The 130,269-nt window shown below is 35.4% G+C and overlaps 7 protein-coding genes and 2 long non-coding RNA genes across 30 annotated transcripts; 6 read left to right on the top strand and 3 right to left on the bottom strand.

The window, feature by feature from the left end:
• Positions 1–8,766: 8,766 nt before the first annotated feature.
• LOC18435832 (LRR receptor kinase SERK2) lies at positions 8,767–45,311 on the top strand. Of its 20 annotated transcripts, none has more exons than XR_016054550.1 (15): positions 8,767–9,005; positions 9,117–9,195; positions 9,503–9,575; positions 10,493–10,661; positions 16,208–16,340; positions 16,502–16,573; positions 29,654–29,797; positions 30,028–30,099; positions 30,197–30,262; positions 33,049–33,119; positions 33,262–33,312; positions 37,731–38,072; positions 43,290–43,684; positions 44,031–44,128; positions 44,614–45,311. XR_016054550.1 is itself a non-coding variant. In XM_088865324.1 (14 exons), the coding sequence occupies exons 4-14, from the start codon at positions 10,556–10,558 to the stop codon at positions 44,926–44,928; spliced, it is 1,767 nt and encodes a 588-aa protein (XP_088721450.1). In that variant the 5' UTR covers positions 8,767–9,005; positions 9,117–9,195; positions 9,503–9,575; positions 10,493–10,555; the 3' UTR covers positions 44,929–45,311. The 20 variants fall into 20 exon arrangements, 16 of the variants coding, with proteins under 16 accessions (XP_088721450.1, XP_088721447.1, XP_020523859.1 ...); XR_016054548.1 differs by having other exon boundaries at positions 33,262–33,405; XR_002281166.2 differs by having other exon boundaries at positions 33,262–33,405; positions 43,263–43,684.
• An 8,382-nt stretch (positions 45,312–53,693) lies between these two features.
• On the bottom strand, positions 53,694–54,044 carry LOC148782495 (uncharacterized). The gene has a single exon (XM_088864642.1). The coding sequence runs from the start codon at positions 54,042–54,044 to the stop codon at positions 53,694–53,696; it is 351 nt and encodes a 116-aa protein (XP_088720768.1).
• Positions 54,045–56,977: 2,933 nt separating this feature from the next.
• LOC18435830 (uncharacterized) lies at positions 56,978–67,333 on the top strand. Of its 2 annotated transcripts, none has more exons than XM_006845868.4 (4): positions 56,978–57,959; positions 58,982–59,119; positions 66,322–66,561; positions 66,710–67,333. In XM_006845868.4, the coding sequence occupies exons 1-4, from the start codon at positions 57,090–57,092 to the stop codon at positions 66,800–66,802; spliced, it is 1,341 nt and encodes a 446-aa protein (XP_006845931.2). In that variant the 5' UTR covers positions 56,978–57,089; the 3' UTR covers positions 66,803–67,333. The 2 variants fall into 2 exon arrangements, with proteins under 2 accessions (XP_006845931.2, XP_088721442.1); XM_088865316.1 differs by lacking the exons at positions 66,322–66,561; positions 66,710–67,333 and adding exons at positions 61,197–61,253; positions 61,351–62,367.
• A 1,779-nt stretch (positions 67,334–69,112) lies between these two features.
• Positions 69,113–72,574, bottom strand: LOC148782494 (uncharacterized). The gene is made up of 2 exons (XR_016053609.1): positions 72,108–72,574; positions 69,113–71,808 (listed from the first exon to the last, which is right to left on the bottom strand). It is a non-coding gene; the product is annotated as an uncharacterized LOC148782494 (long non-coding RNA).
• Positions 72,575–83,725: 11,151 nt separating this feature from the next.
• LOC148782493 (Integrase-type DNA-binding superfamily protein) lies at positions 83,726–84,330 on the top strand (the record flags this gene model as incomplete). The annotated part of the gene is given in 2 exon segments (XM_088864641.1): positions 83,726–84,206; positions 84,209–84,330. Coding segments are annotated over 2 exon segments (603 nt in total), but the record flags the coding sequence as incomplete, so codon positions are not given.
• Positions 84,331–92,771: 8,441 nt separating this feature from the next.
• Positions 92,772–108,332, top strand: LOC18435824 (YbaK/aminoacyl-tRNA synthetase-associated domain-containing protein). 2 transcript variants are annotated; one of them, XM_006845864.4, is made up of 12 exons: positions 92,772–93,295; positions 93,594–93,653; positions 93,772–93,825; positions 93,928–93,988; positions 94,176–94,252; positions 94,935–94,984; positions 97,786–97,865; positions 105,704–105,774; positions 105,865–106,021; positions 107,389–107,540; positions 107,634–107,732; positions 107,874–108,332. In XM_006845864.4, the coding sequence occupies exons 1-12, from the start codon at positions 93,257–93,259 to the stop codon at positions 107,943–107,945; spliced, it is 972 nt and encodes a 323-aa protein (XP_006845927.1). In that variant the 5' UTR covers positions 92,772–93,256; the 3' UTR covers positions 107,946–108,332. The 2 variants fall into 2 exon arrangements, with proteins under 2 accessions (XP_006845927.1, XP_088721441.1); XM_088865315.1 differs by having other exon boundaries at positions 93,060–93,295; positions 94,187–94,252.
• LOC148782492 (uncharacterized) lies at positions 96,316–96,588 on the top strand. Its single transcript, XR_016054547.1, has 2 exons — positions 96,316–96,364; positions 96,558–96,588. It is a non-coding gene; the product is annotated as an uncharacterized LOC148782492 (long non-coding RNA).
• Positions 108,333–110,366: 2,034 nt separating the features above from the next.
• Positions 110,367–112,116, bottom strand: LOC18435823 (putative E3 ubiquitin-protein ligase RHC1A). Its single transcript, XM_006845863.4, has one exon. The coding sequence runs from the start codon at positions 111,679–111,681 to the stop codon at positions 110,878–110,880; it is 804 nt and encodes a 267-aa protein (XP_006845926.3). The 5' UTR covers positions 111,682–112,116; the 3' UTR covers positions 110,367–110,877.
• Positions 112,117–125,499: 13,383 nt separating this feature from the next.
• LOC18435822 (fatty acid elongase 3-like) lies at positions 125,500–128,633 on the top strand. Its single transcript, XM_020668206.2, has one exon. It carries the CDS (start codon positions 127,496–127,498, stop codon positions 128,315–128,317), a length of 822 nt encoding a protein of 273 aa, XP_020523865.1. The 5' UTR covers positions 125,500–127,495; the 3' UTR covers positions 128,318–128,633.
• The last annotated feature ends 1,636 nt before the right edge of the window (positions 128,634–130,269 follow it).

Genomic DNA, 130,269 nt, shown 5'->3' with positions numbered 1-130,269 from the left:
CTATGTGTAGTTGGCTGGCCTGAGTGGCCATGCACTAAAGTCTTCATCATTGCCAACGCATGACATGTATACTAAAGCGTCATCCTGGGAAGTAACCTGTTACAGTATGTCGTGTACATGTGCTGAAGAGATGATCCTCATGTACAGTTGCGATAATGTACAAAGTTATTATGAGATCTAAACTTATTCCCATGGGGAAACCTATAATCCATGGCCTGGAACCGTGTTCTCTTCATTTATTAATCGATGATGATAGACCAATTATATCCTTGGTGAGGTCCTCATATAGTTTCTCACTACTTCCAACCATAGCATTTTACCCTTTGCCCTCTTTTAGTCTTCTATGTGAATCAACATGCACCTCCTAACAAATGTTACGCTGCCTGCTCTACACATGCCCAACTCACGTTAGTCTACATTATCTCATCTTATTGCCTATTAGAGTCACATCTAAGGTCTCCTAAATATATTCATTTTGAAATCTCCTTTTTGTCTTATCACTCTTCCATCTCAACATCTTCATCTTAGCTACACTCATCTTATGGATATATTATTTCTTGACTGCCAACATTACACCTCATAATGCAAAACTAGTCTCACAATTGTCATATAGAACTTCCCCTTCTGCTTTATTGCTATGCGGAGATTATACAAAATTTCGTTTGCATATCTCTACTTTTCCCACCTAGCTTTAATTCTATTGGTGACATTAATGCAAATAAAAATTAGGGGTTGTTTTGTTCTTTTATATTATATTTTTTTTAATTTTATAAATAAGAAGTATTATGTGATAAGTTAGGATAGAGGATTTTGGTGCATGAGTTATTAAGTGGGAGGATTTTGGGGAATAGATTAGGAAGGGGATGGACTTGAGATAGGCATGAGAGAGATGAGATAAAGACAAAGAAGATATGGAGAGAGAAAAAAGTGTGGGAAAAAGAGATAAATGTTTTTTGGTTTTTTTTCTTCTAAAAACATATTTAAATGGAGAAGTCCATTCATTGTAAATGAGAGATTGGAATTGAGTAAAGTTGATCTTGTGAAAAAAACTTTTTGAGGTAGGTTCCCTTACAAACCTTGAGATATGATATATTCTTCTTCTTCTTTTGAACAGCAATGTAAGACTTTTCATTGATAAAAATGCAAAATACAAACCGTTCTATCAAATAACCAAATTTTTACTGAAAAGAGGTGACAAACAAAGAGGGAGCATGAACTCCTCCTTTGGCAACGATGTCGGCATCTTCATTCGTCTCCTTATAAAAATTGACATAATATCTCAAATTGGATGAAAAATAGTCCTTAATTTCCAAAGAATATGAACCTCTCTCTTAGTCTAAGCAATGCTATTTGCATAGTCTCCTTCAATAATCATGCCCTCTTCCAAAGTAGATGGCAATTTCAGCCTTTCCAAAAGGCTTTGTACTTCCGTCTCGTTTGCTATTGTGATATCGCAAGGACCCGAATAGGAAAAAATAATGTGACCCAAATTATTTCTATGAATCCTCCAAAGCCTTGCCCTTAGATTGCCAAATGAACTTTCATCAAAATTAAGTTTGAAAGAATTTACCAGTGGTGGTATCCAAACGACCACACTATAAGTGTTAGTAATAACACCCATAGTACTTGAAAACTTTGAGAGAGAAACTATCTCAAAAAAAATTGAGAGAGAAGTTATCTCAAATTTTAATTCTTAGAGAGATAAAGTATCTCAAATTTTAAGTTTTAGAGAGAGAAAGTACTTGAAATTTTTCTAAGAGAGACTCTCAAAATTTTTAGAGAGAAAATATCTCAATTTTTAAGTTTTAATGAGCGAAATAATATCAAATTTAAATTTTTAGAGAGAGAAATGAACTAAAAGTTTTTAGAGAGAGAAACTAATATAAAAATAGAGATAAAGATATCTCAAATTTTTTATAAAGAAAAACTATATCAAAATTTTTAAAGAGATAAACTATCTTAGACAGAGAAAGTATTTGAAAATTTGTAAAGAGAAACTATATCAAATTTTAAGTTTTATAGAAAGAAAATATATTAAATTTTAGAAATAGAGAGAGAAACTATATCGAATTTTATAGAGAGAAATCACGTAAAAATTTTTAGAGAGAAAAACTCACAAAATTTTAGAGAGATAAATTATCTTATATTTTAAGTTTTAGAGAGAAAAGTATCTTAAAATTCTAGAGAGAGAAATGATATTAAATTTTAGAGAGATAAAGTATTTAAAATTTTTAGAGAGAGACACTATCTCAAATATTAAGTTTTAGAGAGAAAATGTTTTAAAATTTTAGAAAGAAACTATATCAAATTTTAGATAGAGATACTACTTGAAATTTTTTTGAGAGAAATTATCTCAAATGTTTAGAGAGAAAAACTATCTCAAATTTAACGAAAAAAATGACATTATAATGAATGATACAAAAAAAAAATATTAAAAAAAAGAAGAAACAAGAAACTCAATCATCTTTACGAGATGAATTTGGACAGGTGAGTTCCAACATGATAAATTGTCAAATTCCTAAGCTTCAATAGTCAGGTTATATCACCTACAAATGGTTAATTTTTTAAAAAATATTAATTTTGTTATTTTAGTAAACATAAAATTATCTAGACGTCATGTTACGGCATTATGTCGTCCAACAATGATTAATATGCTACTTCAAAATGAAGACTCGAATTACAGGGGGGACACCTAGCCCTAATTATCAAAATTGGGTCTAATGGTGGTTTGCATTATCTATTATATTCTATCTGGGAATAACAATGGCCATCATCAGTTCAAAAAAAAAAAAAAACAATATGCCAGTTTTGGTATATTCCTTAGGTATTAAAATGGCCTTTTAATGAGTCTCACTCCATTATGAGAGAGAGAGAGAGAGCGAGGCCATCATGGATACGATAGAATAACTTTTTTGAGTGGCTAAGATGCAAAGGCAAAGTTGACAAATTTGACAGAAATGATTTAGGTCTGAAGAGCAGAGTATTCTGAATTTTATGGTGCCATCAATGGAATCCTATCCACTTTGTGGTGTGAAAAAGAAGGATTCGAAATTCCACTTAATGTGTAAAGGTCAAGGGGTCGTATTCAATCTTCTCTTTTCAATCTTTCCCTTTTAACTGTGTGTATTATTATAAAACAAATGCCTCACTTAACCATTCATAATTCATATTAATCATGGAAATACGCCACATAATATAAGTTGTGACATCACTTTCCATCCATGGCATGTTGTTTCCTTTTCCAAAAATGACCCAGCATGCTTACCTTTCCCAAGAGCCTAGCCAAGGCTTGTTGGGTTAATGGCTATCTGGGCTAAAGGTGTTCACTTTCTTGAAAGCACTTTTTATTTATCAAAATAAAAAGGGGCCAAATTTCTTCATTGGGTTTTAAGATCATCTGGATAAGTCACATAATGTCATGGTTAAGTGCCATTCAAAAATATGCAACCTCCAAATAGAAGATATGCACCAGTACACCATTTAACCGAAAAATTGTTGGGTGTTGTTTCTATAAGGTTTCAACCTTGAACAATCCAATTAAGGCGTACGTCTTAATTTTATCATAATATGTAATTTTAATGTAAAACATAAATATATTTTCATATCTAATTATACAATTTTAAACTCCAAAAATAGTTAAAATCATGTAGACCTATATACATATGAACATTTTGAAAATTGACAGTCTAGAGAACGTATTGTATGATGCACTATTTTTAGGACTCAAAATCCTTTTTTTTTTTTATTATATATGTATTCATACATCTCGATGTCGAGATGATTAATTAGAGGGTTTTAACATTAAAACAACCTTTTCTGATAGATTTTTTACGTGTATTTTTTAATTGTACATTTTAAGGTTGTAACCTTGTATAAATATTTATGTTATGCCTTTCTTAATTAGAATCATTTTATTGATTCTCCTCATTTTAAAGTTGCAACATTATATACACTCTTTCCTTGTATAAATATTTATGTTATGCCTTTCTTAGTTAGAATCCTTTTATTGATTCTCCTAAAATCCTAATCTTCCCGTCATAAAACTTTTTGACCAAGAACTGTCCTCATTTTCTACCTTTCTTATTATTATTATTATTATTTTATTTTATTTTGTTAAGCCAATGATTTATCCTTTATTTGTAACTTGGGGATGTACTTAATTTTTTTGTTTTCCTTGTGAAAATTTCAAGTGCACGAAGAAAAGGAAAAATTAAAATGCGAAATGGAATAGCTTTTTTAAAATGGGAAAAGCTTTCTATACTTCCACTACTAGATTTAAGTTATATACTCCACCCCCCATGTCGTAATTAAATGGACTACTGAGGTTACTTGTCTTCAAAAGTCACAAGTCAACCTTTGATCGTTTGATAGAATATTTTCTTTTTAATTTTTTCCATAAATAATATGAACATGAAATTTAGTACATGCTAAAAACAAGAATATTTTTGAAAAAATATCATCATCATCATTTTAGCCTTTCTTAATTAATTACGGTCAACTATATAAATCTTGGTTCTCTATTCTGCTCTATTAAAAACCTTATCCTCAGTAAGGCCATAAGTTCCCATATATTTTCGGACTACTTTCAACCACATCTTTTTGGGCTTATCTTTTGCCCTTTCCAGTCTTTCCACTTCAACTAATTCGCACCTTCTAACAGGTGTTGTACTTGGTCAGCGTCATACATTGCCAGCCCACCTAAGTCTACTCTCTCTCATTTTATCGCCTATTGGTGCCACACTTAAATTCTCTCGAATAGATTCATTGCGAATTCTATCCCTTCTTGTCTTGCCACTCATCCATCCCAAGATCATCATCTCCACTACACTCATACAATAGGTATATTGTTTTTCGTCCACCCAACATTCCGTCCCATAGAGCAAAGTCGGTCTCACTAATGTCTTATAGAATTTGCCCTTCAGCCTCATTGGTATGCGACGATCACATAAAATTCCAGTTGCACATCTCTACTTTGCCCACCCATCTCTAATTTTGTGTACGACATCTTCCTCAATCTCTCTATTGTCTTGGATTATCGACCCAAAATATTGAAAATGCGGTCTTTTTTGTACTTCCTGACCGTCAAGAATATCTCATAAACTTTTAGGAGTATTTTGGTTATTTTATTTTATGAGAATATTATTTTTACATTTTTTTTGCAAGTGTGAGTTCAAGAGAAGAGTGGACACCTAAAATTTGGTGTCAAAATGTTTTGTAGAAAAAGCTTAAAAATAAAATAGTGTACAAACATACCATTGTGATTAAGACGATCTTAGTGGTCCATTCATATTAGATGGTTGGAGGGGACGAAATACATAATTTATAGATGGTCAGGGAAGTATAGAAAGCTTTCCCTTTGGACGTGTTTGATAACAGGTAGTGTCTTCCTGGAAGTTTAGAACTTCTTAATACTGTTCAAGTTTCGTGTTTGATACAAAACTTGAACTTCAAACAAAACTTCAAGGAACTGTTCAAGTTCCAATCTTGCTTAAAAAAAAAAGTTCCAACCCAAGGGTTGGAACTTAAATTTGGAACTTTTTTTTTATGACTCCCCTCGCCAACCCCCCACATATATAAAATGTATATATTTTATTGTATAATATACAATAAATTATATAATATATTTTATTATATTTTATATTTTATTTATAATATATATATATATTAATTATATATATATTATATAATAAAATAAAGATTAATAAAATAATTCACGACATAATATATCTTATATTATACAAATATATATCAATAAAATAAATATAAAATTCACTATATTATATTTTACATTACGTTATATATGATATATGTATATATTATATATATTTTTGTATAATATATAATATATTTTATTATATATCATATTTTATTTATATAATAGATATTTATAATATTATATAATAAAAATATATTAATAGAATAAATATAAAATAGAATGTTTAATATACTATATTGTTTTATATAAATGTATATAATAAACTAAATAAAAAATACATTATTATATTATATATAATATACATTTATGTAATATAATATATTTCATTATATAATATATATTATATAATAAAATAAATTTAAAATACACAATATTATATATTACTATGTTATATCCATAAAAAAAATATATATTTATGTAATATAAGATACTTTCATATATCTATCTATATATATATATATATATATATATATATATATTAAAAATAAATATAAAATACAGTATATTGCATATTATAGTATGTTATAAATATTATAAAATATAATAAAAAAAATATATTAATAGAATAAATATAATACTATATTTTTTATGTAAATATATCATAATAAAATAAATAAAAAGTACATTATTATGTTATATATATATATTATAAATTTATGTAATATAATATATTTTATTATATAATATATATTATATATTATATAATAAAATAAATATAAAATGCACTATATTATATATTATACTATGTTATATATATTACATAAAATATATATTTATATATTATATATTTATGTAATATAAAATATTTTCTTATATATATATATTAAAAATAAATATAAATATACATATATATCTATATATTAAAAATAAATATAAAATACAATATATCATATATTATACTATGTTATAAATTTTATATATTTATATTTAAATTATTATCAATATAAATATAAATATAAGATATATACTATATAGCCCAGGAGTTATCAAATACAGAAACTATAAACTTCTTAACTTCCCAAGGAGGTTATCAAACACAGAAACCATAAACTTCTTAAGTAACTTTTAATTTACAGTTCTTCAGGAACTGCCAACTTACAGTTCATGAACTTGCTTCCAGTTATCAAACAGACCCTTAAAATAAGTTTTCTCTAAACATACTTTGAAACTCAAGTTTCTCTATGAATTAGTTCGGAAAAATTACATATAGACTTAAAACTTTTATCGGAAATTATGGTTTTGTCCATACTTTTTGATATTTTATACAAGGTCCCTCTTTTGTTATCAATTTTTTTTCTTCTAGTCTCTAGTCCGATCTTGCAAATGTCATATCAGTTTTTTAATTTTTATTATTTATTTATTATTATTTTTATATTGTAAGATTCAACGAATATCAGACCAACTATTTTCCTAGGTTGTCTGATATTGGAAATTTCGGAACCCTATCATCTCACATGACAGGCATGAATAAGGCGGTGTGATGTCTTAAACCTCAGACCATTTTAAGTAACCAAAAAAGAAAAGATTGGGCGGTCCAATATTTCTAACATGGATCTGCTAAGAGATATTCTACTCCTCGGAAGAATAATATCTATTTAGTCCCTCAAGTAAAACCCCACCTAGGATTAATTTTGGGCTCCAAATTTTAGAAATAAAACCTTTGTTTTTTTGGGCGAGTTAGTGGGGAGAGGGCCCTACCCTTGGCAGGAATTGATCAGCAGGAAGAGGGCCCTACCCTTAGTAAGAATTGAGCTCAAGACGAAATGTTGCAAATCGCCAAGCGCAAACCAATTAAACCGATACACTTTTCCTAAGACATAGATTAACCTCAATAAAAAAGATTTTCTGATTGCTCCCTCTGAACACTTGAAAAATAGTGTTTCAAGATTGAATAGAAACCGTCCAACTTTGAAAAAGTGAGATCTAATCGTTAAAAAATTCCATTTTTAAAATTTTTATTTTGATAATAATCATCAAGAGATTCTTAAGTGGTTCCCAAAAATTTTAGATTGAAAAATCCCCCCTGGTCATCTAACCGTGGGACTAGAACTTGACTATGCTCCCGAGCATATATGCCCTCTTTGATATTTACGCACTCAAGCACAAGGAGAGGAGATCAATCATTTTAGTTTGCGTGGAACCAAGATGCGTGCGAGCGACGAGAGGAGTATTGGTGCTCACAAGTGGAACCCACCCGTCCCAAAAGCCCAGCGCCCACCATCCCGCGCCCCGGTCTGCCCCGCCCCGCTCTTTTTCTCGTTTCCCAGAAGTCGATCACCAATTTAAAGAATATTCATTAATCCAAACCCAATCTTTCTACTGATTGGTGATTGAAATAAATGAGATTTTTGAGCGGTTCGATGTGAACATCGTACCATATTTTTTTTTTTTTTTTTACGGCTTGCCGTGGTTTGATGTTTTATAACATCAAACCACCCTCCATATCCACCAGGTTGGAAAATAAGTCGCTTCATTGTTTCAAATATCAGATTATCTGAAAATGAGTCCGTTCTCATAAAAGTTAAAAAAAGTAAGAAATCAAAATAAAAAACCAGTCCAATGTTTACAACATAGAACCAGTAGTAAAATTAGAATACACAGAAAATGATGAGAACAAGACATCTTAGAGTACAATATAAAAAAACATGGACCTCCGATCAAAGTTTCGGGTGTTTATTCATGAAAGCATGAATCAAATTTGAGATATAGTATTGCTGACTTCAGCTGCTAACCACTCAACTCCAAGCCAGATTCCTTAGATTCCTTTATTGATGTTAGCCCATAGTTGGAAATAGTGCATCTGAATTGAGGTCTGATAAGACTCCAGATTGGTATTGGAAGTGTAAAGGAGGAAATTCTCCTGCAGGAGCATAGGAAGTGAAATAAGCGCCCCAAACATATTTGACCGTTGGGCACCACTTTCGTAATTTATCTTTATAATCAAGGCTACTTTAGTCACTTTATATTTGAATATATTAAAAAGGTACTGATTCTTAGTGGCCCATTAGCGGGAACGCCTTTTGAATGGAGAGTCCCCGTCAATCGAGAGCGAGAGCCTTGAGAACCATTTGTTGTGATTTTTAGGGTTTTTGTTTTCTGCAACACTTTGTATAATCGTAGAGTATTAATACGTGTACAGTCAACTCAATCCATGGCATCTACGATGATCCCACTTCCCCTGTTACCGTTCTCCGAAAGGTGTTTCTTCTTGGTGAAAACCGCTTCCTTCTCTACAACTACACCTGGTGCTCTCCTTTTTCTCATCATTCCTGAAAAGGAAGATTACAAGGTAGGGTTTGTACTTTTCTTTTCATTAACTTATTTTGGTCAATTTAAACTGGAATTTGCTGCTTCCTTTTCACTATTGAGTTGCCCTTTCCTTTTTTTTATCCTTTTTCAGGAGTGGAAATTGATTGAGTAGTGAAGATGGTAGGGTTTCATGAGTCTAGAGGGATTTAGGTTTCTGAGAATTTGTTCAGGTAATTATGAGCTCAATAGTGTGTGAATATGTTTGCATTTGGGAGAAGTATGCTATATATTGGGGTAGTTTGGCTCCATCACTTTGCTAAATTTTGTTTTTTCTGTTGTATTTATCATGTAAACGCAAGTGGTTGGCTAAATTTGCATCCTCAAAGTGAGACAATTTTGTGGTTTTTAAGCAGTGAAATGACGTTTTTGAGGTCTCCATGCTAAAATATTGTTCACCTGTGTGTGTTTTGTCTTTGATTTTTGGGGAAGATTTTACAATGGATGTAATCTATACCATAGGAGGCATTGATTTTGCAGGTTTAATGCTTTAACCATTTACTTTGGTAGATTGAATTTGGAATTCTCCAATGCTGACAACACTCTTTTCAAGGTTCCAATCTCCAACTTGTTCTGAACTAATTTCACTGTTCTCTACCTCTTTAAAATTACTGTTCTCTACCTCTTTTAACATTCTTTTAACGATTGGAATTTCATTTTTGCAATCTTATTCTTGGTTGTGTAGTTTGAAGGAATCCCGCACTGGTTATTATGGGCTTATTCTCACCATTTTGTTGGTAACTCATAGATAATATATAGCTAGGAAACTTGGATGTTGAAGCATCCCTATGTCAACACTTTTGCGGATTTGATGGTAACTCAGTTTAATAATAGAACTTCAAAACCAAGCTGAATTGAGATGAAGTCTCATAATAAGTTATATTTGTCACTGGAGCCTAGCCATGTCCTTGATGTCCTGATCCTTCTTGTATTTATTTGCTCTTCAAACTAAGTTTTTGCTATCTATAAAAAGGAGATTTTTTTGGTTCGATCAGTAGAACACCGACTTGTTTATCATTGGTAAGCAATAAGTTTGACTTCTCATATGGGTGAATCAATTTGCTGAGTCATGGCTACATGATTGAAGTTGATTCATGTCTCAAGTAAGTGAACCCACTGAATTATAGGGTATGAATTTGTAGTTTGGGTACGTATGTTGTATGAATAACTATGTGAAAAAAAAGTATGCATCAGAAAAAAAAAAGAAAAAGAAAAGAGAGTGAGAGAGAAAAGGAAGATGGGTTCTTGCTAACCACAGAAAATGTTCTCTCTTGGGTAATGATAATCCCTGATTTTGGCCAATGGCAGTATGTGTTAGTAATGTGGGATCATTATTCATTTGAACTTGTAGGCTCTTCTTTATGTTCTGGCTATAGAGAAAGTGATGCATACTTGTGTTTTCTAGATGTTAAACTTAGATGTTTCCATAAGTTTGTTGAGGTCTGGAGGGTGCTTGTTCTTTTCTTGCAGAGAGAAATATCAGGAGGAAATTGTACAAAGCGAAAGAGAAATAACAATAAACAAGCGTAAAGCATGTCAGTTTATGGCGTCAATTGTAGATGGTTGCATCTACGCTTTATTATGAGATCGATGATAATATTTGAAATTTTCAGCATGTCTTATTCCACTTCATTTGAAGGTACCACAAGATTTATACGTAGAACATATCTTTAATATTTGTCATCCTTCTTGTTGAGAAACTAGCAGCTTGGTAATACACATCCATTGGAGTGCACAAATTATGCCACTTTTATGTGTTTAGGTTTATAAAATAGTACCGAACTGGATGTTATCATGTGTGCTTCCTTCTCTTTACATCTTTTAGCCAATTGGAGTAGCTTACTTTGCTTCATAAGGTACGATTTGCCCTTGTTGGAATGTATTTATTGTACTATACTTCTTTTGGAGGTACATTAAAGTTGGATTGTTGCAAATTCATTGGCATCTTTATTGCCCTAAAATTGTTGTGTGAGTTTCTCTCTCTCTCTCTGTGCATATATATATATATATATATATATATATATATATCAATTGCATGCTCTAATTCAGCAATGGCCTGTCCCAAGCCCCGGATGAGAAAGGAGGGTTGTGTTAGGTTAATAACCATCGTAAAACTCTTGCCACATCTTTATATGAATCTTGATCCAATGTTATATGGCAGAACAAGATTCATGTAGCCGAACCTAAATAGTTGCGATAAGGCCTAGATGATGATGATGACCAGTTGTATGCTCAAAAGTTTCCCTTCCACATTAGTTGGACATTGTTATATTCTAATGATTGTTCAAGTATTCATAATATGATGCACCCATTGAGACTCCCCTAGCTCTCCCCATATTATGACCCCAACGCCATTGAATATGACCGCGTGAGACTTGCTATCTCCCGCTCCGATGCCCGACGCAACCACATCGTATGGGTCCTCTTTGGAAAACCCCCTGCTACAGAATCACCTCCATCCAAACTCCAAACGAGGTCAGATTTTTTTGGAGATTACTTATGGATGTAGGGATTCGGACAACACCAACACTGATGAAATATCATATGATCATGGACACTGGTAGCGACATCACATGGGCATAGTGCAAGCCGTGCACAAATTGTTACGATTAGAGCGATCCAATCTTCAATCCTGCCAGTTTGTCTACATACCAACCACTCGACTGCATGAGTTCCTTATGCAAGATGGTGAACTTGGATTGTGTCGAAACATGCACTTACTCAACCAATTTCCATGATGGTTCACACTCTAATGGTGTGCTAATGATGTATTTTCCATGGAAACCTTTTCTTCTGAAGATACAGATTCACTTGTCAGTACTAGTAATGATGCTGGTAATAACACCAACTCTGCAACAAACTATGGTATCTTAATGACTTCTTTCCCTACAATAGTGTTTGGTTGTGGCCATCATAACCACGGGTTCCGCGATGTTGGGGCCGGGGTGGGCGGCGGCCCTGCCTCCTTCCTCCAAGATGGCTTTTATTATGGCTACAAACAATGTTAAAAAAAGTGGACCGCCCAGCGCCTAGGCGGTCCAGAAGGGCTGGATGCATCGCCCAGGCCTAAGCGACCAAATTGGACGGCAGTCCCTGGGCAGCTGCCTAGGCAGTACGGAACCCTCCTAGGCAGCGGCCCAAAGCCCAGCCCTGGGCAGCTGCCCAGGGCCTGCACCCTGCCTATGGGCGAAACTTTTTTTTTAGTTTCTATTGATTGTTTTTAAATATAAAGGGTTTCAAAAGATGGGTTTTAGGTTCATTTGAACCTAAACCCACAAGAACCCATTTTAGAGAGAAATAAACCTCAAGAAAACATCATTTTCTGGCTTTCATTGGATCAAAGTATTTCTCAAAGTTACAGAAAATAGATCCAAACATCACCTAGGTAGATTTGATTTAGTTTTGGAGTTTTATAGTCCTATTAGAGGGTGTTTTTCATTATTTTAGCATTAGAAAACATCTCAGAGGTGGGAGTTTAGAGTTCGAGCAGTCAAAGTAAGTGCAAAACTTTATTTTTTAGATTGCTTGTTTTATTTTGAGATGTCTTCTTCAGGATCTAGTCGAAGTGGAGATCTGGGTTGGAAATATGGATATAACCAAAATCCAAATGACAAAAATTGAATTAGATGCAATTTTTGTGAAAAAGATACAAAAGGGGGCATAAACCGGTTTAATAAACATCTTGCCGGTATTATGAGGAATGTTGCCCCTTGTAAAAATGTTCCTGAAGCTATCAGAGAGGAGATTAAGCAAAATATGAGTTTTGTAAAAAAAAAAACAGGAACAAAATCCTTGTCATTTGAATAGATCTATTTCTGCTACTTCTAGAAGAATGTGATCCGGGTTGGAAGTATGGTTATAACCCAAAACCAAACGACAAAAATTGTATAAGATGCAATTTTTGTGAAAAAAGATACCAATGGGGGTATTAACTGATTCAAGAAACACCTTGCTGGCATTAAAGAGAATATTGCTTCTTGTAAAAAGGTTCTTGAAGCTATTCGGGATGAGATTAGACAACTTCTGAATTTTAAAGAACCAGAAAATGATGAAAATGAGCCTTGTTCTATAGAAATATCTTCTTTAGGTTCTTCTAGAAATGGTAATCCGGGTTGAAAGTATGGTTATAACCCAAATTTGAAAGACAAAACTCATATTAACTGTAATTATTGTGAAAAGGATACTAATTGCGGCATTTACCATTTTAAAAACCACCTTGCCGGTATTAAGGGGGATGTTGCACCATGTAAAAATGTTCCTGATGCTACCAGGGAGGAAATTATGCAATATTTGAGTTTAGGGAAGCACAAAAAGATAGAAAATGGTAGAGCAGCTAAGACTCCTAAGGCCTCATCTGCATATACTAGTAAGAGGGAGGTAGAAAAAGAGGAGGAAGAGGTAGATTCAGAAGAAACAGAGGATGACGAGCGTTATATTGAAGGAGATGACTCTGATGATGATGACCTCGATTCTGATGCATATGATGAAGCTTACCCTATTCCTTCTGATGATGATGATGATGATGATGATGATTGAAGACTCTTGATGTTGAGTGTTGACTGTTGTGTTGAGTGTTGACTAATGTGTCATAGTCTCATAGACTGTATATTTTTTGAATTTCTGTATGTTTTCTCTTTCTTATTTTTCGTTTCTACTTTTTAGTTTCTAGTTCTACTTTTACTATCTAATTTTTGAGTGTACAGTCTACAGTGTATCAGACTATTAGTGTATGTTTGTATGGTTTTACTATTTTAGCATTGTATGAAAATATGGATTATCAAAATTCTTATGGATTAATCATTAGTAGTCATCAGCTTTTTTTTTTTTTTTTTTAACTCGCCCACAGCCCTCAACTTTTTTTGTTTCTTTCAACTGGGCCGCCTAGGTTCCAGACGCCCGCCTAGGCGCTGGGCGTCCTGCACCCCCATGGCCGCCTCAGTGCTTTTTGAAACACTGGCTACAAATTCTCGTTTTGCCTCGCTGTGGGTGAAACCAGTGCATTGTATTTTGGGGAACGCCCTGAGATCCCCGATGTTGTCTTCGTGTCGACTCTCATGATGCAGTTCGAATTGGTCCTAACATTCCACTTCTTGAATCTGCAACGCATTAGCGTTGGTGCCACAGGAAAAATATTGAGTCTCCAAAGTGGGACTCTTAGCTTATGACCATGTCAAGAAATTTTACTAACACATATTTTCTCAGTAGGTAATTTTTCTCATATTAAAAATGCAATGAAAAATTATGTAGGGAAGTATATCATAGGGTCAGAGCCTTATAAAGCCACACCTCAAATTTTGCTGGAAAAACCCAGTTCCAAAGCCTATAAAATTTGCAAATCAATTATCTCTAAATGGATTTTAACCTCTAATAATGGTCCATCTTGCAACATGTTTTTTGAACTGTCTATTTCAAGTCTTCAGAGATCTGCTCAATCTGCATCATTTTTAGAGCTTTAAACTCCACAATTAGAGGCACTAAACAGGCAATCACAAGGGTCTTTAGTGTGGGAACTATGTTTCCATCTCTGGTTTTGAGGTGTGGCTTAACAAATTTCGTAAGGCAACAGCCCTATGAAAACACAAGCAAATTATATATAACTAACAACTTGGGGCGCAATGAAGTTTTTCATTTATAAAACACATCTATTGGAGGAGTCCAATTGACTCAGTGAGCTTTCCTTGTTGGTAATCCCTATGATTTAAACTACTTTTGTTATTTGGATCATTGATGTTGGCGCCATTTGATGTTTAGATATATTTGAATTTGCTGCTAACTGTATCATGTTCATTGTATAAGATTTAAATAACTTTGATTCTTGTGGAGATGAGCATAACTATTTATAATGAAAATGTCGCCTTTCCACATCCTTCCATGTGAACTATCTCACCACTTAGGCATAGGCTTCTCTTTTAATCTCTGTTCTGGCATGCATTTACATAATCTATGCAACTTCAAACCATGTGCTTGGTATCGTTTCTTGCCTTTCTTATCCATGAGCTTATACATTGGATTTTTAGAGCAGAAAAAGAACTCTGGGAGAGTCAGATGCAAAATTATATGTAATCAAAACAGAAACAAAGATAGTTAAGCACCAAGTCCATGATGGTCCTGAGATTCTATCAATCACGATATCAGCTAGTGAAATACTATTAAAGGAATATCAAGACATTCGATTAATAAGAAAAGCGACAATCATGATAACACCTTCTACCCCAAAATGTAACTGTATATTCATGTAATGCTTAAAAATTTGAACACTTTGAACAATGTCTCTCATTTTAGTTGAAAGGGTGCAGTGGCCCTCTGCTGTTTGGTCCACAGCGCCTTGGAGGGTTGAACCAAGTGTCTTAAAGGGCCTTAATTTCCCTGTAGAAATTTTGAAAAATTATTAAAATTTGCAAATGTAAAAAATTACCACAAATAGGGTATATGCATGATCCTATTGCTATCTATCAAGTATTTCCATTGTGGTCACTGAAGCTACATGATTCATCCAAATGTTCTACACTCACGTGGAATAGTCTCCTGCAAATTACTCTACTTGATCTCTAAAACTGATGCGGAGCTAATTCTGTGATGTAGTAGCTATTATCGCCTGCTTAACGTCCAACTGAGTTAGGTCATCTCCCTTGAAGGCATGATATTCTTTACCCATGCACTGATATGTCAAATTCTTTTGAGACATTCATGTTAGTGCTCTTGACCTTTGATAGCTTTCCTCCATGGATTAGTAGTATTGGTCAAATTTGTAAATCATTTAGCTTTCTCTGTTACGTGCGCTTATTAAATGTTCAGAGCATGTGTTGGAATGTCCAGGCTGGTTGGACCTATTTGACTGGCCAAATAGATCAGTTAGAATTTTTTCTTTCTTTGTTTTTGGTTAAATTGTTAGATACCTAAATTATTTTTGAAAGACTGGTCTGACTGGTTGGTTTTTTATTGAAGTGGAAAAATGAATTAGAAGATCTCTGCCTGACAGAAGGTGTTAATGATGTTTTTTCCCCAAAGACGTTATGTCAGGATCAGTATCATTGAAATTGAATTCAATCAACTAGAAACATAAGAACAATATATTTTTGGTTGGAGAAAAAAATACTCATTTTTGTAAAGATAAATTGATTTTATTGTGTGCTTGCGTGATGGAAGTGTATACCACTTCATAATATCTGGTTTTCATTGTGATAGGTGAAGCTTTAATAGAGATTAAAGTGGCCTTAAATGATTCCAACAACAAAATTTCTAGCTGGGATGGAAGTTATGTGAATCCTTGCTTCAGCTGGTCATTTGTCACTTGCATTGATGGCCGTGTTATATCCTTGTGAGTATTTATCCTTCAGAGTAATATGCAAAGACAACATTATGTAATGTTTATCCAGGTTATACATTTAAAGGTTTACATCTTACTCGTCTGATGGGTATCTGAGGGTTTTATTTGCAACTTAATTGTTGTTCATTTTTAGAATAAATGTTTCTTTGTAGGAGCTTGGCATCGAAAGGCTTTTCAGGAACTCTTTCACCTTCAATTACAAAGTTGAAGTATTTGATGAGCCTGTAAGTTAAACCGTTTATTTTTTGTTACATCTCTCTAGCTCTTTGTAGTTTGATCAGTAAAAGGGAAAGATAGATTATCTAGAGGAAGGATCTCTGGATGACAGTTAATGCTCGTCCATATTATACATATTTTCATATTAGATTGAATTTATTTCAAGTTATTTTAGGTTATCATTTGCTCTTTTTAGACTGAAGACATTTGTAATTATGCATGGTAATTTGTGAGAGTGAGTACAAAGACTAGAGCAAATTCCCAAGCCAAAAAACAAGTCACAATGGACACCTTCTACAAGCCACTTGCTTAAAACCAAACCAAGTAAATAGGTTACAGTCTTTTAAATAACAATTATAACCATTTCTAGCGTTGTAAAACCACTGTAAATAAAATCAAATATCAACCCCTTTTGGGCCAATTACATATACAGCAAGACTAGCTTATGAATTTACGTAAACTATGTCCTGTGTCCCAAAGCTTAAATACAACATACAACTGTTCCAAACAAAATCCTAGGGAATAAAACCAACTAAGCAAGTAATTAGAATGCCAAATTAAGATGGGGAAGCCATGTGTCGAACCCCTTGTGTCGGGGCACGCAATCGGGCCCTATAAGGATTTAATTTTATCCCTTCAGATTGTGCAAAAGTGATTCAATCTTACAAGAGTGTCTAATCCAAATGGGAAGAAATTACACACCTTAAAATCACTTTTTAAGATCTCAATACATTGACATTATCATCCAAAATAGAATGCAAAAGGTTTGAATCGAATCGGATCAAAATCAAGAGAGTTATGGCCAAACTACACACGGTGGTCCCTCGGACCACCAAAGGAAACTTGTATGAAAAGTTTATGAACCCCCATAAGAAAAAATGTGATGGAAAACTTCTGGAAATTTAGTGATGCTCTGAGACTAAGATATTTGATAGATTTGAAGCAAAATAATCAAAAGATACTATGCATGATCATGGATTCTCATACATATGGGGTTATAACTTATGCAGGACCACACTATGAATAAGTATGATGGAAAAGATGATCAAATGAGGATTCTAAGATCAATAAAACTTCTGTAAATTCAAAACTCCAGCAACTATAGATGCTAAGAACATGAACTTATGAGAGAAAAAAGTTCGATGGAATTTACTTTGATGAATGTACACCATGGACTCAAACATAAGAAATAAGGACCACTATCAAGATCACCAAATTCATTAATGAAACTCTAAAAGCTTTTGTGAAAAACATAAGGTCTTTTCTCTTCAATTTTCTCTCACAAAGTTCAAGAAAATTGGTTCAAGTGTTGAGTTAGGGTTTGAGATCTTATCATGTACTTTTATAATATGCGTGTAACCTTGGATTCATTCAACACCCTTGATGCACTAATCCAAAGGCATATGAGAGCCTAATGTACCTAACTACCCATCCCCATCTAAACACTAGGATAAAAGGATGGGATTTCACACCATTATCACTCACACTAACCCTAAGTTACGCCACTTTACCATTTGTCCTTGACCCATGTTTTTATTCCAATTGAATCCAATATACTTTTACAAAAAATCCTTTAGTTTTTAAATAATGTATTAGAGTAGAGAACTACCGGGTAATGAGCAAAGAAGTAATTGGCAAAGCTCACACATATAAAGAGATTCTACTTTATCAAAGCCAATTACCTTATAGATCTAAAATTTCAAACCAATCAATTCAAAGATAATGCCCCCTTCATACATGTGTGTGAAGATATTTTTCAACTCAAATTTCAAAATCCATTTTCTCTTCAATATTATTAAATAAATGAATTACACACATGCCATGCATGGCCCATGTATAAGTTATTTAAAACATATGATAAAAAGGGACCCTTAAGTTATAACACTGTATAACAAAATATAACAAGACACCATAATACAAACCTTTATAAAACAAACAACCAAATACCAAATGCCAAACGCCTCCCTCCTCGTCGCCTAAGGATCAGCACCCAGCTGGGTGGTGATCCTAGGGTGGGGCGTGGGGTGCCATGTGGCAGCCCTATGGCCACTCGGATGCCACGTGGCACTTCCAGGTCAGGACTAAAGTGAAATTTGAGCCAAACAATTCAAAAAACCTCATTTTTTAGCAAATAAAAATTCTAAAAAAATCTCTAAAATTTACAATAAATATTTAAAGTATTTGTGAGCAGTTATTAAGTTTTCTCATCATTATAAAACCGTACAAAAGGTATAGCGAGATCTCAAACTTATAATTGTAGGCTCATAGTTGTAGGTGTCGGAGTACTCCATTGGGCTAGTAGCGAATGATGTTCTGTCGAGTCTTAGATTAATCAATGGACATATGTTCAACTGTCTATTGCAAGGATACATAATTGGCTATGTCAAAGCCGCTGAGCCAGAACTTCCTATCATTTGGCTCTCAATGGATTACGGGTGTACCCTTATGGTACATGATCCAACTCAATTACAGGGGTCCTCTCAATGCACATATTTCCCACAATTTGCTCAAATGTACGATGCAAATATGAACTAACAATAGAATAGAACCAAACTAAACTCTAATAATTTGATTGAAATAAAAGGGTTGAAGCTTCTTGCATGCCAAACTTCTAGCTCTTTGGTGAAACTAGGACTTAAACAAAATAATTAGCAAAACAACTTTGAGCTCTTTCATGTGGTGTCCAACTTCATTTATACAAGTCCTTCTAAAATAATTCAAATAAAAATGAAGCCAAAGATCCTATTCTCTCGCCCATTTATATACTTTCTCTCTCTACCCCTCCTACATTGTGGGAATCCATGTGAATTCCATCCCAATTTCCCATAATTTTAGTGAAATTCCTCTTCAATCTCCTAGACCTCCATGCACTTTCCCATAAAATAGGCAATTGTTCTTTGAAGGACTCCTCTATGTGATACCTTTCTATGTTACCTTCTTCATCTAACTAGCTAACCAATCCCATCAAAATAAGATTCCTAGAATCCTAAAGAATAGGAAATAAGACACTTTTAGCATGCTGCGTTGTATGTTTCCATTGCTTCTGCATTAGACTTCCCTGGCTGGGGAAAACTCCTCTATTTTTGAAGTGGATGAACATAAATCCTCTGCTAAATTCATTGTCTTCTTGAATGTGAACACTGTACATTGATATTGAGGCTTGATCTTGGGACTTTCGAATTATGGACCCAATCAAAATAGAGTGATTGTGTATTGAAATCAGTGCTTCCCCATCAAAATAAAGTTGAACATTATGAATCGATGTTAGAGTGTTCTATCAAAATAGGTTAATGGTTCAACTTCTTTAACTATCATCTCTATGTCTTCTTTTGAGAACCCTCAGCATGAACGAATGATTATTCATTGCCTTTTACCTATGATTTTATCTTTGGCTGAGATGATCGCTATACCATTCCCATTGATATCAAACATGAAATTGACTTGTGGCACTGCTGCAAGGGAGTTGGCTTAAACATGAACTTTTAGTCAATCAGCATCTCTCTCTCTCCTCACCCCTCCAGGTTGAAGAACATGAACCCTAATGTTGATTTGATTATCAACAATTCTAGTGATGATCCATGTCTTCTTGGTTGGGATCATAATGTTTTAGTTGATGAAATGGGAGTTAAAAATAAAACAACAACCAAAGATGAGAAGATAGAGAGAGAGAGAGAGAGAGAGAGAGAGAGAGAGAAAAGAGAGATCAAGGGGAGAAGAAGGGAGAAAGAAAGGGAGGAAGAGAAGGTCACGTGAGGTCCAACGTAACCCCCATGCACCTCTCTACTTGTATTATGTTCATTATAAAACTCAAGTACAAAAGTGCCTTTCAACTGAAAAGAAAGACACATAAGTCCTTAGAGCTTAAAATGCAACTAAGAGCCTATATTCACTTTCACAACACTCCTCTCTCAAGATGCTGCATTGTCACACCCCAAGATCTTACAATACTGTTATTCCTGAGATGTGACAGGCAAAACATATATACATCTATTGATAGGACAAATTTACAGTGGCGAGGTCTTACAAAGTAAATAAAGAAAGCTAGCACAACAACAGTATCTTCCAAGGTTGATCTTGACTAGCACTCAAAATGAATCCGCAGTTATCCTGAAAAATGTTTACCATAGTTTGATGAGTTTGGCTACTCAGTAAGTGATCATCATAATCCCAAAAATAATCATGTTTGAAAGATATCAATATTTTCCAAAATGAGATCTATTAACAGAAATGCATCAACAGTTTCACTTTCAATAAATGCATAATTAAGTATAATCCGAGTAATTGAAATGCTTATAACACTTTTAACGGCAGTACATAATTCAAAGGATTTCACAAAATACCCTACTGGCGTCCCAAGTAGGTCACCTATATACCCCATCAGCGTCCTGATGGGTCTACTTAATCCCTATCGGCGTCCCAGATAGGTCTATTTAATCCCTGCAGGTCCACTTATACCTCACCGGCATACCGGATGAGTCCACTTAATCCCTACCGGCGTCCCAGATAGGTCCACTTATACCTCACTGGCGAACCGGATGAGTCCACTTGCATACTTAAATTATTTCTAAATCTCTTTAAACATTCGAAAGCAGAAATATCATGTACTCAACATATCATTGAAATCATTAATATGAATTTCACTTAAACCATTAATAACAGTCACTCTCTATAACATTTCAAAAATAACCAATCAAATATTTTGGGCTCAAATTTAGAAAGGTAGCAGTTTGTAAAGGCATTCTAGCATAATTGCCAATTTAATATGTATAGAAAAACTCTTATAGAAATTCAAGAATACGGAATTATCACAATTTATGGGATATCAATCCACAAATAAACATTTCACAACAATACTATAATCAATTGCAAAAATGTCAATTTTTAAATAATAAGGCAGTCATTTGCACATGAATTTTACAATGTCTAAATATTCAAAACAGTAGAAAGAAATATCACAATTTTACTAAAAGCAGAAATATCACATTTATTTCTAACAATAGACAAGAAAAATAAATAAATTTATTTTTCTAATTTACAGCATTCAAAATTTCTAACATAGATAAAATATCACAATTTTTATTAAAAAGATTATTTTTCGGGATAATGAGGTCGTGTGCGCATAAAATTTATCGTGCCTAAAATTCATTATAATAAGCAGAAATAATTATTTCATTTTATTTTTAAAAAGAATGGATTATTTTTCGAGACAATGAGGTCACTTACACATAAAACTAATAAAATAAAGATCCTAGACGGAAATATCACTATTTATTAAAAATAGACTAATTTTCGGGAAGACGATGTCACTTACTCACAAATATTTGAGAGGGAGCTTCCGATAAAAATTCGGTTCGAGAGAGGAGTTCACTGTGTTTCGACGAGAGAGAGAGAGAGATCTCAAAATTTTCTAGGGTGGGAGTGCTCACCTCCCCTATTTAAATTCTTATAACGTATTATTATAATATTTTATTACGCTCTACCTCATACCTGAGGTGTCGCGTTAAGCGTCTGCTTTTAACATACGAAAACCACGTCCGCTAAAGGACGTTGTCAGCTGCAAGCAGCAAGCAAAAGCAAGCAAGCAAAAGCAGGCAAGCAAAAGTTAAACCAAGTAAAACTTTTTGAAAATAGTGATGGTCCCCAAGGACCATCATACTCAAACAGACCATCACCTATTTAAAAGCATCTTTTCTCTTCTTTTTTTTTTTTTTTTTGAAATTTTAGGATTGTTACATGCATGGGGGTCAATGATGCTCAACTTGGTTAAGATAAATCATAGTTGAGGTTTTGTAGTGGCCTTTAATCAAATATCTGCTAATTGATCTTCTGTCTTCACATAAGGAAGAAAAATTTCTCTGGTGGCAACTCCTTATCTAATAAAATGTTTGTCTAACATTATGCTTGGTTCGATCATGTTAGACCAAGTTGTGAGCTACAGGAATGGCCGTCTTGTTATCAAAATATAATGGCATTGATCCCTTCATAGAAAAACCAAGCTCTCGTAATAGTATTTTTAACCACAACAACTCACTTTGTCCATGAGCCATGGATCGATACTCTGCTTCTACACTACAATTGATTGATTTTTACTCCTCCAAGTCACATGGTTACCATCAAACAATGTACAATATCCAGCACAATCTGCGTTTGTATATGCCTCAACTCGTAGGTGCCCATGATTAGCAAATAGCAGTCCTCTACCTAGAGATGATGTTAAATATCTAAGAGTTCTGGTAATAGCTTCAAGATGAGGAGTTCTAGGAGTATGCATGAACTAAGTAATCACACTCACAACATATGCAATATTTGGGTTGTGTGAGAGAGATAGAGAGATATTAATCTAACCACTAACCTTTGGAACATATTGTCGGTGAGTCTAGAATGTGGGGACCACCAGCTTTATAACCACTGCCAATCGTCTTTCTTGTATCCATTAGAATTGATGACAATGACATTAGAGGAGAAACATCTACAATTCCTTTTCGAGCGATAGAGGAAAATGATCCATCAATAATCCTAACTTTGTCTCTACCAGAACAAATAGAATAGGAGCAGTGTTCTTAAAAGTGGCCCATAGGGCCTAGGCAGGCTTGGGAACCTAGGCTTATTGCCTAGGCTTGTGCAAGCCTTCTAGGCAGGGACGCTCCAAGGACTACCTCCAGATAAGGGCAGAAATGCCCCTCAGGTGGGGGCATTTCCAATAATTTTCCTCTATAAAGACCATAGTAACTCGAAAATTTCTTCAAATCCCAAATTTGGGTATTCAACTTGGAATTCGAAGGTTTCGAAAATTGATCCAAATTTTTGTTTTGGATTCAATTTTATCCATTTAAGAAGCTTATTAGAGGGTTATTAGAGAGCTTTTGAGATTTGCAAACATCTCAAACATTAAAGATTGAAGATCGAGTACAATGGTTAGTAAAAAATCTTTGTATTTGAGAACTTCTTTGTTATTTCAATATGTCTTCTTTGGGTTCGACTAGAAATGACGATCAGGGTTGGAAGTATGGTTATAACACAAATCCAAAGGATGAATGTTGTATAAGGTGTAATATTGTGAAAAAGACACTTATGTGTATGGATTATGGGATGGTATGGACTATAGAATATGGACTATGTCTATGCATTATAGATTGTGACTATATTCTATTTTTGGTTGTGCTAGTACTTTGGTTTGGATTATGGGTTTTAATATCTTATGATGTTCTAATGTGTTCTTGTCATTTACTCATATTTGTGCTAAATGTGTATGGTAGTATGGTACCATGTTTTATGTTTATAGAATATGGAGTGAGTCTATGGAGTGTATGGATTTCCTTTGGTTTGGTTACTATGGATTATGGATCATGTGCATGGAACTATAGAATGGGGTGGATTATGGAATGGTATGGCACTATGGATTAGGTTATGGATTGGTATGGATTATGGTTAGGTTAATTTGTTATGAATTGTGTATTTTTGGTAGTCTTATAGTACTTTGGTGGATTTGACATGATTCCACATAAAATTGTATAAAAAATGCCTGAACATGCATTTCTATAGAATAGATAATCCAGGATTGTGCTAACGGGGCAAGGGAGACATGATTTGCAGAAGCATGAGTAACTAAATGTGCATGGCTGAAGTAGTGGTTGTGGATGGGCCATCTAACTGTGCAAACAATCGGCAAAGACTTTCAATCTCCTCCTTAGGGTCTGGTATCATCTCTTTTGGAAGTAAACTGAAGATTTCATTGCGTGTTGTTATGGCTGATCTATATTAGCACCAGCTGATCTCCTAGTAGATAAAACCTTATGAGCATTAAACTGACCTCGATAGTTGAATTTTCCTGGTCGACCAACCAGGTTCTAGCAAGTTTCCTTGGTATGACCATTTCTCCCATAATGATCACACACTTAGGCTTGCTTTTATCTCCCTGATTCTGCCCCCGTTTCCAAATTTCTCAGTTCCACCCACATTGTTGTTTCTAAGACGTAATGAGGCTGAAATGAGGACAGATCAGTGAAGTACTCGACCGGACAGCATGATGCTTTTTCAACTTTCCTCACATTGGACAAAGGAATACACTTGATTAAGAAACAAAAGAGTATCCCTATTGAGTATTTGGACTTTTAGCTAATTCAAACTCCGGGTTCAAGCCTTCCAAGAACTCAAAAATTCAATTTTGTTCCACAAACTCTTTGTAGTTCTCTCTATCTACCTTGCAAGCTTGTTTAAACATTTGTATTAGTAGTCCAATTCCACCCACAAGCTATGAAACAAAGAAAAATATGTTTGCAAGAGACCATTCCACAGGTCGAATATGGGAAATTTCCTATCGCAGTTGGAACACTCAAGCTACATTCTTGATTTGAGAGTAAGTTTGATGTACAGAGTCCAAATCTCTTCCAGTTTGAAGAAACAAAGAGCCTTTATTAATTGATGGTTGCAGGTGTGTAAATCTTACAACTTATCTCCATGAATACTCATATGGGAGGTTACACCTGAAATACTAGGAGGTGGAAGGGTATCCAAAATACTAGTACTCGACATTTTTGATAGAAACACGACAAAAAAACTACCAAGGAACCATGCTGATCAACATAGCCGGCCACTCAAAAATACCTCAAATGGGGACTCGAGATCATCCTTACAACAGATCTTGAAGAAAATTGAGTTTCACAACTCACAGACAAAGGTTTGATCCGATTCAGGTGCCCAACACTGTCTTTAACACCACCGAACCACACCAACCAATCTGGGGTTTCTGAACCTGCATAAAAAACTCAAAGAAGTAACTGCGAAAAGTAGGGGTTTTTTATCCTTCATACCTTTTTCCAAATCTAGGGTTTCTAACCATGCAACTGTTCAAGATATTTGCTCAGCCATATCACACCTGTAGGGTTCCAAAAGAAACCTCCTGAAGTAACCTCACTCTAATGCCAAAATAAAAATACATCAACAACCAAGGAAGGATGAAGGTGAAAGAAGAGAATAGAGATAGACATCAAGGGAAGAAGAAGAAGGTGAAAGAAGAAGGGAGAAGAAGGGAGGAAGAGAAAGTCATGTAAGGTCTAACTTAACCCCCAAGCACCTCTTCTTTCTATTATATTGATTATAAAACTTAAATATAAAAGTTCCCTTTAGGTGAAAAGAAGGACAAATAAGACCCTAGGGCTTAAAATACAATTAAAAGATAACTAGGAGCCAACATTCAGGGGGTATATAGCCCAAAATCCCTACTAAATCAGTTGTCACATGGGCATCATAAGGGAGTATAGGTGTTGCTAATCCAAAATCAGCTAATTGGGCTTCAAATTCTTCATATAAAAGTAAATTTCTCTATTTACCATTGCTATGGAGTATGTTGGGTTGGTAAGTTAGATGCAAATACATCAAGCCATGAGCTTCTCCTTGAGCTATACTAAGTCTACTGGCCAATTGGGCATTGATCCATCATTGAGCCTCACATGAAGGCAATAATCCAAACTCCTATTCTCCATGGAACACAAAGATGAAGTTGCTAATCTATTCCAAGTCTATCCAAACAACATATGTCCATACATACCTCAGCATAATGGTATAGGTGAGAGAAAAAACAGACACTTGTTGAATGTCACCTAAGCTCTTTTACTAGGGAAGCAATTCTCACAATAAACCGAATGCCCTCTCGTGTTCTAAAGGGAAACTCTCGTGCTGAAATTGTTCATCCCAACTTACCCATGTTCCTGTACCTCCCGAAGTGTTTGGTTGTATATGTTTTGTCCACATCCTTGGTCCAAAGAGGGACAAGCTTGATGTTAAAGCTTCCAAATGTAATTTTCTGGGGTACAAGTGTTATGATCCTATTACCAAGTTCCGTTATGTCTCTATGGATGTCACTTTCTTTGAATCTGTTCCATACTTCTCTGCAATAGGTCATGAGTGCTCTCTTCAGGGGGAGAATAAGATACAGTTTAGTGAAGAAATCACATTAGTTGTTCCCCTTCTTATTCCCACACCACTTTTATTTGAAGAGAGTTGTTTATCTGAAAGGAATGGTACGCATTCAGATGAATTGAGGACATATACCAAGAGGAGGAAAATGGTACAATCTGAAGTTCTAAGCAACCATACCTCAATTGCTAACCCAAAATCAGAAATAGCCCTTGACCCAAGTAACTTTTTCACCCACTTAGAGAATCCTAATTTGAACTTACCTATTTCTATTCGCAAGGGTACATCTTCTTCCACTCAACATTCAATAGGAAACTTCATTTCCTACAATTCTGTGTTTCTCTCTTATCGTGCCTTCATATCTTTCTCTCTGTCTTCTGTTAGAATACCTTGCAGTGTTACAGAAGCACTCTCACAACCTCAATAGAAAGGAAGGGATAGTCATCTCCCAGAATTGAAGTGGCAAGATCAAAGGAAGGGATAGTCATCTCTCAGAAAAAATGTGTTGGACATGTTACTACACATGGGTATGTTGGGATCTAAACCTGCATATATTCCTATAGAAGTCAATTATAAACTTCATGGAGAAAGGGGAGAGCTTCTCAAAGATCCTAATCAGTGTCGACGAATAGTGGGCAAGCTTATATATCTTATAATCACTCGATTAGATATTTCTTAAGCAGTTCTTGTGGTTAGCCAATTTATGCACGCACCATGTAAACCCCACCCCGATGTTGTGTGTAGAACATTAAGATATCTCAAGTTTGCACCATGGAAAGGGATATTTTCTCAAATCTGCTTGCATCTTGTTGTGAGCTAGAATCTCCTACTCGAAGACTCACATTTCTAGATCCCTCTGTGCTTATCCCCAAATCCTCTAATGTGTTGCCCTCCATGAATGTGGCACTTGTATTGAGGACATCCTGATGTTGAAATTTACACAAATGCTGATTGGGCTGGTTGCCAAAGTAATAAACGATCCACAACTGGCTATTGTAACTTCGTTTTGAGATACTTGGTTACTTGGAAAAGCAAAAAGAAAAATGTGGTGGCAAGATCAAGTACTGAAGCAGAATACAAAGCAATGACTCATAGTACATACGAAGTAATGTGGATCAAAATTGTTCTTTTTGAGTTGGGCGTTAGAGTTCGGCTTCCAATGACTATATATTGTGACAATGAAGTAGCCATTCATATCGTAAAAAATCCCATTTTTCATGAAAAGACTAAACACATTGAAGTAGATTGTCACTTTATCAGAGAGAATGTTGTTGCCAAGATTATTCAAACTCCTTATGTGAAGTCTAAAGATCATCTTGCAAATATCTTCACCAGAGCCATTGGACGAGATAGATTACATGATGTCACAAGCAAGCTGGGCATGATTGATATCTATGCACCTGCTTGAGGGGGAGTCTTGAAAATAAAAGGAATATGTTTTATTGTATTTGATGGTCAGAACTGTCATTTATCTTTTATTTAGCCTTTGTTTGTTTTATGTATCTAAATTAAAGAAGTATTGTTCATAAGTTGTAATTAGGGTTATTACTTAATGTTATAAGAGGGGTAGAGGTCATAAGTGACCTCTAAGCCACTCACTTTCCCTATCTATGTCTCACACGTCTCTCTCTCCCTTCTTCTTATTCATCATCTTTATTTTCTTTCCTCTCTTTTTCTCTCTAGATCCTATTAAATGGTTTTCTTCTCTACGTTAATTTCAACTGACGGCTTTTGCACATTTACAGAGAGGCAGGGAGAGCTAATCTCCCCCACTTCCACCAGTTGAAACCCTCTTGGAGACCCATTTCTGACTTTTTAGAGAAAGATTGGTCTTAGAGAGAGTTAGATAGAGAAAATGAGACATTTTTTCTATGGGGATGGGGGGGAAGAGAGGGAGATGAGAGGAAAGTTAGAGCCATGGGTTTCTTTTTCTTGGCCTTGGGTTTTCTCCGCAACTGTTTGAAGAAGAATGCTAGAGAGAGAAAATGGGGACTTTTGGAGCGCGAGAGAGAGAGAGAGATGAGAAAAAAGAGAAAATGAGACTTTTGGAGAGAGAGAGAGAGAGAGAGAGGTGGTGGGGTGGGGGCTGGGGGCGACATGGAGAGAAATGCAGTGGGTAGGTGTCCATGTGCCCCCACACCTCTTGCCAATGCCCTTTTCCAGGGTTTACACTTTTGAAAAAGAAAATTCAGGTCGGATTTGGTCTTCAATTAAGCTTTTTCTGTAGGGCCTGGGTCAAGCCCAAAACTACATTTTTGGGTTGGGTCGTGTCGGGCCTGTTTGCAACTGTTCAGGCTTTTCCCAGGTTGTGCTCAGGCCGGCTTGAAAGCAGCCCGGTGGCACCCTACTTACGCAAGTTCCGCCATGTTATTGTAGTTTGATGAATAGTTGTTGGCAATGGGATTGGGAATTGTTGTGGGGTCAAGTAGGATCATTGGATCAAGGCTACCCAAAAGCTCCATATGATAGGTATTGATGTCTGTACAATATTAAATCTAAGGAACTCAATCCCCATGTTTTAGGGATTTAGCTCCCCAATTAGATATGATCAAGTTCCTCAATTAGATGGGAATAGCACCACAGCCTAGCCACTACGAGCTCCTTCTATGGGTTTTTAATGATGTCTCTTCCACTTTATATAGTTCTCTACCATGTGCATTCATGGTGTTGCATATTAATGCAACTGGCTATTTGCATATATGATTCATCAGCTGAAAAATTTGATTGAGGAGCCTGGAAATCGACGTTCTTACAATATTAAATCTAAGGAACTCCATCCTTATGTTCCAAGGATCAAGATCCGAAATTCTAAAAAACAGGATCCTTAGAATATCCCTTTCTAGAATTCTATGATCAAGCTTCTAGAATGGATCTCCTGCCAAAGTAAGTGATCTTGGTAACTATGGTTTTAGGCATTGTCTTGAGATTATTATAAAGTGTGGAGAATGCAAGTTTTACTTATGTAAGAGTGAATCTTTTACTAATGGCTAGGAGTAAGAATGGTTTTGTAGTTGTTGGAACTTGCTGAAGTATTCTCTTCACACAAATGAAAGTTATTAATTTATGAAGAAACTATTTTGGCCATGGGGAGCTTGAGGAATTTTACTATCAATTCACAGTAAATTATGTTTAGATTTTGGAAGAATTGCCTACTTATCTTTTATTTCATGCAGGGAGTTGCAAGACAATCATTTATCTGGTGTTTTACCTGATTATCTTGGCAACTTGGTGAGCCTCCGGAACCTGAATTTGGCAAATAATAGTTTCAGAGGATATTTGCCAAGTCAATGGGGCCAACTTAAGAACCTCCAGCGATTGTAAGCTCGCATGCCATTCTTCCACTTCATCTAAAATGAAGTGCTTTATAAGCTGTAATGTTGACTATTTCGACATTATTTTCTTTGCAGCATTTAGGTCATATATTTTTCATTTTCAATCATGTACTCTTCTTTTGATGAAAAGGACACACTTCTTTGTTACAAACCTGCAGTTGATTTTGTATGGCATTTTAGTTGACTTTTTAAATGCACTATTGGCCATTATGCAGGGTGATAAGCAACAACAACTTAACCGGAATTATTCCCCCATCATTTGGACATATTTCAGAACTAAAGGAAGTGTATGCCTGTTCATAGAGAATTTACTGATGAAATTGGGAAATCATTGGTGAAGGTGTTATTGCAGTACTCCTAAAAGTTCTTTCTGCATGTGCCCAGGGACATTTCTTCCAACAATTTGAAAGGAAAAATTCCTGATGAGTTGTTCTCAATTGATAAATTCAAGTGAGTTTCAAAACTTACATGAACTTCTCTTTGTTTATTTGATGGTGTACGTAATGCACGATTTTGGCAAGACTTCTTTGTTTTTTTTTTTTTGGGATGTCATGAAGATTAAAATTTACTCATCCGACCTTCAATTACGTGGATGAATCAGCCATGGTTGTATAGAAAATCTCTCTTTATTCGTTCATCCATAAAATAGAACACAGCATGCTTGGAATTGATCAACTAGGTGAATCTTGATCACAAAATGAGGTTTTTATGCCACATGCTGTTAGAAGATGAGATATGCAAGAAATTGACTCTCATATTCTTTTACATTGGTTTCCACCTCTAATAATCTCTAGGTACATGCTGACATTTTTTGCTTTGGCATATCTTCTTGGAACAACCAGTTCCATCCTCTAATCATCTCACTTGTTCACCTTGAATGCTTTGGGCATTTATTCTCGTTAGTGTTTGGTAGAGAACAGTGGATCTTTCGGGGTTTTCACAGAGCCACCAATATCTTTTACACTTAGCTACTAAACTTATAATTGCCAGTAAGCCATATGTATTTTGTCTTTTAGCACACATTCATCCAAGAGAGTCATAGTTCAAATACTTTGCTGGCTAGATACAAACTCCCCCGTGTCACTGTGCTTGCTAAGTCTCCAATTCTCGAGTGTTAATGTATAAACTCTTATGTGCCTATAGCTGTTTCTATTTCCTTACAGATTATTTTTATGTATCCCTGTATAGGTAGATTTGTAATAGGCACACGTACATGCACAACACACTTATATTTATAGAGCTCAGCACCCTTAGTGGAGATGAAAATGCTTGAATTGGAGTCTTGGGTTGCTCGTCCTGGAATCACTGGTAGAGTTGTCAATTATATGTATGGTTTATACTATAAAGTGTTTATTGGTCTTTTATTTCAGAGTTATGTTTTGTTTTCGAATGTTCGCACTTGGCTTGGAATATCTAGAAGCATCTAGATTCAGAATTGGAGTTTATATACAACCATTTATATGATCTGAAAAGGGAGGGATGCATTTTGTTTAAATCAACAAAGAAAACTCATTTGGGTTGCTTCAATGTTGGGTCTTCTATTGTCGCTCTTGCAGGAGGTTTTACCTAGGTTTATTGAGAAATCTCAGAACCGGCGGTGATGAAGGTTCCTTCTTTTATTTTTTTTAATCTCTCATCTCTTTTCACTTTATGTTGGGATTTCTCCCTGCATCAACCCTTCTCATTCAGATATTTGTACTCTATAGAGGGTATTAAACCAGTATGGGTTCTTGTGAAAAACTAGTACTCCTCTTTTACACCCTTAAAGCTCAAGTTCTCTTGGCAAACAGTCTTGTGTGCAAAACTTAACAGGTCATGTTTTCATTTTTTTACACGGTATCAGAGGAAATGGCTTCTCTTTGTCCATAACCCCTCTTGTGGAGCCCTAAAACACAAGTGATCTATTGTACCTTATCCTTTTTGTTTTCCTTATCTATCATTTGGAATGTTTATTTGTCAATTCTCGTTGTCCATGAGCAGAATTTAATCAAATTTAGTAGCTTTGCAGGCTTCTTGTATATTGAACATCCAAGAATTCTTCAACATAGTGGAAAGGTAATAATATTATGGGAAAAATATTCTCGTAACTTTCTTGGTTTGCTAGAGAGTCACCATGGACTTTGTGCTATAAATTTTAATCTATGTGTCAACCTCGTGCTTTGGCACTTCATCTTTGATAACTTCTGAACAGATGAAACTTCAGGTGATCTATTGCAACTCCCAATAGTCAATCAACCTAGACAGAATCAGTTTGCTAGGCCTTACAAACTGGTGTAGCATATTCCATAATATTAGGCCATCACTTTAGAGCCTCATCCTTTTATAGTTCTTTGCAAGCAAATTCTCACTTCTATTTGGTTTCAGTGCCTTTTTGTTGCTTGAATTTATTTCAAGGGTCATGATTCCTAAAGCACTCGTTATTTTCAAGGGTCATGTCTCCCTTGCTCCGTCAGCACAATCCTGGATTTGACATTTGGAAGTGCATCGTTCAAACTGCAGGTTCAGTATCTCATTGGGTGTATTATGTCCTTTGTAGGATCATTTATTAGTTTGCCATTATTGAATTTCCTTCAAGCTTATAAAATATTTTGAGACTTTCTTTCTAGGTTGTACAAGTTTTAGAGTCATTGTGATTTGAACTTCTACATGTGCCTATTGCCAGCTATGCACCAACCTCCCAAGCCAAATTCAGTTACACTCAAAGACGCGTGCACAAACGTGCACATTCACACACATAAAACTTCAATCCATGCATTCATATGCTGGCAGTATGTGTAATCTGCCATGTGCTGTTTTATTCGAGTTTGTGCCTATGTGGTGTGCTATGTTGGGTTGGTGTGGCCATAAATAGTAGCTATATGTGGCTGCATGTCACATGCATGGCTGTCATATCCAGCTCATGCTAACAGAAACTTATAAACCAGTAATTTGCTTTAATGTGGCTATGTGTGCCATCTAGATCTCATGTACTTTCTGTTTCTTTACACGCTAATGCAACGGGGGACGTTGTCTAGTTCTTGTGATTGTGAGACTTGCATAAAGAATTTCCAGTAATTCAATGAGATTATCTGGTGTTTTTGAAGAGACTGATTTCCAAAATGTTTGATGTTCCTTGATATGTATTTCTGCAGCATTAATTTTTAAAATAAGATATTTCTTGTGTTTCAATTTGCATGCTCGATTTCTATATTCGAAGCAAATGATTTCACTTTAACATTTTAGTGTTCTGCTTTCAGTTTTTCAGGGAACCATCTTGATTGTGGATCAAACTCAAAAACTCCTTGTGTCTCAATCTCCCGAATCTTAGGTTTGATGTTTAGATACATCTTTTTGTCTTCTTTTGTTTTACACAGAGAAACATGGTCATGTCTCAATGTTATGGAAGATTTAGCTTTTTTTTTATTTTTTTATTTTATTTTTTTAATGTATCTTTACTAATGTTTTGGCAGATTCTGCTAGAAAGCCAAATTTGGCAGTCGTGGTTGGGGGTGCAGGAATAGGTGCATTTATCCTTTTATCTATTGGTTTTATCTTTATTTACTGGAATCGACGAGAACATTATCTTAGACATGACATCTTTGTTGATGTGCCAGGTACAAATTTCGATTGTCCTACTTATCTCCGTTTTCAGAAGAACTATAATAATATGAATTTATTGGGAAGTTGTTGTTTGCTACTGGTGATTTTGACCTTGACCTTGACCTATATAACCCGAATCATCTTTTTGTACATGATCATTCATGATATGACCCTCTAGTGCCGAGATCCTTTTATGCGTATACACAAAGAGGATATCCAGTTTTTGATATTGTTTATTTTAGAAATCCAAGTCTTAGATGATCTCACGTAGGCCAACCATGAAATTTTACTATTAGTATCATATAGTATCTGCTATCATATAATCCATTTGAATAAATTTGATATTGCCTTTTGTTTGTGAGGGTGATTCTGTTATTGTGCGTTGGTAATATGGGCTGGTGCTTTTACAGTTGGAATTGTAAAAAGTCCTTCGTTATTTAAGTTCTAGGACTCAAGTATCCTTTGTTATTTATATGGCCAGTTTTGTCCTTTCATATTTTTAATAATATATGTAAATTTGAGAAGTGCGTGATACTCGCACAGACCTCTTGGCACTCTCTTCCCTCTATCATGTTTCTCATGCCTCACTCTCTCCTCTCTCTCATATGATCATATCTATCTCTCTTCTTTCTCTTCTTTCTCTTTTCTCTTTTCTCTCTTTAGGTTCTCTAACATGGTATAAGAGCATATCAAAACTGACCTTTTCATCTTTCCCTTTCTTCCCCTTTCCTTTCATCTTTTCTTTTCTGTTTGTCTTCTCTTTTCCTTTCAAAAAGGGGGGGGGGGAAAGGAAAAGCCAGTATGGTGGCCTGTGGGTGCTGTGGATGTTCGTGTTACTAAAGTTTTTCTCTTGGATGTGGAGGAATAGTTGCTGAAATGTCTCAAAGTGTGTGGCTGAAGCTGTAGGAGGTTTGGTGGGGTTCATCCGTGAGTTCAGGCAGAGGGATCTTTGTTCCTTGATGCGTGAATGATAAGTATCTTTATCCTTTTAAGTGGTTCACAACATTGTATTGATTGGAATTTGCTTATCCTTGTTGTCCTTGTTCTCCTTTATCTTATATGCTCATGGATAAGGAAATGAGACCTAGAATCTTTAGTTTTTCTGAAACTGTGGGGAGACAAGTCACCTCGGTAACATTAAGGAAGACCAATTATGTTGTATGAGCTCAATTTGTCGAAGTGTCCTTTGGTACAAGGAGAAAACTAAAATACTTGACCGAGGACAAGCCTAGTAAATCTAATAGTAGATACAAAGAGTGGATGAGAGACAATTACATAATCATGACCTACTTATAGAGTAGTATGGAACCCCAAATAAGTGCCAATCCAACGTGTCAATATATGTTCTCCTCCCACTCTTTCTGACTCATGTATTACCGATGGATTGGCATTGAATATAGTTGCAAGGAGAGGTGACGGAGGCAGAGGATGGAGACATGGTCGTGACTTAGGAAGAGGCCAAGATAGAGGTAATGGTGGTAGGGGTTGACGAACTATTGTGGGTATACAAATCACAAGGTTGATAAGTGTTAGGACAAGGTTCGTAAGCCTGCTTGGGTAAATCAAGTCCCTTACACATTTGAGAGTGATGACCTTTATCTAAATGGAACCAATGTTTTTTAACAACAATCAAATTCTGTTAGCGACTTTGTTGTGCTTTCCAAAGAAGAATATTGTAAATTTGTTAAACAAGTACAACAATCTATGGTTCCCTCTTCCTCTTTTATTGCCACCTTCCCAATTTGGTACTCCTATGCTTCTTGATTATCAAAAACCTGCTCCCTGAAAATTTTGAGGGAACAGTAAAATTAGCAAGAAACAAAGCCAAACACAAGTACAATTCAAAGAAACCTAGTGTTTCTTCTCCACACCCCAAACTAGGGTTGCAAAGGCTTAAGTTTTTTTCTCTTTCAATGTCTAAAAATCATGTGGAATTGACCCTCTCAAGGCTCCACAAACCTCTTATATATTATAACTTAATGTTTTTAAGTACAAAAAGTGTCCAAACAAATAATACATTGACCCATATATCCTAACCAACCTTAAAATTCGTAATGGCAGTTTTACCTCTGTGAACAGTTCTCGTGAATAATGCTCGTGAATAGTACTTGTGACCATTACTAATGAAATATGCAAAAAAAATATAAAACTGAAAATCCTAAAACGCTAAAAAACCATAGAAATAAACCTTAAAACTAAAACTATAATATACATCCTTTGAAATTGCATAAAAATAAAAAATAAGGATAAGTTTTCCCTTCTTCATATTGTCACCGAAAACTCACTTGTCTCTCTATGTCTCATTCTTTATTAATGAGTTATACTAATCTTGTATTGCCTTCATCCAATTAAATGCCTCAAATGAACTTATAACATCTTTAAAGCTCATTGACTCGTCATCAATTCGACATTATACCTATAGTAGTCATCCAAGTAACTATATCTCTTTGTTTCTCTAGTAGTCCTCCTGGATGCCTCAGTTGAATTTATAATCTCGTTAAAGCTTATAAACTCATCATCAAATTCTACGTTATACCCATAGTAGTTATTCAAGTAACTGTGTTTCTTTGTTTTTTAGTAGTTCTCCTGAGATCTAATGTAATAGTACCCATAGTAGTCATCTAACTAACTAGTTTTTTCTCTAAGTGTTGAATTATCATGAAGTTCAGGTGGATTTCTTCTTCAATAACATAGGACAAATCCATAGTATGTAGCAACTAAGATACATTAGTCTTCCAAAGTTAGAAATTATGGGCATCAAACTTATCAACCTTTACTAAATCAGCCAATGTAGCTCTAGGATTTGTCTTCTTTGATGCAAATTGAAAACCCCTAAGCTTTGATGTCAAGTGTTGGCCCTATTGCATTGGATCTTTTGGTTTTTTAAATAGCAAATAGTGCTATATTACCACATAAATTGTATTTCAACTCAACCAGGAAATTCATCAAACAATTGGCATGCAGATTATCTTTCAATATAAAAATCTGTCACTACAGCTTGCCGTAAATTTCATTAAAACTCTAAAAATGATGCATTAAGATCACAACTTTGTCATGCACAAAAGAATCAAAACCCAAAACCGGTTATGATTTTTGTGAACATCATCCAAGAGTGCTAATCAACCGAAAGCAAAAATCCGTGTAAATCATTTCAATCGACCAAAAATAATGCCCTATAGTTTTCTACTTGCTAATGCAACCTTTTCCCCAACTTCAACTAGTATTTTAAATACAAAATTAATGTTAGGAAATAATCTACGGAGAGAAAGTGAATCAGGGAGCATGGTATTATAATTTATCCCATGACACTCCAGCGCTCTTACAAAGTTGAGAAGCACGTCCCTTTACCTAGCTCACAAGGAGAGAGAGGGGTTTTCGAAGAGAGAGAGGGAGCTCATGCAAGGTTTTTGAGAGAGAGAAGGAGCTCATGCAAGATGCCTTAGCCCCTCAAAAACCCTTTCAAAATATATAGCCACTTCGAGCGGAGAAAGTAGAGATTTGTAGAGAGAGAGTAACCAAGTGTTGCTTTTTGATGGCCACTTCTCATTTCACGTGGTTCTCTTCTTATTTTATTTCTTTCCCTTTTAAAACATTTCCAAGCGGGGTAGGCGGGGAAAAAAAGAAAATTAAAATTGGACCCTTTTATTTCTCAAATATTTTAGAAACATTATATTTTCTTCTGCACTAATAAGTCGAAAATGAATCCTTGAACTTGGAGGACTCAAGATAGCAGATTAGGAGATAAAAATACTGGTATCTTTCACATATATCAAGCTGTAGATTTCATGGAAACATTATATCATGTCATCAATATTCAATTTTTGTGCAACACCCTGGGAGGCTAAGAGTTATTTGTCAACACAAACATGAAAATTTGAGAGTTACATGTCTCGATAAAAAATGAACTTTGATGGGATGGCTTTGTTGATTCTCGATGCCCATGTGTTGCTTTCTTTTTGGACAGTGATCACTTGTTCATAAACAAGAATAGACATTGTCTGTTGTCATTTGGTTCATTAGTTTTCAGAAATTTACCACTGTCCCTAATGGGCCAATTGCTCATTTCCTGCACGGTTCCAAACTTCACCTATATTAGAGACTTTTACTACGTGTATAGAACAATTCAGTATGCTTCTTAACATTTGTGTGTTTTTGCGAGGGAATGTAGGCCCTTCAGCTATTCCGCTTCTTGTTCACTTTACATGTTATTATTTACTCCATTCTGAATTAGTCTCAAATATATTTATTTTATTGCACAACTAACAACCCAGCAGAGGTGATATCCCTTGCATGAGAAGAGCGCATTGCATTTATATCTGAATTCATGTTGCACTTGTAGGTGAAGATGAATATAAGATTGCCTTTGGACAACTGAGGAGGTTCTCTTGGCGTGAGTTGCAGGTGGCGACTGACAATTTCAGTGAAAACCTTGTTCTTGGACAAGGGGGATTTGGGAAGGTGTACAAAGGCATCCTTGCTGACGAAACAAAGGTTGCTGTAAAACGTCTAACCGACTACCATAATCCTGGTGGAGAGTTGGCATTCCTGAGGGAAGTTGAGCTCATAAGTGTAGCAGTTCATCGAAATCTTTTGCGATTAATAGGATTCTGTGTCACCTCATCAGAGAGAATTCTTGTCTATCCATTCATGCAAAATCTTAGTGTCGCATACCGCTTACGAGGTAACTCCTGGCCTTGCCTTTGCAGTCTGGATTTATTTTCTGTCCATCAAGTTGAAGTATCTTACTTCTTTGACATCTGTTATTGTCAATAATTTTTGCTCACTTGCACCTTCAATATTATGAATTTTATTATGTAATCCCAAGTTTGGCTTCTGTTTCTTCTTAAATTGGATGATACGAGTCATTTGTCTCTTCTTAAATAGGATGATACGAGTCATTCTTGTCATCTATGTGGATCAATTTTACTCAACGTGCATAACGATTTGAGATGGAAATCCTCAATTTTTGATTTCATGCTGCAAGATTGGCATATTACTTGATAAATTTGGTCATCTCAAGTGTCTATATATGTTCATTGAGATATGCCCAATAGTCTCGTATTTAGTTTAGGAAAATGAACTGTGGATCTGCCATGGAACAACTGACTTCTGTATCCTCTTACAGGAATTTATGCCAGTGCTTTGGTGCTATTCATTTGGGCATCTGTTGTTGATACCTAATATGCCTGCATACATTTGTATGCTTAATGTACTTTTATGGACATGATGCTACCAGTACTGATACCAACTATACTTTCATAAACATGAAACCATACGCATATCAATATAAGCATGAATAAATTATAAAATCGTATCCAACAATATTCTCTTTCTGATATTAATGATCTGTAGAAAAAATCTGTAGCACATATTGAAAACTTAATTTGAATATTTTAACAATACTGTTAAAAATGTAACATAATAAAGCTCAACAGTTATATATATATATATATATATATATATATATATATATATATATATATACACTGTATACTGCTTCATATTTTGCAAACACTATATTTAATGGGATGCCCATATCTGAATATGTGTCGTGGATTTTGGGTAATGCTGTGTGTCACATTCTCACTTCTGTCTGTGCACAACCTGTATTTGTATCTTGGCATCTTAGATAGATGTGACTTATGGCTAGTTCAATCCTAAGCTAAGCTTTTCTGCTCTAAAATGGTGGCTGTCAAAGTAGAGTTCTTGTTATGAGAGAAGCTAACTAGCTATCTCATAGAATAAATAATGTTTTTCTCATTCATTTTAATAGTGGTTAAAGATGAAATTGTAGATTACAAGAATGATTGGTTGTAGGTATTGACATTGGACTTTTGTGGCTGCATTTTTTAGGTAGTAACTTCATTTTTATCTTTGGTTTATCTATTTGTGACATATTCATTTTTATGTGAATGTAATTCATATATGTATGCTAGTATTGTCTGTGTCTTTATTTGGCATGCCCATGCCTTTCCCTGGGCATTTTGCTTTTGTATGCCTGAGATAGTACAGGTGTATACAGTTTTCATTCAGATCTTCTCATCAATGTAAGGCATTGCTTCCCTGGTCCCTACTAGTGAGACGCAAGAGTGTTTGATGACAGTATTCAGGAGGAAATGCCATGACGGATTCATTGCTATTGTAATGGATTGGAAACTGGAATTTTATGCCACTGTAATTTCTTCTGCCTCTCCCAGAAATAGAAAATATTATGTAAACATAGTAATCGTGCCTTCACCTAGGAATTCATAATTATAGACCTTTGGATACTGAAGGTTTTACCTTAATTTAGACATTGCTCAACCACTTTCTGAAGTTCAAATTTGCATGCCCTATGCCATTGTCAGACAAAGTGCAATTATAAATTGCACTAACAATGCACCTTGGTCTTGCAGTTGTTTGGTAGTTCTTTGCTTGTCACTTTTTCTTTTTGTAAACAACACACCTCTTGGATTTTTTTTTTGATTTGTAGGAGTTGGAGCAGTTCAGGCTCACCCAAACTTGAGACCCACTGGTGAGAGTTGAGTAATTTTAGTGTGCGTGCCTCAGGATAGTGTTTCCAGACAACCTAGTTTTTCTCAATTTCTCCCATCTTACTTCCAGTATTCGTTAGTTGCTTGATATCATCCTTCTCTAATTTCTAGCAAATTGTGCCTACAATGTCATCTCGTCAGGCATCAAGAATCAAACTCTTGGAATCCCACATTTTTGCCAGGCCTTTTTGGAACTTGCCTAATTCTAGTTAAACTTCAAGCACTTGCTTTCTAGGCTAACATTTACTTCTGCTAATCTGCTAAATCTTCTCCTTTATAGCCTTATAGTTTAGCCCTATCCTGTTTAAGTCCTCAGCATGAATCTTCCTAAGTGAGTTTTCCCTTATTGCATCTCAATGCTACATTGTCACCATGTTAATCTAATTTTCCTATCTTTCGTCCATATTCACTACGATCAGTATTTTTTCAAACGTTGGATCTTACTGCTTATATATTGCTGCTAGAGAAATTTCTGCTGCAAATAAAATGGTTGTAACTTATTCATGACAACACTTTCTTGGGAGATACCTGGAGGACTTGTCATTACACCATGGCCTAAAGCTACTGATTCTGCATTAACTATGCAAGATTTGAAGCCAACAGTGCACTTGGTATCGCATTAATTTCTGCATCACATAAGCCCCACAGCAGTTAGTGGCATCTTACACTTCAGCTTTGAACATGTCGAACCACATGAGGGACTTGTTAGGATTCCATCAGTTAAACCAAGGTGTTTCTTGCTTCATTTAGGGAGCCTAGTTTGTCGATAGCTAGTGCCTTTCATCAGCAAGTAATTCTGGGATCAATTCAACATGATGTATCCCAAGTGCATCAACGAGAACCATAGATTCTTTGAATTTTCAAAACTTCTAGCATAGGATGAGCTGATCAGATTCTGAAAGTTCCATATAGGTTTTCTATTTGAACCTTGAGGTTGTTCTATTAAACGATGGCCATGCCGGTCCCCCCAAGAAACCTCCACAATACTTGTTGTCCACTGCCACTATATGCATCTCCACTAATTGCCTTGTACCTATGAGAGGTTGTTGGTAAGTTGAACAGGTTTTGATTATGTCTACTCTATAGCTTTTTCAGGTACTAAGGTTCTTTTATCCAGACAACCAGGTTTTATATTTTCTAATCATCCAAAAGGCGAATGAAATTCATTGGATTTCTTTTGCACATGTGCTAGTTTTAATTTGCATTTCATAAAGCCCATTGATTCAACATTGTAAGGTTTCTTGAAGTTTGAACAGTGGGAGTGTATCAAAGGGCTGATTTCGTTCCCTACATATTCTACCGTCTTGATGTATTGGTCCAAGTTGAATTTGTAAGTCAAATGCTGGCAAAGTATTTAGACTTATATTTTAAATGCTGGTATCCTTTCTCAGCTGGCAAAATTTTGATGCTTGTCTCTATAATGATTTTGATCAGGAGTAATCTCCAATTTCATTGGAATAAGTTTTATCTTCAAGTCTTTTTAGTTGTTACAATATCACAAGGGAGGTGCCCTAATCCAGGATGCTTTGTGGTTGAAGCTCTCTTACATTTAGTCTATGTTCACAGTACAATACCATCATTATGGTCACCATTTAGTGCATGCATCTTTCAATTTTCCTCTACTTCCTAATCTTTAGATCATCTACAATCATATTGCATGGAATGAACTCAAAAAAATATTTCTCCTTACAAAGATGCAAATTTTTACTAGAGCTTTAGAACTAAAAAAAAACATGGGGCACTGATTTGTTATCAATTGACAGCAAGGTCTGTTTGAAGAATGGTTGACATTGAGCCATCATTGGTTGAGAATTAAGATTATGCAAAAAGCATGCTAAGGGACAATATCTTGAACCAATGTTGCCTCGGAAGAAGAAATTGAGGGTGGAATCATATGACGAGCTATGATACCTGGATATTTCTATCTGCATAGGGGACCGTTTTCAGCATGTATGCTACTGATACTAGATATTCCTGGGATATGTTAAATGACATAGACATAAATAGAATTGAATAAAGTATGGAGTGGGGTACCTGCATTGATGGTAAACATGTTGACAAATGCAACATAACATCCAGGATGTGATTCTCAGGAAGAGTACATGTCTGGGAAGATATGATTGCCTAATCATCATTATAGGGAGATTCTTAACTCTTCACAGCAAGTTACTTTTGATCCTTCCTGTGATGTTCTTTTTCTTGGTGGAGTCACGGAGATATATTATTGGAATCCTGGTATCATGTGGACCTCCTGGCTTTTTATGTGGAAGATCCATTCCTTTCTTTCTTGGCTACTGCTACAATTATGGAACTTCCTCTTAGCTTTTGTACTTTGTTGTTCTTTTATTTAATTAAAACCAGTAGCTTGTTGATTGGACTGTATCCAAGTGTAAATTCCTTGATCTGCAAATGTATATTTTCATCCATGATATGCATTCAAGAGTTAATAAATTAACTTTAACTTATCAATGTAGCAAATTTCACATTCTTTGAAATCCTTGGGAGGTGCGCTGTTGACAGCTGTGCCATATTTGCTTCTTGCGTGAAGCCTGTTGGAAATCACTGCTGTATGAGATTTCTATTTTTTAATTTTATATCTTGTTTGCACATTTGATTTCACATAAATTAGCCACTATACAGAATCATATTTCACTGGCTATAGGGAACTGTTCTGATGACTATCAAAAGCATATGTATGTTTAATAAGGTGAGTTCAGCTTCCCAACAATTGTTTCATATCTTGCTGTATTGGAATCTACCATACTTCTCGATGCCTTTCAAGTGTTATGATTATAGTTAAATTACAGGAATGAGTCACTTCAGCAATATCTGAGATCATATCTATTCTAGATATGTTAGTATGAGCGACATTGGCCTCAGAGACATGAGGAGATATTATCCAACATAGCTGTTTTATGCGATGACTGGGTCACCTGATAACCTTGAAATGCTCTTCTGCATATTCATTAAGTTACCCTTTCATTCACATCATTATAAAAAGAAAGCTAACGTGCAGCATATACTGGTATTCTGAGTAAAAGTCTGCATGTTATTTGCCTTATGAACACAAATCATTTTATTTCTCTATCTGCATGTTATTTGCCTTATGAACACAAATCATTTTATTTCTCCATTTTTTTTCTTTCAATAATACAATTCTTGTATGCATGGTAGATCTAAACCCCTGTGAGAAAGGCATCGATTGGTACATGATTTAAATGATTTTCTGTGGCTATCTTATTCTTTTATGCATGGTTACAGTTCACTGATTTCACTTCAGAAAATTTCTGGATATTATGGTAGTAGGGTACCATTTGATTCTTATGTCCTATGAACAGAATTCATACCTTGTGTCCATGCTCCAGATCTGAAACCAGGGGAGAAGGGCCTGGATTGGCCAACAAGGAAACGCGTGACTTTTGGTACTGCTTGTGGTCTAGAGTACCTGCATGAGCACTGCAATCCTAAGATCATACATCGCGATTTGAAGGCTGCTAATATTCTGTTAGATGATGACTTTGAAGCAGTACTTGGGGATTTCGGATTGGCAAAGCTAGTTGACACAAAACTTACTCATGTTACAACTCAGGTGCGTGGAACCATGGGGCATATTGCTCCAGAATATTTATCCACAGGAAGATCATCAGAGAAGACAGATGTATTCGGCTTTGGGATCACAATCTTGGAACTTGTAACTGGGCAGCGTGCGATAGACTTCTCCCGCCTTGAGGAAGAGGATGAGGTTTTACTGCTTGATCATGTATGGCTTGGTTATTGAGCTTAATTTTCTGTGCCATGGTTTATTTTCGTTCATTGTACTGTCTACTTGCAGGAGGATGAGATCAATAATCACTGCATGTAAATGTGTTTGCGAGTTCCTTGCATGTCAGCTTCTTGCTAATGATAATTATGATCCCACCCACTCAAGATTGTTAAATCCTTTCATGGATATGTCTGTTTCTTCTTTTGTATGATAAATGCTTAGGATCTTTTCATTGTTGATCATGCGATTGTCCTGTTGTTTGTCTGTAGATGGATAGATACATATGCACAAATGTTTCCTTATATTTGTCCGTTCTCATATTTCTCTGTATTTGCAAATGTAGATGTATGTAGATACATTCACTGTGGCTTAAGGATAACCAATTAACAAATCGTTTTACCCCGTGGTGTAGTGACATACCTGATATATGATAGATTCCAGGTAAATAACATCCCATCAATGTGTATGTTATGTTCCAGTAGGCCTCACTCTCTCTTCTATACTTTTTGTCTGTTGATTCGGATGCTGTTACCTCGAATTTTAGATGCATCAGTTAGAACCCAGTTCTACTTGATCATTTCTCTTTCTTTTATTTACAGAAGAATTATCAAAACATCCATAAGAGGAACAATTTACCATTTGGCCCATATCTTTTAGGTTAATTTCAAAATACCCATATAAAAAAGCATGGTTTTGAGTTTAAATGGTTTCAAATGGGTGAATCGTTGGATTTTTTATCTCTCGTGGTTATTTTGATAAATTTCCCTTTATTTATTTATTTTTGGGTGATCCTGATTTCTCTTTATTGTTTCCGCTGTTTGCCAGTTTGTCATTTTTTGCATCAGCCTAGTTCAACTTAGAAAAATTAATGTTTTACTTGGTTGTGACATTATTTCCACTGTCATTCATTGTTAACACTGATGCAGATCAAGAAGCTACACAGAGAAAAAACACTCGCCGATATTGTAGATAAAAGATTGAAGCAGAGCTATGATCCTGAGGAAGTGGAGGTCCTTGTTCAAGTGGCGTTATTATGCACACAGAGCTCACCCGAAGACCGGCCAAAGATGACAGAAGTGGTGCGCATGCTGCAAGGAGAAGGGCTTGCTGAGAGATGGGAAGAGTGGGAACAGCTTGAGGTTCTTAGGAGCCAAGAATATTCAGTATATCGGCACCAGTTTGCTTGGGCTGAGGATTCCACTTACAACCAGGAAGCTATGGAGTTATCGGCAGCAAGATAGTATAGTTCTTTGAGCATAGTTCACTTTAATGCATAACTTAGCATCAGGGACTGACTTCTTGTAAGTCACTTAAGGGTCTTAGCCATCAGCTGATTAGTTTGTATAAGCAGTTTGGGTCCACTGTTTCTAGTGCATACTTTAACACCAGTATAGAGCACTTCCATAAGCAGAATAAGCAAAAGGTTGCCAGAGAAAGAGAAATAAAATGTATAATCATATTTATAGAAGCGAAACTTACCTTGGGGAAATAGCATGTCTAAGCATCTTTATGGAACATACTGGATAACGATCCATGAGTTTTGTAGCGATACGGTTTATGAACCAGGCATGGCCATCCCTTCTATTTTCATCTGGGAATGCATCTAATATTGCTTTTTTGGTAATTCAAGGATTCAACTCTACAAGCAATTCATTGGTATTGCATTTGATTTATCAATGATTAGCACATCATGGTTAACGGATTGAGGAATAGACCAATGCAAGAGCAGAAGTTTAATTTGGATGGCCTAGTTAAGAAAAAAAGAAAGACTGAAAATTATAAATACTCGTGTAGAAAGGAGCAGCAACTTGACACTGTATGTGAGAATTCTATATTCATATTAACATCATTACAACCAAATGGAAATATTATAGCTGAACATTAAAAATAATAATAATAAATAATAGAACACTGCTGCTGAAAGAGCTGCAACCTGACACTGTTATGCAAAAAAAGTGTTGTTGTTACCATCTTTAGAGTCAAATGTACATCCGATATAATAAGGGAAAATGTAGTATATGTTTCATGTGTATGATATACAGTACATCTGGTGTAACATCAACCATCCAACCTCATTGGTAGTAGAGATGATTTATGTTTAGCAGATGAAGAACATCTAAGTGAAACTGTGAATCATTACTTTCCTTGAAAATGTGCAATGGATGTCCTGCCCCCACCAGGTTGCTGTATTGCAATCACATAGATGCATATCCTATAACACAAACACGTGCATCTGTGCACACACGAGCAAATTTTTAATTGGCTGTTGGATAAGAGTAATCTCTGTTAGCCATAGATGATGGGAGATCAGTTGAACCCAGCACTATATCAAATAGGAACCATAGACAATGAAAAATATTATGTTCTTGGTATTGAGCATGGTGTTCGGTCATTAGATACACATCCACCATCCATATTTATCTGCATATGGCAGGCATAACTTTTTCTCCACCATTAAGGTAGTGCCATTTTTAGCAGTAATAGTGTACTCCACCCACGGTTAAATATCTACGCAGATGTTGGCTACAGGAACCCAATGCCATACTTGTGATTGTAAAAGCATGCTAGCCCTGCTATAGTTAGTTTTTTAATGGTCTAAATTATATTTTTGCTTCTTATTCATGGAGAAAAAGTATATTTGGAAGTTATATAGATTTAGCAGCTGAACGTGCATACAGTTGAAGTGTCATGTTCCTCGGAAAAAATGGGTATAATCATATGTATTTTAAATACACTATGTTTAGGTGTATAAGACTTTTGGATCGTTCATTGTATGGATTGGAAGCCTACCCAACTTGTTAACTTGATGAATATAAAGCAATACTGTCGTTCTACCCTTTTTAGCCTGCTCTTTTTCAGTCTCACACTTTCTCTCTCTACCCCTTCACCCTTCTATCTCCTAAGGTAACAGAGTGCCAGCTCAGATTGTTTATTTTATATCATTTCCAGCCATTTTCATCTGGCGAAAATGGGAGTGCTGCCTATCTCTCTTTATCCTTTTCTTCATTCTCAGTGTAGGAATTCTCTCTACCACTAAATCCTTCAAACTACATTTTCATTCTAGGAATTCTTTCTCTACCACCTAGGAATTCTTTCCCTGCCACTTAAGGAAGAATCTGAGGTCAGCACACTTGTCGACAGTTACAATAAGCGTTTAATGGCTCAGATTGAATCTGAACCGATCTGACGGTCACGATTACATTTTGTATTTTAATTTGAATTTTTTTATACAAATATAAATCACTAAATTGGATTGTTAAAAAATAGAAAAATTTAATAAAAATATTTCAAAATAGTTCATCAAAAATAAATTGATCAAAATACTTATCAAATTATTTTGCGAATTATTTTTTAATATTTTTATTACGTACACCATGATGAGTAAACTATTTTTTAATATTTTTATTAGGTGAGTCTAAAAGAGTGGACATCCCAAATTTTATGTGATTTAGATTTATAAAAAAAATATTAAAATTAAAATATAAAATACAGTCGTGAGTATCAGATCTTCTACGCAAATTCAATGTGGGCCGCTGAGCTTATACTATTCCACCATCCCTTAGGCTGACTGGATTCTCAATTGGTTTGGTCTCTCTCTACGAGGTTGGATATGATTGTGCAAAAGAGGCTAAAAGGTAAAAGTTTCCTCCAAAAAAAAGAGAGCCATGATGGACAATGGTGGAACCGTGAGTAGAATTTACTGGTGAGAAAGGGGGTAATGGCCCTTGCTAACGGCAAGATCACGATAGCAACATAGAGCCCTTGCCAAGAGAGAGAGGCATTCTATTTCACACGGAGAGAAAGGAGGAGAGGAGAATAAAAAATCTTGCATTTCATAGAGTGAAAGAGAGGGGTACTGTCACGACCCCACTACCCATCCCCACCGACACTAGAGGGCTTGGGACTGCCTGAGGACCGGTGGGAACAGCATGGAGCGGTGTCGCAACAAGCATTGCAGTAAATTGGGGTAACAGAGGTTCTCAATGCCTTCAATAACAATGGTATATGCCTCTATTACAATGAATGGTTATGTCTCATCAAAAACCTTGACCAGAGAGGGGTATGGAAGAAGGGAGGAGAACGGTTGGTGCAAGGGCAGGGAGTTGTCAGAAAGGAGTGAGAGAGGCGGCAAAGAGTTTGAATTGAAATAGTATTAGAGAAATGTGGTTTTCATATTTGAAATCTTTGTAACAGCCTTAAAATATATATATTTTTTTAATTATAACATTTAAAGTTTTAAAAATAGTGTAGATCGAGCATATCTATGAAAACTTGAAAATCTTGAAAATTGATGATCTAAATATGCGTTACACGAACAATTTTCAAAACTTATGATCCATTTTTCCTCATGTCCATGTATCGTGATGTCGAGATGATCAATTTGAAGATATATGAGTATCAAAATAACCCCTTCTATAGTAATTTTTGAGGTAGGCTCTAATTTGATTATTTAAAGCCTCGGCTCTATACAAACTTTTTCCTTTAAAATAAGGGATAGAAAGTATTATTGTCCCGTTGTTCATGTGAATTCATAATATAGAGGATCATTCCTCAAAAAAAATTGGTCAAATGTTATGACCAAGAGTGGAATTGCCGTTGTTTACACATTCAGCACATCTGTTAGCCCAAAACGATAACACTTCGTTACCTACGGACCAAGAAAATCTATTTGTGAGCCCTTATGCATACATAGCAATTCCAATATGATTAGATCTACCTACTAAATCCAAAACGCACCTACCCAAAAGATAATATTCCTTTCAAATTTAAAAGATCAACTAAGATAGTAACTAATCTATAGGAAATGAATTCCTAAAAAATGATAGCAACTTTTCCTAAAAAAAATATAAAGAAATAACTAAAAAATATCAAAAGAAGAAATGTAATCCTAACTCCTAAAATAAATATAATTATTAAAAAGTAACCTAAAATATAGCTAGCTACATCTTTAAAATTAAATTTAATAAAAATAAAAATAAAATTTGCAGCAACTAGATCTTGATCTGCATCAAAGGGGATATCAAGAAATGAAGCAGTTTTTTTAGGGTCACAAAGTTACCATAATTTCTTTTGTCCTTTGGGTTTAATTAATGATACACTTACAACCACCCGATTTGAAACCCGATGGATATGATTGATTATGATGTCCTGCATTAAAAAGAAAAAAATCTCTTTGTGTACTTTTTCATAAAATATTTCTCAATGCTTCCTATCTTAAAAATCTTCTAAAAATAAGAATGGGGTTGGGCTCGTGGTGGTAGCACAGCTTGTGTCTCAACTAAGTTCTAAGCTTTCATTCTCACCAAACGCATTAAAAAACCACTACCGATTTAAAAAACAGGCGTTATACTTTAAATATCCGTTATTCTTTGCGTTATTACGTATGTACCAAATAGTTTTCGTTATTACATGTATGCCCGTTTTTTATCTTTTATAAAGCAATTTAAAAAAAAAAATACCAATTTATCCTTTTTCGAATGTTGAACGACCGAATTTGAAGGCTTTTCGGATGTTCAACATCTAAAAATAAGCCGAAAGTTTAACGATAATATTCCTATTTTTGGGTATTGAGCATCCGAATTTAAGGGCTTTTCGGATGTTCAACATCCGAAAATAGCCCGATAGTTAAATAACCCTTCATCTTCTCTATTCTCTACGTTTTGCTATGTGGTTCTCTGTATTTGCGTTGTGAGTGTGTATTTGCTCTCTGAGTGCGTGAGTGCGCCTATTTGCTCTATCATTAGTAAAGGAAAGTAGATAGTTCAGAGATTCGAATTTTCAATAGTGTACGTCTTCGTCAACATTTCTTAGATTTTGAAGCCATTTCACAGAGTGAAGATATGTGGGTCAATTTTTGAGATTTAGATTGCCACCTGATTTTTGGTTAGGGTTTATACTCAAGCATACTAGTTCTTTCTTGTGAATTTGATTTAGATTGAATTAATTTGTGACTCCATTTTGATTGTATTAGATTTTTAAAATTTGGGGGTTTTGAGAACTTGGAATTTTGTGGCCTCTGTAGAACTCTAAATTTTTAAATTTTGGGGGTTTATACTCTTAGATAGTTTTAAGTATAGATTTGTGTTAGATTAATGATATCTTAGTAAAGGGTTTGTTGATAGATTGAGTAGCTTAACAATGAAAATTTGTATGTGATTTATGATTCAAGTACATATTTACTTTGAACATTTTGCAAAGTAATTAGTGAGTAGATTTATTTGAATTATGATATATGATTCAAGTAACAATGACTAGACTTTGCAAAGTAATTCGTATCTAGATTTATGATTGAAGTACACATTTTTTTTGAACATTTGAACATTGTATGTGATTTTTTATTCAAGTACATATTTACTTTGAACATGTTGCCAAGTAATTCGTGAGTAATTTTTTTTTATTTATGATTTATGATTCAAGTAACAATGACTAGATTTTGCAAAGTAATTTGTGACTAGATTTATGATTCAAGTACATATTTACTTTGAATATTTGAACATTGTATGTGATTTATGTGAATTATATTTTGGATAGAATTATTCGTGACTAGATTTATTTGATAGCTCATTTGATTTGTGACTTAGCATTGTTTCGTTGATTATTTATGCAAATGCATTATGAGTTATTGCTGTCTCGATATTAATTCCAATGTATTATCATGTTTTTTGATAGAGTAGTATTAGGTTATGGCCTATAACACTAGGTTCTTTTGATATAGTAGTACCGGTTTGTTTAGGTCCATAACACCAGATTATGGTCTAAAATTGATCAATTTTTTCGTTTAATAATAGCATGTCATTATTGTTTTTTTGTTATCCAGTTAAGTTTTGCATATGTAACCTTATGATTAACATGGTGACCATATGGGGTTTCAGTAAATATGAATAGTGTACATCCTGATGGAGGATACCAAGGAGGTCCTCAGGAACCTAGTTTGTTGCAACTTCATCCAGCATTATATTTTTTATGGGAAGGACATGTATATGCATATATTCATCTTCCATTTCTATTAGTTTGTTATTTTTCAATAAATTGTAGTCAGGTTCATACATCATATGAAATATATATATATATATATATATATATATATATATATATATATATATATATATATATATATATATATATATATATATATATATTGGGACTAATATGTTGTCTATTTGTTGTATTCCAGGAGAAATAAGAAATTAGAATTGATGATAAGATTTATCAATTAAACGAATGACATCTAACAGACGAGCAAGTTCAATTAGTGAATGCGTCTAGGTTGGGTGCACTATCTATTATTCGACCAGACTGAATTTGATCATCCTTTGGTCTCAGCTAACGTAGAGATGTCGCGGTCTGAGACCAATATATTCCATTACAATATTTATATTGGTGAGATGACACGAACCCTATTTGATGCGTATGAGATATTATGACTGACATTAGATGGCGAGCCAGGTACATGTCAGCCTATCAGTGATCAACGATAGTATATAGAAGACAATTTGGGTATAGTCCCTAATAGCAATCTGACAATCCTAAGGCATACATGGTTGAAGGCCAATTTTAGGGAATTGCCACCTGATGCAACCGTTGTTGAAGTTGTTAGATATACTCGAGCATATCTGCTCTTCCTCGTCAGCGTCACCATTTTCGTTGATGCATCAGTTTCAACAGTGCCAATAAGGTACTTGCAATTCTTTAAAGATATTGAGGAAGTCTGCAGATATGCTTGGGGTGCTGCAGCCCTTGTATTTCTCTATTGCTCCTTTGGAAAAGCTTGTACTTTTAAGTGAAGACATTTTAGTGGTTCAGCCACTCTTATGCAGATAAATTATTTGGTATATGACATAAGCGTAATAATTTAAACTGTTTTTCTAAAATATTTATTATTTATCATATCTTAATATATTGCATTGTTGGTCGTATGAGCATATTATGCATATGAGGCCCATACCGCATAGTATCTCTCTACATATGCCTAGGGCAAAAAGATGGGAGCCACCGAAGAATTATTATGAAAATCACATAACCTAATGCCTCCCATTAGACAATAATTTGATAACCTCCAACCTAATGAGGTTAGTGTGTAATTTGATATTGATTATTTTCAAATGTATTTAAGTATTTGTAATTTTTTTTATTGACTGATTATATAACAGGTAATATGTGATCCCTATTTCAAGCCTGATGAGGTCATTTCAGATGATAGGCAGCAGGCATATCAAATTGCAATGTGCATAATGACGCTCATATTTGACAATATTGTTGAGTCGTACATGTCAGATCGTGTACGCCGACAATTTTGAGCTAAACAGGATATTTCAAGAAATCCCTCAGCAGTTAGTTAGAGGTCAAGCAGACAAGGTGGACAGCGAGATTGACAAACTGTGAATGCAGACAAATTCCAATATTGGTTGACTCGCTATGACCAAATGATGCATGATATTGAAGAAGATACTGTCAATGGGTTGCCCTCAGAAGAGTACAAGGCCTGGTACAACCTAGTGTCTCATCCTATAATACATAATGTAACTAACTCACCCAAAGACATATTGCAACCTCATAACCAAGAAAAAAAAGATATGGTTCCTGCTCATGAACCGCAGTATATAATGAGACCTCGAAGTTATGAGAACCAGTTGGTATGTTTATATTGACCTACAAATTTTTTTAGCCTTGTACTTAGTTATTAGTTCTATGAAATTATTTAATATATTAATTATCTTGTTTTTGTAGGTTAATGCAGTTCAGGCATCTACAATCATGTTAATAGAGGCACTTACACTTAGAGTGAAGTGGTATCCTGAAGTTTATAATCGCGTTAACGATGCGTTTGAAACGTTGTCTAAGTTTGTGCCTGTGGATATGGATGATGTAGAAGCCAGGATGGAAGATTTACAACGTGTATATAATGACAAAAGTATACCTAACGAGGTGAGACATGATGTAGTAAGTGAAAGTAGTCAGGGTGCAAAAGACCTAGCTTCATCTACAAAATCTACAATTGAGGAACGTAAAAGATATAACACACGAAAGAAACAGTATCAGCCCAAGAGAAGGCGACCAATGTAATGGGCTTTTGACCCTTATAATGTATTGAAACAGTTGACCCACCCAATGTATTGGTCATTTTGACCATTGTAATGTATTGCTCATTTTGATCTACCCAATTCATTAAATGAATTTTGTCAAGTCTTTCTACTTTCTTGCAAGTATTTTTACTGTCTTACTTGTTTTTCTAGTACTGCAAGCAATTGCTCATAAAGTCATGATAGTGGGTTGCAATGGTTTTGATTGATTCATTTCTATCGATACAAGGGCACATTCACTTTAAACCATCAGATTCACTTTAATGGGTTTGAATGCCAATTTTCCAAAAAAGCAATTCTTTTCTAGCTTGCAGTAAAAGCAGATGATTTAACCAACATCAAAAAATGATTTCGGATGTTGGACATCTGAAAAATGTCAAATGTGACATTTTCGGATGTTGAACATCCAAAAATGTGACTGTGAAAATCCAGCAACCTACTGGAATTTCGCAGTGACATTTTCGGATGTTCAACGTCCGAAAATGTGATATTTTCAGATTTACGCAGTGACAGTTTCGGATGTTGGATTTACGCAGTGACAATTCCGGCTGTTGAATTTACACAGTAACAATTTTGGATGTTGAATTTACGCAGTGACAGTTTTAGATGTTGAACATTCGAAATTTTCACATTGTTTGATATCTAACATCCGAAATTATTTTCGAATGTTGGTCATCCGAAAATGTCACATTTTCGGATGTTGACAATGCAAGCTTTATAAAATCTGACTGATATTGTGAAACATGCTGATAGACCTTTATATGCTTTCTATAATTATGTTCTTACTTTAAGTCAAATTTTGTTCTTACTTCTGTAAACTGTTCAATCCTATGGTCAAGCAGACTGGTAGCTTTATGGTATTAAATTATGCTTTATGGAATATTGTCGATTGTCGATACAAAAACACAATATTGACAACACGTAATTCACTCTATCGGTTCTCTGCAAGTCCTCCTATTATGACCCACTGCGCCGCATCGTTTGCACTTCAAAGGCCTAATGATGGGCTGTTCGGTCTCAGATATTCTTCGTTGCTTTTTCGGCCTACTGGGAAGGCGTGTAGTCCTTGGTGGGAGCACTATCTGGTTGAACATACATGTCAACTCAATATCATCCGAGACAGTACGCAGTGGGATCCAAATGCATATGGTTAATAGCCGTAATGGCATGAGCACACAGAATGCCACTGAGTTCCATTTTCTACAACTACACGTCCAATGCGTTAAATCTACAACGTACTTCTTCCCAAGATAGTGGATCTCAAATTGCGTATCCATGGCGGATATAACTGTGTGAAAAAATTGAGCCTTCATCTTTCACAAGTCGAGTAATTCTTACGCTTTCGGTACTAGCATGCCGTTCCAAGTATTACTTAACTCCCTCTTCTCTTCAAACATGGTCATCAACTGTACCATTATTTCTTCACACATTGTAATGATCAGCTTCTCTCTAGCAGATAAAATCCAAGCATTGAAAGACTTCACCATGTTAGAGGTAAGAGACTGTATCTGCCCAAAATTTGGGAGGGATGTTCTTAATCCACTCATATGGTTCTGGGTCGGCACAATGTATATCAAACATTACTTTTTCAAACCCACCAATGGTCGTTTTATGGGTAACTTTTTAAAACAGCATCAATAATACTTCAGTATTTGTTGACTTCTTCATAAAGCCCTTGAAGTTCTCTCCCATATGTCCCATGCAAAATGATGAAAAATATGTGGAAAAACATTTCTCTATTACTTCTGACAGACTTTTCTGTCGATCTAATATAATTGTTAAGGCAGGCAGATTAGGATATTCATTCAATAGCTCACTCAATATACTTAATAACCAATAATAGTTATCTTTCTCGACAACTGCAAATGCCAATGAGAATATCCCATTATTTGCTTCTAGGGCGATGACGCACAATAATATGCATTGATGTTTTTCTTTTAAGAATGTCACATCAATACCAATTAGTGGTTTGCATCCATTAACAAAACCCATAATGCATGGACGATAAGCAATAAGTAGTCATTAGAACCTGCCTTCATCTACGTAGATCCGAACTTCGGTTCCGGGTTGGTTATTCGGATCTTCTCAATATACAGGGGAATGTCATGGTATTGTCGTTCACAGGATCCATTTATCATCTCTCTAGTAACATCTTTTCCCCGTTAAGCTTGCATATAGGAAAGCCTAACACCGTGCTCACGTTGGACATCCCTTACGATGTTTTTCACTCTACTTTTTGGTTGGTCAATAAGGCGACCCTTAATCTTTTTTGCCACCCAATCATTATGAGTTAGTAGCTGATTGACCCTCCTATATTAGCCACTACATGTATGCTCCTTAACCATAAACTTCACTTTAAAGCACGCGGTACTGGCAACTCGTAAGCACCGCACTTGCCATGTGCATCCCTCTACCTTACAACTTGCTCACACCCAACCCAATTCACTTTTGTCAAACTTCAGAATAAAATTATTGTGGATTGCAAAATCAATTAGATGATGCCCGCATTCATTTACATTTGAAAAAAATTGCCCAAAATTTAATTGAACATTGTTACCAACTCCCCTATATGGACTCTTTAGTGGCTCAATATCTTCCATATCACGCTCTGGTACAAACTCAAGATCGGGCGCCACTTGAATGTTTTGATCTTCATCAGATAAAGCGTTACACCGACTGTTGACAAAAGATAGAGTGTAAGATGAAGCAACAATTTCTGCACATAAAAAATTCAAATAAAGCAATTTACAGATGAAAAAGTAAGTTGTAGATATACTATTACTTGAAGATACGTCATCAGCAATAGATTCATGTTGTAGTTCCATTGCAGCGGCAATATATACTACATTTCTCGAAGATTATCCTCCCAACATAAAAGATACATCTATATCATCACTTACATCAATCAAATCAAACCCATTAGATAAACTTATGTTGTGGTACATAATAGCTAATTTGTTTGGATCACCCTTGGTTAAATTACCAAAATGACTTTTGAATTCCTCCAATAAACTATTTTCATTATGCTTCGTAACCTTCAATTTTCTCCCTTTATAAATAACACGTCCGTCATCTGCATTCGTCTCAAATAACCCCACGAATTGGAATACCAGTTGCATTCCCTCGGTAGCCATTGTCAATGCTACGGTATTGAATGAATAGCAAAATTTGTGTTACAAAAAATCAATACAAATAAGGAATATAAAAAATTTGGATATTTTTAACTACTTTAGGGTTCATAAAATGTTAGTATTATATAATAGATTGAAATAACGTATTACTAAAAATGTGACTAGTAAACAATAAAAAAAAAAAAACAAATACTCAAATAAACACAAAATAAACAACAAATTTTAATACAAAAACAAACAAGTTTAACAATTATTTACCCAAAACAAGGAAAACAATGTATCAACATAATACGAACAACAAATAATTATACAAATAAACAACTTCAACAATATTTACCAAATTTTATTTATTAATCAACAATACACAACAAATGCTAATAAAAAATAATAATATTGCATTAATTGTGACAAAATAAACATAAATTAATCGACAGTATAACGCAAGAGTAAAAACAATACCCATCACGACCAAATAGTGAGTCAATCTCTTCTACTTTGTGCGTTACTGTATTGGGGAGACAGTAAAAGGGGTATGATGTGCGAAAGATGCTATATTTTGTTTGTTTTCCCCAACTTTTTTTTTTTAAAAAAAAAAGCCTTTCCACTAAGAAGCGGGAAAATTCAGCTGGAAATTTTTCGATTGTTGAACAACCGAATTCAACATATTTTCCATTGTTCAACAACCGAAAATAAAAACGTGAAAGTTTAATTATCGGGCTATTTTTAGATGTCGAACATTCGAAAAACCCTGTTCAATACCCGAAAATAGGAATTTTAACGTTAAACTTTCGGCCTATTTTTTAATGTTGAACATCCGAAAAACTTTCAAATTCGGTTGTTCAACATTCGAAAAAAGGTAAAATGATCTTTTTTTAAAATTACGTTATAAAAACAAGTAAAAAACGGCCATACACGTAATAATGAAAACTATTTGGTATATCCATATAACAAATATTTATATAATTTTTTCAAAAAAAAAATCTAAAGTACCCATAACAAATGTACGGTATACTCCCATTGTATCTCGCAATCCACATGGTACTTGTATTTATGGTATCAGCACGAGCACTAGTATCGCCGGTGATTCAATTACCGTACTGGAGCGAGGCTTCTCGCTGGAATCTAGGGGTCCTTTGCTATAGACGGCTCAGCCGTAGCCGTAGCCGTAGCCGTCGGTATACGCATTCGACCATGGTTCCACTCCAGTCGGTCCGCACCGCCATGTCCGCCCTGGCCCTGGCCCTGGCCCTACTCCTCCTCTCTCTCTTTCCCCTCCTCTCTCTCTCTCTACATGACGACCACACTCCCATCTCCCGCTTCCGCCACTACCTCTCCATCAACACCGCCCACCCCGAACCTGACTACCCCTCTGCCGCCTCTTTCCTCACCTCCCAAGCCCTTTCCCTCTCCCTCCTCACCAAGACCCTCTATTTTGCCCCCAATAAACCCCTCCTCCTCTTCACATGGCCCGGCTCCGATCCTTCTCTCCCATCCGTCCTCTTCAATTCGCACATAGACAGCGTCCCGGCCGAGGCCGAGAAGTGGGCTCACCCCCCCTTCTCCGCCACACGGGATGCTCACGGCAACATCTACGCCCGTGGCACTCAGGATGACAAGTGCGTCGGCATGCAATACCTCGAGGCCGTGAGGAGGCTCAAGGCCAAATCCTATACACCTACGCGCACCATTCACATCTCATTTGTCCCTGATGAAGAGATTGGGGGCTATGATGGCACGATGAAGTTTGTTGAATCAAAAGAATTTGAGAGTTTGAATGTTGGGTTTGTTTTGGATGAGGGGCAGGCCTCGCCTGGGGATGAGTACAGGGTGTTTTATGCGGATAGGTCACCAATTGCAGTGATTTTGAGGGCGGTGGGACCGCCTGGGCACGGCTCGAGGATGTTTGAGAATGGAGCGATGGAGAACTTGATGAAGAGTATGGAGGTTGTGAGTGGTTTTAGAGAGGCGCAGTTTGATATAGTGAGGGCAGGGCTTGCGATGAGGTCGGAGGTCATCTCGGTGGCCCCGGTGTATGTGAAGGCCGGCACTCCCAGCCCTACTGTGAGTGCTTGTTTTGGACTGTGTTTCCTTTTTTTGCTCTTTTTTGGGGAGGAAGATTGATTGTGTTTTTCCTTTCCTTTTGGATTTTGTGCATTGTTTGCCTTAATTACACTGGTGAGATGTTGTTGCTTGATAGAGTGAGCTTGTCTTCAGCATTCCCATTTTATGCTTATGTTTGGGAAAAGCATCGCATGTTATTTTTGTTTCGTAGTGGTTTTTTCATGGCATCATTCGAATTACAGTGATCAGGAAGTGAACGATCAACCGTGTGAATTCTGGAGAATGAATTTACATGATCTATCTTAATGAAATGAAGAGTCAAGGATTTTGAACAGAGGGAGAATACACTGTGCTTCCTAGAGATATGTTGTAACTATACTCGGCAGAAAATCTACCTTCCAATGTTTATTAGAGGGTTGAGATTCGATATTGAACAGTATGTCTGATGGTATGAATGAATAGCATAATGGTTTTCTTCTCTGTGTTTATGATCTACTTATCACCATTAGCTATGCTAGTGGTATCACCCATCTCTAGGCTGTCCTCCAAATTCAAATTCACTTGAAAGATTTAGGCCTCTGAAACATTTTTAGGGCTGGAAGCACATAAGTCTGCTCATAGGACTGGCTTCACCAGGTCGAGCACTGCAAGAATCTCAGTACATTAGCTCGTGTCATAGAACCAAACATAGCTGATACCCCCTTGGAGCTCAACATGTGTCTTGTTGAGAGCTAGTGACCACTTGTCTTGACATTGCCCATGTTGTTTCATATGATCGGCCAATTTGTCTATAGACCTTTCTGTTACTGTCCCGTAAGTGCATCATCTGCTGCACATGACACATGGCCTCTAATGGCTTCACTTTTTCTTTCTCATCTCCGCCCCTCCTCCTGTTCTTATGTTGATGCTAATCAATCTGAAATTCAGAGTGGCATAAAAGCTGTAATAATTTTAAAAGGGTTATAATTGACTATTCATTTAGTAGATGACTTGCATGAGCTGAAGAAGATGGTTTTCTGCAGGGCTTTGTTATGAACCTGCAGCCATCAGAAGTAGAGGCAGGTTATGATGTTCGGCTTCCACCTACTGCAGATCCAGAGCTTTTAAGATGGAGAATCGCTAATGAATGGGCCCCGGCTACAAGAAACATGACATACGAGGTCAGAATTATTCAGTTCATGGCTTTTATTTTCCATGCAAGTCTTTCTCATTTTTGTAACCTCATTGATTACTGGGTTATTGTGTCATTTTAGTAAATAATTACACCACTTCAAGGGGTACCATACTAGCATGGAAGTCCTGTCTTCTTTTTATTAGTTTGGTTCTCAAAATAGTTGGCAAGCATCAATTTTTTCTTTCTTTTTTGTCATATATAATAGTTAGCTCGCATCAAATTTGTCTGCATAAAACCTGTGGTGAGTGGTATAAAGGGTGTCCTGCATAGAATCTTGGGAAAGAACAGACAGGCTTAATTTCTATTTTCATTGTTTGAGCTATGAGCTTGGTTGGCTTCAAGGAAAATGAATAGTTGAAACAAGTTGATTATAACCTTTTTAAACATTCGTTGATGTGTCGTAGACAGCTCCCATTGTTCTTATGGTTCCTGAGTTTTTCAACATCTTTAAAGAAGTGTAATATGTGCAGTATATGCTGCCATAGTGATTTTCCAATTTTAGTACATTTGTACAAGCATGTGTTTCCTAGCAAATTATAACCCCTTTTGTGTATATTTACAACATTAATCCTGATAATGCAAACTATGGGATCTTGAATAAATTGGTGTTGATCATTCTCTCACATTCATGGTTTATGACAGTCTCTAACAATGTTTTGAAACTCGTCAAGTTTGACTTGGATTTCAATTGAGACCCGGCAAGGACTTGGGTCTGAGTGAAAAACCTAGGCAACCGGCTCTCCGGCCGAGTTTTACTGGTTCTCAATGTTACTATGTTACTCTTTTTAAAGACTCGGGGGAGTCTAACCTCTGACTCGGTCTCAGGCCTTGCTTGGATCCATGCTTAAGTCTGAATTTATGAACACTAGCTTGAAAGACTGACTTAGATCAGTACTTCATAGTCCTGATATGAGTTGACTTGCTGAGCCTCAACTGAGGCACTCCTAGACTACTCGGGGACTTTGGTCATGACCAAGGTGACTTGACTCAGAGGAGTTCCTAGTCAACTCCGTGATTTATAAAAATGAATGGTCACCGAAATCCCTTTTTTTCTCTATCAAATAAATTTAAACACTTATCATAAAGAATGCTCATGTAGTTTGTTAGAGTTTACAGATCTGGCAGTTCAGCATGTTCAACCTAGGCGTTGATCAAATTCAAGAAGTCCCCATTTCTTTGCAATTAATTGTTGATCGATCTTGGATAGATTTTTTTTTCCTAAGCCTATTTTTGGGTTCTTCATCGAAGCATAGGCTTGTTCCGTACAAATACCACTAAAACTCTCAGATTTTTGTATTTTATTTTGGATTTATTATTCACTTGAGCTTGGATCAACCAGATCCAAACTCGATCATAAATTTGGTTTAGGGGTTTGATTTGCATTGTTTGAAGAAGCTTTGATAAGGATTGGAGGCATCGATGTGCACCAAGCATAACGATGGGAGATCGGCCTTGAGATTTAGGTTATTTTCATTCTTTCAATTTAATTTCATTTTATTAGTTTTAGTTTTGATTACTCAGTATAGTAATAATTCGATTATTGTTGTATTTTTGTTGCAATCTATCTAAAACATGAGTGAGATTCAAGTTTTCTTTCAATGTTCATATCCAAAGATACTTCTTGCATGCCTTTGTATATAAACCTTCTTGTATTTATAATGTTGGTTGTCTTCTAATTTGATGATGCCAATTTAAATTTTTTTATGTTTTTTATGCATCAAGCATGCTTCGATTCTTTAGAAGTAGTGTTTTCTATTTATAACTTAATAAAAAATAAAATTTTCATATTTTGATGCGTAATTTTTTTTTTTATAGTTATATTAGCTTAATGTTTCAAATAGTTTTTCATTTTTAAATTACTGTTGCTAGTGAGATATATTTTTAAGTTTTTTAATGCATTTTGGTAGGTTTAGATTGTTCTCAAAGTAACATTTTCTCTGAAAAACATACGCTGATTCATCTAAAAATATTTTAACTCAGTATTGTAATTTTCTTTTCATATTTTGTTGGTATAAAAATATCTTGGTTGGGCGTATTTGCATTTAGCTTGCTCGTTTATGTAGGCTTGGGAGATGTCAACTACGAGGGAGGATCCAGGAGGGTGAAGCTCCCAGCAAATGGTAAGGGGGGGATGAAGTTTGGACATTGCGGGAAGGAGATCCAAGCTTTACTAATCACCTAAAATATCACCTCACCAAAATTCAGTGTGACGTGCAGCCATGTGATAATTTTCCTGGAGAAGTGAAGCAATAAATGCGGCAATCTATCGAGGCGGCAGAAGGAAAGAAGGTGCAAGGACAAAGGGTGGTTGAGGATATAGGGATAGAGTATTATATATCTTCTCAAGAGGATGGGGAGGGAGATTTTCAGGCCCAACATGAACTTGCAAAGAGGGCTACCTTAGAAGATATGCAAGCTAAATAGATGTGTATAGAAGAGATGTATACTTGACTATCAAGAGCTTCAGGTAGTTGTCGAGTGCTTCACAAACTGTTACTATCTAGCATTGGGGGGGTTGTGAGCCAAGGCTCTTCAGGTCTTCACCATACAAAGACATCGTACTACTTCTCAGCCTTCTCAACCCCAATCCCAACATTTTGAGCCTACCAAGGATCAAATGGACCCCTTTCTTTAGAAATCCTAAGCAGAGCAGAAGACCTTTAAGTCCATGTGGAGGAAAGCAATTAAGAAATACAGAAGGCAATTGCATCGTGTTTCTATGATGTTGTTATCCCATTCAATAGATCGAATGGTGAATATTATTATCCTATGTATCCACTATCATGAATATAGGGCCAGGATTCAAGGGCGCAACTGTAAAAGAGTTTGCATGCCCTTACTTGTATGAGGAGGTTGCCGAGGTGGACTCATTCCTTGACGAGTGTAAGCTGATGTAGCATAAGACTGGGGTCACTATTTTGTCTCATGGTTGGAAGAATGGGAGAGGAGGCATAATGTTAATCTTTTGGTGTATTGCCTAGGAGGAACAGTCTTCCACTCCAGTGCTATCTCTTGCACCCAAAGATTACTGAGACTTTTTCTTAGTGTGCCTTGATAGAGTAGTGGAGGTAGCTAGGGTGGATAACGTAATTGAATTGGTTGCATTTAAGGCAAAGAACTGCATTAATGCAGGGAGGTTGTTAAGGAATGAAAGGAAGCATTTTGCCCGTGCTTTGGCCATTGTATGGACCTCATGTCAAAAGCGATCAATGAATTAAAGGAAGTTAAGGTCTAGGTTGAGAAAGAGAATAGTATTTTTTTATGAAAAATGTTAACATTAGAAAAACAATAGTATTATTAATTAATATGCAATCAGCCCTTCATCCTTAACTTAAATAATGTAACGTAGTGATAGGGAGTTCATAACGCCTGCTGTCACTGGATTGCAACCTCATACCTGACATTAGAGTCAACCCTTTTAAAGGTCACAATTGGGACTGGAAAAAATAGTGGCATCTGAGGAATGAGTTTCTGCACCTATCTTAAGGAGTCAACTTGCAAGAAAAATGATTAATAACTGCACCATAATTTTCTCTCCCCCTCCAAATTCTCTTCTTTTCTTCATCCCCCTTGGTAATAGACATGAGGTTGGTTGCTTCAGATGTTAAGCCTGCCATGAGATTCCTATAAGAGGCACTTGATGTGCAAAGCATGTCATAGAAGTCAACTGTAAAAGTGGACTGGCACGCAACACTTCCATAACATGTAATTGTCGATTTCAAGTTTCTATTTATGTTCATATTTCAATTTGCGATTTGTTTTACTTGTGGGTTTTGGCCTATTGTACCAGACCATTTATGTTATCCATGTATTCAGATTTTTTCTTTAACCTAACATATTACTATCGATCAGGTTAAAGTGAGAACCATGAGATTATTGAAGTGAGTCAATTATTTCATCGAAAGATTAGAGCCAAATGAGGAAACCCAACTTGAAGCTTTGAAAGAGGTAACATTTTATTAAATTGTGAAACCATGAAACCTGAATGCCCTGCAAGCTTTTTTGTAGTTGTGTCCTCAAATCCCAGTCCTGCTTTCACTGTAGTGGATAACATTGGCTGATAATATTCACTATTTACCACTGTGAATGGGATAGTGGCATGGGGAATCATATAATAAGTAGAGTAAGTAGGTTAGGTGGAGTTTTGGGGATGGGAAGGTTGACAATTAGTAGGAGGACGTCACATGGTGTAAGAATGAAGGAGTCTTGGCCCACAGCCCCACCCCACACCGGGGTACTATTGGTTTTGGAGGAAGACTACTAGTAGCTCCTGCCTGTCTAGTGTAAATCTTGTCAATATGGAGTTGTCTAGTGCTTATATCTACTGGATTGGCCCTAATCGCACGCTTCATTTGGCGCCCCTAAAATCTTCATCCTCGGTGCATAATACTCTCCCCATCTCCTCGACTACCCACTGTCTTTGCTTCTTCTTTCCCTTTCCTATCTCAATAACGCTCTACATCTTCTCCTTAACTTGCACATGCACCTCTGTACAGAGCTCCAGGTGATGATTTAGGCGACTAACACTGCCTGTCATTTCCTTCCCACAATATCTACACTTCACCTACTCCCTACCCTTCTCCGGTACCTTCACCTCATAATGTCATGCTGGATTCTCCCTTGACATCTCCTAAACCTACAAAAGTTAATATGCTACAGCATAAACACCCAACCAAGATATTTTTATATGATAGAAATATGAAAATAATTAAATTGTTGAGTAAAATTTTCTGTATACACATCAAAGAATAATCTTATATACATCAAAACGTAGTGTCTTGAAGCAGGAGCGGCGTCAAGGGTGGGTGCTGGAGTGGGAGAGATGGATCGACAGGAAGCTCTGAAGGTTGAAGCGTATTTCATACAATGTTATTTGTAAAACAAATTTTAAAAAAATAAAAAATTAAAAAACCAATCATCCCACAAAATACAATAAAAATTTTGCACACAAAAATAGGCAATAAAAAAGTAATTATTTATTAATTAAATTTTATTTAATTGTTAAATAATTTTTTTATGTTCCTCTATGTTTCAGTTTACGTGATGACAATCCCACAAAATACAAAAAAATTATTATGATGTAACATGGGCCAATAAAAGGGAGCTGATTTTTATTGATAAAAACATGCAAAAGCATTACGAGTGAGCAGGGTAGGAACTAAGATCCAAATGAGTCATCTTCCTGGCCTCTTATTGCCCATTGCAGTGGCTAGGAGCGATCCCTATTCGGGAGTGCTAGAACGATGTCCTGGAGTGGGATTGATACCTAGGTTGAGAGATTTCATTAAGTATGCAACGAAATATATTTTTTGACAGAAAATGTCATTCTTGAAACAATGTATGCCTACCAAAGGCATTCAAAATGTATCAGATTGGCAGCATTGAGTCAAAAAAAAAAAATGAAGGAAAGAATTCATTAGCAAAAGGTTTTGATGTATCTATAGAACATTTTTTTATGCATCAAAACATAAAGAAATAAATTATGATTTTTTGAGAGAAATTAATATTTTCAAAATTATAAAGGCACGCAAACCTGGAACATAAAGAAATCAAAAAACACATTAACAATATTAAGTAGAAAAATCTATAAAAAACAATATTTTTATGCATCAAAATATGAAAAAAAAAAATGATTTACTGAATTTTTTGAGAGAAAATACTACTCTCAACTATCAAAGAATGCTAGTTGCTTAAAACAATCATAAAAATCTATTCAGTATCATCAAATTGAAAAAGAAACAACATTATAGATAGACAAATATACTTGTAAGAATTCTCTTTGTATACATGAAAATTGAAAAGGGGAAAAAAATGTCAAATCTAACTCATGTTTTTATAGAACGCATCAAACATGTAGCAATAACTAAATTATTAATAGATTGTGTGATATCAATAAAATACACATTAATTATATGCATTTAAATTAAAAATGAAATTTACCCAAAACTTTGAGGCAGATATCCCAATATCTGTGCTTGGTGCAATTAAATCATTTTCAAAGCTTCCTCAGACAATCCCAATTTGAAACTTCCAACCAGATCTCAGTTTCGAGTTCAAATCTAGGTGATTTGATGATCTCTTGAATAATTCGGATGACTAATAAATCTGAGACTTAAATCTCACATATATGAAATATTTTATGTTTTTCTTGTAAAAACATGCATATTATTGAGTGAGGAATCCAAAAATAGGCTTTTGGAACAAATCCCATTGAATATTAACCAACTGTTGCGAAGAAATTGTAACTTTTCAAAATTGGGCTTATGAATCCACCCTTGGTGTGAATTCATGTCTCCAATCATTGTCAAAATAGACAATCCCAATCAAAACTCCCAAACCAGAACTGGGTTTCGAGTTCGAACCTAGGTGATCTGTTCTCTTGAATAATTCGAATGAGTTATAAATCTAAACCTAAATCAAATAAACAATAAATTAGCATTTCAAACAGTACAATCTCTTAATCAATCCAATTTCCATGAACAAACAGGCATGCTCTGCAACTAATTATCACCAATAACTATATAATATATGTATGGGTGTGGTTTGCATAAGGTTGCAACCTTAAACAATCAAAGTAAGGTGCACCACCAAATTTTATTATAAGATGTAATTTGATGTCAAAATTTTTTAGGATAGCCTGATAATCCATTTTCATCTCTAATTATGAAAGTTTAGACTCCAAAATGGTTCAAATCAAGTAGATCTATAAATACATGAAAATTTTGAATTGGACGGTCCAGATAATGTGTTGCAAGATGCACTATTTTTGGGACTCAAAATCCTTTTTTTTTCACATATTCATACATTTGATGTCGAGATGATCTATTAGAGGGTTTTCCAACATCAAAATAGCCTTTTCTTATGGATATTTGAGGTGCACCATAATTCTACATTTTAAGGTTGCGACCTTATATAAAATTCCATTCAACTTCCGCTACGTGAAAAAGAAAATCAAGCTTCCATTATCATTAGATCTTTCAAAAGTCATGTCGGTATAGGAGTGAAGTGAACATGTCTCACTCTTACGCGCTACTCATTTTGCATATCGTCATGAAAGGACCACTTTTCCATGTCAATTTTCGTAATGTTGAAAAGAAAATTCTCATTAGAATCAGTTCAATCAAAACTTTTAGTTTTTGTAATTGATCAGTTACAATCAGTATTCCTATTGTGTGTTTCTTTTTGCAGATCATTGTGAAAGGACCACTTCGGGACAATGAAGGGCGGCCTTTGATGACGGCAACAAACGGATCCAACCCATGGTGGTTGGTTTTCCAGCAGGCAATCCATGCATGTGGAGGAAAACTTTCCAAGCCAGAAATCTTGGCCTCAACAACTGATACTCGTTTCATGAGACAGATGGGTATACCCGCTCTTGGGTTTTCACCCATGATAAATACACCCATCCTACTTCACGAGCATAATGAGGTTCAGTGTTTTCCTTCACTCACCTTTTTTAATTGGTTTGTTGCTGATAGTGAGGATTTTATTTTGTGTATTTGTTTGAATTGATAAACAATGTCCTTTACATATACATGATTTCTAATATGTACATATACATGGTTTCATGTTGCAGTTTTTGAATGAGAACGTGTATATGAGGGGTATTGAGGTATATGAATCCGTGATCAGTTCATTGAGTTCTTATACAGGATATACATCTACCTGAGCTTCATGCTCTCTGTTAATGCTGAGCCTGGCCTAAAAAGGAGTAATGCATTGGGGAACCTACTCTGAAAATAGAAAGGAGCATGTGCAGATTTGTGCTGGTTGAACCAGAGATGGAGATTAAATTATTGGCCCATTCCACTGTTGTTTCCAAGTTAGGATATGGAAAAGAGTAATGGAATGCTTAAACGATTCAGCTGTGTCAAGTGCCATTATCTTGAAATGCCCACTTGACAGCTGGTTGTAACATAGAAGACAAGAATGTAATTCATTGACATTTAGGTTTTGTGAACATTGTCTATTATCCTCTGGTATTCTCCTGAACGATGTGTTAGAGAAAAATAAACTGTGCTCTATTCTCAAGTCAAGCTTGCTTTATAAGATTTCACTAAATCCTGGAATAATTGTTGGCATGACTTGGGAGTTGGGACAACTGTTGTTGAGCCATGTTCTTACTTTTGGAGCATGTTGGGGCTGCTTATCTATGCTGGAAGTTTAATTTTAGCGAAATAGAAAACAGAAATTCAAGTCACTTTTATGACTTGCACACCATGAGGCTTTCTAACGCATTCTTTACAGTGTGAGTTGCCAAGGCTCGGTTTCCTTATGGTGTGGCTTATGCAGGTTGAGAACTGTTGTTTTTGTGCTATATGGATTGAACCTCTTTTATGACTAAGTGGCCAAAAAGCAGCAACTCTGCTCTTCACGGACTGTGCGATGCCAAGGTTTGTATCTTTGAACCTTTTGTCTAAGTTTTGTATGTGTTGTGTGGTTCATGTGTTGGGTATAAATGCCCATTTTGGGTTTTCTCATGATCGAATATTTGGATAAGGGTGTGTTGAAACATGAGTAATGTTATTTTGCTGTTTCTTTTGGCAAGTTTTAGATCTAAAGGCAATGTATAGGGTAAGCGAAGGGTTTAATCCCCCATTGCCTTGAGACATTCTACTACTCTTATGTATTTATAAGTCGGACATCTCAGTCATACGAGGGCTCAGAAGAGAGGCATTTGGAGTTTCCCAGATGCTTTCAATTTGTGTGTTTAAATACAAACAAACAAACACACGAACTCGCGGCTGTTCGGGAGTTTTGGACCAAAGCCTTAAACCTTTTCTTGGCCAAATTTTTGGTCCTACTTTAACCACAGATAAGGCAATTTGATTGCATTTCTGTGTCTATGAGCCTTACATGCGCATTGCCATCCAGGCTGTGACTTGTGGCTGAGTTTGAAATTCAGACCAAAGTTCTAACTTTTTAGCGGCCAAACATTTGATCAATTTTTTAACCGTAGTTAAGACAGTTTGATTGGATTTCTGAGTCTATGAGCCTATTGAGTGCACTTATGTCTGTGAGCCTACTTGGAGCTTTTCTAGGAAAGATCCAATTGTTCACCAGTTTTGGAATTTGGGCATTTGGCTAGGGGTAATTTTGAAACCTTGATTTGTTTCTCAGAGGGTTGGAGAGAAAAAGGATTACTCTATTTTTTAATGTTTATCTCTAACCCATCCAACCCCTTACAAATGGGGGGTCATGGGTTTTTATAGAACTTAAATAAAACTAGGGTGGAGAATTCAAATTAGGCATTATAGGTGGGTGAAAATTTAACTCGGACCAGAGGGGAAATTGGCCATTTGGGCGGTCAAAATTTGGAAATTATCATCAACCTAAACTTGGAAACAGCCTCTCCCATGCCATCCTCAATTTCATGCGTTTTTGGGCTGTTTTCACTCAAATTTTGCCCCAATTTTGTGTAGCGTGTTGTCATGTTTATTTTGTGAGAGAGAGGATTATAAAATTCAAATATTAAGGGAGTTATGATCATTTTATGGATTTAGTAACAAGTTTTTTAAGAACACTTATGGTTGACTTGATTTCTTGTAAAATTCACCTGTTATCCTTTTTTCAACAATCAACCGCCAGAACTTCATGGAGAATTATCTTTGCTATATTTGGGGAGTGATTTGGATAAAATACTCCCAAATTTGGTGGAGTCATGATCAAACCATTTGGTTCTATTTTAATTTTCAGCAGTCATGGTTTTTCTAGCAACTTTCTCTACAATTCGACTCTCGAATCGGCATGGAAACCTTCAAAATTATATTGATATGAAATGGGTCGAGTGAGGAATGTCCCTGCAAAATTTGAGCTCAAAACTCTCTACGGATTGTGAGAATTGAGAATGAGTTCGGGTTATACTGACTGCTACCCGAGTTCACTCTTGATCATCTACTTTTTCCCTTCTATTCGACCATGGTGTGTGTTGGGAAACCCTTTGATACAGAATAGAAAGCTATGAGCGAGAGGAGCAACATATCCAAATTTGAAGTCAGTTGGTACTTTCATTTGGATGAAGAAAACTCGGTGATTATTGAAAGTTATTCCTCCAATATTGGATTATGCACACAATGTGTACTTTTGTAAAAGTCGAGTGGTCCTTCGAATGTTGCATAAAAAATGGCACTTCCTGATATCGAATCGACAACAAATTTGAGATTTAGGCTCCTGAGCATTGTGGCTTTCTTCTATAAAATTTTTGGCACATGAGGCGACAAACTTCACGAGGCTTCTTTGTAAATTCGGGCCATTTGAAGGGTGACACCCACTTTGTACCCCCGAACAAAAGGTCCAAAATGCCATATCTAATTCATCCAATATCTGATTGATCTGATACTCTAGATTTAAGCCTTTTGTTTGTGTCGTTGCATCATAAAAGCTTTGAACCTTTCGGTTACAGATTTCATACGACTCTTTTATAAATTGGGGGCCAACTTGGGCAACGACTCTTTACTTCCGACGTAGTGGGATTAGATCTTGGTCATCCAACATCGAATTGGTCTGATATTTGGAGGGTATTATTGTAGTACCTTGGATTAAAGATCAAACGGTTAGATTAGAGTTCTGAGTGGGTTTGACCAGAGTTTGACCATGCTCTCTTCTGGGCTGTCCTATTGCCATCTTAAACATTCAACTAGCTCTAATTCTCGTTGTTTTTTTAGCACGGGGCTTCTTCTCATTCCCTCTAAAAGATTCATCAATTTTGAGCTTGATCTGAAGCTACTTTCTTCTTCGATTGTGCCCAATTTCAATGATTGTGGCATAATCATGTCAGTTATTGTACTTAGTGTTTATTCAGATGATTGTCCTGACAAGTTGCACACAACTGGCCATTGTTTGGCATATTTATTTAATTTCTTTTATTTTGGGTGGCAAAAAGGCCCTTTGGAAGGCAGAAATCCGAGGTTTCCCTTATGTGGGACTGTAGTCTGGTAATGTATGTGCTCCACAACCACAACAACTGCCCCTTGGATGATTTTATTTTGCTTCAAAACACCCCCAAACACCGAGATCGACAGAGATGAAGAGGATGAGGAGGAGGCACTTGTAGATGAAGATGATGCCGGTGAGCGTAGCGCTTCCGATGATAGTGAGGGAGATCCCTCCTTTTGGCCCTAAAGCAGAGCTGAGAGAGAGAGAGAGAGACTGGGCTCGAAGGGAGAGAGAGTAGGAGTTGATAGATGCCCAGCCAGCGATCTACAAAAGGGAGATAGACTCATATGATTTTTGTGGATTCCCTGAGTGTGAAGGAGACTCATTCTTTGAGGGCGTTCTTAGTCTACCTATTTGGCTCTTTCCTCTTTGCTAACACTTCAAGAGGATGGATCGAGTATAAGGTGATCTGGACGACCCGAGGCTTGGTTACTTGGAGAGAGTGGCCTGGGGACCTGCCATTCAAGGCTGCATTTACCTCAGTCTTTAGAAGGCTACTCTGGGAGGAGTCCATACTCTCAGTTGTTTTTCTGTCTTTCTTCAGGTACTTTGCACTTCCCTCGTCTTTGATGTTACTATGAACCCCGACCCTTGAGGTTTGGTTCTCACATAGGAGCTTTCTCTTTATGTTTGTTAGGTTTAGGCTTGGGAGCGCATAGGTATCCCACTCCCGACTCCTTATTCTCTTATGCCTCAATTTCCCCACATTCATAGGCGGGCTTTCGGTATTTGGGAGATGAGGTCTTTCTAATCTCTTTTCTTGGACTTCTTGTCCAAGCAGGAAGTAAACCCTCTTCTTGATAGCCTTTTGTCTGTTTCTTTCCCTCTTAGGGATGTGAAGTATTCACTAATTTTCCTTCTTTCTTCAAATTACCTCATGTTTAGTAGGGGATGCTTTGTCCCTACTGTACCTTGAGTCCTCGGAGGGTGCCTCTAACTTGCATGGACATCGTGGAGATTTACCATCCTAAGCATGTCCCTCGGGCCTCGGCAATATGACTAGCCTCACCCTTCTTCATCTTCACTCCTCTCCTCTCATCTGGACTGCAAACTGTGAGGGGTGCTTGGCGGATATAGGGAGCTGGGTATTTGAGTGGGCTAAGAGACGTCGGAGAATGGTCCAGTAGAATGATTATGGGTGCTTTGGTTAGTACATGAGGACTGTTGTAGAACTCTCTCTACTGAGATATATCTGTCAAACCATGGCCTGGATGTGGTCCATCATCTAAGAGAGGCACGAGCTGGTGTAGGGTGACATCATCAACCTGGAGATTCGATTGGAGAAATCGGGCCATGCATGCAGATATGCTGAGCCTGAGAGAAATGAGGTGAGAGCCAAGTGGACTGCTTGAGATCTGAGCATGACAGTTTGAGGTCTGAGTTAGATCAACCCCTCCGTCTTCTTATTCACCCTCGATGCCTTAGGGAGATTCTTGGGCCCAGCAAGACCAGGAGCTTAGATGCCTGCGAGGAGATGTTGACTGACTTCATAGGGAGAGGGTTTTCGCTCTTCTCTTTCTTCTTTAAATTGTTTACGGTGAAATTCGTGACAGATTTGAGAATTGATCCGCCTATGATTCACTCGAACCGAGTTACTTGAACAATGATCGGGTTCTGCCGAATTCTGATCCACAGATGATTCAATCTCTGAGGGAGATCAAGCTTTCTAGGGATTTTGCCGCAATGCCAGCTATATATCGCACCAAAACATGCGAGGAAATAAACATGCACGAAGTACACCTGAAAATGTTTAAGCAAATATGAAAGTAACTAACTAGATGAAGACAAAAATTGAGAATACTAACTTGAAGCAAGGCCGACCGGCCTGGCAACCAAAATAATCCCAGTTCAAACCATGTGAATGATGATTAACCCCTTTCTTACATAAAGATGTGCCCATATTTTGAGATAGATTGAAGAATGGCTATGGGTCTATGTTTTATTGCATAGATTAGGACTGACTGAAGGTTTTTTCTTAAAATCTAAATTTTGGGAAACGGTTTTACATTTGCAGGGAAAAAGTTTAGGATTTTGAATACCTGAATCTAGGGTTTCGAGGCTAGGGCTAGGATTTCCAAGGCTTCTAGGGTCATGGAAGAAGTCGGTCAAGAATTGGCCAAAAACCATCCTAAGTGGACCTAAAAAAGTCCTATTTTTAGAGGAAATAATTTCAAGTCAATATGGACCGCGTGTTCTATCAATGACAGGAGATGCGGCGGTGGGATTTCTGCCCTCAGCGCCACACACCACATCTCTAAGTTACTTTGGATCTCACTCGGTATACTTTTCTCCATACATTCCAAAAATGTGGGATTTTCTGACATTACATGCACTGTACTGAATGTGGTCATGCATTTTTGCAATTTGTTTTTTCTTTCTCAGTTCAATTCTTGCAATTTTGGGTGGATTTAACCTAAATGGGTTATCTAGTGACTGTTCAGGTGGATTATGGTCTGGGGTTGACTATGTTCTTCATGGTCCACGGTGTATCAAGCTAGTATGGTCCCTATTGGGCAGAACGAAGGTTGTTTTTATAGTTTCAAGGTCATATACTATGGTTTTAGGTTTTGAAGGCCTAGGAAAAAGGTCGATTACCAAATGAGTGTCTATATTTCAAAAACTAGCAAAAGAGTTCCATTGGCAAGATTTGAATTCCAATGCCAATAGGTTTGACATTCACTCTACCACCTAATCCCTTAAAAAGAATCCGTATTAGGAAAAAGCCATACGCTTATACAGACTATGTCGATACGTACTAAAAAGACGATGACACCGTCGAACACATACGGTGAAGTGTCGATTGGATACAGAGGGCCCACTGATAACCAGCTTTGAAGTGTTGCGATTTGCATTGGTGCTCTTTGGGGTAACCTTACAACATTTTGAAAATTTATCGTGATTCATTTGTGAGTGCCAATTACATCAAGTATCATACATGTCAATATAATTGTCAATTGTGTGCTAAAATTGAAAGAATCAAGAATTGAGATATTTTGCACAACTGACTCAGCAAAGTTTATAATCGAGTCTTGTGATTATTTGAGTTGTTTTGAATATTGGGAATTGGCTCGCATTCACCTGTATTGTTGCTAGAAATTGTACGCATAAGAGCCAATACAAGTTATCTAACCAGTATCTCAATGAAAGCTTTTAATTGTGTGTTGTGTTTTTAGGCTCAAATTTGGTTTTTTCAGGCCAGCAAGCACCCTCACCTATCTTATTTAAAAATAAAGATGAGAGAAAATGTGTAGTTTGGAAGCATGTGGTCATTAATCACAAAAAAAAGGACCCAAAATAAATGAGCAAGTACTACATTTACTGCGCCCCCAAATACGTTGTCGCTTTCCATGAAACAAATATGGAGCTGGTCAAACAAGCTCATCGAATTCGAAGGCTAAGTGTCAAAATTAGGGTTTCCGAGGTGAGGTATTGTATAGAGACAATAAATAACGGAGAATGGGGAGGGCATGTGGAGAGAGAAAACAAAAATAAAGGGTTTGATTAATGCTTGGAAGTTTCAAGGAAGTGTGCAATGTGCTGCATGTGACTTGTGAAGTATGGGCGTTGTGCGAGGTTCCATGAACCAACATGGGAGGAGCCCACAAGGTGGTGGTTGCCTTAACAAACTCTCTCTCGAACAAGCAAGGCCATTTGAGGGTGCTTAGGCTCAAGTGGGCTCGGTGCTAAGCTCCTTTTTTGGCTTTGGCTTGACTCGTGCATAGGCAATTAACTACTTTTATATAAAGGACACGTTTACTGTGAGTTTATGTAGAAATGAGATGCTTTTTAAAAATCTATTTTTGAGATGGATTTTTTTACCTAATTTTTAAGGACGTGTAATTTCTAACATGGAGTTCATGAAAAAATAAATAAATTTTGAAAATTAAAAATAAGGATTCTATTAAGAAAACATTTAGACGATTAGTTTCAATTTTTTTTAGATAGATCACCAATTTGAATCCATCTTTATACAGTAAATGCAGAAACGCGGTCCCTGTCACATAAAACAATTTTCTTTATCTAAAAGATATTCTACTCACTTGGGAGTATACTATCCATTTACTCCCTTAGGTAAATTTATAGTTAAGAGACCCCAGATTTTAGAGATATAACCTCTTTAACACATAAGTTAACCTCAATAAATAAAATAAAATAAAATAAATTCCCAATTGCACCCTCTAAGCACTTGAAAAAAAAAAATAGATTCCGTCTAAATTTTAGAGGGTGAGATCCCAGTGTTAGATAACTTAATCTTTTTTTTTTCTTTTTTTCCTTTTTGAGAATAACCATTTAGTGATTCTAAGGTGGTTATCAAATTTTCAAATTGACAAAATCCTCCGGAATAAGTCATCGAGGGCATATAAGTAAACTGTGCTCCCAAGGGAGCATAGTATACATGCTCGTACTTTTATAGTACACAAGAGATCTAGTCAAAATGGGAAGAGCAGGAGTGGTTGGTAAAGGGAATTATGGAGTGCACACATTGTGTTTCCTAGCTGTTGTATACTGAGTGCAGAATAAAATTAATTGGATAAATCATAATATAAAAGGAAGGTGCATGTCAAAATTCTATCATAAAAGATTATTTTTCTTTGAAAATCCTCTACTTGATCATATCAACAAGAAAAGCATGAAAATGAAAGCAAAATAATTTAAACTCCTCAAAAATTGCATTTTGTAACACAATATTCCAATCATGTATTTTCGAGTATGTTCTAGTGTTCATATACACCATCTTTAGAGCTCTAAATTTCATAATAAGGAGAGAAGATAGATTCTCAAGGCATGGACACCAAAACTACATTTTCTAAGAGAGTTTGGAGATGACATTGACTCTACACAAAGGAAAAAGCTTACACAAAGGCTACGACCTTATATTATAGAAGAAAGGTGCACCTCAAAAATCTAGCAAAGAGTGTTTTAAAGTTGGAAAACCTTTCAGCTGATCATCACGACCTTGAGAAGTATGGATATAAAGTAAAAAGAATTTCAAGCTCTAAAAGTATTTGGTATGTACCAAGTTATTTGGACTGTCCATTTTGAAGATTTTCAAGTGTTTAATATTTGGTTGATCTGTATCATTTTAGAATTTTAAATTTCATAATTAAGCTTGAATATGGATTTTCAATCCATTATAAGGTTTCCAACTCACTTAAAGGTGCAGTTTACTTGAACAGTATAAGGTGGGCACCTTATACAAACCTCGCATCTATACAAACCCCAGCCCTGAATAAATACATTCGCTACAAGAAAATGCTCTAGAATTGATCCTAACGCATGATACCATGTAAGTCACAAACTTTCTTCCAAGATTTTGTAACTTACCATGCTAAACCAAATAAAGCATTATATTAAAGAGTAGAGTGCGGCTAGGGTTTTATGTTCAAAACTAAAACCTCACTTCAATATCTCTTCAGAAACCTGGTGCTAGAAAATAAATATGGTGCCATAAAACAATTACAACAACCTGAAAATTTATTTTTATCTCTAATAATAAAATTTGAAGATCAAAAAATGATATAGACATGTTAAACATTTGAAAATGGATAGTCCAGCTTAATTTTAGAGCTTGAAATTTATTTATTTTCCTGAAAGAGAAAATTTATAAAAGTTAACAACTTTATACTATAGAAATAAAGTGCACCTAAAAAATGCAATAGGAAAGAGCATTTTGAAGTTAGAAAATCTTCCATGATCATCTTGACCTTGACATATATGAATATAATTAAAAACAAGGTTTTTAAATTCTAAAATAGTACATCTTGTAATAAGTTATCTAAACAGTCTATTTTCAAGGTTTTCAAGTACTTGTAGATCCACTTGATCTATATCGTTTTATGAAATTTTAAATTTTGTAATTAAGCTTCAACATGATTTTTCAAGCCATTGTATAGTTTCCAATCCAGAACTACATCTCCGGTAAAATTTAGACGTGGTGTCGTACTTGTATAGTATAAGGGGGCGCGCCTTATACAAATTTGTGGTGCTCTAGATGATCGATTTAAGCACGAACTGTATTTTCCTACATGGCTCTGAGGTGCAACCTTACATTTACAGTAGCGCCTACGCGTTAAATAAACTGTAGCAAGAAGCAGCGTTGCCTGACACTGGAGGGGCCGTTACTTTCAATGCCATCTGCATTGCTTGGCCTTTAAGAAATGACACCAAATCCTCCAACACAAAACACTCATTATTCAAAAATGGAAAAAGTCTGAACACTCATCATTCAAAAATGGAAAAAGTCTATATAAGGTTGCAACCTTAAAATGTAGAATTACATATGCACCTCAAAAATCTATTAGAAAATGTTGTTTTAATGTTGAAAAATTTTCTAATTGATCATCTCGGTGTCGAGATATAAAAATATGAAAAAAAAAAAGATTTTAAATGCAAGAAATAATACATCTTGCAACACATTATCTAGATCGTCCATTTTCAAGATTTTTGTATGTTTATAGATCTACTTGATTTTAATGATTTTTGGAGTTCAAAATTCAAAAATAGCGATGGCACATGGTTCAAAATTTACAATAGAACCGGTATTCTAGGACTCGAGTGAGTCTCCTCGAAATGGCATGACTTAGGTGCAAGTTTGGGTAGGAGCTGGCTAAACTCTCTACATTTTAGTATTATAACTTACTCGACAGAGTTTAGAGACTACTCTGACTTTACGTAGGCCGTGTTTTTTAACATTAATGGTGTTATCATATGGATATGTATGGTATAAATATGTACATCTGGATATGATTAGGTGTTTTTGTATGAATATGTATCTCTTGATTATGACAAGATTAGGCGGTATCAATCTATAACTGTTACCAGCTCTATATTTATATTGATATTGTCTATTTTTTTATACATCAATATATATAGAGTTCTTTGCAGATGTTCCGAAATTCTACCAACTGGAATAATAGAAATAAATAAAAAAATGATAAATAATGAAACAAAGGAAAAGTAAATAGAAAAAAGATAAAAGAAACATATTGTTTTTATTTTTTTAGAAAAATATTTTGTTCCTTTATAACAACTTACAATCATTAAGTAATGGCTGTGGTTTCTATAAGGTTGCACCCGTAAACAATCCAATTAAGGCGCACCCCCAAATTTTATCATAACAAGTAATTTTGATGCAGAAAGATTATTTGAAAATCTATTTTTATATCTAATTATAAAAATTTAAATGCCAAAACTAGTTAAAATCAAGTAGATCTATAAATATATGAAAATCTTGAAAATAGATGATTTAGATAATGTTTTGCAAGATGCACTATTTATGTGACGCAACTTTTTTTTTCTTTTTCATATCCGTATATCCTACTGTCGAAATGATCAATTTGAGACGCATATGTAATTCTACATTTTGAATGAGAAAAATGAAACAATTTGGTGCTTGGCTGATTTAGGAGAAGACTTTAGACTTTTTTAAAAAAAATTAGTATAAAAAAATTAGATATATATATATATATATATAATGTATAAAAATAATGGAAAAAATTAAAAATAAAGAATAAATACTTTTATATAGGTATTTCTTTAATCGAATCAGCCCGAAGCTTCTACTGAAGCAGACCCAAAGCAAACCGAAGCAGACTGAAGCGGCAACACCACACTTCTCTTCGCTTCGATTTATGCTTAAAATATGAAGGCTTTGGCCTCTTTGGCCAAAACGAAAAGAAATTTGATAACATTGATTGGGCCTCTATCCATTCTAACATGGTGAAGTAATGAATGTTATATTCACATAACGGCTTTTTGTGTGACCCCACCCACATCTATGATATATGTGACCCCTGATCTCAGCCATCAGATCTGAGTAGATGGCTAAGATGGCTTGAGTCACAATGTCATAAGCTAGCATTTAACCGTCAGATCTTGATCAAATGGCTCATAGTGTTTTATTTTTATTTTTTATTGTAAAAATAATTTTGAAACAAAATTTGGAGCATGTATAGATCTAACAAGGAGTACATGATAACAATATTAAAAAAAATATTTCCAATCATAAAAAATTACTAGAATACCCCTACAAATTGTAAGGGCATTTTGGTGATCTATTTTTACATAAAATATTTTATTTTTATTTTTTATTGCAGAAATAATTTTGAAACGAAATTTGGAGCATGTATAGATCTAACAAGGAGTACATGATAAAAATATTAAAAAAATATTTCTAGTAATAAAAAATTACTAGAATACCCCTACAAATTGTAAAGGGATTTTGGTAATCTATTTTTACATAAAATATTTTATTTTTATTTTTTATAGGCTCGCCCTAATTTTCTGATATGAAGCTCAAAATTTCATCAAAAATATTTTCTAGGAAAAAAATGAAAAATAAAACAGTGTTTGACTTGACATTATGGTAAGAACAATCGTAGTCGTTCGATTCAGATCAAACAGCTAAGAAGTGGGGTCGCATATAACTTATATGTTGTCATGGTTGCATAGAAACATTTCCCTATATTCATATAATCGACGCTTTCTAAACCTTGGTGGTGGTTATAGAAACTAATGAATGGGAAGAAATATAAATCAAGTGTCCAGGCTAATTGGTGAAAGGTATTGTATACTATGAGATCATTTATTTTTGGTACAGGAATGTTATAATTATGTTTAGCCATTGGATGTGAAATCCAATAAATGAAAGTGTATCACACCATTTGAGAAATTTCATTCTGAACTTTTTGTCCAAATAGAGATATATCCTCAACCATTCGATTTCAAATTTGATAGTCAATAATGATTTTGACCTCCTTAATAAACATTCTCATCTTATATATTTCCATGGTGAAAAGGTTTATATATCGGGTTTCAAATTTGAAATGAAAAATTATATCATATGTGACATAGAGTCCTAATAGTTTTAGAAATATACCTCAAAATTTCCACTATAAGCCTTTTAAGGGTGAGGTCTAGTAGGAGTGAGCTCCAGTGTAATTTGTCCCTCTTTTAGAAATGTAATAAAAAAAAGAAAGAAAGGAAAGTATATAATGGGACTATTTATCTTTTAATGTAAAGTGATCATAATTAATCATGACCATTTGATTTGAAATTAGGTAGCTCTATTTATTTCGTTGGCTCTCAAAGTTCAAAAGAAATTTATTTGAAATTTGTGAAACACTCAAGCAATCAGATTTCACATCGGATGGTTATAAGTAATTGTGACTTCTTTGTATCAAAAGTGATGGTCTCATTGTATACAATCTTATAAAAAAATTAAAAATTTTATAAACACCACTTTTATTAAAATATAAGTTTTTAGATATTTTAATATTTTTTTAAGATCATTTGATAACTTTCATATTTTTTCCTTCCTGTGATTTTTTTTGAAATACGTATAATTTAATTTAATTTTCTTAAAATCTATATTTTATAGATATTTGTCTTGTAATACTTTCTATTGCCCCTTCGAGTTTTTGCCCTTGAATTGGCAAGGGCAAGGCATGATTTCATGAACAGAATGGACGGTTAAGATATAGGCACGCATGCGCCCTTTTAGCCATCCAATGGTTGCAACAGGTCAGAATCTAAACCATTCTTTTGAGTTGAACAAGGCCCTACAGGCGGGTCCCGCGGCCCATCTGCCGTCACATGCATGGCACGTGCTTTACTGGTGACCTGGTCTTAGCAAATTACCATTGTACCCCTCATCTTGGAGAACCGTGGTAAAAATTTACTAGCGTGGGCATCTAAATTGGCCCCTTATTGTTGAATCTTAATTAAGGGCAATTTTTTTATTTTTTATTTTGAATCACTTAAGTGGAATAAAATCTAAAAATAAATACATCCTTAATTTGATTAAAATATGTTTACCTCTTAATGAATTTTTGAAGGGTGAGCTTTAAGCTATAATATTCTCTATGATATTTTATATTATTATTTTATTATTATGATGGATGTGGTTGGTAAGCAGCGAGCCTGTATATTGTAGAAATGCAGGCTTGGCAAGAAATATAGTTTTTAAATATAATTTGGTCTTAATTTTTAAAATATATGCAATATTTAATATGAAGATCACGAAGAAAAGTAATAAAAAATAAAAAATAAAAAAAATTGAAAACTAGAAATAATAATTATATCTTTCTACCATACTTACCATGAAGCTAATGATGCAGTAGATGGGCTTGCTATGTTTGGTGTTTCCCTTCTATCTTTACTTGTTTTGTCTACCTTAATTCATACTATGTAATACCATGTTGCTTCAGTTTTTATTAATAATAGCTCATAATGTTTGTCAAAAAAATAAAAAATTATATTAAAAAAATATTTGGACCATTAATTACAATTGTTTTTAGGTAGATCACCTATTTGCATCCATTTTCAAAAGGGATGCTTTATACTTTTGAACTATATATATATATATATACACGGTTCAACAAGTATGAAATAATTATTTTATTATTATTATTGTTGTTACTGTTATTGTCAAGACTGCAACTACGACTGGGACTTCTTGTGTGATAAAAACAGCTGGTGCGCGGCTTCACCTCCCACAGTCAAACACCAACGAGAGGGGAAATGTGAAAACGATAAGTCTCTTTCCTCCCAACGGTTTTTATTTTTCGGTCAAAGTTTTCAAGCTTAGCAACATTATTTAAATATATTAATAATTAATGCTTCAGCATTTGAACCTCGTCCGTCTTTTCCATTCATATTCTTCTCTCTTCCCACGAAAACCCCTCCCATCTCATTGTCCTTTAAAGTTTTAAATGGAAACCTGAATCTTCTTAAAAATTACACAAGTACATAGATAAAAAATGTCAAGAGAGCTATATTCTATATAATATTGACTTTCAAAACCTCCCTCTTTTTCTCTGTCCCTCTCTTGCAAGTTGCACAAATCCCTCTTTTAAATATTGAATACAATATTTGGATTTGCACACTAAATTGGTAAAATATACACATATATAATAATTAAAAGGGTTGTATACAATGAGACCATTTACTTTTGATACAAGGTGGTCACAATTTTTTACCACCCCTTGGTGTAAAATTTTATCGCTTGGATGTGTCACAAAGTTCAAAAATTTTTCTTTTGAAATTTAAATTTGGTCAATACAATAATTGCAGCCACCCAATTTTACATACAATGATCAAGATTATTGTGACCACCTTGTACCAAAGGTAAACAGTCTCATTCTATACTTTCCTATAATTAAATACTTAAATCAGTGTGTTGTAACTCGCCAAGCGAGTTTCCCCGAGTTATGTGTACAACTCGAGGACATAAAAAATTATAAAAATGTGATATGGCTATCTAAAGTTTTTTTGTATATGATTTAGATGTTTTTGTAAAAAATTGGTAAGCTTTTTTTGCCATAACTCTATGTTTATTTCTATTCCTGATATTTTAAAAATATCTCCAATAAATAAGATTTTTTTTAGAATTCATTTTTTATCTAATCTTAAAGATCATTTTAACTCTTTAAAGTTCATTTTGGTTTCATTTTACTTTTACAAAAAAAGGAATTATTTTTACAAAAAAAAAAAAATTCCTAATTTATTTAGGTTTTTTTCTTTTTGCCCATTGCATAACTCAACCAAATCCAAGTAACTTGCATCTATCAAGATGCAAGTCCCTTGGCCAAAGTGAGTCTTGGCACATTGATTTAAATTATCTTGAAATTATTAAATGCCAAATCAATCTATTTAATATTCGAAATATTGCTTAAATATAATATTAAAAATAAGTTTTAGGTACCGCTTAAACAAATATAGTGAAAGGTAACCCGATTGCCCCTGCTCCAATGGGGCTTTAAACAATGTCCATTCTTATCTCTCTTTAAAACGCACCTCTAAGCCCACAGGCACTTCACTCTTGCGTTCAAGACGTCCTTTAATGAAATACATACACATAAAACAAGAAAAACACATTATCACAACTCAACTTGGCCAAAGTACCGATCGGCTGAATAACTCAAGCAAATCTGAGTTGACTCACTGAGTCCTGTAATCCTATCCTCTGAATTTACCCGTCATTGCATTTCGGACATCGTTGGCAGCATCACAAGAAGCACCACCCTTTTGAGGTACCTAGCAAAAAGGTACGGTACATTGGAGATTGGTCTTTCCACATCTGGGGTGTAGCACAAACAATCATTTGCCCATTCACACGAAAGAAGAGAATCAACCTTTGGGGAAAGAGAAGTAGAAAGCCTTAGAAAATCTTTTAAAAAATCATAAATATATGAAAAATAAAATGAAAGTAGTAAAAGTAAAATAAAACAAAAAATAAGTTTAAAAAATCCAAATATACAAAAAAATAAATCCAGAAAAAACTGATTTATAAAAAGAAACTTAAAAAATCTAAAAATATAAATAGAGAGATTTTAAAAAATCTAAAAAAATATATAAAAATAGAGATTATGGGAAAAAAAATAAAAAAACACTCGGTATTTCCAAAAGCATTCAATCACATAAAATATTTACACACAATTTCTATATTTTTATAAATTTTAAAAATTGTTTTATCCTCCGAGTTACTCACAACTTAGTGCAATGAGGGTGAGACCGATAATTCAATGGGTTCAGGCAACTCCCGAAACTCTCAATCAAGAGGAGAGTAGAGCGATCATGAGGTTAGAGAAATAAAAAAAAAAAACAAGGTGGTTTCATCATGTTTCCCTATTTTCTTGTGAAATCGATAGCGCAACCATAGGGATGTCCTACAATTTCCCCCAAAAATAAAGAAAAACATGTGGAAAAGAAGAAACATATGGGGCGCCATATTTCATGTTTTTCTCTCCATTTTCAAACAGCAAAAAATGTGGTAATTGTGATTTTATGTTATTTTCTTAATCACCAAGCGAAAAAAGGCCCGGGAGGGTATCTACCCCACCAAATTGAGAGAGAAGGGGAGAGAGATCATGTGGGGTCCAGGGAGGGGGAAGACTGGAAATTGCAGCCCCCTCATTAAATACAATTTCGTAACACAAAAGAAATGACCCGGTTTCTATGCGGTTAAGAAGCCTGTATATATAGAAATGCAGGTTAAATTTTAAAGACAAGTAATCTCTAACATAGAGATTATGAATATAAAAAAATAAATAAATTTTTAAAATTAAAAATATTAAGAGATCATGAATATAAAAAAGTAAATAAATTTTTAAAATTAAAATATTAATTCTTGTAAGAAAACGATCATTAGTTTCCATTGTTTTTAGACGGAACACATAGTTGCATCCATCTTTAACATGGATGCTTTAAACTTTATGGACCGTATACATAGAAATGCGATCCAGTCCGCATGAAACAAATTTTCCAAAAAAATTTCTAGGAAAAAATGGAAAATCCATAAAAAAAATAAAAAAATAAAAAAAATAAAAAACAGGAAGTAAAAGGAAGGCTACTACCAAGACGCGTTTGTGTCTGGGAGACCAGCTATCCCTCTCTCACTCACCCTGCAATCTTCCTCCCCACACCAGGAAGCTGCCTCAGGAGGTATCCTATGTTCCACCCCTTACTTTTATATAAATAAACCCCCACCCCCACATGCATACCTCTCTCTAAATCCCCAAACACTCTCTCATATCACATATCACCCCCTACATCCCCTTATCATCCTCTCTCCTCTCATATTACTCTCTCTCCTCAATTCTACATTGTGATCACATATTATCCCCCCTCACAACAATACCCTTCTCTCTCTCTCTCCTCATTGCACAGTGCAGCTTTCTCCTTTGCATCTAATTCGATCATGGTGAAGAATCAATCAGGAAAAAGCAAATACAAAGGAGTAAGAATGAGGAGCTGGGGTTCTTGGGTCTCGGAGATCTGAGCTCCCAACCAGAAGACGCGCATATGGCTCGGATCATACTCCACGCCTGAAGCTGCAGCCTGAGCCTATGATGCTGCCCTCTTATGCCTAAAAGGCTCATCTGCCGCCCTCGACTTCCCCGCCCCGCAATACACAGCGTGTGCCCCATCACGCCCGTCCCCCCTCATGTCACCACGGTCGGTCCAGCGAGCCGTCGCTGCAGCAGCCGCCGAGCCAGGGCCGGGGCCAACTGAGACACGGAGTGCAGCAGTGGGCTCATCAGACTGCTGCTCGTCCCCTTGCGAGAGCCAGGAGGTGAGCCAAGAAGCTAGCTCGCGTGTGCTCAAGCCATGGTTCGATGGATTCGAGCTCCAGTCACCTAATACATGGACCAGGTGCTCAGTGCCTACGCTATGGTTGCTCCTCCTCCACCACAAACCGTGACTGGTGTTGTTGATGATTGCTTTGAGGAAGGGGATATCAATCTGTGGAGCTTCAGCTGATCTCTCTCTCTCTATTACAATTTTTACTAACAATGACGATGATGATTGTTTTTCATTTATTTGATTGGTTTTGAGGTTTTGAGATTAGTGTAAGTACGGGTGAAAGCATCAGAGGAGGTGACATCGATAGTATTTTTTAATGAGATGTGACTCTTCGAACTTGTTGGGCATCGTTCGAGGTTTCTATTCATGTTAGTTGCTGGACTAATAAAGTACCTGTCAAAAGCCTAAATCATAATATTACTTTATTATTATTATTGTTATTACTATTAAGATAAAGTAAATAAAGGAACTATTTACTTTTAATTGAACAAGGTCACAATGAGTTATCTATTAATAGTATCATGTAATTGACTCAAAATTTCAAAAAAAAAAAAACATGAAACTTTATGATACTTTAAAGTTTAAATCATCAAATTTAACATTTATTGGCTAGGAGTTTGAAGCAATTGTAACATCTTGTAACAAAAATAAATAGTCTCATGTTGAAATTTACTAAATAATAATCATATGTGAAGGGTGAGACTTTGTCTAAAGTGTGTTGAGCAACTAGGTTCTTGAAAGGTTGTGGGACATTCTTTTATCATTTTTTTTTCTTCTTATTTCACTTAAATGGTGATCTTGGTAAATCCATATTCCATGCCATGTTTATCATTTATTTTATGAAATGTTATTTCGATTTCTCAATCGATGATCGGTTAAATCAAGTTAGCTCAGTTTGTCTCAAATTTCATTTTCTTTTTGTTCTCATGCTATTAGACTATCATGACTGGTTTGGCAGTAGGCCTAATTTTTGTTCCCATGGTATCAGACTATCATGACTGGTTTGGCAGTAGGCCTGAAAAGATAAAGAAGGAAGCAATGTTAACGCGTTGGATAACTTATCGGTTGAGGAAAGGGACTCTTTAGATTCACTTTGTTGGCATTTTTTGTTTCAAATTCAAATCAATCCAGTTAACACCGCCTAGTTTAAACAAAACAATGGCGATCAATAGAGTATAAAGCATTGAAATAGTGAATAGAGAAAAGATTAGCAACTTTATAATTCCACTTTTTCATGGTGGGTTGCCAATCCCTTGTCGTCCCATGCTCACTTCAGTGGACACTCAACACTCCTCATGAGCTAGATTTCATTCCATATCAACAACATTTTACATTTAATACCTTAACAATGTTGCAAAAAATAAGGGTGTGGTCTGATCGGGGGCTGTAAATTCAGGTAGTGGTGGCTTACAAAATCACAAAAAAGGAAAGACCTTCTTGTTTCTCAGCTACGCTAAAGCATTATCTCAATACTATATTTGACCTTTACTGATTAAAAATCAATGTGTATAAGGTTGTACTGGGCAAGCTAGTCCTTGGGTACTTAAATTTAGTATCAGAGCATAATATTTCATAGCTTAGGAGAGATTTAAAGAAATATAGATGGTGCTCATATGCTATCAGATCGATCTCCTGTTTGAGGCAGGTAGTTAGTAATTTGAGATTTTCTTCGGGATATTCCCCTTGTTTCAGGTGTCGAAAAGGCTAAGGTCATTTTAAATACATCCACTCACATTTTTGTGAGAGAAAAGAGTTCAACCAAATTGGTGGTGGGTGTTTGTCATCATTGTCTCTTCAAATGCCATGTATAATCAGATTATAAATGATGGAGCTCAAAAAGAGTTTTTGGAGAACACAAATGACTTTTAGAGCAGAGTGCTTTACATACATGCTATCTGTAATTGCATGGTCTCAGAGACTTCATTTGGAGGGACAATACCTTTATATTAGACCCTACAAGCATTTGAATATATCAAGAACAACAATCTGTATACTTGCCTTTCCATTTATAAGAAAGGTAATGAACTCCCATGGGTTTTGGGGGTACTTTCTTGTTCTTTTATCTGAATATATCTCCAAATGCTTCATCGAAATTGAGGGTTTTCGATCGATCTTGTATATATCTCTAAATGCTTCATCGAAATTGAGGGTTTTCGATCGATCTTGTATACCATATTGATGCAAATAACATAGATGTTCCTCGAGCTCTTGCATGCCCATTGATGTATGCAAAAGCTATTGGCTACATCCAGTCTTTAAGTGAATTTGTCCCCAGTTGTATTTGTTCACTTTTCTAGTCCATAATATTTATACCCTACTGCTTCATTTTTTTGGGTGAGTCAGTGGGGAGAGGACCCCTAGGTAGGATTTAGGATTTGAGTCTACGACGTAGCGTTGCAAATCGTCAAGGCTAACCAATTAAGCTCGAGCTCTTTTCTTACTGCTTCATTTTTAAAATTAAACAAAGTATTTATTCTATATAAAAATACTGACACACACTCTACCTCTCTTCATTGGTTGGGTCAAATTCTTCCAATTATCATATTACAAGAATTTTTTTATTTTATTTAGCTTCCATTACTGTTTGGTTCCCAAAAGCTTTTAAACTACCTTTTAGATAATTTATGTACTGGTAATTAATATGACATGATCTTATGGATGTATGTCCAACAGCTCAATGGTTTCCAAAATGTTTTGAGGCACATTATGCAAGACTCTCACCTAGATTTCTTAACATAAATGGTAAACTTCACCCCAAATATGGAGCCCATTGAAACTCTAGGTGCTTACCAAATCATCTCTAGGCAAACTAAGTAGCGTCTTAAAACCTGGCTCGAGCGACTGAACCGAACTCTTGTTTGTTTCGAGCAAGCTTGGTGAACTGGTCAGTTCGAAATGGTTTACCAGATCCACCATAACAAGGTAATAAAAACTTTTTGAATTTCTTTTTGTAAAACAAAAATTTTTAAAAATAATTTTAAATTGGTATGTCAAAAAATCGGATCACTGTTTATTATTTAGCTGAAAATTTCATCAAGAAATTATCATAAAGTTGAGAGTTGTTTTCAAAAGGAAAAACTACAAAATTTGCAATCTACATAAATTGTTTTAGATAGTACTTGTTGTAGATCAAAGATAACACTATTTGCAACATCATTAATGAAATCTAGCAAAAGAAAAAGAAATACATGATTTCCTTTGAAAACTCAAGGGTTTATTCTGAAAAATAAAAGACGATAAACTTTTTTAGTCTACAAAAATTATGCTTTAAATCATGCAACGCTTTGGCAATTAAAAACTCTTAAACCCAAAGACCCGACCTCTAATTTTTCAAATATTGCTTAACGATATATCTCTTCAAACACAATTTTTGATTGGAGAAATTGTATTGCATACCTATTGAAGGGCTTTGAATTGATGTTTTATTATACATATTTTATGAATTTTGTTTGAGAAAATCAAAAGAAGTGACAGATCAAGGGTTTTAGCCAAAAAAAAAAAAAAAAGACAAGGAAAGTAAACAATATAACTTGGACCGAGTCCATTGATTTTGTTAGAAACTCTTCGAGTCCTAATTTTGTATGTGACTTCACGAGTGCCCTACTCATTCCAAGTTGTCCCAACGATTTTTGAAACACTACTACCAAAATCCCAAGTTAACATTCAAAAAGAAAAAAAAAACAAAAATATCATGTAAGGAGTAAAAAATTATCTTAAAAAATACCCAAATTGACTCTAGATAAGGTTAGGAATCTTGTACAAGTAGGGACATTTTAGTAATTTAACCCTTCTAAGAAGACCCAACCAAATGACTTCAGTATTGCTTCTCATTCTAGGTAGTCAGATTACTTGGCCCTTGCTTATTTAGACTTTCCAATTTATAAGCATGGGTAATTTGGGTATTTTTAAGATAATTATTGAAGAATTACCATAATGAAGTTGAAACTAAAATATAAAGCTTGTTAATTGGAATCTTTTGATCTTCTTAATGATTTTACATAAAAAATAAATAAATAGATGCATGAATTGCATCTTGAAGATAATATAATTTTTGAAGAGCGACATAGAAAAAGACTTAGGATCCTAATGTTAGTTTTATTGGTTAAGTTGTGAAGGATTACATCACTATGCCCAAAGCTAAAATCCTATTTTGATTCTTTTCATATCAAAAAGATAAGTTAAAAAAAGTCGAGCACGGCAATGTAACACTTTATGGAAGAATAGAAGAGGTATTGAGAGAGTAAGGTTATAGGCTCTTATTAATTAAACTTGTATTAGAGAAAGATATAATTAATATAATTAGTTTTTGTGCACCATTGGTAAGATTAGATGATAGAATTAAAAGACATTTTTGGGAGGACGTAGATGGACTAGTTTCAGGAACACCAAATGAAGAGCGGATGGTCATCTAGAAAAAGATAGTAGAGGACACAAAATTGTATATCAAGAATATGAATTTGGGGAAATAAATGGCATGGGTGATACTACTCTTGATTTTGCTATGGTTTATGACCTAACAATATTAAACATCTACTTTAAAAAGAGAGACAAATATTTAATAATTTTCAACAATGGAACACATAAAAGCTAATTAGATTTCTTTCTAGTTAAGAAGGTAGATTGACCATCTCATATAAACCATATGGTTATCCAAGTAGAGAGCTTGGCCATGCAGCATAGACTCATGGTTATGAATGTTTACATAAAAAGATAGAAGAGGATGAATGAAATTAATAGGTGCACAAGAACTAGGTGGTGGAATTTTAAAAATGAAAAAATAGATTTATTTAAAAATAAATTGATAAAAAGAAGGAAACTAAAATTTTGATGACAAAATTAATGTTATGTGAAATTATATGGTTGTTTTCATTAAGAAAGTGGCAAAATAAGTTTTAGGAGTATCTAGAGGAAAAATACATTCAGATAATGAAACTTGGTGGTAGAGCAGTGATGTTCAAAAGATTATTAGTGAAAAACAATCATGTTCAAAGTTTGAAATTAGAATACAAATAATCAAAACTTGAAAAACGATCATGTTCAAAGCTTGAAAATGGAATATAAATAATCAAAACTTAAAAGAATATAAAAATGCCTAGAAGAATATTTAGAAAATAGTAAATATGACTAAGCTTAAGGCATATGATTATCTATATAATAAATTGAGGATACGAGAAGGTGAAAAAGATGTCTTCAAACTAGCAAAAATGAAAAACACAAAGTGTAGGGATATAGATCATATTAAACGCATTAAGAGTGAGGATCAAGGAGTTTGGTGAAGGATGGCGAAGTCAGTGAAAGATGGAGAATATATTTTCAAAAATTTCTAAATGACGACTACTACGAGAGCATAGCATTAGAAGGAACATTTGATATAAATAAAGTCGGAGGTGATAGATACATTTGTTGGATTATGATATTTAAAGTGTTAGAAGCTTTGAAAAAGGTAAAGATAGAAAGGCTTTAGGACTGGATGACATCCTAATAGAGGTTGGAAGTGCTTGGGAGAGATTGACATGTCTTAGTTGACCAAGCTGTTCAACAAAAGTTTGAGAACAAATAAAAAGCCAAATGAATAGAGAAATAGTATTGTGATACTTTTTAAAATGAATAAATGAGACATACAAAATTGTACAACTATTGAGATCAAATTATGAGCAAGACTATGATGCTATGGGAGAGAGAAATGTAGCAATGACTATGATAAGAAATGAGTGTATCAAAAAATCATTTAGTTTTTATGTTAGGGAGATCAACAATTGAGTCTATTTTCCTATTTAAGCAATTGGTTGAAAAGTTTAGGGAGAATAGAAAACATCACCACATGGTCTTTGTTAGTTTAGAGAAAGCACACCATATGTACGTTAGAGAGTTTATTTGGTGAGCTTTAGAAAATAAATGAGCATCTAAACGCTATATTGACATTGTGAGAGATATGTATGAATGAGCGCTAACTAGTATGAGGACAACTAGTGGAGAAATAAGTGAATTTTCAATGACAGTAAGCTTATATCAAGGGTCAATGTTGAGCGTATATCTCTTTGATTTTGTTATGGACGAGTTAACTATATCTTCACAGGATGAGACATCCTGGTGTATATTGTTTGCAGATGATAATGGTTTGACATCATCAATGCAAAGTTAAAACTTTGGAGGAATGCCCTAGAATCAAAATGCTTAAAATTAGTCAGATTAAGACAAAACATATGGAATACAGGTTAAGTAATAATAGGAGTAAAAATAAGGAATTAGTTAAAATTGATGACCAATAAGTATCACAAAGAGATTATTTTTGATATCTTAGGTAGTTCATGATTATGGAGAGGTTGAGAAAAATGTCGAGAATAGAATTAGAGCTCGGTGGACAAAGTGGCGATGTACTTCAGAGTATTATTTGTTCTTTGCATATCAATAAAATTGAAGACAAAGGTGTATAGGACGGTTATAAGACCGATCATGTTTTTTTTAGGCTGATTGTTGGGCGGTCAAAAAACAACATATTTATAAAATAAGTGCAACTGAGATGAGGATGTTGAGATAAATGAGTAGCAAGACAAGAAATGATAGCATTCAGAATAAATATATCCAAGGGGACTTAGGAGTGGCTCCAATGTGTGCAAGATGAAGGAAAGTAAGATTAAGTGGTCTGGCCACGTCCAACGTCGACCTTGAACAACATTAGTTAGGAGGGGTTATTTTGTTTAACTAGAAAGCCGTAGAAAAGCTAGGAAAATATCCAAAAGGACACAAATAGAAGTACTAAGAAGATATATGATGACTTGCAGTTTAATCGAGGGAATGACCATTGATAGAGTGGAATATCGAATCAAGATTCTTGTAATCGACCCCAAATAGTTGGGATAAGGCCAAATGATGATGATGATGATGATAGCATCTACTTGAAGTTGGATTTGATGACGGAAAATCGTACGGCACATCTGATAAAAAGAAAACATGTTTTATGAAATAAAATTAACCAAATACCCTAAATATTTTTTGGATACTTTTATTTTTTGGGTGCAGTTTGTATAGAGCCTAATCGCTAAACAATCAAATTAGAGACTACCTTAAAAAAGTGTCGAGAAATGTGGTTTTAATACTAGAAATCTTTGTGATAGCCTTAAAATATATTTTCATCTTTATTTTTTAAAGTTTAGAGCTTCAAAAATAGTGTAGATTGATAGATCTATGAAAACTAGAAAATTGACGGTCCAAAAATGCATTACAAAATATACTATTTCCAAAATTTGAAATCCATTTTTTTTATCATGTCCATGCATCTTGATATTGAGATGATCAATTTGAGGATATTTGAGCATCAAAACAACGTCTTCTAGTAAAATTTTCTGCTTTATATAAACTTTTCCCTGTTTTTTTATTGGGTGCGGTTTGTATAGAGCCGAGGCTTTAAACAATCAAAGTGGAGCCCACCTTCAAATAGTGTTGAGAAATTTGGTTTCAATACTGAAAAATTTCGCGATAGCCTTAAAATATATTTTTATCTTTAATTATGAATTTAAAGATTTAAAAATAGTGTAAATTGAGCTGATCTATGAAAACTTGAAAATCTTGAAAATTGACGCTCAAAAAATGTGTTACAAGAAGCACTATTTCCAAAACTTGAAATTCATTTTTTCTCATGTCCATACATCTTGATGTCGAGATAACCGATTTGATGATATTTGGTATCAAAACAACCTCTTCTAGTGAAATTTTTGAGGTAGGCTTTGTTAGTATTTTTTATTTGAAAAATGCTTATGTGTATTTCAAAACAACCATTTTGGTTTATTGTATTTTCCTAAAATGCCTTTGTAGAGAGAGAAAAATGTAGGTTTGAGTCCCACATTGAAGATGAGAGAGTTTGTTGAGCTTATACCCTAAGTACAAATGAGAGAGAAGGCATATGTGTGGAGCACACGAAACATGCGACTCGTACACACATGCGTACATGCATGTGCATGTGCGAGAGCATGGCGCGCAAGGGTGCTTGATGGCACACTTTGTACTTCGCATGAGATGCCCCTCGCCCTAGCACATGTGTGGGTCGGGCTCATGGCACATTATATTTTTGTGAGCCCGGTTCGTAGGGGATCCACAGTCATCTAGCTGTTGATGCGTGTGGGACATCCAACGGTTATCTAGCCATTGATGATATAGAGCCTTATAACAGCAGCCGTCAAGTGCATGTAACTTGTAGCTGTTGGGGTACATGTAACCCCTCAAGTGCATGTAACTTGTAGTTATTGGGGTGCATGTAACCCCTCAAGTGCATTAAACTTGTAGTTGTTGAGGTGCATGTAACTTGTAGCTGTTGGGTGGTGCATGTAACCACCACAACACTAAATGGGTAGCCTCTTGGTGCTCTATAACAAGGGACCTCCTACCTATACGAGTTAATGATTTTTTATCATAGACCTTCTCAATATACAATTCTTCGCAATTCCAGCAAGCAAACCACTAAGCCAACTCTCTCTCTACTTGATTTTGTGTCTCTCTCTCTAATACACATGTAGGTTCTAAGCTCAGGTGCATAGAGCTTAGAAGCATTGAAAAAGACCTTTATATTTTTTTATATCCCGATGATGAATTGCTCTTCTTATATAGTCAAATACTCTATCGAATGTGGGCAATTATCGTCTTGAGATATCGCTCCTAAATGCCCTAAAACAAAAAGAGTTCGAGATCTAATTTTGGAAATTGTACCATTTTCTACAATTATTTCACCCAACCTATTTCCAACCGACTCTAATTTGATTGTTTTGAGCCTCGGCTGTATATGAACTTTTCGCTTTTTTATTTCAATTAGTTTTTTTATTCGCCGGTCATTTAAATTTATAAATAAAATAAAAAATTAAGGTAATTTGTGCCTCGTATCGACATAAATTCAATTGGGCCGATCAAAAGGTCCTGTACCCTTGCAAGCGTCTGCAACGTGGACGTGCACTTTTTACTTACCCCAAAAAAAAAAGACGTGGACGTGCACTTCTCCTGGTTAGAAACCTTGAGAGCCCCTCCTACCTCTCCCTCTCCCTCTACCTCTACCTCTTCGTTTAAACTCACAGGCCCTTCATACTCCTCAGTGACGGGCCGGGCTTAGTTGTGGAGTATGGGTTTTTCTAAGGAGCTGCTGCTTGCTCGTTTGCAGGTTCGCTGTCGCTCTCTCACTTTCTCTCTCTCTTTCATTTGAACGTTTGTACGCTCTCTGTCTGAGGAAATACTCCTAAAGGCCTCCTAAGCTAGATCGAGTGTTTCTGTTCATGGAGTTTATCTTGGATTTATGCTTCTTTTGCCCTAATTTTCACTCCAATATTTCTTCATACGAGTGAGATTCACCCTCCCCGTTCTTTTCTTGTACCCCGAATTTGATCTTGCATATGAAATTTATTAGGGTTTTGAAGGGACTTTTAGATGTTTGTTCTCTTATCCAATTCGCTTGCATGCAGGAACTTGGAATTCATTTTGTTAGTTATGAGCACCCTGTTGTTCTTACTCTTGAAGCCCAGGTAGATGGTTGCTTCATAATAACCTTGAATTAAATTGCTTTGAATTTGTGTTTTAAGAAAGCTTCTGAATTTGCATTAGATTGTCAGGGTTTATTCTCATGAACACTTTCGATGGCAGGCTAAGTATGTTGGCCATTTGGGAAGTGCACTGAGTAAGAATTTGTTCCTGAAGGTTAGACTTTTATAGAATATTTGTTTATGAATTCGGTGGGATCTGCTATATTCTGTGGGCTCTAGTTTTCTAAATTGTCATTCTTTTGGGTGTTTGATGCAGGATAAGAAGCATAGATTGTATGTTGTTTCAGCTCTGGCTGATACCAAAGTTGACCTGAAAGGTATTATGCTCATTTTTTCTCTGACATAGTTTTTCCCAAGTTATGCTACGGGAGCAACTTATTATGCTAAAATTTCCTGTTCTTTTAATATGATGATGATGATGGTGAATCTTTTCTTATATGCTTCTGTATTTTGCTTTTCTACTTGATATTGGTTTATGAAGTATGTGGCTTTAAAGTCGTGCAGTTTTGTCTCAGCGGCTTGGTTTGGGAAAGGGTGGACTGCGGATGGCTCCTGAAGAATCTCTTCAAGAAGTACTTCAGGTGAGTCTTTTACCAAACTGCTTATGCAATAGCTTTCTATGAATGAGTCTGCAGTAGTTCCTGTACATTGTGATTATGTGATCATTCGTTACTTTATGGGGATGAATCTCTCTCTCTTTCTCAAACACACACACACACACAAACACAAGCATACATATTTGTAGCAAGTGATGAGGATCAGCGTGATCATCTGTTTATTTCTTATCGACAACTTTATTACACGTAATTAAGATTTGGACACCAGGGTGATTATGAGTTTTGTGTTCATCATGTATCATTCTCAGTAGTTTTCATTCATATTTTGAGTGGTAAATTTGAAGATTTTTTTTTTCCTTTAGACATGAAGGTAAGTTATGTCATATGGTTGTCTATCTGACCATATACCTATGCATGCATATATATTACCTTTCTCAGGCTTCTTAGTTCTTACATGGACTTTTGAACTATGTATCTGTCAATATATGTGGTTTCTTTCATTTCTTAACTCATGCCTGTTATCTCCTGAATGCGATTGGAATGCGGATGGTGTTGAGGAGAAATTTTAGGAGTTAAGTTTTCATTGATAGTTGAACAGTAAGGTTTATAGAGTTCCTGTCTATCAAATGCAATATAAAAAACCTGAAAAGCTGCTTATGTTTTGATATCTATCTCGTTGCTCTTATGAGCATGTTTGGTTTTACAGGTACCTTTGGGTTGTGTGACTCCCTTCGCCTTGATTAATGAGAGTGCAAGGTACAGTTCATTCTTTGTCCAAACTTTTTCTGTAGCTTGTTTTGCTCAATTTTACTAGTCATAGAACTTCATGAGTGCCATTTATATACTGCTATATATATTTTATACCATTATATGTTTATTTGTTTTCCTTTTAGGTGATGGTAGTTTTGTATTTATGTGCTGCAGACCGATGTGGACTTTGTGAAATATTTTCATCTTTTTTCTTTTTCTTTTTCTTTTTCCTTTTGAAGTCTATGAAAGTTATTTTAAGATCAAAGAACAAGGTCTTTTTTCATCTGACAATTAAATAACTAAGGTCATTAAGTACAGTTAGCGATGGCGAGCCTGTTATATCACTGGCTTTTTTTTTATTCAAGCAGTGGAAAATGTCAAAAGAATTATCATGGGAGAAGATGGATCATGTGGCTTGTTTGGTCTTATTTGGTTTGACTTTTGTTCGAACTGATTAAGTTTCTGGCATCATGATGATGTCATAATTATAGACATTAAAATAGAAAAATTATTTAACAAAAAATCTTTTAGTTGACAATCAGGTTATTTAGCAAAAATAAAAAACTGAGGAGAAACATGAAAGGTTAAATAAAGGTGGTTTTCTCAGTTGAGGCCCACATGTAATGAGTTGGTGCATGGGACAATTGAACAGGATGGTTCCCAAGCTCTGTTTTGAAAACAATTTAAGCAATAAAAATTTGAAGAAAGTGGAAAGCATGCACATTTTGAGAATCGTCTAGTTTCTGACAGGGATCAGCAAGTTTCTACAGTGAATCGGCCGGTTCAGAGGGAGAGACGGCCAGTTCCCAATATATTGTGGGAACCGAATTGCCTAGGGCAATTCCCGATTTGGATTAGGCAATTCTAATCTGAATTGCTGAATTTTCAAACCTTGCTCAAAATTGACATTGAAGTGCAAAGCACCTGGACTTTAGGGCATCCACTAATTAATAACATCATGGTGTTGTTGAATTGGTAGTTCTCTTGTGAAATGATTCTTGTGGATGCTCATTTTATGACTAGTGAAAATTTTGGTTTTCTTAAAGGAAAAAGTTATATGAGGTGTCAACCTTATACTGTACAAGTGAGGTGCACCCAAAAAACCCATTAGAGAAGGTTGTTCTTATGTTGGAAAACTCTTAACTTGGTCATCCCATTGTCAAGATTTACAGACATGAAAAAAAGAGGATTTCTAGTTCTAAAAATAGGTCATCTTCTAACACATTATCTAGATCGTCCATTTTCAAGGGTTTCAAGCATTTATAGATCTGCTTGATTGTCACCATTTCTGAAACTTTAGATTTCATAATCAGGGGGATACAATAGATTTTCATATCATTGCAAGGCTTTGCGGCACCGAAACTGCATTTTCGGCACAGTTTTGAGGTACACTTCACTTCAATAGTATAAAGTTGACACCTTAAACAAGCCTTACCCTTTCTTAAATGACGTGTTTTTTCTGTCCAAGAGTTCTCACATAATGTTTTGGATGATCCTTTCTTCAGTAAACTATATTCTTGTATTGAAGTATTGATGGTTTTCTTTTCTTTGAGAATATTAATTGATGTATTGAGGATAGGGGAATAAACAAAGGTCGATCACTCACAAAACAGGTGAAAGAAAAGAAAACCCTTAGCGGGAAAAAGACAATGTAGCCATTATAATAGTGACCCTGAGGTCAAACCAGCTACACAGAAGACTAGGAGAAAGCTCCTGAAGAACTGTTCATGGAGTTCCCAGGGGCATCATGTCAAGAAAGACAATGTTAAGTTCACAAGCCTGCATGGTGTTGTCCTACAAGTATGATCAGATTATTGCCAGAGCATTGTCTTCCTAGAAATGAAAAAGTTCAAACATACGTTTTACAATTTTAAAGCCTGTAAGAATGACCTCTTTGATGATGTCATTAATTTTCAAATATATCAATCTTATTCATATTTCAAGCAAACTCCCTTCACCTTTTATCCAATGTTACCCAGACACTTCAAAATTTGTTTGGTGTCGACACGCAAACATGTCAGAGACACTTGACTGTACGTGTCTGATGACATCATCAATTTTTTAATACGTATTTACACATTATATATAAGTGTCTGCCCTTTTGTAGACATATATGGTATACGGTTTTGGCGGTAGAGTAACAATTGAGACAAGTGTGGTCTTAAGTTCCATTCCCCACAATTGAACATTTTTTTTTTTGTTATTTCTTTGTAAGCAGTTTTATAAATACAAAAAACCATCGCCCGTGCAAGTTGAACTTGGGACATTTTGAACATGAGAACAAGATGCTACCACAAACCACAAAGCCGTTTTGATTATACTGAGAAGACATTATTTTATCTGTTAGCTAAACCTTTTTAAAAAACGGAAGTAATAAACAAGGCAGTAGGTGGGGTTGGAGCACGTAACCTCTTAGGCAACGCTCAAAGAAGACGCACGCTACCACCACGACGCTGTGCATTTTGTGTGCCAAAGGGAAGCTATATACTTATATTGTTTAAAATGGTTGTACATACGTGTCTCAAAAGTATTGGCATTTTAGCGTCACATACAAGATACTACAAAATATGTACTAAATACTAACACGCATGTTAGCATCCATGTAACATTGCTTTTATCTACTCTTCTCATCAGTCATAGATTTATTTACAATTCAAATAAATGCACTGCATTATTATTTTGTGTACTGCACAACAAGATATGAATTTCACTGATTCTCCAGTAGCCCTAAATCTTGTTACCTATTTTTTATACTTCATATTTTTGTTATTTTTGTTTTAAAGCAGTGCAATTTATTTTCTCTGTAGATCTGTTGCACTATTGTTGGACCAAGGTTTGAAAGCTCAGAAGTGCTTATTTCATCCACTTTCCAATGATATGACTATTTGTAAGTGGCATTTAGTTATTTATTAGTTCTTGTATTTTTTTTCTTGTTGCTGCTTTATGAAACTTTTTTTATGAAGTAACTTTCTCTATTAAATTCGGTTAAAATACAACTTTCTTTGTGGGCATGCCTTTTTGATAACTGGAAGCTGGAAATTACCTGGGAGTTGTTAGTTTTGGACTTCCTGAAGCTTGAAATTAGCAGTCTAGCCATTGAAGTACTGTGTTTGATAACTTTTTTGAAATTCTAGGAAGCCTGGGAACATGTTGCGCTTGATTGAACCTAGAATTCTATGAACTTGGAGTTCTGGAAAGTAGACAATATTAGCTGTTCTTGAAGTTCTCATTGATGGAAAATGAATGAAATTTCAAAATCATAGCTCATCCACAACATGTTTAACAAATTGGAAGGTCTAGATCATATAAAAAGAAAAAATAGTATGGTTATAGGTCACCCTAAAAGAGACGGTTGAGAGCACATCTGAACATTTAAATTTTATTTGTATATATATTGGATTGAGCTAAAAGCTTCGGCATCCATACTTCGCACCCTCATGCACCTCTAAAAAATATAAAAAGATATTTTTTTAAAAAAGGCCAAATTAAACTTTGAGGGGTATTCTAATCATTTTATCTTGCTTGAGTTATTTTTTTATATTTTTTGTAAAAGAGCCCCAGTGAGGCGCGCGCACACGTCAAATTTCATGTCTATCTGATATTGGAAAAAAATAAAAATGGGTAAAGATAAGCCAACATTTTTGAAATGACCAAATGGTCCACACTGTAGTTCATCTCACTGTCAATCTCAACTGTTCTTGATCGAATGGTTGAGTGCATGTCTAAGTATTTGAATTTTATCCATCTTTTGAAAGATATATTCATGGGAATTGAGCTGAAATTTGGGGCATTTATACTTCTAATCCTCAAGCACCTATATAAAATATAAAACAAACGCTTGAAAAAAATAAAATGACCAGAATAACCCAAGCATTGCGGGGGTATATTGTATTTTTATATTTTCTTCTTGCTTATTGCTTTTAAATGATATCTATGCTCTTCTTTACTTTTACTATGCACTAAAATATCTCCTACCTACACTAAACAATACTTTCTATGTTTCTTAAGTATTTCATCCATTCTCCTCAGGAATATTTGAGGTCAATATTTCTCCATTCTCCTTTGGAATATTTGAGGTCAATATTTCTCCATTCTCCTCTGGAATATTTGAGGAGCATTCTTTAATCCAAATGGCATTACTAGCCATTCATATTGCGCTTGTGGAGCACTGAATGTTGTATAAAGAATACTATTTCTCTTCCATCTTTATTTGCCAGTATCCTGACTTACAATCGAATTTACTAAACCAACAAGCTCCTTGAATACTATTAATTAATACTTCTTTATTAGAGATAAAGTATCCATCCAACTTAGTGTTATCATTTAACATTTTATAGCTTATAACCATCCTAGCCTTCCCTCTTTTTATCTCTACATGGTTTCTTACTAAAAAGGCTGGAGAGCTATGCAGACTATTACTAGGTCTTATTAATTGTTTTTCTACCAATTCTTTTAATTGTATTTCAAATTATTTTCTATCTTGTGGTGTATAGGGCATAGGTTTAACTCTTATTATTCTATCTCATTTATCATTCTTAATTCACATTTCATTTTTATCTCTATCCCACAGTTCTAGTGGATTTTCACTAAAATTTTCTTTAAATTCTTTTTTTATTTCTTTTAAGTTTGTTATTTTTTGTCTAGATGTTTTAATATTTTGATAGTATCTCAAGCTTAGCTCTTAGTTGGGCACAGTCCTCTGCTTGTGCATCCTAGAGGTTTGTTGCTCGGTGAGCAAAGATTGAGTTAACTTAAGATTGTGGGTTTCCATGGCATTGTAGTCGCTCTGCAGATCTTTCAATGTTTGGGAGAGGGTAGGTATGTGGTCTATAAGGAGAAGTGCTTCACGGGTCCCAGATATATCTGTGGCTTTTTTGGTAAAAGCAACCTCACTACATAGAGTCTTGCCTCAAAGGATCACAGAGGCTTTGAATAGCCTCCCCGATAGAGGGCTGTATTCATAAATAAAACATTGGGTAGGCATTTTCCTTCTTTTTGTGCCTTCTGTTGTAAAAGATTTATATACGAAATTGGTCTATTTGGAAGTAGGCAGGGAACTGCAGGAGGTTGAAGTTGGTGAATGCTAGGCGGACCAATAGGAAATCCGAGAGAAGTTCCACCGCGTCCTTCTTCGGTAATATATATACCTACAAAAAAAAAATTTCAAGCAAAAAAGGAAGCGGGATTTATATATAACTGATAATTATATAAAACAGGACCAAACGATAATATATATGCCATTGCCACCTAGTTTCCCTATGAAGCAAAATTTAACAAGACAACAGTAAACATACAAAGGTACGTTAGAACCGTTATAGGGCATGATGAAGCGAAAAAGGCACGAGAGATCTAACGTGCAAGCATGGGACCAAATAAGAAAAACAGATGGTATAATCACACATTTGAACATAGCCGAACCAAAGCTAGGTTACAAGCGTCCAGATAATCCAACAATACACATAGGCAAACTAACAGTACATTTAAAAAACAGTAATATATAACATCCATTTTTTCCATTTTTAGAACATAAAATGCAACTCAAACATGTAAAAATGTATCTATCTAATCATAGAAAGCCAGTAGTACGTTGGGAGGACATTACTATATTGATATTTCAGTAGATGGTACCAGAAATAGGAGTCCACAACCCAAGGGTGTAGGGGCCAAGTAACTATTAGCCAAAGTAGCAAATCTATGAAGACTCAAACTCCGTGTAAAGAACCATAAAAGGGAAAATCCATGAAGACACAAACTTGATATAGGGAAAAAAATAAAAAAAAAAACCTAAAACTTTCAGGAGGCAACCAATGGCCCCTGCATCTAAAGTCAGCCAAACAGACTCAAGCTGTGATGAAGTTCAAAGTTCAACTACAAACTTCAAATGTCAAGCTAGTGAGGAGTGGTCCTAGACAACTTCTCATCAGTCTAAGTATTTATAGATCGAGGATCGAAGCTTCTTGAGACCACCCTTAAACACCTCACCCTCATGTTGCAATTTCTCCACATCTGCCTTGGACTTTAAAAGTGTTATGCAAATTGCATGAATACGTTTCTTCATGTGCTCATACTCACCCTAGAGATGCGTTGAGTCTGACATATATCGATCGAACCTCATACATATTAAAACAACTCCGTCTTCATAAGGACCTCCTTGGCTTTGGTTTACTCATGAGGGCAGTGCCCTCAGGGGCATTGCCGTTGTGGTAGTGTCGTTAGGGGCAGAATCCATGTTCTATGAAGTAATGTATTAAGAAAAGGAACAACAAAAAAGAAAGTAAAATGGGATTCAAGAGAAAGACGAATGTGGGGGGTGTGCCATGAGTGTCGGGCAGTGACTTGAATGAAAGAGAGATTGTACAAACGAAATAAGGAAACCCGTTTGTCTCAACAATATAAGTAAGAAAGAGAACGGTAAAGGCCTCACCTTTAGTCGTGCGTGTCCTGGATACAATCTGGGGAGGCTTGCATAGAAAATACAAGAATGATTAAGAGGGCAAGGGAGTGATACAGATGGGGTGAGAGAGGGGAGAGGTGTGTTAGGATGACCAAATGTGCTCGGAAGAAAGAGAGCTCCTTACGTAGGTGTTCAACGTACCTTTTCTGTCGACCTACACTATCTGGGCCCTACACAGTGAAGTCGAGAGATTTTCAGAGAATAAAACAGTTAGCTAGATAGAGAAGAGAGAGTTCAGGCAGAGATGATGCAGATGGGGTTTTCTCAAGTCCAAGACAGTTGTAGAGAGAGAGGAGGTCAGCAAGAGATGATGCAGATGGGGTATTCCTAGTACAAAACAATATGTGAGAGAGGGGGGCCCGCAAGTGCAAAACGGCATGGGGAGAGGGAGAAAGCGATAGAGGGGGCCGGGGGGGAAGGTCGTAACCCGCAAGTGCAAAACGACATAAGGCCTTTGCTCGAACAATTTTTTTGTATAGGTATTAATGGTCGAAGAAGGACTTGGCGAAACTTAATCTTGGACTTTCTATTGTTCAGCCTAGCATTCGTCAACCTCAACCTCCTCGACCTCCTGCAATTCCTCACCAGCTTCCAAAAGGACCAATTTTGTTTGAGAATCTTTTATAACAAAAAACACAAAAAGAAAGAGCATCCTTGCCCAATATTTTATTTATGAGTACAAACCTCTATTGGAAAGGCTAGTCAGTCTCTGCGACCCTTTGAGGCAAGACTATATATGGCGAGGTTACTTTTACCAAAAAAGCCACAAAGAAATCTACGGCCCGTGAAGCACTTCTCCTTATAGACCACTTACCTGCCCTTTCCCAAACATTGCAAGACCTGCAGAGGCACTGCAATACCATGGAAACCCACAATCTTGAGTTAACTCAATCTTTGCTCACCGGGCAACAAACCTCTAAGATGCACAAGCAAGAGTGTGCCCAACTCAGAGTTAAGCTAGAGAGGATTCACAATGAGTTGGACCATCTCTTAAATCCCTAGCTCATCTACCACTTATAATTTGGATGCCATACCTTCTACCCAGATTTATATGGGTTAATGGAAAATGATGACCCCCATCTTGGGGCATCAATGTTTCAAAAAATGTTGGGCGGCACTTAGGCACTCATGGGGGTCTTGGCCGCCAAGGGCCTAGGCAAGCACCTAGATTTCTGGGTGGCCTAGGACCTAGGTTGAAGAAGAGGGGCAGGGGATAAGAGAATATGAGTATATCTCATAAAATATTAGAAATCCCATAATCCAAAAAGTTCCAAACCATTGTAAATTTGTAATAGATAGACTACTAGCACAACCAAAAATAAAATATAATAACAATTAATAAATTAGTAATACATGCACAATCCATAATCCATACTCTATAGACCATACTCCATGCTCCATAGTCCATCGTTCCATACAATGATACAACCATACAGGCATACGCATAAGAGTAGATAAGTAGAAAAACTAGAAAAGTAAAAGAAAATATACAGTCTAAGACTCAACACTCAGTCATCATAAGCCTCATGCATCAGAATCTAGTCCATCATCATCAGAGTCATTTCCCTCTTGAACATAACACTCGTCCTTCTCCGTTTCTTCTGAATCTGCGTCTCCCTCCCTTTTTTCTACCCATCTCTTACTCTGTGCAGATGAGGCCCTAGGAGTTTTGGCTGCTCTATCTGGTGCCTCTTCACCCTTTTCTTGTTTTTTGTGTTTTACTTAACTAAAATATTGCTTAATCTCCTCAGTAGCCTCAAAAACATTTTTACACTGGGCAACATCCCCCTTTATACCGACAAAGTGTTTCTTGAACCAATATATACAACCATTAGTATCATTTCCACAATATTTACAACTTATATAATTTTTGTCATTCAGATTTGGGTTATGACTATACTTCCAACCCAGAACACCACTTCTAGAAGAACCGGTAGAAGATATTTCCATAAAACAAGGCTCTTTTTCTTCCTTTTCTAGTTTTACTAATTTCAAATATTGTCTAATATCATCCCCATTAGCTTCTAGAACATTTGTACAAAAAACACCATTCCTTTTAATACCCGCATGGTGTTTCTTGAATCGGTTAATGCCCCTTTGGTATTTTACACCTTATACAATTTTAATCATTTGGATTCAGGACATAACCATAGTTCCAACCTGGATCACCACTTCTAAACGAACCAGAAATAGATCTATCCAAATGTCATGGCTTTTGTTTCTTTTTGTATTTTACGGAACTCATATATTGCTTAATCTCCTCTCTAATAGCTTTCAGGAACATTTTTACAATGGGCAACATTCCCCCTAATATCAACAAGGTGTTTTTTGTACCGTTTTATACCCGATCAATATCTTTTTTGCAATAATTACATCTTATACAATTTTTGTCCAACCCAGATCACCACTTCTAGAATAGCCCGAAGAAGTTATTGAAATAACAAATAAAATCTCAAATATGAAGATTTTTAACTAACCTTTTTGCTTGATCTTCAATCTTCAATATTTGAGATGTTTCCCAATCTCAAATGCTTCCAAAAAATCCTCTAATAAACTTAAAAAACCATCAAATTCAAATCTAAACCAAAAAGATGATATTTGGATGGAGTTCTCAATACTCTAAAATACCCGATTGATCTCTTAAAAATGCAAAAAAAGTAATTATTTTGAAAAAATATTCTAGTCTAAAGGTAAACAAAGGGGTTTAGGTCACACAAGAACCTAAACCCCTCTTTTCCCCCTTATTTAGGAGTAAAAAGATTAAAAATGCCTCGTTTTCAATAATCTAAACCCCTCATTTCCTCCTTATTTTGGGGTAAAAGGATAAAAAATGCCTCTAAACGAGGGACATTTTCGCCCTTGGGCGGCCGCCCAGGTTTGGGTGCTGGGCGCCCGCCTAGTGGGGTCCCAGACTCCTAATTGGTCGCCTAGATACCCGCCTAGGCTTGGGTGATGCGCCCAGGCCCCCCTGGCCTGCCTAGGTGCTAGGCGGGTCGCTTCTTGAGACACAATGGGGCGAACTCGCTTCTTAGCCCACTATATTGGCACCAATTGTTTTTTGGAGCCTGTGTGCGATACTCCAATTTCAGGCTTAACTATGATTGCTTTTTGTGGGGATATGTATGGGCTTTTTGTGAAGGGGGTACGGAATGTCGACTTTCCTCTTTGGTAGTCGTATATTTCAGTATGGACTTTTTGGCAACAATATTCCTTTCCATGGGTATTGTTTTGGGACCTTCTATCTCATCTCTCTACTTCTTTTCCTTTTCTCTCATGATGACTTTATCTACTAATTTTTGGACCATGCTTAAATACATAATTGGTGCAATATGGACACGACTCTTTGCATGCTTCTTTTAGCTTAACGTAGTCACTTGTATTTTGTGAATAAATGGGATATTTATTGGGTGGTTCATTGTTTTATTTTTATGGATGAATATGGACATTGACTGATTTTGAGCGAATGGAATGCTTATTGCATGGTTTCTCATATTTTTATCTACCTAGTGCTTGGATTATAGGAATCTAGGGAAATGAATCCTAGGTAATTAGGATCTGTGGTATGTGAGAGAAGAGAACCCAAATGTAATTTTGAAAAAAATTGAACTAGAGACTATGAGCATAGAGAGGCACATGCATGAATGAATGGTGAGAGAGAGGGAGGGAGGGGATGAATGAGAGAGAGGGAGAGAGAGAGAGAGAGAGAGAGAGAGAGAGAGAGGGAGGAAGGGGATGCATGAGAGAGAGAGAGAGAGAGAGAGAGGGAGGGAGGAAGGGGATGAATGAGAGAGAGAGAGAGAGAGAGAGAGAGAGAGAGAGAGAGATAAACAAAGTGGTGAGAGGGATGGAGAGAGGGAGATAGAAGCCAAGTGGGAGAGATAGAATGCAAGAGGGCAAGAGGGAGGGATAGAATGCAAGAGGGCAAGAGGGAGGGACGAACGAGAGGAAACATGATGGGAGTGAGAGAGGGAGGGATGGATGAGAGTGGTGAGAGAGTGAGAGGGATAAACGAAGTGGTGTGAGAGAGGGAGTGACAAAAGAGAAGGAGAGAGGAGATAACATGATGGAGACGGATCACGGTCCCTCCCAAGGATGTTTAGTGCCACTCGGATTCACCTGAGTAATTCAGCTCGGGCCACGGCCGAGTTCTTGGCCCAAGCCAAGTTGTGGAACACTGCTGTGGGAAATTGAACGTGCATCTTTACCCTTCATCTGTTTCTTTGCCCGATTGTTTTGTAGTTCGTTAGTATTCCTTTTTTTTTTTGTTCCAGCCCTCTCCGCCAACGACCTTGACAAGTTTCTAATTTCAATTGGAAGAAGTCCCTCGTATGTGGACCTTGAGGTAAGTCTAAAATTCTAAATGGCCCAGTTTGTGCCCTCTCTTTAATGATTCTTTTAAGATTGCAGATAACTAATGATGCCTTAATTGTAGGCTATTGTTCCTGTTGGGAAGGACCAACCACCAGATCTTGCTACTCTTGTTCCAACTGAGATTGTGAAATCACTAGATGTACCACAACAAGGGACACCGATCCAAATTGCTGCAGAGAACCATATGCCTCGAGAGAAGAAATTGATGGAGCTTCAAGGTAATAGTACTAATGAAACGTTTAGAAAGACTTGTTCCATGTCGTCAACCTCATTATTTAGAATCCCAGACTGATAACTTGATTGTTTCGTCATTATAACCATTTTGCTTACTAATGCATTCCTTTTAAATGCTAAAGTTGGGTTCTATTCCATAGCCTAGTGCCTAAACAGGGGACTAATTTTAATTTTGGTTTCTATCAAGTGCTTTTTTTTCTTTTTTTTTTTCTGAGTAAGGTAACAGTCTATGAAATGCTAAATTTAGTTTCCTATTGCAAAATTATCAAATGCTAAGTTGGGTTGTAACTGATATTTAGGCCACTTCTTATAAGAAGCAATTGCAAGAATTTTCAGAACTAATCAGAAAATTAATTCGTTTTCTTTCAATATTCTTGATTGCATTAAATAATGTCAAGAATGTATCTAGATTTTGGTAGAAGAAAGGCCTCATAAAGCTCTAATACTTCATATAACTATGTTCAATTATGTTTTGAGATAAAATTTTGAGAGTCGATCCCCCAAGCTCAGAGCTATGTTTTTCTATATTTTTAGCAAGCATTCTATGAGTACTATGAATTATTTACTGAATCACTTTATTCTTCTATCGTTCTTGCAATTCTCATCATCCTGACAGAAGATTATGAGTCTCATATTCTTCTAATTTGCATTGGAAGGTCCTTATATGCTTGGAGGGAGAGACATCTAAGCACAGTAATTTCATAGTACTGTGTGCGCCTGTTTGTGTTGACTGTTAGTTTACATTAGTTAATAAGTGCAGTTATTTTATCGCAGCATGTGCACCCTTAGGTATTGATATAGGGGAGTGATTTTATGAAACAGTTAGTAATATAATGAAAGAAGTTTTTCAAAAATCATATTAGGCAAATTTTGAACATTCTCTCCTCATCCCAATTATCAATCTCAAAAAAAAAGAAATGAATTTGCACCCTAGAAAAGGTCAAGATGAATCCCACTTTAACAATGATTGTCGGCCACCCGTTTGATGCATGGTTAGATTTGACCTTTAAGAAATAAAAATCTATTTTTTCTTTTTCTGAATTGCACAACTGGTTACTTTAAGGCCATCGACAAAATTTGGGCCAAAAAAAAAAAAAACTAAGGCCTCGACCTACCATCCCATCAAATGGAAGCCTTACATTCCTATTATTATTGAAAAACTACTTTTTAGAGTGTAATTATTATTATTTCTATTAGAGATTGTTGGGATGAAGAGAGTGTGAATGCAAAATTTGGGGTTCTAACGTGATATTTTAGGAGTGGTTTTCATTATATTATTATGAAATTGTTTCATGAAATGACTCCCCTTATAAATTCTCAACTTATATTATTACGATCATTGCTTTGGCAGGCACAGAAAAGATCAGTAACAAGTCCAAGCCTGCTGGGGATGGGGTAACTAAGAAGCCTTCAGGAGATAAGAATCCATCTACTGGTGTAGCAGATGTACAAAAATTTGTGAATGAAATCATGGATAAAACATCTGCAATACTCCAAGCAGAGGTGATCAGTAGATTCTATTGGAAGCCCTCATTGCTCTTAACTGTGTCCCATATCATGCCATAGATGTTGACTTGGAGGAAATAAATCCTGCAGGTTAGTGAGGCTTCTATTCAGAAGCATGGGAAGCAACTTGGGAATGTGCTCTCTGACACTATCAGGAAACGCTTGACACTAGATTTGGAGAATCTCGTGGTGAGTTCTTCACTGGTGTGTGGTTTTTATCCCCTCTGATACCATGCCTAATCTGTTTAGAGGTTTGGCATAGTTAACAAAGAAAACTCAAGGATGGTATTCCACTCTTACCTTGGTTTGACAACCGCGTTCTAATTTCAGATGACTTTCAAGAATACTGCATACACCGAAGGGTTTCAATCAAAAATTGGGAGCCTATCATTGCACAAATGAGGGTGGTTTATTTTCCAGCACTGTAGGATCTGCAAGGAAGTTCAGGTGGTAATGCTTGCATTTTACATCTCTAACCCCAATGCCGAGATGTTCTTTTAGTGATTAGTATTCTGGGGATGTTAGTTATGTCAATCTGGTACACTACCTACCTCATAATTCATTATGAGAAATTCAACTTGCAAGCTCGTATTGTCGTCAAGGCATCATTCTGGCATTATTACCTTTTAATAGCAGCGGAATTCATTACGAAGCTCAGAAAAAACTTTTTTGGGCATGTATACCAGATTACCAACATAGAAATGTTGATTGACTTTGATTTATACTCCTTGCCTGTGTTCCTAAGAAATGATAATCCAATCTATTAGGGGCCGTTTGGATACTTGGAAATATATTGTCTGTGAAATATATTACGGGCGTAATACATTACTGCGTAATACATTACCTGCAAATAGATTGTCACTGTTAGGGTAGTATTTAGAGGCAACTTGGGAAATATATTGCTACTGTTTGGCTATGTCTGGTATGTCTAGAAGAAATATGAAAAATACATTACTATCGAAATATGAAAAATATGGCTATGTTTGGCTAACATGATTAGACTTTGGTTTCAATATGATAAGTCATTAGAATAATATGATTGGAATAACATGATTTTATTGTGATAAGCTTTATTTTTATTTATTTTTTATAGAAGTCTTTCAAATATCATTCTATATATAATGTCAAATAAGCAATAAATTTATGATAGCAAAATCAAAATCTTTATGATACAAGTTAAAAAATAGGAAGAAGTTTGATTGGTAAACAAGAAGGTTTGGTAATTGCAGTAGAAAATTTTGAAGCATCGGATGAGAAAGAGGTATCTTATTTCAATTGAGGTTTAACTAATCTCTTATGATGATTATGTTGTGTGAAATTTTTTATTATGAATACGTTGTGCAATTTCTCATTGATTATCAATTATTATTTTTATTGTTTTTGTTTTTATGTGAGAGCTGATGGTGGGCTACCATCCTAATTGGGGATCTTAATTGGGGATAGAGGGATGTATAATTTTTTTTTTTTATGATTACAGTAAAAAATTGTCGCTCAAGTTCTAAACTGTTCAAATCAATTTTGATTTTTTTTATTTTCACGTACCAATTTTAGATGAAAGTCAAATGAGGGCTATAACCCAAATTGAGGACATAGGGATGTAGAAATGTTTTATTATGATTGCATTACAAAATTGTCTTTGTACACCTGTTCAAATCAATTTAGATTCTCTTTTTTATATCCCTTACTTTCACTTTCTGCATACCTTAATAATTATACCTTAATAATTATACAATACAACGTATATTTGAGAGAGAGAAATGTTTTTCTAAATAGGGATAGGGCAGTCGAAAGATTTCTAAAGATTATCTATCAACCTCGTACTAGATTTTCATGCCACCTTGGTTAATGGATTTTGTGATTTTTGGAGAAATCTTGAGTAATCTAATACAGATAGATTTAGTGATTTTGGAGAAAATCTTGGTAAATTGTACACAAATAGTATAAATGTCATAATTCCTTGTAACCTATGGTTATCTAATAGATTTCCGCGTATCCAAACGGCCTTTTACGCTTCCACTTCTTGTGATTTAGTGTTACATGGACACCAAAGTGGTGTCGGTGTCTATGAGTATCCCAAGTGTAAGTTCGTTGGCGTAAAAAGCTAATAGGGTTAGGTAGTACATGCATTTATTTTTTAAAAATAAAATAGTAAAGTTTTGAGATTGTATAGAATGAGACCATTTACCTTTAGAATAGGGAGGTCACAATTACTTACAATCATTCGATGTGAAATCTGATAGCTTGGATGTGTCACAGTTTAAAATTTTTTTTTTTGAACTTTGAGCTTGGTCAATGAAATAAATGCAGGCACTTAATTTCACATCCAATGGCATCTTGTAGCAAAGGTAAAGTCACATTATATACTTTCCCTAAAGGTTTTTGTCATACATAGCAAAGTTTATCTCATTTGAACACTGGAAATTGGGGTAGAGAGACGGTTAGCCTCACACAGATGATTTTTTTTTTTTTTTTTTTTTTGGGAGTTTTCACGTGCATGCTTTAATAACACTACAGTGCCTCGAATTTAACACGCTAATATAGATTATACCATCCTCTTCATTACACTAACCAAATGATGATACGGGTCGATTGGAGGTTCTCTCCAAGACGGATGTGATTCAATTTATCGTCACGTATATAAAGTGTTAATAACGTTTAGCTGTACTTTGACTATGTCAAAGTGTTACACGCATTAACATGCGACTCAAATCTTCATATGGAATATTTGGTTGCAAGAGATAAGCTTTGTGACCCTAATTCTTTTTTTTTTTCCTGTCACCATTAATATGATCATGTGATCTATAGACATTGTATCAGTACCTCTGATGTCGTTATTTGTTTTTTAGAACTCAAAAGATTATTACAATCAAGCTTGAATTTTTTTTGTCAACTTCTCCCTTTGCTGAGACTTTGTGAAACCATATTTTCCCTCGAAGGGTTGATATTCAAAGGGACCGTCTGAACAGCTTTCGCCATAAAGCCGGTTGTGGGGAATTATACAATGATGCCATGAGAGAGAGAGAGAGAGCTGGTATGGGGTTGGGGGAGGGAGGAGTGGATGTGAAACATTGATGCCATACTCTCTTAAGGAGAAGGGCCTGGGGCTGGGTTCATGGTTAAGGAGGACGTGAGGTTGTGGGAAAGGAGAGTGCATATGACACCTTGATCCAATCCTCTTTTATGTTTGATACAGGATCCAAGCCACCTCAATGTGTTCTAGTTTGTAGACTCAAATGAGAAAGCAAGAACCTTATATGGCTACTTAAAGTGATGGATCAGCCCTCTAATTGGGGCAACCAGGCCAATGGGCTTGAACCCACCACACAATCCACCGTCACAAATCATCGAAAAGCCGCCGCCTCCTAGTATAACCCATTTCACCACCATCGAAAGACCATCTCCTCCTGTCATAACCAAACTCGGCACCCTCTCGATGGAGCCAACTCCAACTAGGCCACCACCTAAATGGCCATAACCATGACCACAATCCCCTCCTCCCCCTCCCCTCCACCGAGCCCAATTCCACATCCTCTGCACTCCTTGCCTCGTGAGTGGGCTCGGTCGCAACTGGCAGTTCAAGCCGGCAAACAGGGCACGAGTTGTGCAAACTCAACCAAGGCACGATGCAGTCCTCATGATACAAGTGTTTACAAGGCATTTCTCGTGCCTCCATTCTCACTTCAAACTCCTCTTTACAAACTGGGCAATTGGGGTCTGAACCCAAATGGGCTGGCGATATCTGCACCCTTGGCATCGCATCGATGGCTGACCTGGGTGCGGGTGGTGGGCCTGGTAGGTCATTCTCTGTTAACCGTTCAATTAGTTCGTTAAGGCCTGGGCCCACAAAGTAGTCATCAGGGTGGGCCCTGAGGGTGCCATGTGGCATGTGCGGATTGTTTAAGGATCGGACCGTCTGTTGGGGGGTTTGGAAGATGCCATGGAGTGCTTGGAGGAGGTTGAGGTCTGGGGTGAGGCGTGGGATGAGAACGATCTCATTAATTTCGCAAATGAAGCCACCAAGGCAGCGCGGGCAGATGGGGGTGTCGGTGGAGGTGATGTGTACCATGCGGCGGCAAGTGTAGCACCAGTAGATGCCCGAGGTGGCTTGGAGGGGGAGGGGGAGGGGGGCTACAGACATGGTCTGTGTGTGTGTGAGGTTGATTTGTGGTTATGAACAGAGGGAGAGAGGAAGGTTGGGTTTGTATTTAGAAAGAGAAAAGGGCTGTTTGTTGCAATTTGGTCCAAAATCAGAGGCGCGAGGTGGCTTGGACAAGGTTGTGTGTCTATGAGGATTTGGTTTTGGCTTTGGTTCTGAAAGGAGCATGTCTTTTTTGAAAATGAGGGACAATAAATAAGGAGAGAGGGAATGAGTGGTGGGGTGGGGTGGCCTAGTTAGAGAAGCAAAGGATGGCTTGTGCTGGGGAAGTGGGTTAACCCTCCTCATCTCTCGCATTTCAGGATTAGTTTCCAGAGTTGGCTTTCTGGAATTTAGATAAGCATGGCTAGTGCATGCTCTTCCCATTCAAATCTGATAGAATGCTTTTTAAGGAGTGTATAAAAAACCAGATCGGTGGGGCGGATTATCCACCCTTGATCCCGGTCTAGATCGGCCATCCATATCATTCTTGAATCGTTTAGAACGGTGATAAAAAAATTTAAATAAAAACTAAAGAAAAATAACTATTAAAATAGAAGTTTATGGGTTGGAGATTTAAAAGGGGACTACAAAACAACATTAGACAAGCAGAAAAACATTAAATAACCTGAAAATAAATAAATAAATAAATGTGGTTTTAAAGAGAATTGGACCAGGACACGAAACGGATTTTGAGCGATTCAATAACTATTAAAATAGAGGTTTATGGGTTGGAGATTTAAAAGGGGACTACAAAACAACATTAGACAAGCAGAAAAACATTAAATAACCTGAAAATAAATAAATAAATAAATGTGGTTTTAAGGAGAATTGGACCAGGACAGGAAACGGATTTTGAGCGATTCTACATCCGTGACCCAGGTCGGAAAGCGCAGGGTTTTAAAACACTTCTTTAAGATTGGGGCTTGTGGTTGGTGTATCGACTATTGCATCGCTAATTCGTTACTCTCAAACTAAAAAGGAAAACCCAAAAATTGGAAGAGAAGGGGAAGTTCATCGATTTTCAAATGGTTCCTATGTCTTATTTTAAAGGGCATGGAAGTTTAATAATGGAAAACGTTTACACAGAGCTGAGGCTCTAAACAAACAAATTAGAGCCCACCTCAAAAATTGCACTATAAGAGGTTGTTTTGATGCCCAAATATCCTCAAATTGATCATCTTGACATTAACATACATGGACATGAGGAAAATAATGGATTTCAAGTTTTGAAAATAGTGCATCTTGTAACGTATATTTGGACGGTCAATTTTCAAGATTTTTAAGTTTTTATAGATTTGTTTGATTTACACTATTTTTAAAGCTCTAAGTTTTATAATTACAAAGCTCTAAGTTTTATAATTACAGATGAAAAAATATTTTAAGGATATCACAAAGACTTCAAGTATTAAAACCACATTTCTCGACACTATATATTACTTCGATTGTTTAGAGCCTCAGCTCTATGCAAATGGCACCCTATTAAATTATTTTAAGTGGAAATAAAAAAATAGCCATATGTACAGTTCAACCGTCCTAATAATTGTACCTTTCTACTTTCTAATCCATATGCAGTCCTTTAGAAACACCGTCCTAACAATTGTATTTTTTATCCGACTTACCTAACCTAATTTTTTCTTTCACTTTTTCCCCAAAATAGTCTTGTTATGCAAATACCCCCTTAACCAACAAAGAAATAAAAAAAATACCTAAATTATCCTCCCTTAATTTTACCTTACCCACGCCTCTCTCCCCTCTATCCTACCAAAATAAGGCTCGGCATTGTGTAAGTGCGGTCCGACAGTGGATCAAGCGCTCCGGCACTGTGTAAGTGCGGTCCTGTATTTAAGTGTATAGAATATTGGGTCTGGCAATGCGATGACGCGCTCCGGCAATGTGCTACTGGGGTCCGAAAGTCAATGTCAAATCTGGCCAAATTGATTTTTGTGTACATAAAAGGCATAAAAAACATGAACTTTTTTCTTTTGGTGGGTATTTGTATAGAAAGTTTGTTTTGGGGGAAAAATAAGTGAAAAAATTAAGTTGACGGTAAATTGCATAGAAAGTGTATCCTTGAAGATTTTTTAAAAATTTTCCAAAAAAAAACCCAAGTAAAAAGGAGGTCAAATAATTCCTTAACATTTGAAACGAATGCCATGCAGAGACATAGAAAGTGTATCCTTGAAGATTTTTTTAAAATTTTCCAAAAAAAACCCAAGTAAAAAGGAGGTCAAATAATTCCTTAACATTTGAAACGAATGCCATGCAGAGACAGTGGATCCAACATGCCTTCAGGAAAGGGATGGAGAGACAGTAGATCCACATGCCTTCAGGAAAGCGATGGAGAGGACGTAATTCTACCAATTTTCTACCGTTCTTTTTTGACATATTAATGGTGGGAATGGAGGGAAGGACGTTATGTTGAGGTATCGGCCTCCCTAAACAATGATGTGGTACCCCCATTGCCCTACTAGTTTTCCACCATATCAACATTTTTCAGGTCATCTATGTGGTTCCTCGAATGAATTCACCGCACACAATGTGTTTTAAGGTTTGAAAACTAAGGAAATAGAAAGCAATGAATTCTAACAAAAAAAAATTTATATACTCTAAGTATGTATTAGGTTTTTTAATTTTTTATTTTACTTTTTTGAAATTATTTATTTGGGGTTGCATTGGATTCTTTATTTTTATTAGGGGTGTTTATGTCACTCTTTTGTTATTGATTGAAAGCTTTAATATTAATTAGAATTTCTTAGAGAGAAGTTAGGTTTTAAGTTTCATTTTTCTGTAAATATGTAACTGTTAGATAAAAAAAAGGTGATAAGAAAAGAATTTGTTTTTTGATCTTGTGAAGATATCTTTTTGGAGTGGACTCCTTTGTACACCCTGAGAGTTTTGATTTACTTATTTCTTTCCTATCTTTCTTTTATTTTGCCCATAATGGGTATCAGTACTTATAAGATCCATCCATCACAATGTTACAAAACCTACTCATCTGGTTGATGATCTATTGTCATGAACTATAAAATGTATAAACAAAGTCATGAAAGTATCCAGTAGAAATCAACATAATGAATAAGAGGTTGCGATGGTTGGAAGACACTATTATTCAAGAAGTGAATGTTCACAATTACATAGATTTTGTGCCAGCTTTCATCTTAGACACGAAACTATCTCCATAATTGATTTCAGGTACCGATCATATATGTAATGGGCAAATTCTGATGCAAAAACTGTGTAGTTTGAGGAACATCCACAAAATCTTTATATTAAGATTGATATTCTAGAGTTACATGAGGAGCACAAAATAGAAATCAAGATTATGCTTGGCATCCTAGAATTTCTCATGAAGTATTTGATTTATGGGTTTATTAAAGAAGAAAAATACCTAGACGAATGGTAAGACTGTTAGTGTGTATTTTTAATGCACTAATTCCCCAATGTGAATAATATAGGACGCGGTTGCGACTCAGGCTTGTAGGTGCCAGTCACGCCTATGGACTACAAAAGTCTGGCACATATAAGCCTTATTTGAAGAGCCATGATAGGGACGTCATTTCAGCCCCAAATCAAGCACATAAGTCTTCTACGATGATCAAAGGAGTCCCTCCAAGTTTCGTCCCATTCGGGCATGAATATAAAAAGCAGGTACAAAATCAATTTATTGGCCTAAGTTCCTAGCATGCCTACAGTGCAATAGCTAGAATTCTATTCTAGAGACTTCTAGTGACCAGGTGACCACCACCAATGGATTCAAAAACCAAAAATAGTCACTTTGCCAAATTTAAGCTCAAACGGACCTTTCTAGATCCTACTTTCCAAAAACTACAAGATTTTACTATTCGCTTAAACCCCTTTGAACTAGTTACTATTTATGGTAACTGTGTTTTAAAAAAACGGGGCAACTTGTGAAATCTGGTTCTCTCTCATCTTGAAGTGGGTAGACCCTAAATTCGAGTATGTTCATCTCACCGAGATCTACATTTTGGAGGGTGGCACGTACTATGGGTCTCCCGGATGAGGAGAAGTCTTAGAGAGAATTTCGCTAAAAGTGAAAAAAATGTAGGAAAATTCAGCAGCGTCTGTCGTCACTCCGACGACCATATCTCAAGATTTCAACGAACTTCAAAAATAGAGACATTATCAAATGGACTCCAAATTGAGGGGTTTTCTTCGCAAATCAATCACAACGAATTCCCTTTCGATTTGTGATAAGAAACATGATAAAAAATGCGACAGAATGGGCAAAATCGAATATTGAAGATTTCAAGTTTACAGGTTTGACATGATTTTGAGTTCATCATAAAAAATTTGGTTCAAGCCTCAAAATGCATATCAAATAAATCGTCTCGAAAAAACCAACGTTTCTACGACATTGGATTGCTCAAAATGTCGTCGAAAAGCACCGAAAATGGACCTGAACTATAGGGAAGGCAAGATGCCCCTTTTTAGAGATGGTCTTGCCATTTCCACAAAAGTATGGAGGAGCAAAATGGTCATTATGGTCAAAAAACGAAAATCACTCTTTAATTCATTTTAATGAATTATTTGACAATTAGGCATAGTTTTTAGCATCCACCCATATTTGGGACGACTCTTATATAAGTTTGTCTTCTTCATTTGTAACCTTAAGTTGAAAATAAGGTGCAATAGTTTGAAACATTGGGCTAAGTTGAGATCATTTTTCTTCTGTGTGTGCTTTCATTTTCACTTGAAGTTTTTTGTGAGATTTGAGGAGTAAAATTAAAATATTTAACATCAATAAGGACTTCTTAGGGAGCGAATTAGGTTTTAGATTAGATCAATAAAATAGACTGAAGATAAAAGAGTTGGTTTTTGGATCTTGTGAAGAGATATTTCTAGTGGACTCATTTGTAAATCCCGAGAGAGGTATAATATCTAGTTGATTTATACTACAAAATTCCTATAGGCGAAAATGAACAGTGATTTCGCCTACCCTCATCACCGTTCAAAGTTCATCGCATGGTCACAATTATCTAGTAGTGTTTCATTTTTTATTTGTTTTTACAAATTGGAATGACATGAAATTTGGAGCGTCTTCATAAAAAATAGAAAAATCTACTAAAAATATAAAAAATATATTTTACATGAAAAAAATTGACCAAAATACGCTTGAAAAGTTTTGGGGGTATTTTGATCAATTTTGTTTTCGTAAATTATTTTTTATATATTTTTATTAGGTGCGCCTCACTAAGATGTACACACGCTCGAAATTTTAAGTCATTCCGATTTGTAGAAAAAAAAATAAAAAATAAAACACTACTAGACAATCGTGATCGTGCGATGAACTTTGGATAGTGATGAGGGTAAGCAAAATCACTTATCATATTCACCTATAAACGTTGGGAAGACTTTTCCTTTATCTTCTATTCTTCAGACTTATTTATTTCTTTTGCATATTCCTTGCATCAGTAAGTGCACGTTTGTTAATTATGAGACTCCACAAAAACTTAGTTGACATAAATAGTTTTCGCTCACATAGGATATCTTCTCTCAAGTCTTATATTATATAAAAATGATTTTCGACAAAATATGGTGGCCCTCTCTAGAGGCTCTAGTCTCAAAGGCGGAACCACTATTGCAAAGCACAATCATGGGAAAGTGGCTAATTTGATGGAAATCTACTAAGGAGATATTTAAATATTTCCTAAGTTGCAGCCCCACAAGTAAGGTTTTGACTTTTGGAATATTAGTCTGATACATGCAACAAATTAAACTATGTTGCATGTGACATCCATTTGTTAACAAATAAAAGATGGATGGTGATGGAGAGAGTGAAACCCACCAGAGCCGGACTAGTAAAGTGTGAGATCATCGTTTTATTCCAATGAGACCATGTTGTTTTATTATAGGCTTTACAGTCTTAGGACACGGAGGAACCTATTTTTAGTGTTCAATACTTATATATATAAGGTTTTTATTAGGCTACATCATTTGGTGTATACTCTTAAAATCCTCAACTTTTTTGACATTTAAATACCCTTGAATTATAATGTAAAATTATCAAGTATGGGCATTTTTTATCATTTAGAATGGTATATTGGATATTTTTATAAGAAACAAGTAATGCATCTGGTAGGTGATGTCACACACCATGTCAATGATGTCATTGTTCACTATTGTTAATAAATATTTTTTTTTATTATGAATTTCTGCTTTACCTTTAGTGAATTACTTAAAATACCCCTAGACAATAAGTTAATATACTATAGGATAAAGGTGTCTAAGTGTCCAAACATGTAGAGACTTTAAGAGTATACACCACCAAGTGGTGTAGCCTAACAAAACCCATAACTCATATATATATATATATATATATATATATACACACGCACACGTAGCTCCTATAGGTAAAAATGTATAGTGATTTTGCCTATACTCATCACCATCTAAAGTTCATCGCACGGTCACACTAGTTAGGTAGTATTTCAATTTTCATTTTTTTTTACAAATATTATGAAGCAATTCTCATGGAAACAGGATCCATATCTGTTGTCCATTACTATCAACAAAATACCAGAGTCATTGCTTACTCCAAGATCCAGATTAAGAAATTATTCTCTTATGATGAGTGGGGTTGCAATCCTGCTCAATGAAAGAAATTACATAATCCTGATTTTTCCTACAAAAATTATAAATATGCCGAATATATAGAAGCCTGGCATAAAATGTTTTATTATCAAAATCCAAACAATACTCATAGCTGGTATATCCAATTCAGATTACCTATTTTCGAACGATTCCCTAACTGGTTTAAAAATTGGTTTTTAGTTTGGGGATCAACTACTTCAATTTTACCTCCTGCTTTCCAAAAAGTGCAGGAACAATTTGTGCAGTTCAATAATAGTGATAATAATATTGACAATCACCTATACTTTGTGGCACTATATCAACTCCCATGGATTATGAAATGGGAATATACAATCTCTGTTAATAATACAGCCGACTATACCTACATTCCAAGACTGGGAAAAACCATCTCAGTAAAATGGTGGATATTTTCAATATGGATCCCACAACCATAATTCCCAAAAGAATATCTCCATAAAAACCCATATATTATCCAAGTCCAAGTGACCATAATACATCCAATACTTCATTTGACTTTCCCACATATTTGCACAATATGCTCCAAGCAAACCCAAATGCTTCCAAAGAAATGCTAGAACAACAAATGAAGGAGATCTTTGCAGAAGCAGGGAGAAAACCGATCTCATCAGATGAAACTGTACAATCTTCACCATTGCACACCAATAAATATTTCCCACTTGAAGAAGCAGACCCAGAAGAAGAAACAGACCCAAAAGAAGAAGATCTCAATGAATTCAGCCAAAGACCATAAAGATGTCACACAGTACCGGGTCATCTCATAAATGCTACCATATGTCACCTCAAGATGCTATATCAAGATGCCCTTCACTGTAGCTGCCGACATATACGACAAAAAATGATGCCTTTCACTATAGCCGCCGACACATACGACAAATGAGACACTATGCTGCCGACACAAGAAGACAAAAATGTCACTGTTTAAGATGCCTCTTTAAGCATCTTCTTTTACTTTTTTGTCTTTTTCCTTTTTGCTTTTTGCTTTATGTCCTTTCCTCTCCCTTTTTGTCTATCAAGTCATCTCACCTTTTGCCTTCCTTGCGAAGCAACCTCCTCCTCCTTTGCTTATAAAAGGGAAGGCTCTCCCTCATTTAGATCTCAAGTCTCTCCGAGCCCCTTCCCTCTCACACTCAGCTCTGTTCTCTCTCTCTCTCTCTGCTCTCTTCATCCCTCTTCATCTCTAAGATCTCTTCATCTCTCTGCTCTCTCCTCTCCTTACCCTCTACGCAAGAACATCACAGCTGTCCCGACCTCACAGCAAGAACCTGCTTCATGCTATCCAGGTTCTCCCTATCTTTTTAATACATCAAACTAGGTTCTCACCTATCTTATTATCTCAGTTTTCCTATCTCAGTTTTCTTAGTCTACAAATGTGTGATTGTAACTTCCATACACTCCCTTCATATTGTCCTCACAACTGGAAGTTATTCTCCAGTTATTGTATCTGTAAATAGTAAGTACTTGTTTGAAGTTTGTTTATATCAGTTTGATTATATTTCAGTTGGTTTGATTATAAGTTTGTAATCTGTGATACATACTGTGATACATATATAAGATCTCATGATTTAATGCGGTTTAAAATTGTTTTCAGTATTAAAATAGGTGAATATACACACGCATCGTGGTTTGTTATTGATATTTCAGTTATCCCTTTTATTATACTAATCTTATTTTACCTTAATTACATTCATATATTACAAGAATTAATCAAATATAATGGCATGCTATTTGCTTACTTATTATAAAATAGTTGGTTCAAAATTATATATATATATATATATATATATATATATATATATATATATAAACATCATTCATTATTTTCTGAAATTCAGATGGAGCATTTTTTAATCCAAAAGGCATGACATTCTATTCATATTGACCGAATGGGACATTAAATGTCGTTTTATATTTATCTTGTTCTAGGATTTGTATTTGCCAATATCCAGATTTCATATCAAATTTAGAAAAGATGCAAGCTTGAGCAACTCTATCTAATAAGTCTTTTTTATTAGGAATAGGATATCTGATCCATTTTAAAACTTTATTTAAAGGTTTATAATTAATCACCAGGCTAGGAACTCCTCGTTCCTTTTTAGCATTCTTATTAACATAAAAGGCTGCACAGCTCCAAGGTGAGGAGCTTGGTCTTGATCCTCAATTTTCTGTTTGAGAATACCACCTAGTCCTATATCTGAGGCGTCACATTCGATAATTTTGAAAGCCGTAGGGTGAGGTAAAGAAAGGCAAACAAGAGTTTTTACCTTTTGTTTAATTATTTGTACCGCACGAGTATGGATATTTGTCCATGGTGGAGGATTCTTTTTTAGTCTATCATATAAAGGTTTAGAATCTATTGTAAGGTTAGGATAAAAATCACTAACATAATTTAAACATCCTAAGAACCTTTGAAGTTCTTTCTTATCAAGTATTTGATCAGGGAATTTATCAGCGAATTGTATTGATCTATCTATGGGAATAATTGTTTCATGATGAATCATATGGCCAAGAAACCTAATATTGGTTTTGAATAAAGTAATCTTTTTTACTGAGACTACTAATTCAGCATTCAAACATATATATATATATATATATATATATATATACCTTGTTTGTGGTAAGATAATATCTGACCATGATATTGTTTTTGGTATAATCGTATTGGATTTTTCCATATTGGTTTGGAAAAATATTGTTTGTCCTCTGGTATCTATTTGAAGTACATTTGGACATAACGTATTCATAACTTTATAATAAATATGATAAATGATGGCTATGTTTTGAGAACCTAACATCATATTAAATCCTTGAGTTTTTAGACTTAAAGATAAAACATTTAAAATATTTGGATCTGTAAGAGATATAGAATAATTTAGAAAACAATTGAAATATATTGGTCCACTACATAAACTAGATTCGACCATCCCTAGTAACGAATCAAAAAATCTGTTATGCCTAGTATCTCATAAGCATACTAAGATAGAATTATTTAATCCTAGACGAGTTAAGGGTTTCACAGCTATTTGGATTAATCCTATATATAAATATTTATAGTTTTTTGCTTTATGGACTTGTAATATTTTTTGAGATAATAATTGGTAATCTTCTTGATTACTTGTAACAGATATAGTCTGTTCTACTGTTTTGATAACATATCCGATTTTTAGATCGAATGTGCCTTTCTTATAAACGTCTGATATTGGAACTTTGGGTATGTTCCAATTTTGTATTTGATTTTCAATATCGTTAATAATAATTTCTTCTTTATTTTTTATCCTTAGAGTCCTATTAGTTGCACTGGTTGTTTTATCCGTCAGATTCTTAATAAATTTCTTCATTATTAGGTTGCGGTTGAGTGTTATCTAGACAGTCCTCTTTGATTATATATATATATATATATATATATATATATATATAGGAAATGCTGGCATAGGACCACTAGCTCATAGCTACATATGAACACAACAGCCCAGATTCAATCTTTGTCAATCTAACGATCACAACCTTAATTGTCTATTCTTCCCATCAAGGCGCACCTAATAAAAATATTTTAAAAAATAAGTCACAAAATATAAATTGATCAAAATACTTCTATAAAGTTTTTGGGGTTTGGTCAATTATTTTTTTACAAACTATTTGTTTATATTTTTATTAGATTCTCCAATTTTTGAAGAATAGATGCTCAAAATTTCATGTTATTTAGATTTTAAAAAAATAAATTAAAATTCAAATACGAAATATAATCCTAATCGTCAGATCATCCCAGATTGAATTTGGGTCGTTAGGCTCATATATAACTTTGAGCTAGTGGGCTTACACCAGCATTTCCCTATATATATTTATATATATATATATATAAGATACTACAAATACAAAACGTCTATAGGCGAAAAAGAACAGTGATTTCGCCTACCTTCATCACGTCCAAAGTTCGTACGGTCGCGATTGTCCAATAGTGTTTATATATATATATATATATATATATATATATATATATATATATATATATATATATATATATATATATATATATATATATATATATATATATATATATATATATATATATATATATATAAATCGGAATGACCTAAAATTTGGAGCAAAAAATAAACGAATCTACGAAAAATATCAAAAAAATATTTTACATGAAAAAAATAACCAAAATACCCCCAAAACATTTTAGGGGTATTTTGATCAATTTTTTTTCGAATTATTTTTTTTATATTTTTATATATATCAATGATCCAATACAACGGTTGTATCATAGTATAATGCAACAAAACTTCTAAAAAACCATGTTTGTGGTATTTGTATGACCTCAAATTTTGCATACACACTCTCTTCATCTCAATAATCAATCCTCGAAAAAATAAAAGTTCAATTTGAACCCTAAATATGGTCAAAATGATTCCCCTCCAAAAACGAATCTAGACGATTCATTTTGTGAATTTTAATATCTTAGCCTTTATAAACTCAAAATCATTTTTTTTATTTTTTAACATTATTCATCTAATGATAATAAAGCTAACCAAAAAAATTGGAAATGAAAAAATCCTTCTTAGGCCTAGATCTAAGCATCTCATCAAAATGAACGGCGTATATTAATTGGGCTAAAAAAATATTTTCTAAGTTGTGTTTTCAATTTTTTATTTTTTTTATTGTTCATTAAAATAACAAGAGTGTACATTTCAAATTTTGGATCAAACCAATTGCCATAAGATGATTTTTTAATGTTGTTGCATCATATTACTATACAACAATTGCATGAAATCATTGCCCATATATATATATAGAGAAATGATCCTATAGGACCCTCCCCCGCCCATGTGTGTAGGACCCCAAAGGATCACCATTAAATTTGATATAGATCTATAGAAAATTTAAGTCCCACACCCATGTGATAACTTTTTTAGAAATCTGTGCCAACTTTAATGGTGATCCTTTGGGGTCCTACACACAAGGGTGGGGGAGGATCCTATATGATCATTACTTATATATATATGTTAATGATTTCATGCAACAGTTGTACTTATAAAGTACTTTTTTTTTGCCCAGTTAACATAGGCCGTTCATTTTGGTGAGATCTTTAGATCTAGGCTTTGAAGGATTTTTTTCATTTTCAACTTTTTTGGATGGCTTTATTATCATTAGATGAACAATGTTAAAAAAGAAAAAATTGATTTTGAGTTTATAAAGGCTAAGATCTTGAAATTCAAAAAATGAATGGTTTAGATTCATGTTTAGAGGGGACTCATTTTGACAATATATAGGGTCCAAATTGAACCTTTTTTTCTTTTTGGGATTGATTATTGAGATGAAGAGAGTGTGCGTGTAGAATTTGGGGTCATACAAATATCACAAGCATGGTTTTCTAGATGTGTCGTTGCATTATACTATGATACAACAGTCGTATTAGATCATTGGTCATATATATATATATATATATATGACTTGTAATTTTTAAAATTTATTTATTTGTTCTTATTCACGACCTTCATATTAGAGATTACATATCTTTAAAAATTAGGTTAAGAATCCATCTTAAAAATAAAATTTTAAGAGGTGACTTATTTCTAGAGACTCATAGAAACCGTGGCCTTACGTCAAAGCAAAGAACCCGAATTGAGTAAGTCAGTCGGACCAAAATCCCAACCAAAGCAAAGAACTGAGTAGCATCTAAACTACGATTGGTGTGTGCAACTGAAAGACGTAAAGAGATTGACAAAAGGGACACAACATAAATACATTTCAACATAGGACAACAAACAAGTTGAAAGACAAACTAAAATAAATATAACAGCGAAGCATGAGGGCGAATCTTTTCCAACCTATAAACCACCACCTAAACTTTCGGAAAACAACAATTAGAATTAAACAACAAACTGGGCGGTGAAGGGAGTGGAGTTTTCCTCAAGTGACTTTAATAAAATTTCATTGAAAGAATGAAAAAGTTTATATAAGGTTGCCGCATTAAAGGTGCACCTCAAAAATCCATTATGAAATTTCGATGTTGTAAAACCTTCTAATACATCATCTCGATATCGAAATGTATGAATATGAAAAGGCAAAAAAAAAAGATTTTGAGTCTATGAAATTGTGTATCTTGCAACACATTAGCTGGATTATCCATTTTCATGATATTTATGTGTTTATAGATCTACTTGATTTGAACCATTTTTAGAGTTTAAAATTTTATAATTAGATATGAAAATAGATTCTCAAGCCATCCTAAATATTTTTTATATTAAAATTACATTTATGATAAAATTTAGAGATGTGCTTTAATTGGATTATTTAAGGTTACAACCTCGTGCAAACCACACCCTTGAAAACTTGAAAAGATGCACAAAAAATGACACAGTTTCTATGAGTCCGTGGACTCGCATGTCGAAATGTAGGCGCCCCGTAATAATTTATTTTTCAAATAGAATGTGATCCTAATTTTTAGGGAATATGTGATCTTTAACATGGAGATTACTAATTGATAAAAATAAATAAATTTTAAAAACTAGAAATGATATTTTTTGAAAAAAATATTTGAACTATTGATTTTACTATTTCTTTGGAAGACTATAATTTAGGGAACCCGATTTTGGTGGACGACGTAGATCGTCGAGTCCACATCGTAACAGGTGCGGGTATGGACAACAATTTTCCCATAAAAAATTGGAAGAAAACTCTTGGATGGGTTATCGAAAGCGTGTTAAAAGTATCCCATGGTTTGTATAGGGTTTTTCAGTTGGAACATAACTTTGGAATGAGTCCTCCGTTATTGTTTTTTGTATTTTCTTCTTTTTTTGCCCCTTTTCTTCATTTGTTTGAGTATCACTAGTTCCTGAAAAATTAGCTTTAAAATGCCTTTGGACTTTGGAACCTAAAAGACTTTTATTTGGTTCCATATTGGCAAAATTTATAAAATCACACATGAAAGTCGAACTGTATAACATTTTGAGATTTGATAAATTTTACCCTTGTTAGGTGCCCGTTTTGGTAAGGTTGAATATGCATTAAGGCCTAAATGGTAAGAATCATGTTAGTTTGTTACTTTGAATTAATTCAATTAGTTAGTTGTTATTTGGTAAGGTTATTTGTTAGAATAGTTTCCTTAATCCTTCTTTCAAACTAGTAGGGTCCATGAGGCGTATGGGCTTGCACTAGGTTGAACAATACCAACTTCAATCATTTCTCGCACAAGCTTTTCTAGACAACATTTTCAAGTTACATGGGATGCCAAGGTCCATCATTAGTGACCATGATCCTGTCTTTATTAGTCGATTTTGACAAGAACTCTTTCGGCTACAAGGGATACAGCTACAGATGAGCTCGTCGTATCATCCGCAGACTGACGGCTAGATGGAAGTGGTTAATCCCTGTCTCGAGACGTATTTGCGATATGTCTCTAGGGACAAACCCAAGCATTGGACTAAGTGGCTGCTGTTAACAAAGTGGGGGTATAACACCACAACTCACACATCCACCCGGATGTCTCCATATGAGGTGGTTTATGTCCAGCCAGCTCCGGCAGTGGTACCTTATGTCACATGAGCTACTAATGTTGATGTTGTGGATAGATATTTGTTAGCTTGAGAGGTTATTTTCTGGCTTTTGAAAAAGAATTTGGAAGGGGCTTGAAATTGTACAAAGCAGCAAGCAGATCGTCATCGTTCGGAATGCGAATTTGAAGTTGGAGACCTAGTATCTTCGTTTACAGTCTTATCGACAGTCCACGGTGGTAGTTCGCCATGCCATGAAGCTGTCTTTGAGATATTATGGCCTCTTTCTTGTCATTCGGTGAATTGAGAATGTGGCATACAAGTTGCAATTGCCCGATGGGTCTCATGTACACCCAGTGTTCCATGCATCCTGCCTCAAAAATAAGTTAGGGGATCGAGTTGTTAGGCACGCCAACTTGCTTGAGATTGATGAAAACGGAACATTCAATCTTGAGCCTATCGCAATCTTGGACTGCAGGCTAGTCAATCGAAGAAATCGAGCTGTGGCAGAAGTTTTAGTGCAATGGTCTAACATGGACCCTGCTGATGCAACATGGGAAATTTGGCATCAGCTAAAAAAAAAGTATCCTTATCCAGACTTTCATTTTTGAGGACAAGGTTGATTTCAAGGGGGCAAGAAATGGTAGGTGCATGTTTTGGTAAGGTTGAATATGCATCAAGGGCTATATGGTAGGAGTCAAGTTAGTTTCTTATTTTGAATTAATTCAATTAATTGTTATTTGGTTAGAGCTATTTATTAAGATAGTTTCCTTAAGAGTTGCTAATTGAATTTTAAGAAGATTTGATGGCTGTATAGAGGGGGGTTGTACGCACATTTCAAAAGGTTAATCGATGAAAAATACTATTTTCTTTCTTGCTGGAAATTGAGGTTGCCATTCTAGAAGAAGAGAGAATTTGTTGGTTTTTCTTGTTATTTTTTTCAAAAAAAAGCCACTTGGTCCTTATCACCCATAATGATGTCATTGGGCTACTTGATTGAATAAATGATGTGATATTTGAAATTAGAGTAAAGTATACGGTTGAAATGTGTAGTAGTTCAAACCATAGGTATGATTTGATCAATTTCATACTTACTGTGGAGAACGAATATATTAATTGGGACAAATCCGAATATGCCTTGAGGCTGAAAATCTACTTTTCATCTTGGTGGTTCAGCGGCAACAAAAGATTAAAGAAAGTAGCATATACTTTCTCTTGTTTGACAAGAATAAACATATGCTTTCTCTCGTTATTCTTTTCTCGATTTTTTTTTTTTTTTTTTTCTTTTTTTATAATTCATTAAGGATGACACCAACATTGAAGCAGCAGGATTGAAAAGTACAACACGATAACTAGATAAGATAAAGGGGTGCCACTTTTATCACCGAGCCCCTTTCTTAAAATTTCTACTCATAAGCTCTGTAAATTTTTTTGCCCCATTAAAAAAAAATAATTGTTTTGGAAGAGGATTCGAACCTAAGGCCTTTTTACTTCTTTTCTATCCTTCACACGATATCTACCCACCAGTTGTGGCCCTAAAAAACGTTCTCTCTCTCTCTCTCTCTCTCGCTGGAATTGGAAACGCATAAAAAACGTTTTCAGTCCCCCATCCCAGCAACCCAAACCAAATCCAAAGAAAAATAATACTCGTCTCTCTCTCTGAGAACAACACACACACAGAAGCAACAATGGCGTCTCTAATTCAGTGGCTCTACGAGCACCCATCGATGAGGAAATTCGAGTGGAGCTCCGAGCAGACCCCAGGCTCTTCCCCTCTCTTTGTGGCCACCACAGTCCTCCTCTATCTCTCTCTAACCTCCCTCCTCCACCTCCTCATGCGCACACTCAAACCCCCCCTCAAACCCCTCTCTCTCCTCATCCCAATTCACAACCTCTCTCTCTCCTCCCTCTCCCTCCTCTTGGCCCTCTCCGCCGCCCTCTCCGCTCGTACCCACATCTCCCTCCACTCCCTCTCCCACGCCTGGCTCTTCTGCTTCCCCCAAAGCACCAAGCCCCAAGGCCCGGTCTTCTTTTGGGCCTACATCTTTTACCTCTCCAAAATCTACGAGTTCACAGACACTCTCATTATAGTCTTGAAGAAGAGGCCCATCACCTTCTTGCACGTGTACCACCATGCCCTGGTGGTTGTTATGTGCTATCTCTGGTTGGAGCAAGTGCAGTCTCTCATGGTGGTGGCACTTGTGACCAATGGACTGGTGCACACATTCATGTATTCATACTATTTCTTGTGCAGTGTTGGGTTTGCGCCCAAGTGGAAGAGGGCTGTGACCCTGGCTCAGATTCTGCAGTTTGTGTTCAGTTTTTGTGCCTCCATTGTGATGCTGGTGATGCATTTTTGGATAGATGAAGGGTGCAAGGGACTTGGGGCTTGGGGCTTCAATGCTGTGTTCAATGCCTCTCTTTTGCTGCTTTTCTTGAATTTTCATGAGAAGCAATATAATGCTCATGGTGAGGGTGAGGGCAAGGGCAAGGAGAAGAAAAGCAACTAGTTTTTGCGTTAGATGGATTTCAATACTGAAACCAGTCGTTGGGGTCTTTGTTCCTTTCTTCAAGTTTTGTGGTGAGGAGAGAGATGGGTAAGGGATTTCTCTCTCTCTTTTTTTCGAAAATATTATTAAGGGATCTCTCTTTCTTTCAAAATGAGAAGAGAATGCTATTATGAGTGATTGGTTCTTTTGCTTGATGAACTTGTTCTTGCTTTTTGTTTTCCTGATTTTTGAGAGATCAGAGTTTAAAGGTCAGGGAGGATGGTGGTTCAAGGTGTTATCGTTTTAGGGAAATGAGAAGCCGGATTGATTTGCTTTCTATTATGATTGACCTTATTTCTTATCGGGAGACATATGAGCAGCCTAGGGTCTTGTTTGCATATCCTGATTGTTTGGTCCCGTTTCATCGGAGAGAGAAACAATCTCAAGTTTTAAGTTTTAAAGAGAGAAAATATTTTAAAACTTAAGAAAGAGAAACTATGTCAAATTTTAGATGAAAAAAGTACTTCAAATATTTAAAGAGAAATTATTTCAAATTTTAAGTTTTGGAGAGAGAATATATTAAATTTTTTTAAAAAAAAACTACTTGAAAAGTTTAGAGAGAAAAACTTTCTTAAATTTTAAGTTTTAGAGCGAGAAAATATCTTAAAATTATAAGAAGAACTACATCAAATTTTAGATAGAAAAAATACCTAAATTTTTTAGAGAGAGAAACTATTTGAAAAAATTTAGATAGAGAAAATATCTCAAATTTTAAGTTTTAGAGAGTTTCGTATATTAAAACTTTAGAGAGAAAAACTACATGAAAGTTTTAAAGAGAAACTATGTTAAAATTTAAGTTTTAGAGAAAGAAAACATCTTAAAATTTTAAAAAAAGTACCTATATCAAATTTTAGAGTGGGAAAGTACCTATTTTTTTAGAAAGAGAAACTATATTATATTTTAAAAAGATAAACTACCTGAAATTGTTTAAAAAGAGAAACTATCTCAATTTTCATAGAGAGAAACTATCTCAAATTTTAAGTTTTAAAGAGAGAAAGTATCTCAAACTTTTAGAGAGAAAGTATATAAAATTTTGAAAGAGAGAAACTATCTAAAAATTTTTAGAGATATAAACTATTTCAAATTTTAAGTATTTTAAAGAGTGTATTAAATTTTTAGAAAAAACTTTCGATAGAGAAAGTATCTCAAAAGTTTGAGAGAAAAAAAGGATTTGTATTTCCAATAAAAAAAATATTCCAAACAATCCAAACTGAAAATTTGCATTTCTTTGATTTCTACTAAATACGGTCTAAACAACATATTAAGGAAACACGAAAATCATGAGAGCCAACTTTACATGTGCTCTTAATGGCAAGTAAGACAAAAATACTGCACGAAAGTTGAAGAGAACCTATTTTTATAAGCTTGTTTTCTATTACAAGTAAACAAGGCATAATGGTCTCTCACCAAAAGGGTAGGGACCTAAATCTCCCTTGACATATCACTTTGGAGCGGTGTTTAAAAAAACGTCGAGTCGAATCGGACTTGCTCGGTTAAATTCGGGAATCGCCATGGACCGATCGAATCGACGAAAAAGACGGGAATTGTCCGGTTCTAGATCGAATCGGACGATTCTGTATAGTGACTCGCAGATTCACTGTACGGAATCGGCGAGTCCGTACAATAAATCGACGAGTCCCATACGGATTTTTTTTTTTTTTTTTTTTTTTTTTTTTTTTTTTTTTTTTTTTTTTTTTTTTTTTGTAATCCATGATAGATTTTTTTGTAATACTTGATCGATTTTTTTGTAATATATGGTCGAATTGTTTTTTTTTTTTTTTTGTAATCCATGATCGAATTTTTTGTTTTTTTTTTTTTTTGTAACCCATGATAGAATTTTTGTAATCCATGATCGAATTTTTTGCAATCCATGATCGAAATGTTTGTTTTTTTTTCTTGTAACCCATGATCGA

This window comes from Amborella trichopoda, chromosome 4 (genome assembly GCF_054954075.1).
Source record: "Amborella trichopoda isolate Santa Cruz 75 chromosome 4, AtrichopodaSantaCruz75HAP2 v2.0, whole genome shotgun sequence".
NCBI lineage: Eukaryota > Viridiplantae > Streptophyta > Magnoliopsida > Amborellales > Amborellaceae > Amborella > Amborella trichopoda.
The sequence above is the reverse complement of the archived record's forward strand: the minus strand, read 5'-3'. Positions and strand labels throughout refer to the sequence as shown.

Coding starts and splice junctions, on each gene's coding strand:
- LOC18435824 (XM_006845864.4), top strand. CDS start 93,257: ATGGGTTTTTCTAAGGAGCTGCTGCTTGCTCGTTTGCAG. Junction 93,989..94,175: donor TACCAAAGTTGACCTGAAAG/GTATTATGCTCA, acceptor AAAGTCGTGCAG/TTTTGTCTCAGCGGCTTGGT. Junction 105,775..105,864: donor CCTCGTATGTGGACCTTGAG/GTAAGTCTAAAA, acceptor CCTTAATTGTAG/GCTATTGTTCCTGTTGGGAA.
- LOC18435830 (XM_006845868.4), top strand. CDS start 57,090: ATGGTTCCACTCCAGTCGGTCCGCACCGCCATGTCCGCCCTGGCCCTG. Junction 57,960..58,981: donor CCGGCACTCCCAGCCCTACT/GTGAGTGCTTGT, acceptor GGTTTTCTGCAG/GGCTTTGTTATGAACCTGCA. Junction 66,562..66,709: donor TACTTCACGAGCATAATGAG/GTTCAGTGTTTT, acceptor TTCATGTTGCAG/TTTTTGAATGAGAACGTGTA.
- LOC18435823 (XM_006845863.4), bottom strand. CDS start 111,681: ATGTCTGTAGCCCCCCTCCCCCTCCCCCTCCAAGCCACCTCGGGCATC.
- LOC18435832 (XM_020668199.2), top strand. CDS start 10,556: ATGTCAGTTTATGGCGTCAATTGTAGATGGTTGCATCTACGCTTTATT. Junction 10,662..16,207: donor TTATTCCACTTCATTTGAAG/GTACCACAAGAT, acceptor TCATTGTGATAG/GTGAAGCTTTAATAGAGATT. Junction 16,574..29,653: donor TTGAAGTATTTGATGAGCCT/GTAAGTTAAACC, acceptor TATTTCATGCAG/GGAGTTGCAAGACAATCATT.
- LOC18435822 (XM_020668206.2), top strand. CDS start 127,496: ATGGCGTCTCTAATTCAGTGGCTCTACGAGCACCCATCGATGAGGAAA.
- LOC148782495 (XM_088864642.1), bottom strand. CDS start 54,044: ATGGATACGCAATTTGAGATCCACTATCTTGGGAAGAAGTACGTTGTA.